Source organism: Miniopterus natalensis, chromosome 6 (genome assembly GCF_054644295.1).
Source record: "Miniopterus natalensis isolate mMinNat1 chromosome 6, mMinNat1.hap1, whole genome shotgun sequence".
In the NCBI taxonomy this organism is placed as follows: domain Eukaryota; kingdom Metazoa; phylum Chordata; class Mammalia; order Chiroptera; family Miniopteridae; genus Miniopterus; species Miniopterus natalensis.
In genome coordinates, this window is record NC_142086.1 from 59,374,957 (window position 1) to 59,519,135 (window position 144,179).

The 144,179-nt window shown below is 38.9% G+C and overlaps 3 protein-coding genes across 6 annotated transcripts; 1 reads left to right on the plus strand and 2 right to left on the minus strand.

Annotated features, from left to right (window-relative positions):
- Positions 1–31,720: 31,720 nt before the first annotated feature.
- GNB4 (G protein subunit beta 4) lies at positions 31,721–65,510 on the plus strand. 2 transcript variants are annotated; one of them, XM_087818298.1, is made up of 10 exons: positions 31,721–31,842; positions 46,452–46,549; positions 52,619–52,657; positions 53,386–53,492; positions 54,667–54,730; positions 56,120–56,282; positions 57,301–57,367; positions 57,472–57,673; positions 58,633–58,849; positions 63,886–65,510. In XM_087818298.1, the coding sequence occupies exons 2-10, from the start codon at positions 46,493–46,495 to the stop codon at positions 63,990–63,992; spliced, it is 1,023 nt and encodes a 340-aa protein (XP_087674424.1). In that variant the 5' UTR covers positions 31,721–31,842; positions 46,452–46,492; the 3' UTR covers positions 63,993–65,510. The 2 variants fall into 2 exon arrangements, with proteins under 2 accessions (XP_087674424.1, XP_016073571.1); XM_016218085.2 differs by lacking the exon at positions 31,721–31,842 and adding an exon at positions 42,145–42,220.
- A 3,371-nt stretch (positions 65,511–68,881) lies between these two features.
- On the minus strand, positions 68,882–102,430 carry MFN1 (mitofusin 1). Of its 2 annotated transcripts, none has more exons than XM_016218067.2 (18): positions 102,334–102,430; positions 101,134–101,252; positions 98,892–99,027; positions 97,353–97,515; positions 94,602–94,726; positions 92,839–92,947; positions 91,312–91,419; positions 88,512–88,662; positions 88,323–88,390; positions 80,786–80,907; positions 78,996–79,122; positions 78,712–78,816; positions 78,317–78,419; positions 77,942–78,171; positions 75,664–75,816; positions 74,634–74,830; positions 72,695–72,829; positions 68,882–71,011 (listed from the first exon to the last, which is right to left on the minus strand). In XM_016218067.2, exons 2-18 carry the CDS (start codon positions 101,243–101,245, stop codon positions 70,930–70,932), a joined length of 2,226 nt encoding a protein of 741 aa, XP_016073553.2. In that variant the 5' UTR covers positions 101,246–101,252; positions 102,334–102,430; the 3' UTR covers positions 68,882–70,929. The 2 variants fall into 2 exon arrangements, with proteins under 2 accessions (XP_016073553.2, XP_016073552.2); XM_016218066.2 differs by having other exon boundaries at positions 88,509–88,662.
- An 8,390-nt stretch (positions 102,431–110,820) lies between these two features.
- On the minus strand, positions 110,821–119,592 carry ZNF639 (zinc finger protein 639). 2 transcript variants are annotated; one of them, XM_016218095.2, is made up of 7 exons: positions 119,184–119,592; positions 118,101–118,280; positions 116,864–116,935; positions 115,944–116,012; positions 114,620–114,730; positions 112,219–112,353; positions 110,821–112,080 (listed from the first exon to the last, which is right to left on the minus strand). In XM_016218095.2, exons 4-7 carry the CDS (start codon positions 115,999–116,001, stop codon positions 110,930–110,932), a joined length of 1,455 nt encoding a protein of 484 aa, XP_016073581.1. In that variant the 5' UTR covers positions 116,002–116,012; positions 116,864–116,935; positions 118,101–118,280; positions 119,184–119,592; the 3' UTR covers positions 110,821–110,929. The 2 variants fall into 2 exon arrangements, with proteins under 2 accessions (XP_016073581.1, XP_016073582.1); XM_016218096.2 differs by having other exon boundaries at positions 118,101–119,592.
- Positions 119,593–144,179: the final 24,587 nt, after the last annotated feature.

Sequence of the window (144,179 nt, forward strand, 5' to 3'; positions counted from 1 at the left end):
AAAGGGTAGCGATTCTATCAGGACTCCTGCTCTTGACTGCCCATTAGAGTGGTCTAAATTCAAATTCTAATAAGATACAATGAAGAATTAATTTCCTCAGTCACACTAACCACATTCCAAACGCTCAGTAGCCACATGTGTCTGGTAGGCTACTGTATTGGACAGTGTAGAGCCTTTCCATCATGACAGAAAATTCCACTGGACAGCACTAGTCTACACCAGTGACAATAACATTAGGCACTTTTGTGAAAAGCGCTAGATAGGGAGATAAAAGAGTCAGAACATGGTCTTATTACAGCGTCTACTTTTTTCTTGACAAACACATATATAGGGCTTACTATGTACCAAGTACTATTTTAAGCCCTTTATAAATATCACTCATCCTCATAATAACCCTAAGGACTGGTACAATTATCCCCATTTTCCAGATGAGGAGACTAAGCCACAGAGACATTAAATAAGTGATAGAGCCCGGATATGAACCCAGGCATTCTGCCTTCAGAGCCTATAATCTTAAGCACACTTAATGTTGCCTTTATGAAAATCCGCATGATTTGGAAGAATTGCTTTACCTCCCTCGTCAAACAAGGAAAGCTGACCGAGTGCCATCTAAGGTCCTTTCCACTGCCAGCGGTCTAGGATTTATTCACTCACACAGCTGCTGAATGCCTGCTCTTGATAGGGAGTACCATAGGCGCTGCGTATACACCACAAACAAAGCAGATGTGGCCCTTGTCCTCACAGTGAGAGAAGCAGATACTAATTGAACACATAAGTAAAATACATGGATAAGCGCAGCGGGGAGCAGTGGGACAAAGGACTGGCTTTCGGTACTGAGAGTGTTTAATGATATTTCATCCATCAGAGAAGCCAGATGTAGCTCTCCTGAGCATGCAGAACTTGCTTGAGCAGTGCAGGTAAGAAGAAGCGAGATCAGGGAGCCTCCACTGTCCTGGCTGCTGCCACCCAGTGCGGGTCAGCTGTCCCCACATGCCCAGTGGTGGTGTGTTTACCACGGGTCTCTGTGGGTGGTGAACAGGAGTGGGAGGGGAAGACTTGAGGCTGCGGGGTGAGCAGGACCACAGAGAAACAAACTTTGCCCTCCCTCAGGGCACTCTTCTTGGTTTGCCCAGATTCATGTCTCCTGGGCAACCAGTGCCTGTGCCTACGTCAGAGTTAAAAATGGAACACAGCCTAACATCTGTAATGGGGACAAAAATAATTTGGGTTTTAGCCTGTGCACAGGGGACACTTGAGCACATGCCTATGTCAGTAATGTCAGTGTGTGACAAGGCAAATGTGCAAAAACTCAGCTGGAGAATTGAGACAGGAAACTTCAGGTTAGGAAATGATTTGCTTCAGGGCTTCAGACTACAGAGACTTTGCTTCAGAAAGAGCACTGATTCTCAACTCTGTGGGTGGGACATTTTGTTAAGGAAAAAAAAATTAAAAGAAAGAAAAGAGCAAAAGAAGTTCATTCTGAAGAGGCTTCTTTTCCTCCTCTCATTTTTTTGATGTAGGTTTTCCCGAAGCCTCAAGGTTCAGTGTCTTTCGCGTCAGCAAACTCATTCTATCTTATGGCTTTTAACCAGCTCACCAGTAGACGGTGCAAATGCAGACAGGAGGCCATAGGGAGATATCCTACTCTGGTTTTGAACCTAGATGGTAAGAAGGATTGCCTTCTGAGGGTTAACCACCGAACAAGGGAGTGGCTCGGAACAGTGATTGATCCTACAGAGGTACCTTAAAGTCAGGGCTGCCAACTCAGTGCCTACAGTGCCAGAGCTGAGAGACCCAGGCTGGGTGGAGTCCATGATCACCTGAGGACTGTGTACTGCTCCCAGTAGTCCAGCTCATTATTGCTTGGTTCTCTTTTCCTATTTTTTTTTTTTTTTAAGAGAAATCAGAAATCTGAATTTTCATTTGAAATGTGGGCAACCAATGTTGTACGTTAAGTGGCACGTCTGCAGGGACAGATGTGGCCTTTTGCCACTAAGACTTGATATTCTTGTTGTATCCAAAGAAAGAAGCTGCCTATAGGGAGGGAATGGGCTGGAGAAAAGCATAATGAAGGGAAGGTGAACAGGGGTGCACCGAGGCAAAGGGTCTCCAGTTCTGCAATACCAGCCGAGAAGGCCAAAAGAAACCACTCCGCGCAGCAGCTGTGTGTTAAGTTGTGTGTGTGGAGATGGCCTCAGATGACCGTGGGTCAATAACAGCAACCACTGGAATTAACCGGCTAACTCTAGCCACTCTGGTTTGGTGCTCACCATGCTACCTCTGCTTATAATTTGGTTTCCTAAGATCTGTCCACAGATAGAGTATGTAAATATGAATATCCACTTTATTTGGTAGTTTTATTTCACTTTCTAAAATAATAAATGTGCATTCTAATTGTACAAGTTCATCTCTTTTGGTTAAACCAAATGTGTCCCCCAAGACCTCCCGACCTAAGACATGCTTGAAAGTTAAATTTCTATGTGATGATCATATGTGTAATCAGGTCCCAGGTCTGGAATCACTCATTCCTCCAAGGAGCCTTGGCTTCTGGAGTGGGAAATGGTATTTAAAGGCCGCAATCTGTGCTGGCATCACATCTAGGCCTTTTCAGTGGTCAGAGCTAGGAAGTGCATATTTCTGGAAATTAAAAAAGATCACGGGCTCATACTCATATCTCCAATTCAAATTTAACATTATGGGTGATGTATATGTACTACTGTGGAAAATCTTGATTCCAAATAACACAGTTATTTGCTTTATCCTGCAATATAAAAAGAGTTTCAAAATAATACTAATATTATTGTTAATAATAAAACCAATGCATGGTTTATGATTAAAATACTGTGTTAATAACTTGAATTATTTTTTCTGTGTAGTTATATCAACTGGATATAAAGTTAAAAATAGTGAAATACTCATTTCAATTTTTTTATATTTTATTGATTTGAGAGAGAGAGAGAGACATCAATTTGTTGTTTTACTTATTTATGCAATCATTGGTTGATTCTTGTATGTGCCCTGACAGGGGATCGAACCCTCAACCTTGGTATATTGGGATGACGGTCTAACCAACTGAGCTACCAGGCCAGTGCTCAATTTTATTTAATTTTTTTAATTTTTAGAGATTGCTTTTTTATTTTTTATTTACCTTTTGGATATGTAACATGTTAACAAGACACCTAATCTAAAACTGTATAATAAAGTATACACTCTGGAAAGAATTACTTCCATCTGCATTTCTATTAGTAGTTTTGATTTATCTTTGCAGTTTCTTTTTGCAAATATAAGCAGATAGGTATGTATTTTAATCCTATCCCCTTTTTACACAATGCTTAGAGGAGGGATGACCATGGGAGCTTCACACTGCCCAGGAAGCTGCCACTCCGGTGAGGAATTAGCCATGGCCCATGTCTCCCATGGTGGTGTGTTTGCCATGGGTCTGTGTGAGTGAGAGCCTTGTGGTTATATAAAAAAATGTGCATCTTTATCTTTTCCCTGTGGATACTGTCAGTTGAAATTCATCATGTGTAAAGCCAAAGCATTAGTCTTCTCCTTGAACTAACTCTGCCTCCCAACTTTCCGGTATTGTTCTCACAGCCTCAGTTCTTCTAATCAGCCAGTATCAAAACTTTGGTCAACTTGAACTTCTCTGTTCTGTGTAGTCTTCACACTAGTAATCACCAAGACATTTAACAGCAATGCTTTTTGAGCATCAACTACAAGCCAAGCATGGGATAAATAAAACATGAGTCTCTGTCATTCTTGGGGCAAGCTAACCCTAAGTAGCAAACCTACCCTGACCCTTCTCTACCCCCCACCCCCACCCCCACCCCGGATTGCCCACTCCCTCTTTCTGGCCTCGCTGCTGAGCTCCTGCTTCTGTCACAGCGCCTTCCATACATATCGTCACGATGTAGGTGTCTTAGTAGGTTCTCTGTTTGTTGAAATCTGTGGACGATTTCAGTTTGTTTATTTGGATCTCTATTCTTTTGTGTACTCGTGTAATTTAAAAATTTCTTATCCTGACAATTAGACTGTAAGCACTTTGAGCACAGGGGCCTTTCCTTATTCATCTTTGTAACATTTTCATTTGGTTCTTCTTTGTATTTTCTATTTCTTTGCTGAGAATTTTTATCTTTCTTTTTGTTTTAAGAGTGTTCACTCTTTTTTTAAAAAAATATATATTTATTGATTTCAGAGAGAGGAAGGGTGAGGGAGGAGAGATAGAAACATCAATGATGAGAGAATCATTGATCAGGTGCCTCCTGCACGCCCCCTACTGGGGATCGAGCCTGCAACCCGGGCATGTGCCCTGATCAGGAATCGAACAAATATCTCCTGGGTCCTAGGTCAATGTTCAACTGCTGAGGCACGCTGACAGGGCAAGAGTGTTCCCTCTTTCTTAGAGCATTTTAATAACAGCTGCTTCAAATAATTGTCATATATTATTGTCATATAATTCTAATGCATGTGTCATTTTGGTGTTGGCATCTATTGATTAACTTTTTCCATGTAAGTTGAGACATTACTGCTTTTTAACACGCAAAGAAATTTTGGATTGTGTTCTGGACATTTAAAATATTACAGGGCTCTGGGTCTTATTGAAGTCCTACGGAGGGTGTTGATATTTTTATTTTAGCAGGCAATTGAACTGGGTGGGTTCCTGCTATAAATTTCGGCCACACTGCTGGGATTGGGGCTGCCTTCAGTTCAGGCTACAGGATATTGGAAGAATCAAAATTGGAGTTAACCACCAATTCAGTAATACTTCAAGTTCTGATCTTCTCCCATCCATCTGCTACTATTTACCTTTCAGAGTCCTGATATAGCTATTCCATGCATCTTGTCTAGATTTTATAGTTGTACTCAGTGGGCGAAACAGAATGAATCGTGCCTACTGTATCTCACCCAGAACAGAACCTAACTAAATAATTTCTTATTTTATTTATTTATTTATTTATTTATTTATTTATTTATTTATTTATTTATTTATTTTTAAATATACCTTTATTGAGGGAGAGGAAGGGAGAGGGAGAGGGAGAGGGAGAGGGAGAGGGAGAGGGACAGGGACAGGGACAGGGACAGGGACAGGGACAGGGACAGGGAGAGACTCTCTCATCATTGATCGGCTGCCTCCTGCATGCCCCCACACCCCGGGCATGTGCCCTGACCAGGAATCAAGCCGCCATCTCCTTGATTCGAGGTTGATGCTCAACCACTGAACCATGCCTAGCTGAGCACAAAATCATTTTTTAAACGTATGTCTTCAATTTCTATAGAGGTTAGATAGAAGAAATGGCTATATAAAGAATGATTCTGAGTTTCTAGTAAAATCCTTTGATGTGTTAAAAAAGAAGAAAGAATGGTCCAAATGGGCTTTATAATAAATCAGTGAGTAAAGTAGCCTCACAGGATGATATGATCAGAAATACCTAACTGGGCAAACCATGGTGGGTGGTCACGCCTCAGGCCTATAACTTCCCTAGTAAAATATCTTTGCCTTAGCAAGCCCTGTCCACTGTTTCTGTGCATCTAGATTAACATGCCTTTGAAATACCTCTTTTTCAGACTCCTAAGAAGCATAACCACCTTCAAGACAGTGCAAAATCTTGTAAAATATCTTGTAATCAAATCATAGAAATTTCTCTGCCTTGCTTTCTCTCGTGTCACCTTTCTATGTTGCCTCCTTAAATCCAAATGCATAAAAGAAACTACAAACTGTCATTCTGGGAAGCGTTTTTGTCAGTGTGTCAAGATCTTGCTTCTAGGCATGTCTTCTGTTTTGCTCAAACTCTAATAAACTCATAAAAAATTTCTACAGGTTTGGATGTTCTTATGCCAACGATGGAGTCACTTTTGGTAAGTCACTGTCACCAAACCAAAACTTAGTAACTAACCTAACTGCAGCTTCAGCCTTTCCCAGGAGGGGACTTTTAAACCAGCCAGTCTGGAATTTCCTGGTTATCACTGGTGAGGTAGTCAGCCTGGTAAGACCCCCTGTCTTGCCTGAAAGATCATTCTTTCAGCTTCTTACTCTTGCCCTCTTTCTGCCTATGGAAATCTTCCATTCTCTACTATTCATTGGCGTGCCCTTCTAGTTGCAAAGATGGGATGCTGCCAGGACCTGAATCACTTAATAAAGCCAATTAGATCTTCAAATTTACTCAGTTGAATTTTGTTCTTTAACAGATGTATCCTGATCCATAGTAGGGTTTAAAGTTCTCTGTTCAAAGCTGTTGGGAATGTGGGAAAAGCATAAACCTATGAATTAAGCAGTCCTGAATCTGAGTCTATATTTCATACAATGGAAAGTGGATTAATATAAAGCTCCCTGAACAGATTATATCATATCATGCATGTAAATTTCCCAGCATACATAAAACAGAAGATTAATGTTAATTCCACTTACTTTTATAATTTAGTTTGAGAAAAAAATTACCTAAAGAAATAGTATGCTTCTTTTGGTCATGTGGTAGGAATTATGTAACGTGTACATTTCTTTTTTTAATATGTCTTTATTGATTTCAGAGAGAGGAAGGGAGAGGGAGAGAGAGAGAGAAACATCAATGATGACAGAGAGTCATTGATTGACAGCCTCCTGCATACCCCTTGCTAGGGATCGAGCCCGAAACCTGGGCATGTGCCCTGACCAGGAATCAAACCATGATCTCCTGAATCACAGGTTGATGCTCAACCGCTGAGCTACACTGGCCAGGCTAGATTTCTTTTCTTATAAAATTTTTATTTATTGATTTTTAGAGAGAAAAGGAGGGAGAAAGAGAGAAAGAGAGAGAAACACTGATTTGTTGTTCCACTTACTTATGCATTCATTGTTTGATTCTTGCATGTGCCATGACCAAGGATCAAACCTGCAACCTTGGTGTACTAGGGCAACTGAGCTAGCTACCTGGGCAGGGCAGAGTGTATACTTCTTTATGCATTGGCTGACAGGAGTCTCAGAGCTAAGTGTAATGGAATCAGTATGTTCATTCGTGGAACTGGTATATTTGTCTCTATAGAGTAACATGGCATTTTATTTTCCACTTTTTTATTACAATTGCCAAATTGTATGTGACTTTTATGGTAAAATATTTTAAGCTTTGGGATGTAGATAGAATATAGGCATAAAAAAGCTAGTGTATCCTGTGCTTTTTAATTCATATGGTATTGCTAAATGTTTTATGTTCCTTAATTGAAAGTTTGCAGCTATTTCCTCATAAAATAAATCACTTAGAATTAAGAGATAGTTATTTCAGAGTCATGAACACTTGGTCATAGAATAATCACAACTTATCATTGAAATTTATATTTCACAATTAGAGCTAGCATGTTAGATCTCAAAACTCTTACTGCTCCTATATATGACCCATTTAAAAAACATTTTATATAAGGTGCTGATAACATGTAGAGAATATTTTTCTAATGAAATAAAATGATGGGGTAAAAAGTGGTTATATAATCTTCTTTCCTTCAAATGTTATTTGCATACTCATCACAGTTAACAGTATGCCTTTCTTTGTGAAACACTGTAGGAATGAATTAGTTTATAGTCTAAAGACATTCATAGTAAGCACATGTGGCATTAAATGACTCTTACTTAAAATAGGTTTGGTTAGATTTTGAAATAATGAAGTGTCTCATGCTTCTGATGAAAGCTTTCCTTTTTTCTTTCAGACTTTCCTGAGAAGGATCCATTTTTAAATGGAAGTGTTTTCTAACTACAGGCCCGATTTCTCCAGCTTGATGTATGCCAATATGTTTTTAAAAGAGTTGTATGAGGATGTTTGAGGCCAGATGTCTGAATAGTTGTTTTGTTTGTTTTTTTCAATTTTCAGGCATGAGCTCACTTTTCACAGGGCAGCACAACTTCCTCATTATTGATTGAGAGTTGTTTCTGAAGCCTTAGATTTTCCCTAGTAATCCGGTCTATAGCAGTGCAGCCCTTTGCTCATGCACCAGCTTACTGAATTTGAGGCAAAACATTGCCTTTTAAAACTGGTTAGGCCAGTTTCAGTCGGCTCAGATCTCCTTTGGGCTTAAATGTGCTTATAATTTGCCCATCAAGTGAAATAGGATCAAAAACCTGTCCTGCATTGCCGTCAACGGGAATTCCTCTCGAAATTCCTTTGGAATCCTGTGATGACTCGTTGCTTCACTGCAGGGAGTGCCAGGGATCTTCATGTTTTCTTTTTATATTTTCTTACTCTTGTGTAGCTGAAAGATATACAAATACTCTTCAACTTTAGGCAAATATCAATGACTGTAGCTGGAAACTGGAAAAGCTTGGTTAAGAGCCCCTCAAATTAATATCACGATTTTAAGATGGAGGGCACAGCAAATTAGGCAGGGAAATGTTCACATAATATGGGCTGTATTAAGTAAACAAACAACTGATTATTTTTAATTGTTTAACAGAAGAATGGCTTGAGGAATGCTCCGAGTAAGTGGGCAGAAGACAGTTACAGAACCCACATCCCAATCCAACCTCAGCATCGGCGCCCTTGGCCCTCCAGTCTCATGGAGACTATGGTTTCCTGAGCTGACACAACATGGTCTTCCAGATGGGCCTTCCCTCAAGCTATTCCTTCTTTCCCCTTATTTTCTTCAAATTTCAGCTTAAACATTACTTCCTGATCCCGGGGAATAGGTTAGGCCTTGTTTGCCTTACCCACTTGTAGTTGGCCGCTAAAACAATAGTGAGAATTAACTAAGCCAGGTACTTATCAACTTCATTTTAGAGATCAGAGCTAGAGGTAAGGAAACTGAGGCACAGCAGTTAGATGATTTACCAGAGATCACACAACTAGTGAGTGACAGAACTTGATGAGACAGCTTCTGATGCTACTATAGCCAGTCTTTTAATTTAGCCAAATGACTCTTATCCTTAACAATACTTCCTAAATAATGTCCTCTAAACTCCAAATAAATCTAAGGGGATTGTAATTGTTTGAATCACTATTTTATACTTGGATTAGGAGCAAAATATGACATCATAACTGTACACCTGAAATATTAGTTTTCCAAAGAGTAGGAATAGCACAAAGAGATTTAAGTCAGTGAATAATAGCTTAAATATGTATTAAAGTGATTATGTTTAAAGCACAGAAGACCAAGTTTTATAAGTTGGAAGACAATGAAATTATAGTGTAAGAACTGGGAAAAATGCATTCCACTTAGCAGTGGTCAAAACGTTAGCAGTGAAGAACAGATCCCGCTTTTTGTTTCACAAGTTAAGGAAAAAGCAGAGAACTTTAGTGGAGTCAAGGTGATACCATTGTAATTAACTAGTTATTAATAACAGGAAAGGAGCAAAGGGAAGACAGATGCATGCCCGGTAAAGTTGGTGGGACTAGCGGAGGTACTAGTCTGTCAGTCACACTTGGGAACAGGTCATAGACTAGAATAGGCACAGCCACCGCAAGCGTGAAATTTGGGATATTTAATCCCTTAAACAAAAGAGCTCACTCTCTTGGATTTTCTTCTGCTCTTGGCGTGTTGCACTCTCCTGCATCGCGCCCACGTGGAGCACAGCCATGTGGACCTCACGCCCAATGGACTAGAAGACTGCAGCTAAACTGATGCTGAACTGGACCCGGCTGCAACGTGGAACGGAAACTCGACAGTGGCTTTGCTTTTAGCTTTACTGAATCCCCAGCTGCACTTCTTCCAGGACCGGAATGGGACTTTGGAAACCTTGAGGTGTAATTCCACACAGATAAAAATCACTCATCCTCCTGTGCAAGTCTCAGAAAAATTTTTTTCTTGAGATATTGTAAGGACTCCACCCCCAGCACTCAGAGGGGAAGATGATACCCCAACTCCCCCGACAACAAAGGCATTTTACAAAGCTAATTAAATATTACTAGAAATATTATTTGAAATTTGGAAACAGGCAAAAGAGATCCCACCAGGTGACATTACAGTGCAATGCCAGGCATGCCTTTCTATTTACAAGTGTATTTTATAGCTCTGCAGGGACAGAGATTAGCTTGCAGATGCAGTCAAGTCTCATTATTCCCGGTAGTGATGTTCTATGAAGTTGCTGTGAGCATTGAATTAGCAAATACTGACCATTGGTTCTATGCGAACTCTAGGGTTAGGGTCCTGAGATTCTCTGGTCACATTTTCATTAACTGATAGACACTTACCTTTATTTTTACATGTGTTTCTGTTTAAAAACTGTATATACATAGGGTGGGGCAAAAGTAGGTTTACAGTTGTATGTGAAACACAAGAGTTTATTGTATTATTAATTGTATTATTTTTCATATGAACAACTGTAAACCTACTTTTGCCCCACCCTGTGTGCCTTAGAATAATCCCACAATTTTTCAGAAATATAAATTTTCATTTCAAATTGCGAAATGGAAGAGTAACTGCACTGTGATGGCCGCAGGAGAAGTGGTTCTATCCTTAAAAATGTGGGAGTAACTGGTCTCTTAGCAGAGACAGGAACTGTAGCCTCAATGTCTCAGGTACCTGTGGGAGTGGGGGTTATGAGGAGAGAGAGTGCAAGGAGAAGTCTGTCTTTTTTAAGGTAAATAATTTCTTATTTCAAAAGTAGGGTTTACTCATTTTTAGAACATTTTTGAAAAATTTAGAAAAGTTCACAGAAGAAAATAACAATCACTTGCAACACTACCACACAAGAGATAAACTATACTAACACTGAACCTGTAGAAAACTTTTATGAGTTTATTTGAGTAAATACTGATGACAATGGCCAGGAAGCAAGATGTAAAATGCTCTGGAGAATGGCAGTTTTGCAGTTCCTTTTATACACTGGGACTTGAGGAGGGTGTGTAAGGAAGAGTCCATGAAAGTGGGAGAAAGCCGGGTGGAGGAATCTGCATGATTGGATTACATAGTTAACAAATTATGGGCTTCTTGACAGTATTACCTCCCAAAGGTCTGAGAAAGAAGATGACTCTGGCATTTTAAAGGGTGTTAATCCAGATGCACAAGAACAATGGACAGGGTTTGCTTAAGGCAAAGAAAAGCCATCTAAATTATAGGCCTGAGGCATGACTACCCACCCTGACATGCCTAGTTAGAAATTTGTGGTCAGATCACCCTGTGAGGTTACTTTTGGTCTCTGAGCTTTGTCAGATTTATTATGGAGCCTCTGTTTGTTCACAATTGTACTCATTATTGTAGCAGATGTTTACTATATCTGAAAATCAGGGAGAGATGACTGAATAAGTTGTAGATGTATGAGCAAGGGAAGACCAGTGTTCAATATGTGGGAGTTTGAGCAGTCATTTCATTAGTGAATATTTTCAAGTGTCGATGTAAGAATGCCCAAACCTGGAGAACATTTTAATAAAAACTTATTGTAGCCAAACAGAGGATTTTCCCGGAAGCAAGATCTCAGCAGACACAGATAAATAATTCCTGTAACAGCTGTTTGCAGCTTCTTTTATGTTTTTGGAATTGAGGAGGGATCATAAGGAAGATTACATGAAAGCAAAGAGGGGATTAAGTTACAGGACAGTCAACAAGTTTACGTGCTCTCTGGAGCATGGTTTGGGCTTATTTCAAAGGTGTACTAATCTAGATGCACAGAAACAATGGTCAGGGCTTGCTTAAGGCAAAAATAAATATTTTACTAAAGAAGTTATATTCTTGGGACGTGACTACTCACCATGACCTGCCCAGTTAGTTTATGATCAGATTGCCCTGTGAGTTACATCCATAGAGCCCCCTTTTCATCCACAGATGTAATAACATATTTTGATTCTTACACAATATCTCATCTATATGAACTTGGATAGTAAACACAAATCCCTCTGTACTTGATGACAGTATCAAATAGTGGGTGGGGATGTGCATACTATGAGATAAGGCTGTGAAGAGACAGATTATTTCCCAGGCTCCTCCTAGAAGTCTGGACCTTGGGAATGACAGAGGCTAGTTTATGGTAGCGAGAAGGAAAAACATAGATAGTGAGAATTAAAGAGAGACAGCATATGAAAAGGTGTTCAGAGTTATGCGTCTGAAAATGGTTATTGCTGGTATTCCAGGGGGAAAGGATATCTGAGTTCAGCTACTAAATGTATCCAAGGCCGTTAAGCAAGCCACTTCCATTGGGGGCACTTGCTCTTCCTTTGTAAAATGGGCTTCACGATCCTTAGGATTTCTTATGGTTCAAAAATTCTGCAATTCTATGACCTGAGAATATGCAATATTTCTAAGAGATACTGGAGCACTTAAGAATATTTGAAAACTGTGATAACCCTGATATTTGCTATTTAGAAAGTTTGTAGCTATCTGGGTATATTTTTCTAATATGTACTCTTATCTATTTTGCAATTAACTGCTGTTGATATTTTAACATTTTTTGCCATTCATATTTTCTTTTCATTTTTTTCTGTGTGTAAGTATTTTTGTATAAGGTTTGAATCATACTTTATTTTTATTTGGTGACCTTACCTTTACATTTAGCATACTGTGAGCTTTTTCCAAGTCAAAAATAAGATTTTATTGGCTGCATATTATTCCATTATTTGGCAACATCATAATCTGGTTAATCATTCCATTATTGCGCTGAATACTTTAGTTATTTATAATTTTTCACTAATAAAAGAATGGCATGTACAAATTTTTTATTAATTTTGGTGTGCATCTTTATGCCTTTTAGATTATTTCTTACATATGGTATTATTGGGTCGAAGGGTTTTAGTGTTGTATTTTTTGGTACAAAGTAGACCTTTTTTAAAACCATGTTTTTATTAATTTGAGAGAGAGAAAGGGAGAGGAAGAGTGGGGTAGAAACATCGATGACAGAGAAACATTGCTCAGCTGCCTCCTGCACGCCCCCTACTGGGAATTGATCCTGTGACCCCAGGCATGTGCCCTGACTAGAAATCAAACTGGTGACCTTTCCGTGCATTGGGTGATGCTCAACCAACTGAGCCACATCAGCCAGGGCCGAGTTTTAGTATTCTTAATAAATGTTGCCAAATTGTCCTACAGAAAGCATTTACTAACAAACATCCACCTGAACTTGAAATTCTTCTAGCAATGGTCTCTCCATTTGACTTCCTCAAAGTCCATGTTCACTTGTCCAACCCACAGCTCTTTTACATGGGACTAATACTAAGTCACCCCAAAGGAGATCTATAGGTGACTAGAAAAAAACACTTCTAATTATAGGTTGCCATTCCTTGGCTTCAGTACAGTGAAAGTGGAAAAGGTGCCATCACTTTCAGAACCTTCTTGGAACCATTTAAACATTAGTATGCTTTTGCATTTTTCAAACCCATATTAGTCCAAATAGTTACTGGACACTAAAGAATCCCAAATGATTAAGACTGAGATGGAAAGAGACAGGAAAACAAGGCAACGAGCTGATGTGTCTCTCTCACATCGAAGTTTCCCTCTCCCTCCTCTCTCCCTTCCACTCTCTCTGAAAGTCAATGGAAAAAATATCCTTGAGTGAGCATTAAAAAAACAACAGCCTGGCCATCATGGCTCAGTGGTTGAGCATAGACCTAGGACCCAGGAGATCGTGGTTCGATTCCTGATCAGGGCACATGCCCGGGTTGCGGGCTCGATCCCCAGTGGGGGGCATGCAGGAGGCAGCCGATCAATGACTCTCTCATCACTGATGTTTCTATCTCTCTCTCCCTCTCCCTTCCTCGCTCTGAAATCAGTAAAAACATGAAAACAACAAAAACAAACAAGAAAAAAAAAGTTTTCCTAATGTTAAGGATCTTGGAATCTTCATGGAAAAGACTTTATTAATCAGTGTTTCTCAAACTTGAGTGTTCTTATGAATTAATTACCTGGTGATCATTTTATTTAATAGAAGTATAATTGACATACAACATTACCTCAGTTTCAGGTGTACACCATAATGATTCAATATTTGTATATATTGTGAAATGATCATTACAATAAGTCTAGTTAATATTTGTCATCATACATAGTTACAGAATTTTTTTCTTACGATGAGAACTTGAAAGATCTACTCTATTAGCAACTTTCAAATATGCAATACAGTATTAACTGTAGTCTCTGTGCTGTACATTACATCTTCATGACTTATTTTATAACTAGGAGTTTGTACCTTTTAACTCCCTTCATCTATTTGACCATCCCCCAACCCCTACCTCTAGCAACCACCAATCTCTCCTCTGTGTCTATGAGCTTTTTTTTAAGATTCCACATGTAAGTGAGATCATACAGTATTTGTCCTTGACTGACTTATTTCACTTAGAATAATGCTTTCAAGGTCCTTCAATTTGTTGCAAATGACAAGATTTAATTCTTTTTTTTTTTTTTTTTTTGGTGGAATAACATACATTGTACATGTGGACACGGGTGGTTTTTATGTCTTGGCTATTGCAAATAATGCTGTAATGAACATGAGGTGCATCTACCTTTTTGAGTTAGTGTTTTCTTTTTCTTTGATAAATGCCCAGAAGTGAAATTGCTGAATCGTTTGGTAGTTTTATTTTAAATTTTTGAGGAACTTCCATACTGTTTTCGATAGTGGCCGTACCACCTTACATTCCCTCCAACAGTGCACAAGGGTCTCCTTCTCTCCGATCCTCACTTATTTCTGGTCTTTTAAGTGGCAGCCATTCTCACAGTTGTGAGCTGACAGCTCATTGCAGTTTTGATTTGCATTTCTCTGATGGTGCTGAGTAACTTCTCACCTACCTGTAGGTCTTCTTTTCTCATTCGAGGAAATTTTTTCCAGTGCTTTTCAGAGAGAGTGGGAGGGCAGGGGCGAGAGAGACATCCATGTGAGGGAGACACATGGACTGGTTGCCTCCTGTATGCGCCCCCACCAGGGGCAGGGAGCATACCCACAACCAGGATACGTGCCCTCGACTGGGAATTGAACCAGCAACCCTTTGGTGCATGGGCGAGAGTCTTCTTTAGAAGAATGTCTATTCACATCCTCTGCCCGTTTTTTAATCAGATGTTTTTTGTTTCTGTTTGTTTGTCTGTTTTTGCTGTTGAGTTGTATGAATTCTTTATATGTTTTAGATATTAACCCCTTATCAAATATATGACTTGCAAATATTTTCTCCCATTCAGTAGGTTGTCTTTTCGCTTTGTTGATGGTTTCCTGTGGATACTTTTTAAATGTAGATTTGATTCTGTAGGTTGAGGGGCAGCAGCTTTAATTCTACATTTGTAACAAGCTCAATAGATTGCCCTTAGCAGAGTCATTCAAGTATTAAGAAAGACAACAGTTTTGAGTGCCAATTACTTAACAGGCTCATCATAAGCACTTGACAAATGTCTGGGGTTGTTATTTGCAATATTACTATTAATATGCATGTTAATTCTTCTCCTCTCCTGCATAAACAATGGAAAATTTATTTCAGGCAATTGTCCTTGAAAAATATGATAAATTTCTTCTGTTTAGAAGACAAAATAGCTATTCTCCCAACATATGCTGGATGGCGTCATTTCTTTTCAATGTCTTATTTCTGAAAGGCAGAGTAGAGGAAGGATGTCTTCAAAGAGAAGTGAGTTTGACTTATTTTTGCTTTCCAGGGTCTTTATTACTTTGAGTGACTGCAGATATTGCTCCCTCACTCAGTGAGTATATCAGACCACTAATAAAACTCCTTTGAAAAGTTGGAAATAAAAAATTGATTCCTCTGCTCTTTCTTTTCTTAGCTAAATCCCCTTAACTCATTATATTTCTTTAAATTTTCTTGGATTTTCAGAACAAGATCTCTGTCTCTTTTTCCTTCATTGTCCTCTATGTACTCCCTTTTATCTTTAATCTTTTTTCTTTTTTTTTTTTTTTTTTTGTATTTACAAATGGGGTAGAGTTAGGTGGAAAGAATCTTCGTTTTATGTACAATGACCAGTTTTCCCGTAGATTGTCAAATAAAAAAATGACAATAGCCAACACAACAATAATAGCCATCTGGTGTAAATCAAAATCATACCCTTTTTTTGTCAGATAGGCAAAAACCATATTTTTTGGCTTGCCACAGAATTTTAGTAATTAGTTTATGTGTGCCATGAGATGAAAAAGGTTGAAAATCACTGACTTAAGCCAAAATGGACAGCAGTGATATAAGTAACCTAGTGTAGTATAAACCAAATGTTGCAAATATCAGAAACAAGTAGAGACATGTTTAGTGGGGAAGATCACACATGGCCTCAGAATGGGTCTCTTTATGAGGCACTTAGGTGGTGAGTCAAGCACAACAACAGTGGGAAATCCCAGCATCTCTTCTCAGAAGCAGGAAGAACCAAGTTTCAGAGGGAAAAACCATAAAGATAAAGCTGGCAAGGGCAGGTAAGGGCCAGATCATAGATGGCTATGCAGGTCAGGCGAGGCAGGAGTCTATGATTCAGCGAACAACTAGAAACTGTTATAGATTCCTATCCAAGAAGTTACTTAAGCATAGCTAAACCTTAGGAGAATAACGCCAATAAAAGGCAAAATTTAATAAATGTCATTAAAATGTACAAAGCGCCATGGTAGTTGTAGGTTGAGGGAGAAAAATATCTAGAAAGTTATGTTTTTAGTTGGTCTAAGATAGATTTATTAGGTAGTCATCATCAATGTGAGGAAAAAACCCAACTAGGTCTGATTTCGTGGAAAAGAATTGAATTGGAGATATACTTCCTTGAAATTTATATTTCAGCTCACATGTGGTCCCAGACAATTAGCGTGCCGTCCCCAATCCACACAATCCCTTCAAATATTAATGCTTGAAGTCATTTTTAAAAATTATGTATTATTTAGATATGCAAAAAGGAAAAGTTAAGTAACAAATCTACAGTTTTATGTTTTAGAGTTGCTGCTTTATCAATTAAACCAAGATGAAACAGTAACTCATTAGATGGCAAAGTTGTTTCTATTTCGCCTTAAATTCATTTCTGAGTTAATACAAATCTGACTCATTGTCACCAAGAAAGAGGAACCTTCATACAGAGAATTGTGCAGCTGCCCTGGGGTCAATCTCTACAGAAAACATAGCAATCTTTGAGCAATGCTAATAATGTAAATGCTAGTTAGTTGAATTCTGGGTTTGACTGTAACTAAATCAGATTTTTTAACAAATAAATTGACAAACTGGACTAGAATTCTCTTTGAAAAAATTTGATTTTAAAACTGAGGCAACTTACTTGTTACTTGAGAAGATGAAAATTCCAAAACACTGACTCACTTGCACAGAGAAAGTCCACAAAATTCTCAAAAAGTAAGATAGAGCTGTACGAATATCTGCAATGAGCCATAATGCCACATTGTAGAAAAAGTAGGATTAATATCACTCTAATTCAGATCTTTTAAGCTGGTAAACCCATTTGACAGAAGAGATAGGAGTTCAAATTCACTTCAGTCAAATCAAAACAGAAAGAGTAATAAATAGTTAATACTGATAAGGAAGGCCCAAAAAGGAGTGTTGAAGAAGTTATTAACATTGCAGATTGAAAGAATTTGTGAAATCCCTGGGATGAGGTAAGTGTTAGAGCAAATTGGGTGATGGTAGAGTGATTAAATTCCCCACCTGCCTGATTTTTATTATGGGATACAACTGAAGAGATAGAAAGACTTCTGATGCATTTGTTAACCAGAGGTTTTTCCCTGATTTATTTTAGAAGGAAATACAATATTCATAATGAAACCTAAGTGAAAGCAGTTGTGTTACAACTGGAGGGTAGCTTCCTAACATCAGGGACAGGAATACACCCAAGTACTTGGTCAGATAGTTCTGGCTTAAATGCAAGAGCACTTAAAACCAGGTGATGTCACACCCATTAGTACATCCAGCACATGCTATGAGAACAGAAGCTGGGCTCTTCCATCCTTGGCCCCTGAGGAGAGTGAATTGCTAGAAGCCCTTGTTATCTGCTCCCATGGATGGCAAAATATTAGAGCAGACCTCCTGTCCCTCCTTACACCACATTCAGAACTAAAATGACAACTGCAGGGAACGTAAGCTTTTAAAGTAGCACAAGCTGTGGATTGCTGAAGGCTCCAAACAGAGTACTCAGGGCCAGTCACAAAGAGCATCTGACACTGTCCTGCACCAGAGACCCTCCAAAAAGACTGGGAGTCATAGTAGATCTACCTAATACATAGAAACAAACCCAAACAGGCAGCCAAAATGAGGAGACAAAAAAAAAAAAAAAAAAAAAAAGCCCCAAATGAAAGAACAAGAGAATTCTCCAGAAGAAGAGATAAATGAAATGGAGATAAGAAATTTATCAGGTATAGAGTTCAAATACTGATTATAAGGATGCTCAACAGCATGAGAAAAGATATGGAAACTATAAAGGAAATTAAGAGTGACACAGCAGAAATAAAGCATACACTGGAAGGAATAAACAGCAGATTAGAGGAACCCAAGGAATAGATTAGTAAATTAGAAGACAGGGTAGAAAAAAATCACTCAATCAGAGAACTAAAAAGAAAAAACAATTAAAAACAGGAGGACAGCTTAAGGGAGCTGTGGGACAACATGAAACATAACAATATTTGCATCATAGGAGAAACAGAAGGTGAAGAAAGTGACCAAGGGATAGAGACCCTGTTTGAAGAAATAATGGCAGAAAATTTCCCTAACGTGGTGAAGGAAAAAGTCACACAAGTTCAGGAGGCACAGAGAGTCCCAACCAAAAAGAAACCAAAGAGGTCCATGCCCAGATACATCATAATTAAAATGCCAAAAATTAAATACAAAGAGAGAATTTTAAAGGCAGCAAGAGAAAAGCAATTTGTTACTTTCAAAAGAGCTCCCCTAAAGCTGTCAGCTGATTTCTCATCAGAAGCTCTACAGGCCAGAAGGGAATGGCATGAAGTATTCAAGGAAATGAAAAGCAAAGATCTGAAATCAAGACAACTCTATCTGGCAAAGCTATTATTCAAAATAGATGGTGAAATAAAAGCTCTCCAGACAGAAGAAAGGTTAAAGGAGTTTATTACCACCAAACCAGCATTGCAAGAAATGTTAAAGGGACTGCTATAAAAAGTAGTAGAATGCTTGGTGGGGCTCCCCTGTGAGGCTGTTTGGACCAGGGCTTTTGTTTGCTGGGAGTTTTTTGATTACTTCTTCAATTTCATGAGTTGTTTTCGGCCAATTCAGATTTTCTGATTCTTCATGATTCAGTTTTACATGATCTCACTCATGTGTGGAATCTAATGAAAATAATAAACTGATGAACAAAGTAGATCCAGAGACACAGGAGCATGGAACAGACTGATGAATCTCAGAGGGAAGGTGGGAGTGGGTGGGTGAGTGGGGGGAGATTTACCGAAGAACTTATATGCATATATGCATAATACACAGACACAGATAATAGTGTGGTGAAGGCCTGGGACATTGGCCGGTGTGGAGTAGAGGGGTCAAAGGGAGAAAAAAGGGGACATTTGTAATACTTTCCACAATAAAGACAAAAAACAAACAACAAAACAGTAGAGTAGATGAAACAGAGGATCAAATCAGTGATTTGGAAGATAAGGAAGCAGAAAACATCTAATCAGAACAATAGAAAGAAAAAAATTCTTTTTAAATAAAGATAGTGTAAGGAGCCTCTGGGACATCAAGTGTACCAATATTCTCATCATAGGTTGCCAGAAGGAGAAGAGAGAGAGCAAGAAATTGAAAACCCATTTGAAAAATGACAGAAAACTTCCCTAACCTGGTGAAGGAAATAGAAATACAAGTCCAGGAAGTACAGAGAGTCCCAAACAAGATTAACCCAAAGAAGCCCATAGCAAGATACATCATAATTAAAATGCCAAAGACAAAGAGAGAATCTTAAAAGCAGCAAGAGAAGGACAGTTAGTTATCTGCAAGGGAGTTCCTATATAGTGTCAGCTGATTTCTCAACAGAAACTTTGCAGGCCAGAAGGGATTGGCACAATATATTTAAAGTGATGAAAAGCAAGGACCTACAACCAAGTTTACTCTACCCAGCAAAGCTGTCATTTAGAATCAAAGGGCAGATAGAGAACTTTCCAAACAAAAAAAGCTAAAGTTCTTCACCACCAAACCAGTATTACAAGAAATGTTAAAGGGTCTTCAAGAAGAAAAAGGGAAAAATAAGATTTAAAATATGAATAGCCCTGGCCTATGTGGCTCAGCTGGTTGAGTGCTGTCTGATGTACCAAAAGGTAGCTGGTTCAGTTCCGGTCAGGGCGCATGCCAGGGTTTCGGGCTCAATCCCCAGAGGGGTTGTGCAGGAGGCAGCTGATTGATGTGTTGATGTTTCTCTCTCTCCCCCCACTCCCTTCCTCTCTCTCTCAAATAAATAAAAATATATATTTTTTAAATGGCAATAAATGCATATCTATCAACAATGAATTTCAATGCAAATGGATTAACTACTCCAATCAAAAGACATATGGTGACTGGATGGATAACAAAACAAGACTCATACATACTGTCTACAAGAGACTTGAAAGACAAGCACAAACTGAAAGTAAAGGGATGGAAAAAGATATTTCATAAAAATGGAAACAAACAAAACAAAAATACATGGGGTAGCAATACTTACACTAGACAAAATAAACTTTTTAACTAAAACTAAAACAAGAGACAAAAAAAGGGTCCAGCAATTCTACTTCTGGGTATTTACCAGAGGAAATCTAAAACACTAAATCAAAAAGACATATACATCCATATGTTTATTGCAGCATTATCTACAATGGCCAAGATATGGGAGCAGCCTGGGTATCCATCAATAGGTGAATGGATAAAGAATAAGTGGTGCACATATACAATGTAATATGATTCAGCCATAAAAAAGAATGAAATCTTGCCATCTGCAACCACATTGATAGACCTAGAAGGTATTATGTAAGTGAAATAACTCAGAGAAAGACAAATGCCAGATAATTTCACTTAAATGTGGAATCTAAAAATAAATAAATAAATGAACAAGCAGAACAGAAACAGAGACCATTTTGAAAGTTGTAAGATAGGAGGGGCCTGAAGGGATGAGTGAAAAAGGTGAAGGGATTTAGAAGTACAAATTGGTAGTTACAGAGTAGTCACAGGGATGTAAAATACAGCACAGGAAATATAATCAATAATATTGTAATAATTATATATGGTATCTGATGGGTGCTAGATTTATCAGGGTCATCACTTTGGAAGTTATATAAATGTCTAATCACTGGGTTGTACATCTAAAGCAAGTACAAAATTGTACGTCAGCTGTAATTTAAAAATAAAAATTTTTTAAATTACAAAAATATATCCTTTTTTCTGAGAACTCGCTAAATACTTAGAAATGGATGAATAAATAGAGTTGCCAGTGACCTCTCCTGAGAGTTCTTCATTCATTCATTCATTCATTCATTCATTCATTCATTCATTCATTCATTCATTCAACAAATACTGATGGACCCCTATTATGTGCAGGTACGGCGCTGAGACTATGGATATGGTGAAGAGACATGAATCCCCCAGGAGTGAGATTTTGGCATAAAATAGTCATGCAAAGGTAAACCTCTAGATCATACAAAATAATGTATTAGGTTTTAGACACTGTAATTATGGGCATAATTATACAAGAGGGAAGCTATGTAGAATGTAACTTGAATACATCGTACAGTTGACCAGAACTGAACTTGCTATTATTAACAATGTCTCTTGGCTTCCTTAGAATGTATTTGGGCTGTTGGAAACATGACTGAAGTATCCTGATCCACTTAGAGAAGACAGCCAAGGAAGTCTGAACTCATAACTAATTTTTTTCTTAAATATTCCTTTGAGAAAGCACAAACATTTAAAATTATTTCCTTAGCCAGGTAGTTCAGTTGGTTGGAGTGTTGCCCTGATACGCCAAGGTTGTGAGTTCGATCCCCATCCGGGCACATACAAGAAGCAACCATTGAATTCATAAATAAGTGGAACAACAAATTGATGTTTCTCTTTCCCTTCCTCTCTCTCAAATCAATAAATTAAAAAATAACAATAATAATAATGAAATAATTCCCGTAATCTTAGAGGACTGTACTAAAGAACAGGCTTATTAATGTTGTACTGATACTGAGAATGGTGTTTCTACCACCAAATAAAAATGTTTAGCATAATAGTTGATTTACGTATCTCCTTTTCTTTCTTTTTCTTTTAATCTTCTAAGTAGAGTCTGAAGACCAGGCTAAGTGGCTTGGTATCAGATCAAAGCAATAGTTTCCATCAGGAAATGATTAACGTTATTCAGTTATTCTCTCAGCTGAAGGGAAGTGACATATTGTTGACAGCTATCAGAGCTCTTCTTCAGGCTTTATTGGAAAGTCATTTGAAAAATTACCATATCATTAAACTCAGATATCAAAAACATTTTAAAAACCTCTGAGAGAACTTCTAAGACAGGCATAAGATCATTACTATATATTCACTCTTTACCTTCTAGCATTCAGACACTAGTTGAAGGGGAAAGGAGTTTGGGGAAGGAAATGTCCCCTGAGGGGAATACAGTGTCCCTGAAGAGAAGCTAGACCCTTATCTTAGCTCCCTCTCTTCTCCGAGGGAGGGCAGCCCAGTAGAGTCACTTGGAAAGTTCTCGGTCTCTATAAGCAAAGGAGACTCATTCCCCAGCTGGATTCCAAACTGGTCCTGCATTTGCTGATCTGTCCAGGAAGGTGCTCTCAGGGCCTGGGAAGAATGTCTTGGAAAGGCTGCATAGTATTGCATGGTGGTATTCCAGGTACAGAAGGGTGAGGACCGTCCCCTCAGGTTCTTGGTTTTTGATACAGATGAAGGACAGAGGAGCCAGTTTGGGGAACAGTGCTGACAGAGAAGGCAAAGAACCTACTTTCAGAAAAGCAAAAGAACTAGGTAGAGTGAAAAATGCAATAAAATAGTAGAAGATGAACCTGGAAAGGTAGGTTAGAGGCAGATTATGTTAGGCCTTCCATGTCAGGTATACTCCATTCAGTAAAAAATTGGAAACCATTACAGGTTTTTGAGCCAAAAAGGGATCTAACCAGTGCTGTGGTTTAGGAAAATCAGTTTGACAGAAACGTATGGACTGGATCAGGGCAGGGAAAGTAAGAGGTAACATCCATGTGTGATTCTAAAGAAGATTTAAAATTAAGCACCATTATGAGATACCACTACATACCTATTTGAATGGCTAAAATCAGAAAATACATACTGATAATATCAAGTGCTAGCAAGGACTCAGAGCAACTGAAACTCCCATACATTGTTGGTAAGAACGAAAAACGGACCAGCCTCTCTGGAAAATGGTTTGGCAGCTTCTCATAAGGTTAAACACACGCAGACCATATAACCCCCAAATCCCACTCATGGTTATTTACCATAGAGAAAGTAAAATATATGTTAACATAAAATCCTATACATGAGTGTTTATAGAAACTCTATTCATAATTGCCCCCAAATGGAAACATCCCCAAAGTCCTTGAATAGGTGAATGGATGAACAATGTGTGCAACCTCTGTACCACGGAACACCCCTCGGCAGTGAGAAGGAACAAGGCGTTATGCTGAGTGAAAGGTTCCAGTCTCAAAGGCTTCACGTGGGAGGAAATCAAGATGGCGGCGTAGGGAACAGCTGCCCCCGCCGCCTCCCGCAGCCACATCAAAATCACAACTAAGATACAGAACCACCGTCACTCAGAGCCTCCTGAGATCTGGCTGCACAGAAGCCCCACAACCAGGGACCTGAAGGAGCATCGAGACCGGTAGGAGGGGCGGAGAAGCGGGCGGATCGGGGCTAAATTGCTGAGACGCGGCGGCGGGCCCACAGCCAGTGCCGTGGTTGAAACCTGGGAGGGAATCTCGGCGGTGGGGGTTTCCCAGAGGAGGGAGGGGTCCCAGCCCCACAGCAGGCCCCCAGCCCAGGGCTCCAGGGCCAGGAAGAGACGTCCCCACAACTCCGGGCTGTGAAACCAGCGGGGACTGTCCCTGAGGGTCCCTGAGGCTGTGGGAGCCCCAGCAGCTCCTCTAAAGGGCCCGGCACGGACTCACTCGGACGCTCCCTCTGAGCCCAGCGCCGGGCAGCAGCCTGAAAGGACCTGGGACACTCGGGGGGAACTAACCTGCCTGAGATCCGGGCGAGAGGCGGAGGGGCGGCTTCCTCCCAGGCAGAAGGGCTGGCGGAGGCCATGGCTCCTTTAGCGAGTCCTCCCCGCACAGCCGGCAGGCAGGCGCCATGTTTGAATCGCCAGCACCTGACTCACGCCTTTGGCCCCGCCCCGTGATTCCTGCAGGCCCCGCCCCTCCCACCTGCAGCTCATCCAGGCCATTTCCAGGGGCTTTTCTGTGCAAGTGGCCTCTCGAGCCTCATGCTTCGGACTTTCCTAAAATCTCTCAAGCAGCAGCGTGCCCCATAAGGCTTGATAAGTGGCCCCAGGCCTGGCACTAGCAGCAGCCTGCATTGGTTTATAGCTTGGCCTCTCCTGGACACCTCCAAGGCCAGCACAAGTAGCAGCCATCTATGGTTTGCTGTGTAGCTCATGCTGGGTGGCCCTGGGCAAGGCACTGGCACAGGCTGACTTTGCACCTCCTGGGAGGCCCCAGAGACAGTGCACCTGGTGGTCAGACTCCACCATGCTGGATCACAACCCTACCACATCCACGAGTGACACACTCAAGGGAAGCACTTGGTGAGCACCAAAGCTCCATTGAAGTAAATCCTGCTCCATAGGGGTGTCTCCAGCACAGCAGCTCTCTGGCCATAGTTGCAGCTGGTCCTCACAGCTGATTGTCTGGGGGTCAGTTCTTCCCAGGGATGCCAACAGCAACCAAGGCTCAACTACAACAGAACAGTGCACACAGCCCACACAGGGGAGCACCTAGAAGGCCCAGCTCAGGTGACTGGGGAGGCTGAGCCACTGGACCCTACAGGACATCTACTGCACAAAGCCACGCTACAAATTCCAGGACACATAGCAGCTCTACCTAATACATAGAAACAAACACCAGGAAGCAGCCAAAATGCGGAGGCAAAGAAACATGTCACAAAGGAAAGAACAGAAGAAATCTCTAGAAAAGGAACTAAATGAAATAGATCCAAGCAAGCTAACAGATACAGAGTTCAGAATAATGGTTATAAGGATGCTCAAGGGTATTAGTAAGAGTATGACAAAAATAATTGAGAAAATCAATGACATAATAAAGGACCAATTTGAAATGAAGGCTACACGAACTGAAATGAAGACTGCAGGGAATCAACAGTAGAGTAGAGGACACTGAGAATCAAATCAGCAATTTGGAACATGAAGAAACAAAAAACACCCAACCAGAAGAGCAAAAAGAAAAAAGAATCCAGTAATATGAAGATAGTATAAGGAACCTCTGGGAGAACTTCAAGAGGTCCAACATTCATATTATTGGGGTGCCAGAAGGGGAAGAAAGAGACCAAGAAATTGAAAACCTATTTGAAAAAATAATTACGGAAAACTTCCCCTAAGTCCAGGAAACACAGAGGGTCCCAAACAAGAGGAATCCAAAGAGGCTCATAGCAAGACACATCATAATTAAAATGCCAAAGGTTAAAGGCAAAGAGAGAATCTTAAAAGCAGCAAGAGAAAAGCAGTTAGATACCTACAAGGAAGCACCCATATGACTGTCAGCTGATTTCTCAACAGAAACTTTGCAGGTCAGAAGGGAGTGGCAAGAAATATTCAAAGTGATGAAAAACATGGAACTACAACCAAGATTCCTCTACCCAGCAAAGTTATCATTTAGAATTGAAGATCAGATAAAGAGCTTCTCAGACAAGGAAAAGCTAAAGGAGTTCATCACCACCAAACCAGCACTACAGGAAATGTTGAAGGGTCTTCTTTAAGAAGAAGCGAATGAACGAAAGAATCTGATGAACTAAATGGATCCAGAGACTTTGATGCATGTAACAGACGATCATATTTCAGAGGGAAGAGGGAAGGGGGGTGGAGGGTGGGAAGAGATTAACCAAAGAAGTTATATGCATATATGTATAACCCATAGACACGGACAATGATGGGGTGAAGGCCTGGGGAGGGGGTGGGAGTGAGGTGGAAGAGGTCAATTGGGGGGAAAAAATGGGACACCTGTAACATTTTCAATAATAAAGATAAATTTAAAAAAAAGGTTGCACATGGCATGATTCCATTTATATAATATTCTTAAAGTGACAGAACTACAGGGATGGAGGAGAGATCAGTGATTGCTGGGGGCTAGAGGAAGGAGGTTAGGTAATAATAATACTAGGAGAGCATGAGGAAGTTTTGGGGAGTGATGGAACTGTTCTGTATTCTGATTGTACTGGTGGATACATGAATCTGTACATGTGTTTAAAATCAGAGAACCACCTCCCAGGATTGCGTTTGAAGAGCGACTAATTAATATTCTGCCAGCTTCACAGACCCGAGAGAAAGCAAGCCTGACAGAGAAGCCCACGCCATTGCCTGCTTGCTCCGTAGCTGGTAACTGGAAGACGCTCTGCAACAGCAGTCAAGCCCTGGGCTTTCAGGAAAGCCTCCTTCCAGGGCTCTTCTTCGTCTCAGTTTCTGTCTCCTTCTCGAAGGCATCATGGCTGCGCTCAGACCCCCTCGTGAAGCCCAAGAAGACAGTTACAAAGAGGACCAAGGAGTTCATCAGGCACCAGACAGACTCATTCAAAATTAAGCGAAACTGGCGGAAACCCAGAGGCGCTGAGCACAGGGTGCGTCTTGGCTATGGAGCAACAAGAGAACCAAGCGCATGCTGCCCAGTGGCCTTCGGAAGTTCCTGGCTCACAGACCTCAAGGAGCTTGAAGTGCTGCTGATGTGCACAAACCTCACTGTGCTGAGGATGCTCAGAGCCTCTCCTCAAAGAGCCGCAGAGCCATTGCGGAGACAGCCGCCCGGCTGGCCATCGAGGTCACCAATCCCCATGCCAGGCTGCGCAGCGAAGAAGGGGAGTAGATATATTGTGTACACATTGTGTTTGTGTTACTAAAACCATAAAATTCTGCCATCAAAAAAATAAATATAAATAAAGTCATAGAACCATACGCCAAATAATTATCATACTATAGAATAAGGTCAATTCTATAGTATGATAATTAAAAACTTAAAAAAGAAAACAAAGCTAAAAAACACACAACAAATCAGGATGGAAAGCAAGATATTTTCCATTATTTGAAATGTCTGACGGAGAACATTAGCAAAAAGAAACAAAGTCAGTGCTAAATGAGAGGAAAAAATGGAAAACGGAATCTTAGATTATTAGATTCATTGATTAATTCAGGGTCAGTGAATATGCCTGTGGCAGATTGTTTTTCCAAAATGCCTGCAATAACACGTGTCAGCCTACATGCTCTTCTAGAACCTTGCTACACCTCCAACAAGAGGTCAGCGTCCCTAACACTTGAACTTGTGACTGCCCAGACCAAGAGAGTATGGTGGAAGCTATAATACATGCTTCCTGAGGCTACATCATAAAAATGCAATGCACTTCCTCCTTGTTCCCTTAAACACTTGCCCTTGGAACCCAGCCACTGTAGTATGAGGAAGTCAAAGTGACCCAAGCAAAGGCCTGTGCGAGGAGGCACGGAGGTCTCTGTCCACAGCCCTGGCTGATCTTCCAACCAGAAGCCTGTACCACCCACCAGCCATCTGAGCGAGCCATCTTGAAAGTAGAGTCAAACTAGCTGACACTGCCTGGAGCAGAAATGAGTGTGTCTGCCAAACCTGGCTGCACTTGGCTATTATGAGCAAAGGAAATGAATGCTGTTGTTCTAATCTACTATTAGATTTGGGATGGTGTGTTACTCAGCAATAGATAGCTAACATAAAGCTTTTACTCACTTATTAACACCAACATCAGAGTGCCTTCCTGGTGTGTGGTATCCAAAAGAATTCTTGGGTCAGGATGAGTCTTAGAGAGAGTTACATGATTGATTAGTGACGTTACACATTAGGCATAGTACCGAGTGGTGAAATTAGTGATATTTGCCAATCCTGTTAGAATCCAGATCTCTCATTTTCTATACTGAATAAGACAGAATTCAGGTGTTTTGTGACCTGCTCAAGATCATACAAATATTTAGTACCAGAGCTAAGGCTCTAAATCAGATCTTCTGACATGCAGTTTAATATTCTTTTCACTTTGCTTGTCTCTTCCCAATAACAGATTCCAGAGACCTGAATCATAGGACCTAGAACAGCAAGTCTCAGCCTGGGTGTTTCTCCTTCCCCCTCCCATGCCTGCGACATATATCATTAGGTAAATACAGCACTCTCCTAAGGTCACTGATTTGTAGACGATAGACCCAAATTACAATTATAGACCCTGAATAGAAAAATGCAAGAAAGATGCTATCACTGATTTGTTAGCAGAAGTGTCAGAAGAACACAGCAGAGGTGGGCTCAAAATATAAGCCGTAAATGATTTAACATCAAAATGCATTGTGCATGAGCAAAATGGGGGTTTTAGACATGGCTGCTTGGGATCAAGTTGTCTGAAAAAAAACTCATAAACTTACTTCTTATGAAATCTACTTAGGGATCGCTTCCCACCTCCTTGGGGAACTCTGCCGTAGATCCTATTAGACAATTTCCATTTAATATTTTAAAGTTATTTGGTTGTATTTGGAAGAAAACCTTTACTTTAGTTCTAATGTTGCGTGTATCTAATTTGGGCTCATCCTGAATGCATTAGAATTGAAATGCATATAACACATACAACAGGGAAGTACTGGAAAATTGTACACTTTGATAGTTCTGTTCTTCATAATGCACTTGGCATTGTCAGAGAGCAAAGTAGGCTCAGGAAAAAAAAAGACCATTTCTCGAGTGTGATTTAAAAACAGAGGTTACAAACCTATGGCATTGTGGATTTTAGGGTAACTCACCAAGAGCAGCATTCAGATGAACCTAATAAAAGACCAAGAGCAGAGCTTCTCTGAACGAGATCATAGGACAGCAAAACACTCTGCAGCAGCAACAATCACTAAATAATGATCTCTCTCCTCTTTCCAGGATTCTGAGTAGGGCTGGGGTGAGGTTAGTTATTAAAGATTATTTGAGTAAAATAAGTTCCCAAATTAATTAATTAATTTGTCCGTTCGTTTGTTCGTTCATTCACTGAGTACCTAGTATGTGCAAAATATTCTGTTAAACACTATGGTAATACAAAGATGAAACAGGCAAGGAGTTTGTCTTCACAGGTCCTCTAGCAGGAACGCCACCATCCTCTCTTAACAGAGTAGGGTTTGAGCCCTGGCCAGTGTGGCTCAAAAGGTGGCAGGTTTGATTTCCGGTTAGGGCACATACCCAGGTTGTGGGCTTGATCCCTGATGGGATCCCTCACATCAATGTTTCTCTCTCTCCCTTCCTCTCTCTAAAAATAATCAATACATTAAAAAAAAAAAAAAAATAGAGCAGGATTTGAGAACATGGGCCTAAGGACTTAGAAATCTAAATACCATCCAATGGCACCCAAACACAAGACCCTTGGGTTTAATCATTAGAAGCAGGATATATCACTAAACTGTCTACACATATCAGCAGTCTTCAAAAATATTAATAGCATGTCCTTCCTTCTCTCTCTCCCTTTTTTCTGCATTGATTACATTATCATTTGAAAAATTACTAATTGCTGGATCACTTAGATGTAATACTGAGCTCTTAGGAAATTATTCCTGGTAATGAAATTCCTTTCATCAGCTCCACTTTCAGATTTGCAATATAGGCTTGTCCTTTAACAAGTAAGTGTTCTTTTCAGAAAAATATGCAGCAGATGTGGCAAAACAGAAATGTAATATTCTTGGAAGTGGACTAGTTTTGGATAATAATTAAACTTTCCTTTTTTGTACTTGGACTTTATTCTTCTAGTAACATTTCTGCCCACATACAATTTTCAAGAAGGTTAAAGTCATCATTTTGTGTAATTTATTCTCAAATCTTCAAAGACTAGTAAAATTCTTGTTAGATCTTTTCAGGTTTCTGTGCTTAGAAGCTGTTGATTTTTATTTCCCCTAATCTTTTCTGAAATAGAACATCTCAGTACTTTCCACTGGGCTTTCCTAAATACCAGCAACTTGTTTTTCAACTGATAATCTTAACCAAATCACCTCTCAAAACCCTCTAATATCTGTTAAATGTCAGTGTCCAAGAACAAGGCAGAAAGCATTTGAAGTGGGCTTTGGAGTCCATCCAACCCAGGTTCCACATACAATTCTGCTACTCCCTGTGTGACTCTAGCTAAATTACTTAATCCCACTGAGTCTCAGTTTCCATATCTGTAAAGGGGGTTACAACACATTGTAAGATCATTATGAGAATTAGTATGATATAAGAAAGCAGAGAGCCTAGTACTTGATAGGCAGTCCTTAAATAACAATTTTCCTTTGCTTCCTCCTAAAATGGACAATGGTAAAGCTCAGGATTTAATCATTAAAACATTTAAAGTTACCGATGCAAACCACACAGGTCCTACTCAAGGTTTCTGACACTTTGCTATGAAGAAGATTTGGCATTTCTCCCCTTTCTTTTTAATGGAAAATAGCACCCCACCTTAGGGAAAATGAAAATTCGGGCTAAAGCTGCCTATAATCTCATCATCCTAGCCCCACAACTCTTTCTACTTTTGTCATGGTCTGGCCGTTATACAAAACGGCCACTTTTTTTTTCTTCACAGTGGCCATCAGGGTGTGCTTATAATGGCATCATCTCTTTTAAGGCACTAAGAGACGCGTTCCAGGTGATAATGGGAAGCTGCCGAAGAAGGAATGGAAAGCTGCGGAGGTGTTCAAGTTCTCTCATGATACTGTTCCAACCTTTCTCCAGCACAGAAACTCCACCAAGAGCTCCTCTGCAGTTTTCCTCACCCAGGGCTATTTCTTTAAATTGTTTGACGTCAGAGAAGGAATGCTATAGCAACAGTCTGTCAAACTGAAATTAACTCAGAAGAAAGATGGGGGTGGAGAAAGGAAAACTGCTCCCGGGCGGGCACTGACTCCCGAGCGAGTCAATTGGGTCGTTGCATTCACTTTATGACATTTTAAACACCAAACAGCCAGAGAAATGTGAAAAAGAAGCTGGTTGAGATGCCCGTGGTGTTTAACTCGTGCAGAGGAGAGCGACTTGACACGACAGGGTTCTCGGGAAGGCCTGGGGTCACCAGTGACAGCACTAACGATAACTTCCAAGTATCGATCATTTCTTTAGAGGCAGGCTCTGGGCAAACGTTATCGCATGTCATCTCTTAGCACCTTTTTCAGGCGGGTAACCTTATGCCTATTTTCCAGCGACGAAATCGAGGCCCTGAGACGGTGCAGTCACAGGACTGGCCATGTTAGACCTGGGACCGCAGTGCCATTTATGTAACTCCGGGCGTCAGTGTGTTTCTTACATTTAGAATTTCATGTTAAATCTAAACGGGACCTTGGGGGGCTTCTAAGTCAGCCCCCCGGCCTGCCCCGGAGTAGACCGAGGCGTGCGCGGTACCTGGAAGAGCACTGGCCACGCCACTTGGGCGCCGCTCAGAAGTACGCGCCGGCATCCAGGCGCCACGCCGACAAGAAAACGAAACTGCCCGGGAATTAATGTTTTTCTTCTTCTGGCAGGAAACGAGACAGAAAATAGGAAGCAGAAGCTGCCGGCTCCCCGCGCCCCCCGCCCAGGCCGCGCGCGCTCCAGGGCCTGCGCGCGCCCGCGGCGCGTCCCCGCCGGCTCCGCGCGCCTCGCGCCTCGCGCCTCGTGCCTCGCGCCTGGAGCCACGTCCCCGCCCCCGCCCCGGCCCCGGCCCCGGCGCGTCGCGGAGTTGGCAGCGGGGCGGCGCGGGCCTGGGTGTGGCCGGCGGATCTCCGCGGTGCTCTGCGCCCTGCTCGCCGGCTCCGCGCGCGTGCGGCTGCTGAGCGCCCGGCGGACCCAGGCGGCGTCCAGCCGACCGGCGGCGGAGCTCCTTCCAGGTAGGCGGCGGTCGGGAGCTGCGGCCGGTCGGTGCGCCCCGCAGGGGGAGCCCGGCTTCCCGCAGGGGGCGTGAGGCGCCGCCGGGCCGTCGCGGCGGAACCCGGCCCGGTTGGCGGCGCGGGGCCGGCTGGGTCCCCTCTGACGCCGGCACCCGGGGCTCCGGCGCGGACCCTGTCGGGGGACGGCGCGGGCGCGCCTCAGTCGCGCTCTGCTTGGGCGCGGAGACGGGCTCGGACACTTCCTGGGCCGCTCGGACCCGCGCCCCGGGAAGCCAGGGTCCGCCCGTATCCCCGGCCTCGGGTCCCCGGGGTCCCTCTTCACGCCCCGAGCCCTCCGGGACAGAGTGAGAGCTCGTGTTTACCTGCAAATAGCGGCTGTTCGGGATTGCCCGTAAGAATTGTTGGGTGAGAGCGCTGGGGAAGCTCATAAAAGTTCTCCACCGAGTGCTAAAAGTGAGCCCGGTGGTTTCGTGTCAAATGTATTTTGGAAATGATAGGATGCCCAGCATTTTGGGGGTGTGGGGTGTGGCGGGGATTAATGGATTTCGAATACTTGTATGTTCAGTACATAATGAAATGTTTTCCTTTTCTCTCCACCTTCTTTTTTCTGCTGCAAAACACAAGTGATTGCCTTGTACTTAGCTATTTATTGCTACTCGGTAAAGGAAGATTGACTTCCCAAACGCTTAAAAACACGTTCATTTGTTCACAGAAGCCATGCGTTGTTATTTTGCATCTCTCCCCTGTTCTCCACTCCTTCCTTTCCTCTTCTAGTCAAGGATGTGGGCGCATCCCTGCGCCTCCCCGCCGCTGGCAAACCAGCTGGGCCGGTGGACTGGCACCCTCCTGGGAAGTTTTCTTAAGACGTTTAATTGTTGATTAGATCACGGTGTTAGCAGCCCATTTTAGCCTTGTAAATTGAGATGGTGGCCTTTAAGTACATCTTGTAGACTAGAGGTAGAGCACACACTGCTTATTTAAGATGAAAGAGAAGTCCTTTCTAGTCAGGAGGAAAACAAAGGTCTCTATGCACAAGATTGTCTGCTTTGAGTCTCTGCCACTGCACATTTTAATTCTTAAGTGTGGGGCTTTGGGGTTATTACTGATTCTAGGCTCTGTGGAGGTAAGAACGTCCAAAGCTGTAGAGATTTTTTTTGGTTTTGTTTATTTGAGCCAAACTGACTACATGTGGGGAAGCAAGACGTCAAATGCTCCCTGAGAATTACTGGAGAGAACCCAAGAAACACTGCATGAACCCATGGGGAAAAGCAAGGCAGGGAAATCAGCGATTGATTGGATTACAGCAGCGATTTTAAAACCTTTTTTTTTTTTTTTTTTTTTTTTTTTAAATCTCAGAGCACACTAAACTAATTACTAAAATTCTGTGGCACACCAAAATATATTTTTTTGCCAATCTGACCCCCAAAAAAAAAAGTATTATTTTGATTCATCCACACCTGGCTGCTATTGTTGTGTTGGCCATTGTTATTTTTTTACTTGACAATCTAAGGGAAAAAGGTCAGTGCCCCTGACTAAATAGTCAGGAATTGCATGTTTTAAAAATTCTTGTGGCACACCAGTGGGCCTGCCTCGGCACACCAGTTGAAAATCCATGGATTACAGGATACTTAACAAGGTTATGTGCTCTCTTGAAAAGGAGCATTTCAAAGGTGTGTTAACCTAGATGCACAAAAAACAATGGACAGGGTTTGCTTAAGACAAAGATAACCTTTTACTAGGGCAGTTACAGGCCTGAGGTGTAACTACCCACCGTGACCTGCCCAGTTAGGAATTTCTGATCAGATCACTCTGTGAGGTTACTTTCGGTTAGATTTATTACAGAGCCCCTTTTTTGTCCACAGCTCTGAAAGTTTATTATATATTTTAGTATTTGGTTAAAGATCGTTTCAAGATTTTCTTTGTTGCATTTTGGTTTGTTGATGAATTTGAAACTGAAATAGAAACTTTAAAAATACTGTTTTCTGAACATGATTAACTCTCTTGTGTGTGCATATTTATAAAATTATAAAATTGGTTAGTATGGCTTGTGATATATTTAGGTTTATCTCTGTAAGCCATAGACATTATTTAGGCTATTCTGAGTCATTTCTCAGAATAACCTGTAGAATTGCTTCTTTTAGTATTTTTCCACATTTATTGAGATATAATTGGCATATAACATTGTGTAAGTTTAAGATGTACATCATGATGATTTGATACACATATTTATTGCAAAATGATTACCACAATAAGGTTAGTTAAACACATCTATCACCTCACCTAATTACTTTTGTGCGTGTGTGTGTGTGTAGGGGGGGGTGAGGGCGTTTAAGAACTACTCTCTTCGCAACTTTCAAATGTGCAAGTGAGTGTTGTTAACCCTAGTCACCATGCTGTACATAAAAATCCCCAGAATTTATTCATCTTATAACTGGGAAGTTTGTACCATTTGATTAACATCTCCCCAGAATTGTTTCTTTTGAATCGTTGACACTTTAGTATGTCAGCACATATTTTTACACTTTAAAAATAGGCTCTGGGACATTTTGAAAATTGACAATTGGAAGTATGTGTTGTACATTTTTCTGCTCTTATCAAATACTGCCTGGGATGGTGTGATTTCTTGGATTTCTTTCAGGCACCTCATTGAAATACATCGTGTGATTAGTTTCTTTACCTCGCTGACGAGTTTAATCTGCATTTATGATAGGAACATCTGTTTATTGAACATCTATTGTGGGCCAGGGGCAATGCTATACATTATTCTATTTATATCTCACATTAACTGGGCAAAGGAGGCATTGTCCAGTTCTACAGGTAAGGAAACCGCCTCAGAGGTGTGCCAGTGGTCATGTAGTTGTTAAGTAACTCAGTTGGGATTCAAGGTCAGACCACTCCATCTCTAAAGTCCATGTTTTCTGTGCCACATTGACTTAGAGCCAGGGCATAAGGAATGATCCTCAATTACTAGCATAAATTTTTAGCATATTTGTAACTTTTCTAAGACATGTTAGAGATGTGAGTTTGTTTTCCCAGCATGATCATTACTATTCGTTCGTGTTATTACATAGATCCTCACATCAGCCATTCTCCTCTTACCTCTCTATTTATTCCTGATTAAATGTCTAGCTCAGAATTCAAAACCTCCCTCTTGCTATGGCAGACTTTTTTCTGTTGACATTAATAGGTAGTGCTAGCTTAATTATCCTTCCAAAACAATAACCACATTTAATGTGGGTTCTCTAGAGCCATGGATATAACTAATTTGGAAGGTTACAAACAGGATGGCAATCTATTTTGGAATATGGTAACCATTTGATATCCCTCAAATTAAATAAGAAGATATATATATAATTTTTAATCCTTGCTTGAGGATATGTTTTTCTTGATTTTTAGAGAGAGAAGGGGGAGAGCAAGCAAGTGAAACATAGATCATTGCCTCCTATATGCACCCAGACTGGGGATTGAACCTGCAACCTAGGCATGTGCTTTGACGGGAAATCAAACCCGCCACCTCTTTGGCGTACAGGATGATGCTCCAACCAACTGAGCCACCCAGCTAGGGCTAAACCAGGAGATATTTTTATAGATATTTCCCCTGTAATTATCTTGTCCCATCTACACCTTCCATTTCAGTTATTTATGGCACCATTTACATTATTATACAAACATTCTGTTATGTGTCCCCTCGTAAATAAAATCCTTTCTTAAACCAGTATGCTCCCCCATCTCTGCTCCACATGTGGAAAGCATAATTTTTGGGTATAACAAAAATAAATATGGGAGAGATAACCAGAAACTAATTAGTTACCTGGGGGGGGGGGGGGGTCGGGTAGGAACTGAAAAAAAGGGATAATGGAGGAAATGGCACTGCTCTGATTATATCTTTTTGTATAGTTTTGGGGTTTGTTCATGTTTTATATGTTCAAAAATAAAATGAACAAGGTCGGGTGGAGGAAGAAACCTCCAAAATTGAATATAAACAGCAACCAGTGAACCAACTGTATTTCAGTGAATAACATCAGCTCTCAGAAGAAAGGAGTGAATCCAAGTGTGTTTTTATTTTTTTCTCTTTTTATTTTATTAAATTTATTGGGGTGACATTGGTTAGTAGGATTGTATAGGTTTCAAGTGTACATTTCTGTGATACATGATCTGTATATTGCACTGTGTGCCCACCACCCAAAGTCAAATCATCTTCCGTCACCATCTATTTGGTCCCCAAGTCTGCTTTTAACATAGGACTTTGACTCTATGCCTTTAATCTAAAGATAAAAAGGAATGCCAAAAAAATCTTGAACCCTGTATAGTAGGTGATTATTTTAGTGGTAGAGACAAGTCATAGCAATTCTGAAACTATTTCGTGAATATTGTAGGACTGGGTACATGAGTAAATTTATTGACATTTGGGGACCTGGAGTTTTAACTGTGGGAGAAAGGAAATAAAAATATGAAATGGAAGAAGGCAGTGAAGAACTCCTTGGTGTTGGATTGGAATTAGAGTTATCAGCATGAACTTGTGATTAAAATATATGTACAGTCATACATATATACATGTATATTTCCTAGTTCTGTCTTAATGAAAGTGCCTAGAAGCAATGACATCCTAGCAGCAGTGAGCACAACCAGTGCCCAGATCTAAATAGCTGGTTCCAGAGCTAGGGCAGGGAAAGTGTAAGATGACCCTAGAACACAAAGTAAAGAAGCATTCCAAAAAATTTGGTGGGGACATATGAAAAGGACACAGGAACTAGCTTGAATGGCCCAATCTGGGAAAATTTGAGCATCAAAATGAATTAACAATAATAATGGATTATAACCCATTGAATAAAATAAAGAGTTCACAAGTCCACGATAAATAAAATACGGAAAAGGGGAATGCTCTGCCAAACAGACAGCCAATAAAACAATGTAGAAGAAACGATAGAAGTCAGCGGTTTGCAGTTATCATGGTAATATTAGTTCAGGCAACTGCCACTACTAGAGAAGGTTTTGTAGGGAGACCAATATGAATACAATTTCCAATGATCTCTCTAGAGATTAACGACCAAGGGGAAACAACTTCACAGTGGAGAGATCTGGCAGACACCACCTCAACCAAGAGATCAAAGTTAACATCACCAGTAGTGGGATAAACCTATTCTTCTTGATGTGCTTGAACTAGGGACATGATTACTTTTCTGTAGTAGTTCTGAAATGCATAACCAAAATCTAATCGTGAGGAAACAATTGCGGAATGTTCATTGAGGATTGTTCCACAAAGTAACTGGTTTGTAGTCTTCTAATATGTTAATATTCCAAAAGATGAAGAAAGGCAAAGGAACTGTTCCAGATTAAAGGAAGTTGAGGAGAGACCTGACAGTGAAATGCAATGCATAATCCTGGATTGCATCTTGGATTGGAAAATCCAGTTGCTCAAGAACATTATTGGGACATTGGTGAAATTTGAATATGTACTGCATATTAAATAGCGGTGTTATATCAGTTAAGTGTCCTGAATTTGATCATTATACTGTGGTTATGTAAGAGAATGCCCTTGTTCTTAAAAGATACACAGTAAATTATTTAGGAGTAAAGGGTCAAAATATCTTCACTATACGCTCAAACGGATAAGCAATAATATGTGTATAGGGAGTGATCGAGATAAAGCAAATGTGGCAAATGTTAACAGTTGGTGATTCTAGGGAGGGTAAAAGGGTGTTCATTATACTACTTTTTCCAGCTTTAAGTTTCAAATTTTAAAAAATGAAAAGTTAAAAATAAAATGTTCAGCCCGGCTGGGCATGGCTCAGTGATTGAGCATCAACCTAGGATCCAGGAGATTGGGGTTCGATTCCCAGTCAGGGCACATGCCCGGGTTGCGGGCCAGGCAGCCGATCAGTGGCTCTCTCATCATTGATGTTTCTATCTATCTCTCTTTCCCTCCTTTCCTCTCTCTGAAATCAATAAAGATATGTTTAAAAAAATTTTTTTTTAAATTAAAATGTTCAGTGTACCCAAAGCAAACAAAACTGCCTTTTTAAAAAAAATATTTATCTTTATTGATTTCAGAGAGAGGAAAGGAGAGGGGGAGAGAGAGATAGAAACATCAATGATGAGAGAGTCATTGTTCGAGCCCACAACCCGGGCATGTGCCCTGACCAGGAATCGAACCCCGATCGCCTAGGATCCTAGGTTGACGCTCAACCGCTGAGCCATGCCCGGCCAGGCTTAAAAAAACCTCTCAAAGATTTCATGTAGGCTCTCTCTTCTGCTCAACTCCTCATCTCATCTCACATGTTCTTCTGAACCCCCTCCAGAGAGACTTCATCCCTTCTGTGCCAGGAAACCATTCTCCTCCCGGTCACCAGGGATGTCGGTCTTGCCAAATTAGATCCCTCAGCCACGTTTGACACAGGCGATAGTTTTTGTTTTTTTTTCCTTCTGAGACACCGACTCTTATTTTCATCCTGCCTCACCGGCTGTTGTTTCTTCCTCTTCTCCGTGTTAGTTGCTCATGCTAAAAATCCTAAGAGTTACCCTCAGTTCCCCTGTTTCACTCATCCTATATCCGTTCCTTCATTGGCAAGTATTATGGGCTCTAACTTAAAATTATTCCAAGTTTGACTATTTCTTATCAGCTCCTCGGCCACCACCCTTGTGTCAAGCCACCCTGTTTCCGGGCCTGAACCATTGCTGTAGCTAACTGGTCTTTCAACTTCCAATCTCTGTCTCCCAGCAGCCAGCATGAACTTTAAAAGATGTAAAGCTAATCAGATTGTATCTCTCAGTCATCTGAACCCATTACTGTTAGATAAAGCTTGAAGTTTTCACTATGGTCTGGAGGCCTGCGTGGTCACATGGCTGGGTTCCTGCTCATCTCCCTAATCTCTTCTGCTTTGCTCACTTCCCTCCAGCCTCACTTTCCTCTCTGCTGTTGATTCAGCAGCAGGCCAGCCTAGTTTCTGCCTCATGGCCTTTGCATTTACTGTTTCTTCTGCCTGGACTGCCCTTCCCCCATTTACTGCATGAGTCCTTCAGTCATTTCATTCAGGTCTTTTTAGATTAATTGATTTAAAAATAGCCTTCCTTGTCACCCTCTAATTTCTTGCAGTTCCGCCCCCCCCCATAGTATTTATCTGTACTTGAAGTTGTTATTTATTTATATGCTTTATTATCTTTCTCCTAGACAGATATAGAATAAAGCTCCATGACAACGGGAACTTTTGTTTGTTTTGTTGACTGCTGAATCCCTAGGGCCTGGAATGTGCCTGGCATGTGTTTGGAACTCAGATATTTAAATAAATGAATAGATAACATGAATTAATATTTGCCAACTTTCTTGCTGTGTTTAATCCTATTTTCAAATGAGACTGCCTCAGAGAATCTTATAAGTTAGTGGTGCTTAGAGTTTCTTTGTGACACTGCTAAAGCTTCTCTGGAAGTGACCAGCTTTGTTTTCCACAACTTCATCTTTCTTTTGCCTGCCCTCTGGTGGAGGTAATACTAAAAGCAGCAGATGAATAGAATAGGTCAGTCAGAAGAAACAAAAACGGCAGAGCCTTGATTGCTGGGTGGGGTGGGGTGGGGGGATGGAGGTGGAGGAGGGTATGGGGGAATAAATGGTGATTGGAAAAATAAAAATAAGAACCTCGATCACAAACTGGATAATTAACTTTTAAATTACAAAGATTTGAAAATTTTAATTTTAGGTCAGCCTCTAGATTAATAAGAAGATTAGAAAGCCCTGGCCGGTGTGGCTGTGTGGTTAGAGCATCAGCTCCCAGCACCGAAGGATGGAGGGTTCGATTCCTAGTCAAGGGCACGTATTGGGTTGAAGGTTCCATCCCCAGCCCCAGTTGGCACGCGTGCAGTTCACACATTGATGTTTCTCTCTCTCCCCCTCATCCCTCCCTCCCTTTCACTTTCTCTAAAAATCAATGGAAAAAATGTCCTCTGGTGAAGATTAACAACAAAATGATTGGAAAGAATGAAAACAAGAAGAGCAATAGATTTAGAGATGTCTGGCGTAGGATGAAAATATAAAACTAGCTCCAAAATGTTTTGATTACTTTAAATAATTTCTACTTAAAAACAATTCTATTAAAATATTTTAAATATTTTCCATATTTAATTCAAAGGCATCTTTTTCTAAACTGTAATAAGAATTTCAGTTAACTTTTGTCAACTTTTCTACATGTCAGTTAGCATACACCAGTGAAGAAGGCAGTGTTCACACCCGGATAGTGGGCTCGAGAGGCAGCGCTCCTGGTTATTATGCTTCACCGCCTTCCTACTCATGTCCCACGGATGGTACCAGTACCAAAGGATATCCTTTGGTGCAACAGTTATGTCAAGAAATGATTGATGAGTTCCTCAGTACCGTTTGTTCCTCTATACCATTTGTCTAGTATGCATTATGGAGAGCCTTTTCTTCTCGAATTGCTGGGAACTATATCTTATTTAATGTTTTGAAGTAGAAATCACATTAAATGTCAAAACTCATGTACTAGCTACCTGCTAAAATAATATTAAAATTTCTCTTAATGTCCACATTTTATATTTAAGCTGTATACAGTTTAAATCCGCGCCCCCGCCTCCTCCAATTTTGGTTTTAGCACGGTTGGTTCCTGTGCCCTAGAGTTATTACCAAGGAAACTCAGTATATACTTTGCTACATAAGGGCAGATTCCACTGGGATTCTAGTTGGAACCCCAAAAGGGAGCATTTGTTCAGAAGGTATCATTAGTGTTGGCATCTTTGCAAATACTTTAGAGCTCTAACATTCTCTTCTTAAAAGCCACCGAATATTTCATTTCATGGATGTGCCATGTCTGCTCGCCTGTTGATTTCTATTTGTAGTTTTTTGTTTTATAAACATTTGGTAATGACTGTCCTTAAACATTCATTCTTAGCTATTCAAAAATGTGTTGTTTTTAGAAGCTTCACTATTTCTTCATCATCTAACTTGTAATACATTTTAGCTATAGAGAAACTGATAGAATCTGTACCGTAAAGTGAGAACATTACCTTGGGAGGGAAAAAGATGAGAACAATGGTCCCTGTGCTCAAAGAGCTAATAATCTCTGGGCTCTTGCATAGAGATTTTTGATATTTTTGTTATAGTTACATTTAGCAATGGCTTGACTCCATTCGTTTCCCCTTCAGTTTTTATGAGCTCCCCACCTAAATAAACACCTTTATCCAGGAAGTGTTTCAAGTACAAAAATTGGGCTTTAACTATTTGGTAATGTGAAATTAAAGCCCAGTAATGCAGCTTAAGCTGCATGAGGCTCTGTTGTCTAATTAGCATGTCCAATTAAATCATACATTGTATTTAGGATAGTTAATGAAGCTTATAGTGACCGGTTTTTATAAGGAAATAATTAATTTTTTTTACTTTCTAGACTTACGTAAATTAAATTATGTATTTAAGTGGAATGTGGTAGACAGCTAATTACTTAAGGAAATTGAAATTTTTCAACAAGGGATCTTCATTATGTGCATTATTTATTAAATGGGCCTCTAGGGAAGTTGGGGGAGGTTAAACTCTTTGAAAAATGCTGTTTCCTGTCATATGGTATAAAAAGCAAAAGCAGTTGGTACTTAAAGGTTTTTAAACTTAGATATTCGTTTTCATGGTATAGTTAACCTTTATCAATGGGAATTAAAACTTATCAACAAGGGGGTTTAGAATATTTTTTAATTATTAATGTGCCATTACAGAAGCTTTGGGGGCAGAAAAACAAATTTAAAAACACACACGGAGACTCCTCCATGCCTAAGACATAAAGGACAAATGGTGGCGTGCAAGTTTCACCTATGGTTATGTGATAACTAATCTTTCAGTGAGGGAGCATCTGTGTGAAGTTGTTAGAGGTGATAATGAGAGAGCATGAAGGGACCCTGAGTGTTGCAGGATGAAAACAGTAGGAAGATCAGAGCAGTAGAATTAAACTAAATGTAACTCAAAATAAATACGCTGTTCAAGCTCCCTTTGATTGATGGATTTTGAGAACATTAGTGGTGAGGGTAGGAGCTGGGGATGGAGTGGAATCCCAAATATCTAGCCAGAGTTATTCATTAGCTGTTGGTCTAAACCCAAGACAGCAATTGTATGGCATTTTGGTTAATAAAGTGTGATGCTGAAGTAGCATTGGTGGATATCTGTTCGTTTCAGACTAATATCACAGACTTGCTGTTTTTTTTTTTTAAAGATGTGCACATTTATTTATTTGTTTAATCCTTACCCAAGGATATTTTTCCATTTCTTTTTAGAGAGAGTGAAAGGGACGGAGGAAGGCGGGGGGAGAGAGAAACATCAATGTGAGAGAGAGACATTGATTGGTTGCCTCCTGCATGCGCCCTGACTGGGCTGGGGATCGAAACTGCAACCCAGGTATGTGCCCTAACCCGAGACCCTTTGGTGCAAGGGCTGACGCTCTAACCACTAAACCACACTGGCCAGGGTATATGCATCACATTTAAAAAATATATATATCTTTATTGATTTCAGAGAGGAAGGGAGAGGGAGAGAGAGATAGAAACATAAATAATGAGTTATTGATCGGCTGCCTCCTGCACACCCCCTGCTGGGGATCGAGCCCGAAACCGGGGCATGTACCCTGACCAGGAATCGAACCCGATCGCCTGGATCCTGGGTCGATTCTCAACCGCCGAGCCACGCCCGGCCGGGCTATGCATGACATTTTATTGGGTCATGGAATGCATCATCTTGGTTTAGATTTCTGCAACACTGACATGTCTTGGTCAATGACAAAACTCCTAATTATTATCCAAAGTGGTCACCCCAAATAGATTGATTTATGATATCTAGATAAAGAACTCGTTTTCTTATTGATTATTACTGTGTGAGGACTGATCATGTTGTGTCTTGGTAAGAAAACTTAATCACAAGTTCCTTTTTAAAAAAAATTTAAAAAATATGTATATATATAAATGACTTTTGGCAGTTCATAATCCAAGTTCTTTTTTTAGTTAATTCCAAAGATACATGAAACACTGTTTTCTTAGTGGGTATTTTCTCATATACTTTGCTACTTAACAAAGTTTAATGCATTTAAGCTTTAAAATTAAAAAATTTTTATTTCAAGCTGTTTTCAGGCAGCTTGGGTATTTCAAGATAAAAGATAGCTTTGTTCCTAAGCTATCCTTTCCAGTCCTGGTGTTTATTTCATCCTTGTATGTCTGAAAGAGTAAAGCAGGACCAAATACAAATAGAATATTTAAAGGAGGTAATGGCTGCCAAAAAAAAAAAGCCAAGATTTTGCCAGATGTGTTGTTTCCCTTGAGGACAGAGATGAGAACACCTGATTGCAGAATTGAGACTCGGAGAGGTTAAGCAGTTTCTGGGATCACACAGAATACAGTCACATTCAAGCATGTTAGGTTCTGTGACCTTGGGTAAGGCCCATAAACCCCCTAACATAGTTTCCTCATCTGCAGAATGAGGAAGATATTAGCACCTACCTTTGGGCTTGATTTGAAGTTAAATGAGTTATGATGAAAAGTTTTGAACAGGGCATGGCACATAGTAAGTGCTCAATAAATGTCATCTCCTGGTTGGCTAACTCCTACTTGGTGTCTTTTTAAGTCTGGGTTGTCGTGCCTTTGTATCCTGCTTTTATATATTTCAGTTTAACAATCTCTATCTACAGCTTGGAGATCCAAACTGCTTTGAAACTTCAGTTTTTTAAATACATTTAATGGCAAAAGCTTACGTGATTTGAACTCATTTGGCGCCAGAACCTGACCTGAACTAACATGAAACTTGCTAGTCTATTTTTCCCACCTAGTTGTGAATGTGCTTACATCTTAACTATAGGAATACGCTTTCTTGCTTATGTGACATGCTTCCCCAGGGTCCATTTGGGGCACTATGTGATATTTGATGAACATACTTTTTTAAAATCTGCAAACTTCTGCCCTAGCTGGTTTGGCTCTGGTTAGAACATCGGTCTGCAGACTGAAGGGTCCTGGGTTCAGATACGGCCAAGGGCACATACCCCAGTTGCAGGCTCTATCCTGGTAGCAAGATACAAAAACAAAACTTAATGCCTATGCTACAGTTATAGCATCTCTAACTTCTGTTTTTCTCTCTTTTTAAAAATATGTTTTTATTGATTTTATAGCTAGAGGAAAGGAGAGAGAGAGAGAGAAACATCAATGAGAGAATCATTGAGCAGCTGCCTCCTGCCCACCCCCTATTGGGGATCAAGCCCAAAACCCAGGCATGTGCCCTGACTGAGATTCCAGCCAGTGACCTCGTAGTGCATGGGATGATGCCGAACCAGCTGAGCCACACCGGCCTGTTTTTCTCTCTTATCCATTCACCATGCAGCTCTAAATTTTTGGCTGATTTCTTGAGAAAGAAAGCCACATGGAATATGTGTTTATGGAATACTGAGGATGGGTAGGCAATTATGTATTTAAATCCCTCAATAAGAACGATCATAGCAACCTAATTCATTATGGGTTCAGGGTTTTTTGAATTTTACAGAGTATAGGAACTATAAATCAAGATTGCAAAGAGAAAAGTAAACATTTCAGATTTAATTATAACAACTTGAAATGAACTTTTCTGGTGAATAGACTTAGTAAGCAAAAGTAGTTTATCCTTAAGTTTTCAAAGTGCAATTTAAAATATTTTTTTTTTATATGCTTTCATGATTAGCATGAAAATTATTAGTAGCTAAGATATTTGTATTTCCTTGTCTCATGCAGATTGAAATAGCTGTTCACTAACACAGCAGTATAATTGTACAGGCTACATAATGCCTTGCTTTAGTAAAAATTCTGTGGGCATTTGAAGAAGTGGATGGAGAAGGCAGTTTGAATTATACTGTATTTTTTTCCATTTGGTTTAATAAATTGGCTTGGATACAGTGGCTCATTGGTATTTTTCGATATTTGTGACTGGTACAGCTGAACTTTTAAAGATAACTGATATGCTGCTTTCTGCTCCACTTACAATGCGTTCACTATATGCTAGTTACCTAAAATGTGTTAAATGAATCAGATATTCATGTTGAAAAAGAACTTAGTCAAGAAGTTACAGTAATTGAAAGAGCCCTGTGCTTATATCAAATAATTTCTGTTAAATTATTAGCTTAAAATTGTTTTATTCAGCAGTTTCAATACCACTTCAGAGTTGAAGTGAATGAAGGATGGTTACTTGAAAACAATTCTCATGGGAATGTGGCATTGGGATAGTCATTTTGGGCTCTAATTGTGACCTGAGGAGAGAGATAAACTGAGCCTTGTGCTTAGAGAAGCAGAGAAAGTTATTCTGTAGGAAGATGAAAAACAAAGATCTGAAAAGCAGGGCAATTAGAGAAGGAATACTACTAGTTTTCAGCCTCTGGTCTCTTCCCGAGGTGTAATATTCATGCCTTTTGGTTCTGTGACTCATCCTAAATCTTTAGAACAGATTTCCTAAATTTCTTAAGCTATTTCAGGTTAGCGTATTTACTGGAGAAGAAAGTGTCTTAGGTGACAGGGATATAGCAAACCAAGTCCCTGCATTAGGAGCTTATATTCTACTAGGAGGAAACAGACAACAGATGAGCAAACACATGCTAGGTGCTGTTGAGCCTTTGATGACCTGGTGGAGACGTAAGGGGGCTAGGGCGGTGCCTAAGTGCTATCGGCGAAGGTCCCTCCGAGAGGTAATCTTTGAGCAGAAGGAAGCAAATGATGAAATCATCGGGGTGGGGGAGGGTAAGAGCATTTCAGGCAGAGGGAAGAGCAAGTGTGAGGACACTGAGGCCGCAGAGCCCACTTAGTGTGTTCAAGGAACATCAAGAAAGCTTTTGAGTGGCTGGACCGGAGTGAGCGAGAGAGAGAGTGATAGCCAAGGAGGTCAGAGGGGTATGTGTAAGAGTTTAGTAGGGCCCTGTAGTTCAAGCCAGGGGGTAAGGAGTGGAGTGGAAAATCATTGTAGCATTTAAAATAGAAGAGTGACTCGTGTTTTGAAAGAATCACTAGTTGCTATATTTAGAACAGACTAGACAGCGGTTGAAAGTAATAGAAAGACCAAGTGAGAGATGATGGTTTGGACCAAGGTGGTTCAAGTGGACATAATCAGAGTTGGTCAAACCCTGGATATTTTTTTGAAGGATTAACTGACATGCTTGGATACATGTGGGGTATGAAGGAAACAAGTTAAGGATGACTCCCAGGTTTTTGGCTTAAACAGTTGGAAGGATGGAATTACCATTTACTGAGATAGCGAAGATCTGAGGGTGGGGTGGGGTTCAGTTTTGAAGTATTAAGTTTGAGGTGCCTATTAGACATCTACGTGGGGATGTCTGTTGGTGCCCTATTGTAAAGTATTTCTCCCTGGACTCCTAGTACTAATTCTCTATAATTTAGTCTCGAAAACTACAACTCAGGATTTCTTTTCCATCCTCTGATCACATTCCACCATAAAATCCTTTATAAATAATCTAGATCTATATTTACTAAGCAAGTTTACATTCTAGTAATAATTGACTATCTCATTGAGGTTTCAGAAGGACCAAAAAAACCCCAGCTGTATGTCAATATTTTTAAAGTAGGTTAATATATAAATGGAGAACTGAATTAGTCTCTCTCTCTCTTTCTTATAGTTGCTTTGTGTTGTTAAGTTTGAAGTAAACAAATTCAAAAAATGAGTGAACTGGAACAGTTGAGGCAGGAAGCTGAACAGCTACGGAATCAGATCCAGGTAAGAGCAATCTTTCTCATTTTTTCAAAAAAATTTTAACACTTTTATTTAGTACCACTAATGAACCAGATTTGTTCATTAGATCATCAGTCCACAGATGTTAAATAATTTATAAGACAAGAAATGGTCAGTTTGTTTTTATCATACCTCTAAGTAACTCTCCCAAAATAATTTCTAACAAATAGATATTTGGACTAATGGCCTCTGTGTCCCGAAGAAGTTAATATCATACATGTAATCCCTGCTGAAAGACAATTATAATTCTCTTCTTAGTCACACACCTGGAATCGTAGTTTGATTTTTGGGTGCAATACCACGAGGCAGATATTATCACATTGTAATATTCTAAAAATTATTCATCTCTAAAACATTAGATTGCAGAAAAACATTAAAAATTATTAGTGGCATAATAAAGACATGTCTGTCGTCTTTTACTCTTGGAAATCAACTCAAAACAGTAAAGAGCATAAGAAACAAATACAAGCTCCACCTGTAACAAAATTTGAACCTTCGTAATAGGATAGGGAAGAGTTGTCAGGTGTGGTGATGCCTCAGGGGGTGGGAAGGCTCTGAGAGGAGTTTCTGCAGCAGTAAATCTCATACAGAGTAGGTAGTGCTCCCTCTGGGACAACTCCAATAACCCTTTCTTTAGAACAGTGGGAACAGATGCTTCCCTGGGCTGAGGAGTATCAAGGTAGGCAGAGAAAAAATGAAAGGATATAGACGTGCCATCTTTTAGGAAGCCTCTTGTTGACAGGGTGGAGGAAAGAGGCTAGTTGTGTGTAGCCTGGTGCTGCTTGCTTCTTTTCACAGGGAAAAAGTAAGGGCTAAAACAACTTACAAATATAAGTGAAGAACTTTGGGATGAGGCAGGGGGAAGACTCTCTGATAACCTGGACCATTGCTGTGGCCCTCTCCAATGCAAACTTTTTGCAGTAAGCATTTCAGAAGAACTCATCTAATTTAAGAGTGAAGAGTAAGAAAAAAGGAACAAGCACAGGCTCTCTACAAAGATATTACAAGGAAAGAGGGAAAGGAGACTGCCCTTCCCCATTGTATATTTTTGCCTCCTTTGTCGTGAATCACTTGACTATATATGCATGGGTTTATTTGTGGGCTGTCTTCTGTTCCATTGAGCTATGTGTGTTTTTTTAATGCCAATAACATACTGTTTTGATTACTATAGCTTTGTAATATAGTTTAAAATCAGGGAGCATGATGTTTTCAACTTTGCTTTTGTTTCTCAAGATTCCTTTGGCTATTTGGGGGTCTTTTGTAGTTTCATAAAAATTTTAGGATTTGTTCTATTTCTGTGAAAGTTGCCATTGGGTTTTTTGTTTTGTTTTGTTTTTTAATATACTTTTTTAAAAAATTGATTTCAGAGAGAGGAAGGGAGAGGGGGAGAGAGATGGAAACATCAGTGATAAGAGAGGGTCATTGATCGGCTGCCTCCTGCACACCCCGTGCTGGGGATCGAGCCCACAACCCAGGCATGTGCCCTGACTGGGAATCGAACCTCAATCTCCTGGATCATAGGTCGATGCTCAACCGCTGAGCCACACCCATCCAGGTGCCATTGGGTTTTGATAGTGATTGCATTGAATCTGTAGATTGCTTTGGGTAACACGGACATTTTAAGAATATTAAGCCTTTCAATCTATGAGCATAAAATATCTTTTTACTTCTTTGCATCTTCAGTTTCATTTATCAATGTTTTATAGTTTTCAGTGTTTTATCTTTTACTTCCTTGGTTAAATTTATTCCTAGATATTTTAAATTTTCTGACGCAATTGTAAATGGGATTGTTTTCTTAATTTCTCTTTTTTGAGAGTTCTTTACTAGTGTATAGATAGACAACAGATTTCTGTACATTAATTTTGTATCCTGCAACTTTACTGAATTCACTTATTCTAATGTGTGTGTTTTTTAATTTTTGTTTTAAATATATCTTTATTAATTTCAGAGGAAGGGAGAGAGAGAGAGAGAGAGAAACATCAATGATGAGAGAGTCATTGATCGGCTGCCTCCTGCACGCCCCCGACCAGGGATCGAGCCCGCAACCTGGGCATGTGCCTTGACCGGGAATCGAACCCTTATCTCCTGGATCCTAGGTCGATGCTCAACCGTTGAGCCCCGCTCGGCCGGGCTCTAATGGTCTTTTGGCTGAGTCTTTAGGATTTTCTATATCATACTCTGTCATCTGCACATAGTGATAGTTTTACTCCCTCCTTTTCAATTTGAATGCCTATTAGTTCGTTTTCTTGCCTAATTGCTTTTGCAGTGACCTATGGTACTGTGTTGAGTAAAAGTGGTGAGAGTGGGCATCCTTGTCTAGTTTCTGACCTTAGAGGAAAAGCTTTTAGCTTTTCACCATTGAGTATGATGTTAGCTGTGGGCTTGTCATTATTTTGAGGTATGTTCCCTCTATACCCACTTTGTTGAGAGTTTTTTTAATTATGTGTGGATGGTTGGATTTTGTCAAATGCTTTTTCTGCATCTATTGAGATGCTTATATGATTTTTATCTTTCATTTTGTTGACTTGCTGTATCACATTGATTAATTTGTGGGTATTGAACCATTCTTATATCTCTGGAATAAATCCCACTTGATCATGCTGTATGATCCTTTTAATGTATTGTTGAATTCCATTTGCTAATCTTTTGTTGAGATTTTTTTTTGCATCTATGTTAATTAGGAATATTGACTTGTAATTTTCTTTTCTTTTTTTAAAAGTTTTATTTATTGATTTCTAAGAGACAGAGACTTATTGTTCCACTTATTTATATATTCATGGTTGCTTCTTGTATGTGCCCTGACTGGAGATCAAACCCTCAACCTTGGGGTATTGGGACAACGTCCAACCAACTGAGCCACCTGGTCAGGGCCTAATTTTTTTGTGCTCTTCTTTTCTGTAATGACTGGCCAAGAGCATGCGGACTTGCCCATCTCATTTAATCCTCATAGCAAGCCTGTGAGGTAGATGGTTTTACTTCATTTTGTAGTTGAGGAAACTGAGCCTCAGTGAGAGAGAGAAACATCGATGTGAGAGAGGACACATCAGTTGGTTGCCTCCCATACACACCCGGACCGGGGCTGGGGATTAGCCCTGCAACCCAGGTACATGCCCTTGACTGGGAATCGAACCCAAGACCCTTGGGTGTGTGGGCCGGCACTCTAACCACTGAGCTACACTGGCCAGGGCAACAGATTTTTTAACTGACTAAGAAGATGATCTAAATGATATAGCTCATTTCATAAAGCTTAAAATCAGAGAATCCTTTTTTAGACTTTAGTCTTCAAATCCACCATTTTGGGAACATGGTTCAGGCCATCACTGTCATTTCTGGAAATTCTTTTCATTTCAGGAAAGTGGGCTAAATCATTCCTTGCCAAATGAGGTTTCTTAACCCACAATTTGAGAATGAGAGAATCAAATCGTATGTTTGTGTAGCTACTTATAATACCCTGACATAGAAATATTCTGAGTGTTTATAAATAGGTTGAAAGGGCAGCCAAAAAGATTGTGCATTCATTCCATCTAGACTTTGCTCCAAGGGGAGGCAGGCATTTTTCCCTTGGCTGGCTGGAACATGTTGTCCAGTTGGCACATTTATTCAACAAATATTGTGTGCTTCCTCTTTGTACAGGAGCATGCTAATAAGCACAGTAGAGAAAAACAAAGTTGAAGAGGATACTACCCTAACCCTTGAGGGGAAAGTTGTTTCAAGTGTAGAAAGAAGAATTAATTGCCCTTCTTATTTGCCCTTCAGATTTAGAGGATTTTAGATACGAATGCTCTAAATTTATTATTATCTGATTAAACTTGGTTTAAAACACTTTTTGCTTATTATATATGTTCTTTCCTTTCCTTTGTTATATTGACTTCTGTTTCATTACCTTTTGATAATTCCCTTCAGCTTGTGTAAAACTTTAAGGTCTCTGAAACTCTACCCTGTAATGCTTAGGCATAAACACCAGCTTACATGTTATTAATTAATGCTATCAGTATAAATGCTATTAATGTAAATATATAGATGCGACTTAATATGAACTATGGCTATTATGTAAAAATTGTTTTTCCTGAAATGTCCTGTTTTTTTTATATTGGATCTAAAATATTTTATTTCTTCTAGTATCTGTATCCAGTGTATTAGAAAGCATTTCCATAGAAGTGCTATGTATTTTTAAAAACATTTCTGAAATGACCTGGGTTATACTATAAATATCCTTCCTATCACCTCAACTTCTAGATGCCAGAACAAACAGAAGGGAACTCAGACCTCTTGCTTTTGCAGAAGCTTAGTAACAAATATAACTGAATACTATGGCCTTATTAAGACAACCTAGATAATTTTTACTCAGGGAGTACAATTAAAAATATTTTCATCATAAACTCAATATATATTTGCATAATGAAATACAATGGAGAGTCCATAAATAAATCAATTGGCCACAGATATATGGTTTTTCAACAAGAGTAACAAGACCATTCAATAGAGAAAGAATAATCCTTTCAGGAAATGGTGCTGGGGTCCGGCCGGGCGTGGCTCAGCAGTTGAGCCTTGACCTAGGATCCAGGAGATGCGGATCGATTCCCTGTCAGGGCACATGCCCGGGTTGTGGGCTCGATTCCCAGTCAGGGGCGTGCAGGAGGCAGCCAGTCAGTAATGACTCTCTCATCATTGATGTTTCTATCTCTCTCTCTCCCTTCCTCTCTCTGAAATTAATAAAGATATATTAAAAAAAAAAAAGAAAGAAAGAAATAGTGCTGGAACACCAGGATGTCCACATACAAAGAATGAATTTGGACTCCTACATTGCACCTATTATAACACTAAAAGTGTAAAATTCTTAGAAGTAAGCATAGTTGTTAATCTTTATGACCTTGGGTTAAGTAACAGTTTAATAGGACACACTAAAAGCACAAGCAACTAAAGAAAATAGATAAATTGGACTAAAAAGTTAGAAACTTGTGTGTCAGAGGGCACTATCAAGAAAATGAAAGGTCAGCCTATAGAATGGGAGAAATTTTGTAAATCATACACCTGATAAGGGCCTACTATTCAGAATACTAGAGCACCTACAACTCAGCAATAAACAACTCTGTTAAAAATGGGCAAACAGTTCCCTAAAGAAGATACACAAATGGCTAGTAAGCACATGTAAAGATACTCCACAGGAAGAGATGCTCAGTATCACTAATCATTAGTGACATGCAAACCCAAACCACTAGATACAACTTCACCTCTACTAAAATGGCTGTGATAATACTAATTAAAAAAGAAGACAGCAGCAGTGTTGGTGAGGGTGTGAGGAGATTGGAACCCTCATGCATTCCTTGTGGGACTATAAAATGGTGCAGCTACTATGAAGGACAATTTGATAGTTTCTCAAGTTAACAAAAACTTGTACATGGATGTTCAAAGCATTATTATTCATAAAAGCCAGAAAGCGTAAACACAAATGTCCATCAGTTAATTAATGGATAAACAAATGTGATATATCCATATAGTGGACTATTACTCGGCCATGGAAAGAAACGAAGTACTGATATATATTACCCCATGGACGAACCTTGAAAACAGTATACTAAGTGAAAACAGGTGCTTTTAAAAGCATACTTGTTAAAATAGAAGTCTGTGGAAAATAAATACTATAAAATATGTAGATTCTTATGTTTCTTTTTAGGTAGCCAGACACAAAAGGTCATCTATTGTATGATTCCATTTTTATAAAGTGCCCAGAACAGGCAAATCCATAGAGATAGAAAAGTAAATTAGTGATTACCAGGGGATGAGGGAAGAGGTTTTCTTTGGAGTGAAGGAAATGTTCTGGAATTAGGTAGTGGTGATGGGGAATATACTAACCACTGAATTATACACTTCAAGATGACTTAAATGGTTAATTTTATGTTATGTGAGTTTTATCTCAATAAAAGTTGTTTTAAATAAAGATTATGTGGTACAGTAAAAAAATACATTTGCAAATCTACATTTGCAATGAAAATATTAAAGTTATACTTAGCAATTTCCATGTCTAAATGTATTATAATCCTTTCTTTACTCCAGGATGCTAGGAAAGCATGTAATGACGCAACGCTTGTTCAGGTAAAGTCCCCCTCCTCCCCCCCGTTTACTTTAGTAATTCACGCGAAACAGCTTTACACTGATGCGACTGACATTCAGATTTTCTATCAGTATTTAATTGAAAAATATGCGCTCTCTAAAAACACTTTGTAATGTGTCAGATGCTGCACAGGTGCTTTTAAAAGCATACATGTTAAAATAGAAGTCTGTGGAAAATAAATACTATAAAATATGTAGATTCTTATGTTTCTTTTTAGGTAGCTTCTTGATTTTTTTAATATACTCTGATTAAGCTTTTTTTATTATATAAACTCTTAGGAAGGTTTTATTAAGTTAATTAACATTAATAATTTTCATTAAGGAAATATTTTATGTGCTTTACAAATATAAAAGTGGCTTTCTTATAGGCAGTTAAAATGATAAATGTTTTACTCTTTGATCATCTGCGATTAGATTTTTATTTGGTCTGTTTTTCTCCCTAAAGTTGAGAGGTATGTCTGTTCTTTTTAGTTAATAGTCTACAGAAGATATTCTTACTGGAAAGTGTGCATGTAGCATAATTTTAAATCAGTTACACTTTCTTGAACTACATATTGATCCTATGCTTTCTCTATGGAATTATTTATGTTAAATTACCTTCAGTTGCTCTAAATTTGTTTTATGTCTGATTTCTTGCCTATTAATTGTTTCTACTTTATTTCCTGAGCTATATCTAAGGTAAAGAATAACATTCATCTCGCTTTATAAAGATCACATCAAATATGGATTCTGTGGGTCGGATACAAATGCGAACAAGACGTACACTGAGGGGGCACCTCGCTAAGATCTACGCCATGCACTGGGGCTATGATTCAAGGTTTGTACCTGCCATTTTCAAATTATCCACAGAAGTATATTCATTAAAAATCACCATTTCCATTTCCTTTAAAACAAATAATTTTTATAGTTAAAAAATAAACTATATTTATGAAATGTTTGGAGAAAATGCACCCAATATGAAGACTTTACTCTCACCAAATATATTCAGGGACACTTTAAAAGTTTATATACCTTTACTGTGGAAAATAAATTCATCTCTCAAAAATATCATTATTAGATTATCCAGGTAAACTGTTCAGGATTTCTTCTCTTTGCAGTGAGGTATTATACTTTGTTTTTTTATTGTGTCAAAAGGAGTTCTGTTGTATATTAACCTTGAAGTTTCAGTTAATAAGCAAATATTGCTGAGTATTGCTATGTACAAGTTACTAGGTATTGCTCTAATTATTATCTAAATTCACAAAGGATGGATTTAGCTCTATATTTAGCTCTCCAAATTGCATTTTTCAAGATGCATTCTCTTTTGTGAGATTACTTGATTAACTTAAATATCAGTTATTTTTCCCTTTGGCATTTATTTTATGCTGCTCCTTTGACAATTTTTACTACTTGATTTCTTATAAGTATGTGTAAATATCTACCAGATGGTGGAGGCCTCAAAGGTAGGAGGTATTTTCTGTGTTGTACCCATAACATGGCCTTGCATTCACAGGCTCTCAGTTGATATTTTTCGACTAAATGAACATGGTTGTTAGGCTTACATGGACTCTATTGTCGTTAAATTTAAATCAGTAAATACAAACCAGTCAGCTAATACCTATCAGAATCTTGAATAAGAATGAGAATGCTGTCACCATGAAAAAGTTGAATCATAACCAGAGACATTTTTAGTAAAATGTCTAAATTTTGCTAAATTTTATGTTATGTTAAAAATTTTGGCATGCAGAATAAATTTCTTTTAAAGTTAGGAGACTGGTAGGAATGGGGTGGAGGGGGTCAGTGGGGAAAAAGGGGGGGGATATGGGGACATTTGTAATACTTTCAACAATAAATAAATTGAAAAAATAAAGTTGGCAGACTATTTTCTGGTATCAAGTTTTTAATTCAAAAAATTATATGTATATTTTCTGAACTGTTCTACATTAATGTCATGCATAACTAATTTAAACTACTTTTTCCCTCTGTCAAATTATTTTTGTTTGTTCCTCTAGGCTACTAGTCAGTGCTTCCCAAGATGGAAAATTAATTATTTGGGATAGCTATACAACAAATAAGGTAGAATTTCTTAGTCATTCTCTTAAGTAACCTGTTATTTTATTTGATGTTCATCAGTTCTTTCCTTTATTCTGTTACTTTCAACTGTAATTTTCTTCTGAGATAAATTTATTCCATTTATTTTAATCTAGACCCTCTCTTCAGGCTTAGTGTTTGTTTTAATATTTAACTCCTTTTTCTATTCCCAAGAACAACTGCAGGCATATTGTTCAATGTGTTTTACCGGACTCTCTTACTTCATATTTGAATATTAGAAAAGAGTGTGCATAAGTTTTACATAGAAATGATTTTTTAAACAAAGTCCTATTTCCTAATGTGATAACAACCCTGAGATTTTTATTTCTAGTTGTGGGTAAGGAAGCTTTTCTTTGGTCCACTCTAGGCATTGATTTGTGTTTCTGGACTGCTCAGAAAAGACAACTTGCTTAGATCTCTTGCTGGTGGAAGCTGGTGGGCCCCCTAATGTGCCTACTGGAAGGAATGCCTGACACCTTGGTGTTCAGTGGTAGTGGAAAAGCTTCAGGAAAACTTTCACAAGTCAAATTCCTTTAGATTATATGTACACTTGTATCACTAGTTTTATTAAAGTTTAAAAAGTATTTTGTGAAGTAAACAGTATCTTCAGCCTGGTTGAGAATTTAGAGGTAGCTAAGATAGCTTTGCATTATAACAGTTTTTCCACATTAATTGGCATTGAGCACGTGACTTTAAATTATATTTTCCTAAAACAAAAAAATTGTGTATTAAAAATATAATTTTAAGTTAAGTGAGAGCACAGTAGTAATCACATGATGTGTTGATTCTCTGTATGGACCGTTTAGCCTTACTAGTCCCACGCCTTCAATTTTGCTGCCTGACCTGCAAATGATTGGTGTTGGGTGAGAAGACACCAGATAGTGGTATGAGTGGGTCAGTGCAGACTATTCCCATTGTTTAAATTCGAGCCCAGAGTATGTGACCTGTTATTAGAAGGACCATCTCTTCATGGAAGAGCCATTTTAATCAACTCTGATACTTGTATTACTCAATGTTATGTTGGTGGAAATTCCTCTTGTACCATTGGAAAAACAAAGAATTTTATTTTTTATCTTTAACATTTTACACTTAATATTTCAAATTGTCATATAGCATTGAAATATCCTTGTTCTTCTCTTAAAAGAATAACTTCTGAAAAGAGCAGTTAAATCGAATTATTTATAATACAGAAAAAGTAACAGGCATTTCAGTGTGCATTAGTACGTTGTGTTCATTGTCCCCTTTCTCAATCCATTGTGTTATTTATTTTGCCTTGACTGTTAGATGCATTTAATTTTTAGTGATGTCTGTCTCGTAAGTGGGTGGGAAGATGAGCGAGGCTCTGCTTAGCTGTGCACGTTGTTTGCTCTTCAGATGCATGCTATTCCCCTGAGGTCCTCCTGGGTGATGACCTGCGCCTACGCTCCCTCGGGAAATTACGTGGCCTGTGGAGGACTGGACAACATCTGCTCCATATATAACTTAAAGACCAGAGAGGGGAATGTGAGAGTGAGCCGAGAGTTGCCGGGTCACATAGGTGAGCTCCACTGAATATCGCCCTGTTTTTCTTAAAAAAGTATTATTTTTGTAAAGATGATAAATTTATTGCAAAAAAATTCAAACAATTAAAAATACAAAAAAAAAAAGAGCAAATATTATTTTCTGTACTCCCTGCAACCATACGGGGTTTTGGCATCTATGCCGAATTGTGTGATTGAAAGTAGGTATTAAGATAACACTTACGACGCGCTCTGCGCTGCGACAGCTCGCGGCCGTGTTCGCCAGCGCGCATCGCGTGTACCGCGGCGGTGCAGCATTTGGGCAGCGGTGTTTGTTAGGAACTTTGCCGCTCGTCCCATTCCCGCCTCTCCGAATTCTTACAATACGATTGGACCATGCTTTTTACAAAACCTCTATAACGGTATTTTCCGGCCATTTCCATATTTTGAAATACTGGTGAATTCTGAGCATTCAAATGCCACCTTTTTCAAGAAGCCTTCACCAGGGTGGTGGTTCTAATTTCTCACAGTACTTTTAATCTTTCTCCAAGGTACTTAATCCCATCTGCCATAGATATAGATATTTGAGAGAAGTATCTCTCTCTCTCTCAGGTAATTGTGGTGGGCAGGAGGGACTGTGTCTTACTCAAGTTGTAACTTTCAGAGTGCCCAACATGATGTCATTGACACAGTAAATACCGAAGAATTAATTGATAAAATCTAGTTTTAAATAGCACTGAGTTTGGAGTAATTAAAAGCAGAACTGTAGATTGTACTAACCAATACTGTTGCCCAGGTATTATATTTTTAATAATATATATTAGTATTTGTCCCTGGCCAGGTAGCTTAGTTGTTAGAGCATCATCTGGATACGCCAAGGTTGTGGGTTCGATCTCTGGTCAGGGCACTTACAAGAAGCAACTAATGAATGCATAAATAAGTGGAACAACAAATTGATGTTGCTCTCTCTCTAGATATATATGTATATGAGTATGTCATATGCTAATTGAATTATTTAATCAGTGATAACCTAAAATGTTACTCTCTATTCTCTAGGCTACTTGTCCTGCTGTCGTTTTTTAGACGACAGCCAAATTGTTACAAGTTCAGGAGATACAAATTGGTAAGTTTATTTCAGAATAACACTGATTTGGGGGTTGAGGGTGATAGTAGGAACTAATGTAAGAAGATATAATGGACACTATTTTTATTCATTTTTAATTGCAGTGCTTTATGGGACATCGAAACTGCCCAGCAGACCACCACATTCACTGGGCATTCTGGAGATGTGATGAGTCTTTCTCTGAGTCCTGACATGAGAACTTTTGTTTCTGGTGCTTGTGATGCCTCTGCCAAGTTATGGGATATTCGAGATGGAATGTGTAGACAGTCTTTCTCTGGACATGTGTCAGATATTAATGCTGTCAGTGTAAGTGAATAGCATTTCTGAGGGAAATTTATTGCACATTTAAAGTGCTGAACTCGATAGCATGATTTGCACAACAAATTGCCTTTGAGGATTTTTATAAATACAATTTATAAATTTTTTTTTTTTTTTTTTTTTTAATATATCTTTATTGATTTCAGAGAGAGGACAGGAGGGGGGAGAGAGAGAGAGAAACATCAATGATGAGAGAGTCACTGATCAAGCCCACAACCCAGGCATGTGCCCTGACCAGGAATCAAACCCCGATCACCTGGATCCTAGGTCAACGCTCAACTGTTGAGCCACGCCCGGACGGGCTATAAATTCTTATAAATAATGTGCTCTTACAACATTGAATTCCCAAATAGTAAGGGTTTGATTTAAAAAAGAAAAAAACAGTCCTGGCTGGTGTGGCTCAGTTGGTTGGGCATCATCCGTTCACCAAAAGGTTGCTGGTTTGATTCTTGGTCAGGGCACATGCCCAGGTTGTGGACTCCATCCCAGGCAGGAGGCCCTCAGGAGGCAGCCAACCAATGTTTCACTCTCACATCAATGTTTCTCTCCCCCTCTCCCTTCCTTGCTCTCTAAAAATCCATAAAAACATATCCTCGAGTGAGATTAAAGGAAAAAAGGAGTACACATATAGAAATTATGTGAATAGTAATATTTATATTTAAATATTTTAATAAGACATATGGAGGACCAGAGACAATATTTACTGAATACTTGCTACATGTTAAACAATAGTCTCTATACTTGGCATATGTTATTTCATTCAATTTTAACCAACACTCTAAAACTGAAACTAAGGCCCAGCATGTTTAAGAATCTTGAGCACCCAACAGCACTCACCAGGTTGGAATTTGAATCTAGGTCTGTTTTACCCAGAGTCTGTCATTACATTGTCTCACATGATTTTTGTACATGTCTATGGAATAAATGTTTCTTGCTTTTCTTTCTAGTTTTTTCCGAATGGATATGCCTTTGCCACTGGCTCTGATGATGCCACTTGCCGCCTCTTTGACCTTCGTGCAGACCAGGAGTTATTATTGTATTCTCATGACAATATTATCTGTGGAATCACCTCTGTAGCCTTCTCAAAAAGTGGGCGCCTCCTGTTAGCTGGTTATGATGACTTTAATTGTAATGTATGGGACACACTGAAAGGAGATCGTGCAGGTTAGTACCTACGTATACCTTATGTTTTGGTTTTGTCAGGGAACATGAAAGGTTCCCATCGATTTGAGGCTCCTGGCCACCCTGGATATGGGGACTGGCAGCCCAGCAGTTCTTATTCGTGGCCACTGTTGCCCTTTGAGTGAAGTTACAGTTCATAAACCATAGTTACATTCCTGTTTTCTGAAGAGTTAACATCTAGTTGTCATTTTCCGTTTTGTTTTTTTTTAATTCAAGCGAAAGTTTCTTTAGAAAGTCACAGAGGTAGGAAAAGTGAGCCAGCTGGGCTGTGTGGGCTCAGGAAACAAGTTACAGAGGCAAAGGGGGTAGAGAGAGAGCAAAGGTACTTGCCTTGAGGGAAGAGAGTGGGGGAAAGGTGCTCCAGAGAGAAAGAGTGTGTCGTGGGGAAAGAAGGGCTTCGGGAAGGCACGAGTGTGCTTGTGAGCCCATATTTTCTTGTTTAATAAGTTTTGATAAAAAGATGAACATAATTCACTGTGGTCTTTTCCAAATTATAGTTTTCTTATAAACTGACAGGAAACATTGTAACTGCTACAGATCATCTTCCTTCTGGAATAGATCTTGTTTGGGACAGGACAGACCCACTGTCTTCCCGTAGCCTCATACTCTGAGTTATGTCCTGCAGCTTCCAAAATATTAGTATGTACACCAAGTCATATTGGAGACTGTCATTAATAAATCACAGAGCGATTTGGTTTTTTTTTAAAATTAAAGCTATCCTTAAGGAATCAAATAGTTCTACACAGCATGTTACAGCACAGCAGTCCTGACCCCAATCCATGTTCCCTGCTTCCAAAGGTAGCTTAGCTGCGGAGGCTTTATCATCCCTCCCACCACACTCCACCCAGCCACGTCCTTCCCATCTTCCAACTTCCCCGTTTTTTGAATTTTGTTTAGAGCATCAGTCAGAGTTCAGATAATTGTGACTTTTTAAACAGTACTTCCTGCTGAGCCATGAGGTATACACTATGACTTCTTTTGCTATGCAGCTTTTTAATATTCTCTAGGGTAAAATTAATCCTTTGGCTTATTCTTAGTTTTGATGTACTTCTCACTAATTAATTAATCTTTAACCTTCCTGCCAGTTTAGATATGTCTTGGAGTGGGTCCATTTTCATTCACTGTGCTGGATATTCAGTGGACCTTTTCAATCTGGGAATTTATACCCTGTAGTACTAGGAAGGTTGGGGTGGGCGGTGGTATTTAATTGCTAGCATTTCTTGTCCATTACCATTCTGTTTCTAGAACTTCATTATTCTGATGTTTGATTTCCCTGAACTTTCCTTAGACTTTCTTATTATATTCTCTGTTTTCCATCTGTGTTTTTTTTTCTTCTTCTTAATGTTCTAGGAGAAATCCTTGCCTTTTTCCCCCCAATAATCCTTCTGTTCTGGTTTTGCATTTTTGCTACCATCTTTTGGAGATTTTTTTGTTAACACGTCAATTCTTTGTTTCATGAAAGTCTTGTTTCTCTGAGGTTATTAGGGAAAGCCGTTTTGAAGTTCTCTTCAATCTTTTGATTTCCAAGTTGCTTTTTCCCCCTTCTTTTTTTAGTTAGTGCCCTCTCCTTACTTTTAGACTATTTCCTTAAAACTCTGGTGATTCTTAGCTTATTTATACTTAAGAGTGATGCGCTAAAACCACCTGAAAGCCCTGTGCACATGGGTGGGGTGTTTTGCCTCCTGGCCTCACTGGACAGTCTGGCCAGGCTTCATGGGGAGCTGCTGGTAGCTCTTACGGACTTTCTTCCCCGGGGCTAGCCATGTTCTCTGAGATGAGTTTTCCACTTTTCTGCCTACAGTGTATAAGCTGGATGCCGGCTTGGGGGCTGATTTCAGAAGGAAAGCTGAGGGGCAAAACAATTAGCAAATAAACTTTCCTTACTCCCCATTTTCAGCACAGTTGCACCAATCTCAGCTGCGCCTGTTCCCTTCCAGTTAAGAGACCCTTTTTTCCTCTCCAGCAAGGAAGTCTCTGTAGCCTAGTGTCTTGGTGCAGGAAGATCATCACCCTGCCCTGCAGTGGAGGGAGAAGCCTAGGGAGCCTGATCCCCGAACCCTTTCTAGCACAGTCTCAGTTTACCCCAGCTTGGCCACCACCCGGTTCTGGAAATGTCTGGTCCCACGAGTATCTGACCCTTTGGAGGTTCTGCAGTGTAATTTTGTTTCTTGGCTTACCAGACCACTTGCTGTGAACTCAGCATTTTAGGGTCCACTCAGACAGTTCCCGCTGTCCAGCCTACAGCATTTCGCCGCCACCGCCTGCTCTCATATCCTGTCCGGTGGGTTTTTCCCTACCCGTGTGAACTCCTGTACAGGCCTTGTTTCTGAGGGAGTGCAGGCAACAAGAACGTTCCCAGGAATAGTTTTCTACAGCTGCTCTTAAGAGATGTGGAAAAGTCCACAGTTTGCATTTTGGAGCTATTCTGTTGTCCAAAACCAATTACTTTCTAAAGGTATTAGGTGTTTTGCCGTAACAAAATTAAAATGTTTTCTATATTTTTAAACATATGCTTGAGTTTTAGTTTTGCTTTTCTTACAGATGGTTGATTTTCAAGGTGGCTCAACTGGACACTTTTACTGTAAAATTGAATCGTGGCTCATTCTCAGACTAATTCATTCTCCTTTCCAGTGTGAGTTGGGGTCTTTAGCCTTTAGCCACAATGTTCATTTCTTGGTATTTCAACCCATAATGGTAACTTTGCCCATTGCCAAACATTGCCATACTGGATATGTGACAGAATATTGTTGGACAAGAAGAACTTCTGTTCCTGAGACTGGATGAGAATATTCTTAATTATATCGAGAGGGAACACAAGCTCAACACAGTATTAAAGAAAATTTCTTGTGCGAATTTGATAAATTCTGTTTTTTTCTTTAAAATCTTTACATTTCTCATTTTCCTCCCAAATATTTGGGAATATTTCATTTTATCCCCATGTGGTAATCAGACTATCGAGGTTAATATACAAATGATACTAAAACTAGATGAGTTTGAGGGTCTCAGAAAGTTATAACCAAAACATTCCAGTGTTTGGAGGTTAACAGAAGAATGTTGGTATTTTTGAAGGGGCGATGTGTAAGGCAACTTCTTTTTATGTGTTTGTTGTTTTTGTGGTAAAAGACAACCTCATTGAAAATTTTTTGTTGGAAACAGCATAGCTCAGTGGCAAAATTTGGAGTAGCATGAGCTTATTAGAGATGTAAAATAATAGCCTATATCTGTTATACTAGATATAAGAAAGCATAATTTATAAAATAATTTAAAAAAATGAGTAACATGATTTAACATGTCAAAAACTCATGAAGTACAAAGAGTTGTGGTTTTTTGTGTTTTTTTTTACATTTCTTTATCTTTATTGTTGAGAATATTACAGATACCCCTTTTTACCCCCATTGATCCCCTCCACCCCACATCCATCCCACTGCCAGGCCTTCGCCATACCAGTGTCTGTGTCCATGGGTTATGCTTATAAACATACAAGTTCTTTGGTTAATCTCTCCCCACCCACTCCCCTCTCCCCGCCTTCCCTCTGAGATCCCTCAGACTGTTCCATGCTTCTATGTCTCTGGATCCACTTTGTTCATCAGTTTATTTGATTATATTCCACATATGAGTGAGATCATGTGGTACTTGTCTTTCTCTGACTGGCTTATTTCACTTAGCATAATACGTTCTAGTTCCCTCCATGCTGTGCCAAAGGGTATGAGATCCTCCTATTTTATAGCTGCGTAGTATTCCATGGTGTGAATGTGCCACAGCTTTTCATCCACTCATCTACTGATGGGCACTTGGGCTGTTTCCAGATCTTAGCTATTGTAAATTGTGCTGCTATGAACATAGGGGTGCATAGGTTCTTTGTGATTGGTGTTTCAGGATTCTTAGGATATATTCCCAGAAGTGGGATCACTGGGTCAAATGGCAGGTCAATTTTTAATCTTTCGAGGAAACTCTATAGTGGCTGCCCCAGTCTGCATTCCACCAGCAGTGCACTAGGGTTCCCCTCTCTCCACACCCTCGCCAGCACATGTCCTTTGTTGATTTGTTGATGGAGCCATTCTGACAGGTGTGAAGTGACACCTCACTGGTTTTAATTTGCATCTCTCTGATGATTAGCGATGTTGAGGATTTTTCATATGTCTCTTGGCCATCCCTATGTCCTCTTTGGGGAAGTGTCTATTTAGGTCCTTCGCCCATTTTTTAATTGGATTGTCTGTCTTCCTTTTGTTAAGCTGTATGAGTTCCTTATCCCTTTATCAGATGAGTTGTTGGCAAACATGTTCTCCCACAGTGGGCTCCCTTTTCGTTCTGTTGGTTTCTTTTGCTGTGCAGCAGCTTTTTATTTTGATGCAGTCCATTTGTTTATTGTCTCCTTCATTTCTCTTGCCCTAGGAGATGTATCAGCAAACCTATTGCTATGAGAGATGTCTGAGATTTTGCTGCCTATGTTTTCCTCCAGGATTTTTATGGTTTCATGTCTTACATTTAAGTCTTTTATCCATTTTGAATTTACTTTTGTGTCTGGTGTAAGTTGGTGGTCTGGTTTCATTTTTTTTTGCATGCACCTGTTCAGTTTTCCCAGCACCATTTATTGGAGACTGTCTTTACTCCGTTGTATGTTCTTCCTCCTTTGTCAGATATTAATTGACCATAATGGCTTGGGTTGATTTCTGGGTTCTTTGTTCTGTTCCACTCATCTGTATGTCTGTTCTTGTGCCAGCACCAGCCTGTTTTGATGACAGTGGCTTTGTAGTATAACTTGGTATCTGGTATTGTGATCCCTCCAACTTTGTTCTTCTTTCTTAAGACTGCTGTGGCTAGTCGGGGTGTTTTTTGGTTCTATATAAATTTTCGAAGAGTTGTGTTTTACTTACATGTCCAGCTTACGCCCACATTCAGTCTCAGGACTCAGAGCAGTTTATTAGCTTTTAAGTAGTACCTTCTAGAACTTCTGTGCATACACTTGTTTAGTTTTAAAACTTGCCATTGCTAACTTTTTACTGAACTTTGTTTTTCAGGTGTTCTTGCTGGTCATGACAACCGTGTCAGCTGTTTGGGTGTAACTGATGATGGCATGGCTGTGGCAACAGGCTCTTGGGACAGTTTTCTTAGAATCTGGAATTAACACTGCATACACACAATTTTGCTGTTCTCTGTTGATATCTGGAGAGATCAGTGCTAACAGCCTATAGCTGTGAAAAAAATTCTACCTTATATTTGCAGTTGAAGATTTTTCTATTGAGATTACTATATACAAAAAGGAGCTTTCAGTAAACTACAAAACAGAAAAATGATGAAACAAACAAACAAAACAAAAACAAGGCAAAGGTGCTTGCTGAGATCAAAAGGACCAGTGTATTGAGTTGAGCTAATTTAACCTTGATGAATTTTTGCTTTTACTCTGCCTAATTCTGTTTACTTTGTGTAGAACAAAATGTACACATTATAGCAACCTGTCATGTCTGTGTTTGTATTTTTTAAGAACTTCATTTTTAACTTTCTATACACCAGAAATGTCACATTTTTTGAGTTTTGTAATGGAGGAACCAGGCACAGTAATAGATGAAAGTAATACCATATGTGTCTGTCATTATGTTTGAAGAGTCTCCTTGAATTCCAACCTCCCTCTTTGATCTAAGAGAGATCCGGGTTGCTTAATGCTTTAAGAATGCTGACAGGTAGGTCCCTCAGGGGAGCCCTTTTGAATATGTTTCTGGTGCATCCTTTGCCATCCTGTCCATTTAAGTGCCATTTTCAGTCCTTTGAGGGGAAGATAACCTGAAGGCTAGGAAATAACTTCACTCTGCAACTTAAGACATATGTAAGAAACATTACATTAATAGGTAGCAATAATTGCATGTAAATGATTCTTGACATTTTAAAAGGCAGATTATGATCAAATGACACTGTACTCTAAATAGCGGGGCTTTCCTATTGATTTCATCTTCTAGAACTGAGTTTGCAGAGTATATTCCTTATTCCAGGACATTGATGAATGTTTGGATTGTCCTTGCATCTGAAGAATTTCCCCCCATGTTCTCAGTATGCATCTAGATCTAAGGAAATAGGATGGCCTTATGTTTTGAAAGAAGTGTAAAATCTAACCAGTCACTAGACTTGAGTAGTTATAGTTGTGACAAGGTGGCTTTATGAATTTATGTTCACATATATAAAATCTGAATTGATGTAGACTGTGCGTTCAGATTTAAAAAAGGAAACATTTAAGCTCTTGCTCTTCTGTAACATTTCTTTCTTCAGCACAAAATACTGGTTTCTAAGTGGTGTGGCTCTACTTTAAAGAATGGCCAGATCCAAGTGACTCATTTTAAAGCCAAAAGGAAAATTGCAAGAGCAGCTCTTTAAGAAGTCAGAGGAAGATGCTAAGCAATTCATTCCTCAGCTTGTCAAGGATATAATAATGTGTTGTCTGTTACTAGAATGGGCCTCCTGGGAAGATACTCTCCCACTTGGATTTTCTCCTACAAATAAATCTAAATGATTGACAATGGAAGACTGTTAGTCTTGCTTGATGGTGAAGTCATGGGCTGTTCTGATGTATTGTAGAAGTGCATTGTGTTTTGTTAAATCAGTAAACTGTGTCAATTACTGACTGTTAAATCAGTAAACTGTGTCAACTGTGCTGTCTCTGTTGACTTTTGATCACCTATAATCCTAAACATTCCCAAATTTTGCGTCGATTTTCATTTTTATCTTGTGAATGTACTAATAAGTGCACCAACTATAAGGAAGTCAGTTTTAACATCATTTGATATTAAAAAGAGAATAAAATGAATAAAGGAAGATTAAGATATGGGGCCAAAAAAAGACTTGTAGCTGGTAGAGATGAATGTATATTTATACACACAGATTTCTATGAACTTTTTGCTATTAATGTTTGTGGACTACTTATATCACTTTGTAAAGAGCAGCTTTTTGAGATTAGGCAAGAATATTTTAAAGGAATGTATTCATTTCCAAAAGGGGGTGAGGGTTTGCCAGATAGTTCAGCAATTCATTCCAAAATCCTAATCAAGGAAGCACTTCTGCCAGGAGCAAAAAAGCATTGTGTAGAGAGAGTATCCCTTCTACTTGGAAAGTTATTCTGGGAACAAAAAACTTTAGAGAGGCACACAGACTATAATTCTATGGTCTTAAACATGTTGATAAAAATGATTTATTTTAATGTTATTAGTTTCTGTGGATAGTTTAAAAGCAATTCCCATAATTAAATATGTACTAATATGTACTAGGTAACTGAAACCTGACAAGAGCCCAAGATTGTGGCTAATTATTATACATATGACCAAATGGTGACCTCATTCCACATTAACATACTAGTTAAATGTTTGCTTTCTAGTAATCTGGATTCTGGTTGCTAAATATACAGGATGTCCCCCCAAAATGTATACACACTTTAACAGCTGATAGCTCAATTTTGAGATTGAAATGTATTTTAATAAAGACTGCCTTTATAGTTATTCAGTGTGTGTTCTGGGGACACCCTATATTACTTGCAGTTTGAGTTTAGCTGATTGTCAATTTAATTCTGTTGTTCATGAGACTCTAAAATAAAAAAGAATTGTGTCTAATTTGTAGAATCACTGTACAGTTTGAATCTTAGTTTCTGAAGACATAAACTATATGGCCAAACATAGTTTTAAGGAATTTCTATCAAGAATATTATAGTTGAGGCCTATTTTTTCTTTTATCATGTAGGAAACAGGTTTTTATTTGTAGACTCTTAAAAAAGTATGTTTTTATTGATTTCAGAGAGGGAGAGGGAGAGATACAAACATCAATGATGAGAGTCATTGACTGTTTGCCTCTTGCACGCCCCACCCTGGGGACTGAGTCTGCAGCTTGGGCATGTGCTCTGACCGGAAATTGAACCTCGATCTCCTGGATCATAGGTCAATGCTCAACTGCTGAGCCACACTGGCTGGGTTATTTGTAGACTCTTTAATCACCTAAAGAGTCATTTTTAGAGATCTGACAATATTTTAAAGGCATACTTTTCTAAAATAGTGACCTGCCATGTGATTAACCAAATCATCCCCAAAACCTGCTCAAGAAAGCACTTCTTGCTCCCATGAACTAGGTCCCTCCCTAGCTCCTATTTCTGTACCTGTGATTCCAAGGTTATGCACATTATATTGAGTTCCATCTTCATAGAGGCAAAGACTTGGGCTTCATATTTCAACTACGAGAGAGATTAGCAGGCAGTTGTTATTTTCATTTAGAGTCAGCTGAACGGATTATACTGTATGATGATAGCGTAGTCTCCAGACATGATGGATGTAGGCGCTTCTGGAGTACGGGGTAAGCAATTTAAAAGTTAACCTGATGGATCTTGACTTCTCCAGGTGAGAAAATGAAATTTTTATTATTGTTAAAAAATACTGTGCAATATTATATAACTGAACTTTTGCAACATTTTTGAGGTCTTAGATTAATAATAAAGACTGACAATTTTAAAAGTGAAAACCTTCAGGGAAACTTATGCTTTGAACACTGGCTGAATGTCTCACATTTACAACTATAACAAAATTGAACACTTGTAGCTTATTTGTTGATGCATTTAAACTTATGGAAACAATCTCCCAAAGGAACCTATCAGAAGTTTTATTATTTTTTTAGAATCTTCAGGGTGTGAGTCAGGCTTAAAGAAATTTTTTAAAAAATTCATTATGTTCAGCTTCCAGTTCCTCTTTTGCCATTGTGGAAAGCAAAATTTTAAACTTTCTCCCCTCCTGTTAGAATTTTTAAAAGACCCACAAAGCTAGACAATCTTCCTTGTGAGGAAGGGTAGCACAGTGATAAAATTGGCATTTTAAATTTGATGAAGTAGAATGTACACTTTACTAATTTTTCTCTCATTCATTTTGAGTTGCCTTAAATTTAGTGCTGTATTTAAAAAATATTGGTTACCATAGGTACTCATGAAAATGGTTGGTGTTTGAATGTCTAAGCTAGCAGTTTTAAAAAGTAATTTATTAATCACATATTGATGGTACATCTTGTATTTAGCAAATGTTTGCATGTTGATAAAATTTCGTCCTTTTTCTTTAATTACTGACCCTATAAAAGTTATAATGCAGCATTATGAAAAAAACTGATTGTGTTTTAATGTGTTCAATGCGCCCGACAAAACACATCATACAGTATTTATTTCTTAGTTAATAGAACTTCAGAGATATACTTGGTAGATATTTCAAGCCTTTTCTGTCACACAATGGTGCTTTATCCTATTGTTTTCTTTACAAAGAAGCATCTGAACACTGTATTTGCATATTCTTATCCAAAGGCATCCACATCTAAGTGGGTTTTTAAAAGTTTGATTAAAATGTTTTTCTTCACTTAGAATGGCTTTTACACACTTGTGAGCAGTTGACTTGGAATTTCAGTAGCATAACTATGGGAAAGGTGAACGTACTAGATTAAAGCTCTTCTAAAAGCTTGAAACCAAACGATGGACTTGTCCCATGATTTAACAGTATTCTTGGGTCTTTCTTGCACAGTGATTCATTCCTTTATTTGTACAGTAGCTCTGTGAAATAATGTGGGCTGTGAATTGATACTGTAATCAATAAAGTTCTTTAACCAGATTTCATGTGGCATATTTTAAGTCAATTTTAGATTTTAATATTAAGTCCCAGAACTAAACTCCAAGCCCAATATGTCATGATCAGCCCTAATTCCTTTACTTAAACATTTGTCATGGATTCCAGAGCAGGAAAGAGATTGGGGTGCTCCTGTAGTGCTGTTAGCTTAAAGAACGAAAAATCTTCATTGAAAAGCAAAATTAAGTCATTCTTTCCCTGGTTCTCCCTTAGGATAAACAATTCTATTGCTTATAGGGTTGATTATAAGTTTTTTCATCACCTCAGCCGTGGGTGAGGATTAAAGAGGAAACTTTCAATACCGATCAGGTGTCCTATACGAGTTAATCCAATCAGAAGATGAGCCAGTCTATCCAGGATAGCTTATATATCTCGAGGGAAACTCACTAAATGCCAGTATAAATGCTACATTTATCAACTATCAGACAAGTTTTATTTTCACCTTGCAAGTTTGCATACTTATTTAAAAAATGTAGTTTTGTAAAATGTTTGAGGTTATACAAAGTTTATAAACAATCCTGCAAACACACATAGTGAACAAGAACTCTGAACTGTATCAGCTGTAACTTGCATGATTTCTGTAGAATTCACGGGCTTGGCTGTAGGTGGACTTAACCTCTAGGCAGAAAGGCTGGGTTTCATTATTTTAGTGTCGATTTCCAATATTCACAGATTTTCAAACCTGATTAAGTGGAACTGCATTCAAACTGGTGGTGGAAAACTTACTACAAACTTACATAGCAGAATCACGATTCCAGGAGTTCCAAAACGTTAGTGTGCATCAGGATGACCTGGAGGGTTCTTACAACATAGACCGCTGGTCCCCAAAGCTAGTGTTGAGTCAGTAGGTCTGGGGTAGGACCCAAGAATGTGCATCTCTTACAAGTTGACAAGTGATACTGTTGATCCAGGTACCAACTTTGAGAACCACAGTAGTATACTAATGAAGTGATACCAAACCACTACACTGTTTCAAAATTTCAAGTACTTTGTTGAGCTTGTAACCTAAATTAGCAATACCTAGTCTTAGACATCAAGTTTTCATGCTGCAGTTGTTACCTGATACACACTTGTTGGTGGCATGAACCAATTTTTGGTTATAAAGCAACAACAAAACCTGTAAATTAATATTTATTGCAATTTGACACTGCACCCTAGTATCTGATTGGCATAAAAATATATTTTTGAAAGGCTTCTATGGCCTAAATAATATTCTCAAAATATCCTGAAAAGTAGTGTTGCTGCACCTGCTGTGAAAATACAGAATGGCATCCAAAAGCCTTAAAGGCACAGAAAAGGAAGTGCTGAGTATTAAAAGAAGAAAGGAGCCTGAAATGTTACTTCTCCCACCGTCTCTGTGCATTTCTAACAAGCATCTGGGTGATGCTGATTTGGTGGTCCTCAAGGCTCCATTTTGCATAGCAAAGCCCTAGAATGTCATTTTTTAAACATTTTCATATAAGTTTCAATTAGTTTTTAACACACACACTATACTTGAATCCATAAACATTTCATTAAGCTGAAAAATACAGTGGTAATTTTTAACCATGCCCTGGCAAATTCATACCATTAAGTAAAAGTAAAGCCACCTCAAGGGGACAATCCAGCCATATCCTCAACAACTACCTTCGGAAGAACAGAGTTTGTACATGACTATAACCATCCAAAATTCAGACCTCCCATCTCTGGCTATTTTTATCGCTTCAAACTTTTAAAACTTAGAAAGTGTTCCTTACTGTGGTCATAGCTGAAGCTGAAAATGTTTCTTTAGAAACATCAGAAAGCTATTCTGACCCAGATACTTTTAGAACAGACTACTTAGAATAACAAACCTTTATACTACTTTATATCAGTTTTAATGGGAATATAAGGAGTAAAAAAAAGCTTATTTATTAGTGGTTTACATACCTGCCAGAATGGCAAAAATGACTGCAACTTGCAAGATAATACACTCAAGGACATTCCACACTCCTTTTTGGTGGTTAAAACAATGCAGATATAAAACAAAAAAGTGACTATTCCCATTAAAGTGACATCAAAAATTCGTTTTGAGGAAGATGATGAGCATTCTCTAACTCCTGGATGCCAGGAAGCAGAGTTTTTCAGAATCAAAAACAAAAAGAGCCCTAATTAAGAGCAAGGCCCCACCCCTCAGGGGTCACATAGTTAGTTGGTTCTGTTGCTCTTAACTAATTCATCACTTTAACACATCAAACAATTTCACCTGTTCTTTACCCAAAATTAAAATTAAAGAGACATAATAACACTTTTCAGAAACACAAACACCCTGAGATAGATCATTACCAGAATCTACACAAGAACTTACTATTTAGATATAGTGGGTACAACAATTCATATTTAAAATCATTTCATAAAAATAACTGTCCCAAATCATCCAAGTTACATTTTCTCCTATGACGATCACCAAAGCGATTTCTATTGTTAAGATTCTTCTTCATTGCTTGAACGTAGAAACTGCTTAGTAAAATTCTCCAGCTCATTTTTAAGTCGAATGGCTTTATTTCTAATTTAAAAAATGAACAAAACACCAAAATCATTAAGGTCAATGAGAAAAAAAATGCATCCCATCCAATCCACTAGCCAGCTGCTGTTACATTTATCTGAACTCAGACTAAACTATAGACACTCTTTTAACAGGAGTCCTATTGCCTTATATGGGAGTTAAAGCCTACGTCATGTACAGTCAAAACTGTTCTTGAATTTCCTTTAGGTTAAGCATAAAGAATAAGTGGTTTTATATAGGGACCATGGTATAAATTTAAAAAAAAAAATACCAGAATCATATTTGATGCAGCCAAATGCCCATAAAAAGAGAAGAAAACAGGAGCTAAAACTGACGAAGGAACACAGATTTGGTCTCCCATTCTCATACTATGCCAGGGCACACACACATACTTGAATAAGAGTCTCCCTTTCTTTTAATCTTGGTCTTGGCTTTGTTTTGTTGAATGCATATGCTTGAGGTCATATAAGTTAAATGTACATGTAAACTGCACTGTATATTTCTTCAAGCAACTCTTCCAAAGTACTAGGTGAGTTAAATTCTATCTGAATGGCTGAGCCTAATCCAGTAACAGTGGAGATTACAATTATGATACTTGTTTTTTTAAATTTTCCTTTTAGATAAAGGATGAATTAGTAGATAAAAAATATTCATACTTATTCAGTCAGTCCAGCCAAAATCAGAAAGATATATTAAGTGCCAATAATCTGTTTTATCATTTATGTTTTGCTATGACAAGATGAAACACTATTTAAAAACCTCCCTAGGTTAAAAACAAAACAAAACAAAACAAAAAAACTTCTACTGGATATAGTTTCACCAAATATGAAGGGTTATATTTGGGAGGCTCTAACTTAAAACAGGAGCAATGGAACACTTGGGTGTGTTTGGTTGTGAGAAAGGAGGTCTAAGGGATAGGCAGTCATCTTCTCCAGAGATTCTGAGACTGAGGTGCAATGAGAATATGACTGCCGATCAGATTAGGACCCCAGAGAGAGACCAGACCACAGGTGTTTTAAATATGTGTCCCCAAACAGAGGACTCAAGGACAGCCTCTCCAATTTGTAGACATTGCAGACTGCTCTTATATGGGCAGCTATATGTAGTATGTACCCTGGTAAGCAGCAGCAGGGATTAAGTGATACTTAATAATTCCCTGACTCATAGGTGAGCCAGGAAATGAATAATGGAAGTGGAAAGTTAAGAACTGCCAGGAAGTATAGACCACATGGTGATACTTCTGGTCTTGTCTCCTACAGCAGAATTTATTTAGACCCCAAAGAATCCATGGTAAGTCATATTAAACCAGAACTCCACATTATACTAAGACTTTTTTTTACTTTCATTGTTTCGATTTTAATAGTCCCCAGTGAAAATGGGAAGTTATGGGTCTTGGACTAAAAAGTGATACTTTTAATTGCAGAACTTGTGCTCTCAAAAGGGACTAATATAGTTTAACAGAGTTTTCTATGTTTAAATTTAAAAATGTCCGTTTACATCAGATGTTTTTTCTTGTTGAAATTAGTGTTCATTGAAATTTTAAAACTATGAAATACATAAAATTATAATTTAAGCCAACAGAAAGCTGAAGTTTATATTAAATCATTAGTGCTTTACATAATAAAATTTGATAATGAGACCAATAAATGTTCATATTATTGAGAAGAAATGGTTCAAAAGTACCTTAAAAGCTTTGAATTGTTTTGTATTTCTTCCAATTGCTCTATCTCTTTGGAAAACCTAGCAATTTCTTCTTCCAGATGTCTTTGTGTAATATCAACTTGTTGGCAAAGGCGAGCAAAAGTGGTTGCCATTTCCCTTAAAATAAAAAACAATTTTATCAGTTGTCACAAAAGTCTTAAAATGAATGGGCTTTAAAAATGATTATATAAAAGATCACAAGTTTAAAACATATTTAAAAACATAAGGTATCAAAGAACAAGGTGCTAATAAGAATGGGATGAAGGAGGTATGGCACTTGTAAGCTTAATATGACTAAGGGTTTAATTCCATCTGGTCTCAAGACCAATACTCAACAGGCAATATTACCTTTGCTATATGGTTGTGAATATGAACAAGCTATAAAAAGGCAAAAGATGGGTATATTTCTTCAGAAGCACAATAAGCCTTACTCTTGTCTCCTGCCATAAATTTACTGAGAACAGGAAAGGAAATTTCATTAACTCCTGTGACTTAGGCAAAAGTACTTTAAATTATAACAACATTTAACCATGTTTCTAGAACCAAAGGGTATTATTTTGTGTGCTAGTTCATACGTTAGTTCTGGCAAACATTGTTTACATTTTGTAACTGGGAGCATGCCTAGTAGATATATATCTCTGGAATATCATTAACTGTCTTACTTGCTTTTCTCTGCAACTATTCTGTGCATCTTCACCATAGTCTTTAATTACCAATACTGAACAAATGAAGCATCTTTCATTATTTTAATGTTTTATTAAATTAATATTTAGCTAGTATTATTTTAACTGAGTAATTAGTTAAGGTTATCTCCATTTAGAGTGTGATGTCCTCTGAGGAAAGGATCAAGTTATCTTTAACTTTTTATTTCCTATAATGTCTAGCACAGTTATTGTCACATGGTAGACAATAAATGTTCGATGATCAGATGAATGGAAAGCTTCATTAACTGTGTTTTTATGTATGTATCTTATTTATGTATGTATCTTCATTACAGGAAAGATCTTCCTTAACATAAAGTTGAAACTATTATATAAAGTAGGAGCTCAATAAATATTTGGTGAATGAATGAATGAATGAACTAATTCAGTGGTCTCAAATCCATACCCTCATTGTCTCCATTCTCTACAGCTCTGTTAGTAAAGGCTTCCATCTTGTGTCTGAAACAGTATAATCTCCCTGCAAATTCTTGTCTCCTTAATCTAAACCATTCTATACACACCACTGCAAAGTTATTTGTTCTAGAGCTAAATATTAATGATATCACTCCCAGGATTCCTAATTATCCAAACCTGGGTTCTATTGTTAGGTTCATACATTTTTTTAAAAATTTATCTTTATTGTTGAAAGATGTTAGGTTCATACTGAATGTACTCCCCAACTTCATATATACATCTCTCACTGAAGTCCTCTCATGTTTCTGAACACATGCCTTTTCCTCTACCCTCCTGCCTTCGGCTTGGGCTATTTTCTCTGCTTGTGTCTTCCTATTCTGCACATTCTACCCCTCCCCTAGGAAATCTTCATCGATCCGCTAACCTTCATGATTTCAGATTGTAGAGCTTCACATTACGAGGCACTCATATTACTTATCACTTGTCACCTTTTATTATAATTATGTACATTATTTCTTCTATTAAATTGCAATCATGAATTTTATAATTCATCTCTCAGTAGCATCCAAATACAGAATATTATGCACTGACTTAACTAGAATTTTATATAGTTTTACAAGATCACTGAAATAAATATTTATGATACATGAAAGACACTCAATGGGCCCAGGTATTTATTATAACAAATGTGTTCATATTGTGATAATTCTTTGAACTATACTCTTATTTGTGCACTTTCTGCATACATGTGATATTTCAAAAACCTGCCCCTTTTTTTTAAGCTGAAGATGAATTTTTCAACTTACTGTTGTACTTGATGGCTGCAGTTTGCACTCGTGAAGCTAACAATCATCTGCAGTTTTTCAGTTGCATAGTTCACAAACTGCTGTTTAAAAGCTCTCTCCTTGGCTCGGGTGGTCCAGGCCAGCCTTTCATAAAGATACAAAGCTCCATACATACTTAATGAGACAGATATGAGTTTCCAGCCTACAGTTTTCCAAATCTGCAAAATAAATTTACAGTTTACTTTGAGAAAGAAAAACACTGCTGGGGAGACTGTATTCAAAGGAGACTGTACTACAGGTCTTTGAGTCAGATCCATTTTTAAATAATTTATATTCCTTCTCTATGAGAATCTGAAGTTATCAGAAATCAAACAAGCTGAAAAAGGAGTAGCATATAAATATCAGGCAAGAAGTTTTATAACCTCCTAGACATTTGGTGAGTTGACTCAATGTATCTTGAAAAAGGAGGTTAATTTCTTTTAGGTCAGAGGTTTCAAAAACCAAAACATGTAAATTGATGCTGTTAATGATATGAATTTTTTAACATATAAAAACTACTAAAAAGTAACCTGTAGTACTTTAAGGCAGATCCCTTTGGTATTCAGAGAGAACTAAATAAGGAACCTGGATCATTCTTGTTATTCCATTCTTGTTAATATCATTTTTGTGTGTGCTGTGATGGGAATATAGTTGGAAAGCATTGTTTTAAGGACCAGCTAGTTGGTGGTATTTCTTTCCTAAGGTGTATTTTTATAAAATTTATATTGTGGTAATAATTTCACTATATATATATGAAATTGTTATGCTATCCACCTAAAACTAATACAATGTTCTGTGTCAATTATATTTCAATTTAAAAATAAATATTTAAAAAATTTAAGATGAGGCTTGTGTAACTCTTCTTAATTCACTAATTTTAATCTATAACTTTTCACGTCATTTTACAGATCCTGAAAATAGAAAGAAGTAAATATACCTTTCTCTTTGTGATCTAGCAAAAAGCTTTGCAAAAATTTCAGTTTTCATTATAATAAAAAGTACTCTTTCTTACCACTCCTCCAACAACGATAATGCCCATAGACGTTCTAGATGTAAGAGAAGCTAATGCTGTTATTAAGGTAACCATGATTTCTTCCTGTGATGCATTATCTGGTGTTGCTGGATTGGTGGTAGCAGTGGGAGTAGAAGCTAGAGATCTGGGGAGCTAATAACATTGAGGGGGAAAAAGAAAGATTACAGTTAAACAACTACAAATGGAATAAAATAAATTCTATTGCATCTTTTAAAATTATAGTAGTAAATCAATGTAAAGAACAATTCCAAATAATGAGTTTACCATAAATACATGAAGAAAATAAAAATGGTGTGAAACTTATTTTCTATAACATAATTTTCTGTGACCTAGATACTGTAAAGAATAATGAATTTTCAATGAGTCTACCTGTTAACAGTAGGCCCTCAACTCTTAAGACAAATTAAAATTGTATTTTTAAAAAATTCTCACACCAGAAACACAATCCTTTAAAAAAAAAGTTGGACTTCAAAATTAAAACTTTCACATTTAAAAATACATCACAAGAGCCCTGGCCGGATGGTTTGGTTGGTTGGAGCACCATCTTGTACACCAAAAGGTTGCAGGTTCAATCCCCTGTCAGGGCATGTACCAGAGGCAACTGATTGATGTGTCTGTCTCACACTGATGTTCTGTCTCTCTCTCTCTCCACCTCCACCCCCCTTCTCTCTCTCTAAAATCAATAAACATACCCTTGGGTGAGGATTAAAAAAATATATATATATATGTCATAAGAAAATTCAAAGATAAGCCACTGACTAGAAGAACATATTTAGAAACCATATATCTAATAAAGGACTTGTATCTAGAATATATAAAGAACTACAAGTCGGTAAGAAGCCAAATAACCAATTACAAATTGGGCAAATGATTTCAATAGACATTTTATAAAATAAAATACATGAATGGCTAAAAGCACATGAAAAGATGTTCAAAATCATTAGTTATTAGGGAAATACAATCAGTGAAGTGGCATCTCATACAAACTACAATGAGATACCACTTCACAAGCACTAGGAATAAAAAAGACAGATAACAAGTCTGGATAAGAATGTTGAGAAACAGAGAACCTTAACATTGCTGGTGGGAATGTGAAACAGTACAGCCACTCTGGAAAACATGTTGACAGTTCTTCAGAAAATTAAACATGAATTTGCCCACAGTCCAGCAATTTCACTACTAGGTATATACTCAAGACAAGTGAAAACAGATGTCCACATAAAAAACAGAATATGAGTGCTCATAGCATCATTACTCATAATAGCCAAAAAATACAAACAACTCAAATGTCCACCAACTGGTACCTGGATAAATAAAATGTGTGATATATAAAATGGAATATTATTCAGCCATAAAAAGGAATGAAGTACTAATATATACTATAGTATTTGTGCACAACAATGATGAACCTTGAAAACATTTTGCTAAGTGAAAGAAGCCAGTCATAAAGGGACACATTTTTTAAAATTCCATTTATAGGAAACATCCAGAGAGGGCAAAAGAATGGATAGCTACAGAAAACTGACTAGCAGTGGGGCTGAAGGTGGGAATGATTGACACAAACGGGGACAAGAGTATCTTTGGAGTTGTCAGAAATGTTCTAAAACTGGATTGTGGTGATAAATTGTGGTGATTATAAATCTGAAAAATTATTGAATTAATAAATTTAAAAAAGTTTTTTTAAACACTTATATTAATTCCAATTTATCTTAAGTATGAAAACAAAAACTTTTAAGATGAGAAAATAAAAAAAAGAGTGTTTCAATTATGAATGTAGAATGACCTACAACAGTACAGAATGAAAACTCTGGACTGCCCGGCCGGGTGTGGCTCAGCGGTTGAGCGTGGACCTGGGATCCAGGCGATTGGGGTTCGATTCCTGGTCAGGGCACATGCCCGGGTTGTGGGCTTGATCAATGACTCTCTCATCATTGATGTTTCTATCTCTCTCTCTCCCTCTCCTTTCCTCTCTCTGAAATCAATAAAGATATATTTAAAAACAACAACAACAAAAACCTCTGGACTTAGCTTTCCTTTATGCATAGTATACTTAATTCAGAAATGCTCCATGTGATAGATAGTTCACAAATATGCAAATTTCACCCAGTTAGTTCCAGTAGAGAAAATCAAATAAACAAAATAACAGGAGAATCTCAACTGGTAGAATCAAAGCCACATACCTGTGTAGTAGTACAGAAATAAACACCTGATACAAAGACTACTCAGAACAACAAAAACAAAACAAAAAAATCTGTACCTGAAAGACAGGCTCGGATAATCCTAGAAGCACCCTCTGTGCATTCGTAGGGCCCAAGAAACGATGGACAAGGGAAGACCAGCCCAAGGAAAAACGAAATACAATATCCTCTTGAAAATCTGAACATAACTTGTGGCAATTTAGGTCATAGCTAAGATCAAATTTCTTGCAAGGAATTAGTGTATGTAGTTTATTCTGTACACCAGCTGGAAGTAATGGCTTCAAATTTTCTAGAAAGAATAAAATTAGGACATTTCTTTAAAAAAATAATAGTAAATAATGTTTCATATTTTATAAAATACCTAAAGGAAAAAAAATCCTTTACCAACAAAATAAAGAAAATACTGCACATGAACTTGTAGACATAAATATTACCAATAATTTCTTGTTGGGATTGAAGCATCGAAGCGTTGACTTCATTGGTGCACCGATCAGCCAAATTTCTTCCCATACCATCTTCTATGTGCTTATTTAACTCCTGTGAAAAACAGTAAATGTCCACATTATTTTCTCTCTAGAATAGAAGCAGTTTTATAAAAACTTTAAAAATGTAGTAAGCACTAAAAATGATCTTGTTCTAAGAGGATAACTTTTCTGTGAACTTTGTATACAAGGTAGTTTTTACATTTATTACAAGAGTTCACAAGTGATGTTAACAGGTCAGTGTTGTGTACTGATTGCTATAAAGATACTAAAATAAACCACTATGTAAGAATGTAGAATAAGGTGAGGGAACTATCTGAATAACTTTTAACTACAATTTAACTTACATTTTTATATATTTTCAATACACTTGGAGTAGGATGAAACTCAGAACAAAATTCATCAACCAAAACAGAGAGTCGACAAATTTCATCTGTCATTGCACATGAAACCTGAAAATATGAAAAGAAAAAAAAAAGAGTAAAAAAATTAAGATCATCAACCACTTAAAAAAATCAAACTGAAAAAAACTTAATAAAATATTCCTTTAAGGCAACAGGGATAACATTTTTAACATTATCAAAAATATTTCCATTTCCAGTTTTTTAATCATAAAGTTACTCTTACCCACCTTGTTTGCCACCTCCTCTGTAACCTCCTTAATTTTCTTCTTAACATCCATTGTCAAAAGGTTCATCTGGTTTCGGATAAAGTCTAGTCTATCAATGTGGTCTTCCCTCTCTTCCAGTGAATAAACCCTATTATAGTATGAAGAGTAATTAATATTCAGGGATATTAAAGTCTCAAAACAATTAAGCAAGGGCATTCAATTATGTACTGAACCATCTGTTAGCATGATAGAAAAACCTCATATTCCAACATAAAAAATGATTCAAATAGTATTTCATTTATAAAATACTTTATAGATGATTGAATATAAACTTTCTCTGCCCATGTGTCACCTGAATCCCACCAAAGGATTAGTAAGAATTCTAAGTCTCCAAACACTTTACAGATATGAACAGAACTCAATACTGACTTTAATAAATAAGGGACAGCAAATGGCATCCTTTAAGCCAAACCCAGCACCTGGTAATTTTTGTTAAAGTATGATTGGAATATAGCTAGGCTCATTCATGTACCTATTGCCTACATGCCTGCTTTTGCTCTAAACTGCAGAACTGAGTAGTTGCAAGAGACAATATGGCCCACAAAGCCTAGAATATTTTCTCTCTGGCCTTTATAGAAAATATGTCAGCCTGTAGATGATGTAAGGAAAAAAAGACCTGAAATCCTTTTAAGAGCATCTTTAACAAAGAGTTTCTAAGACACTATGATTACACAAACCATCCTCAAATCACATCATCTTTGTGCCATGTTTAGTTCAATGTCCTATATTTTTAAAAATTAATAAGGTCAATCCAGCAGACCAAATACTTTGGCAACTATAATAAAGCAATTGAGCTGAAAGGGACATAAATGGCAATACAATCTCATTATACAGAAATAGTGCACACAGCCTGAACTGAAATCAGACTCTGGGGTCTCACCCTTTTGTTTTATATGCTGGAAATTCTCTAATTTTTTAGGTAATACATTCTTGCAAACGTGTCAAAATTAAGCAATAGACTTAAATATGAGAGTTGCTGTTCCCAGCAATATCAAATACAGTTAAAATTCCCAATTACATGTCACCTTGGACTTAATCTTTAATGCTTGCTATCCTTCTTTTGATTGGCTTAAGCTCATTAAAGGTTCAGCTGAGGCTTAACATCATCATATTTGTCACATCTAATAACATCCTGATCATTGTTTCAAAGTATCAAGGTTGTGACAACTACCCTTTTCTTTGATAGCGTTGCCATTTTCATGCATTCAATTTTCATTTCTATAAAGTAGTAAGTGGAATAAAATAGTGCAGTACAGTATGACATACAGGGTAGTGCTTACCCAAATGACTTTCTGGCTGGCAGATAATATTACCTTGTTTGTTTGCCAGCTGATAAAAAACCACCACTGGCATAAAAAAGTGATTTCAAGGGATCACTGTATGATATCTGAAAGATGGGTCATGGGTTGAATGTAAAAAGGAGGGTCACCTGCTTTGCATTTCAAGAAATTTAGCTTAAAAAAATCCTTCTTCCACTGCTTTACAGACATTTTAAACCCAGTAAACATTTTAAAACCACAACTCACACACAATACTGATCCAGGGAATGCAAACGATGTGTTCAAAAAATAAATAGAAGAAATATTTACATTTAATGTTCATTTTAAAACATGCAAGTAGATGCGAGCTAAATCCACAAGGCTGACTTTAGCAGGAAAAGTATTTATAATGTAACAATTTAAAATCCTAGTTTAAGGAATTCATACTGACACAAAAACTTACATTTTTTTTTGCAATAAATGCATTCATACCTTTTCTCTGCTGCTGCCACGTTTATTGAATCCATTATGTCTTGCACAGTATCTAATATCTGTTTAGCTCTGATAGTGTGCTGTTCAAACTTTGTTTTCACTGCTGACTGCGAGATACACTCCTGCGAGGGGCCCAAGCCATAACACATTACTGTAATTCCATCCCAACAGTTTTAGGAATTTAAACACAAAAACTTGCTGTTTATAACTTTAAACAAAACAGAAATTATGAAAGAAAATAAATGCATGATAAACACAACTTAAAATTACAAAGGTTAAAAAAATTACAAAGATGCAAAAGTAAAAAGGGCTTTCAAACAGCAAGTTCAAATCTTTGTGTAATTTTACACAGTAATGTGCAATGGTTTTCACTATATTATTTTTTAAAATGAATAAATAACAGGGTACTAGTTTCAGTGCTTAAAAAGGTTTTCTTTTATAATTACTAATTTTATTATCACCTTTAATCTACTTCTAGTCTATATTTTTCTCATACTTGCAACAGATGCCCTAATAAAGTTCTTGGATTGTGAATTAGAATTCTACCATGCTAAAAAATTAGTTGAATGCTATGATTCACATACGGTTACTATAAAGGACTTTTGCAGATTAAAATTTGGAAAATTTGAAAAATACTCTTTAATAACAACCAACCTAATATTTTAAATTGTATATAGAAAAAGTCAACAACTATTTCAAAAATAATCCTGTTATTGCCATTGATCTACAGTGATGCCCTATCTCATTTGTTTTACCTTTAAGCCAAATGCACCTCACAACTTGTTAATAGTTGTACAAATCAGACTTTCATGACCAGTGTTTTTTTAAATAGAAGAGAATACATCAGAATGTATCACATATAGTGATAGATGTTTGTGAAATTTTAGTTTCAATTTTAATATATGTGCATACTACTTGTTATTTAAAATATTTATGGTATGTTTGCAAAATCATTAAATTAAATCAGCCTTTCATATTTACTTCACAGAAATTAAAACTCTGGCCCTGGCCAGCTTGGCTCAGTGGTCAGAGCGTCAGCCTGCCGACTGAAGGGCCCAGGTTTGATTAAGTTCGTCTGGGTCACAACTACAATAGATGTTTTGTAGGCCATGTTTATTTTCTTTGATGAATTTTTAAAAATTAGGGATATATGCCAACTCCAATATTTTTTTTGAATTCACCTTTTTTAACCTCTTTGTGTGTGTGTGTATATATATATATATATATATATATATATATATATATATATATATATATATATATAACTAGTACAAAATTGTGGTTATTACTTCCTAAAGTTATCACTATCCTTCATTAAAATAGCTTTCAGGATTTAGCCCTGGCTGGCGTGGCTCAGTTGAGCATCGTCCCAAGCATCAAAAAGCTGTTAGTTCGATTCTTGTTCAGGACACATGCCCTGGTTGTGGGCTCAATCCCCTGGCAGGGGGTGTGCAGGAGGTGGCGAATCTCTAAAAATCAATTAAAAAAAAGTTTTCAGGATTTAAAGGTACTCATTTAATACTCTAGTCCTATATAGTATATTATCTTGAAATCAATATGTTACACATTCATTCAATGTACTATTTATAACCTATGCGTAGCCTTCAGGTCTCTAAAATGGTCATTTGTTCATTTCTTTAAGACTTAAAATCTCCTCTGCCACTTTAGTTGCCTTCTTCAGTGTTTTTTTGAGGTATAGAACACACAACAAAAATCATCTCTTTAGCTGTAAGCACATGAGGATAATTCATTTTAGTTAACAGTTTATAAAGCTTTAACCCAGAGACCATTACTCTCTTCCATTGCATAGCCTCACTTTTGCTGATGGTTAAGTTCATTTATACATACTCCATATCACTAATCCTGAGGGGACTGGTAGTAGGAAGTGAGAGCATTACTATTCAGTACATGCCAAAGCAAAAACCACCAGTAACTACACAGTATTAAACATTTAAAGTGTAAACTGCTATTTTTAACAGCCAAAACTTGTTTTACTTTAAATAACTGTCTCATAAATTGCCATATTAACCTCCACAAAAACTATAATAAAAGTATTAAAATGTTTTTAAAAGGAAAAAACAGTTAAAAGAAATTCTATGTTCCTCGATGAAGCAGATCTAGAAATCAGCAATGAAGACTTCAATTTATAGATAACAGCACAGTACTAGAGCTAGACTAGACAGGAAAAAAAACTTCCAAAAGTTATTAGGCAATACAAAAGTTACTTCTTGATTAAAAAATATACAATGATGAATAAGTATAGAGAAGAAAACAGGCAATCTTCTAATAAAAAGTATCCCACAATGGTGCTCCCACTGATGATAAAAATATTGAGTCAACCTGCAAAAGAAATACTCTATTATACTGAATTATTTCTCAAAACATTTCATAGACTAATGCTTTTGAATTTCATGGGAAATATATTTATCAGGAACTCCAATTTTCCAAGGAGAAGTTCAAAATACTACATGAAAACAATTTAAATTCCATCTTGCCAAGGTATCCTTTAGGCTGTTTTACAATTTATTAAAGATTTAGAACCAAAACAATAATCATATCTCAAGATAGTTTTCTGATTTTCTAAAAACACCTAAAGAAGCCAGCTGGTAAGTAATCACACATAGCTACACAAGTAAATATTTACATGTAATTAAAACATAAAATGAACTTGTCAAGACCCCCTTGATAATAGACTCCAAAAACTCAATAACATACTACTACTCACCACTCTCAACTTATTTTGAAATATTTTTAAATGACAAGAAAGTGTAAGAAAGAACACCAATATAATATACCTTTCAAGTAAATATACCAAATGTTAACATTCAGCCTCATTTGTTTACTTTTCCTACTCTGGCTCTCCATACAGATATATAGTTATGTCTATATAGAGAGATATATGTATTTGTATATATTCCTGTGTGTGTGCACATATTCCTGTTGAATGATCTGACAGTTCACTGTAGCCACCACAACCTTACTACTAAATACATTAACACGTCTACTACAGATCCATGAAACAATTATTGTATTCAGAACATATATCACTGGGACAATACTATTAACCTAACACAAAGTCCATTTTCAAATTTTACCAGTTATCCCAGGAATGTTCTTTACAACAAATTCACTGACATTTTACAGAAGAATTATTTTATATCTTTTTTCCCATCATACAACCAAAATTATTAAAAAGTTATGGCCAGCCCAGCTGGGCATAGCTCAGAGGTTGAGCGTCGACCTAGGATCCAGGCGATCAGGGTTTGATTCCCGGTCAGGGCACATGCCCGGGTTGCGGGTGCAGCCAATCAATGACTCTCTCATCATTGATGTTTCTCTCTCTCTCTCCCCCTCTCCTTTCCTCTCCCTGAAGTCAATAAAGATATATTTTTAAAAAAAAGAAAAAAAGAAGTTAATGGCCAAATAATTGAGCGTAAGATTTAGATTTCTCAATGGCTTGTAGAATATACACCTATCCAAATACAAATTGAAAACAGAAATCAAGCATATTAATAGAATTAATGTTGATTTTTTTTTTTTTTAAATATACCTTTATTGATTTCAGAGAGAGAAAGGGAGAGGAAGAGATAAAAATATCAATGATGAGAGTGTCATTGATCGGCTGCCTCCTGCACGCCCCCGACTGGGGATTGAGCCTGCAGCCCAGGCATGTGCCCTGACCGGTAACCGAACCAAGATCTCCTGGATCCTAGGTCAATGCTCAACTGCTGAGCCACGCCCGACTGGGCAATGTTGATGTTCTTGATTGATTTTACTTGATTTAATTTGGTACTCTATGTTTGCTCATTAATATTTAGTTCCTTTGAACAAAATTAATCTCAAAGAAGTCCATGGCAAAGATCAGACTGTTCAATAAAAATGATGAATTTGGCATAATTTTTCTTTTCACAAAAATCATAAGACTACAAAAGTGGAAATTTTTAAAATGAAGACAAAATGTGTATAAAATCCATATTCTGTGAGCACAATGCAAAGAAACCAAAAGACTGATAAACAAAAGTTGGATAAAAAGAAAATCTGAATTTTAACTCCTGTGTTAAACAGGATATTCTAAAAACTATAGTTAAAAATAAACAATGAAGAGCCCGATGGGGCATGACTCAGTGGTTGAGAGTTCACCTGGGATCCAGGTGATCAGGGTTCGATTCCCGGTCAGGGCACATGTCCAGGTTTCGCACTTGATCAATGACTCTCTCATCATTGATGTTTCTATCTCTCTCTCTCCCTCTCCTTTCCTCTCTCTGAAATCAATAAGGATGTATTTAAAAATAAATAAATAAAAGATAAACAATGAAGACTAAACTGGATACTGACATCCATGAAATATGTCCAAAGTTACATTCACAGAGAAATTCACAGCCCTAAATTCTTTCTTAAAGGACAAAAAGCAGAGCACACTTTCCACCAATACTGAAGACTGCATTTCCCGGACTGGAGCTGAAACACCAAAAACATCTCCAGGAGAAGACCAGCACACACTAGTGTGGACTACTGTGGAACGGCCAAGCTGACGAGGGTCCTGGCCCCAAAGCCACCTGGCCCTGAGCAGCCTCACAGCCATGCTGTTTTCACAGTTGCTCTGTAGCACTACTGAGCTGTTCCACAGCAGTGCCATTTTCACAGTCATGCTGTATTGCCATTGAGCTGCTTGCACTAAATGAAGTTTCCTTCTTCAAAAAAAGAACAAAAAGCAAAAAACAATGCAACTTAAAATGCTTTGGACACTAAGGCAAAATTTTTGGCCCATCTGATTATTTTAGATAAATTCAAATTATTTCTATCTGATTCTTATTTTATTATTTTTTTTTATAGCAATGCCTTTAAAAAAAAAGATTTTTATTTCAAAGAGAAGAAAGGAGAGGGAGAGAGAGAGAAACATCAGTGATGAGAGAGTCATTGATCAGCTGCCTCCTGCACGACCCTTGCTGGGGATCGAGCCCGAAACCTGGGCATGTGCCCTGACCAGGAATCGAACCACAGTCTCCTGGATCATAGGTTGATGCTCAATTGCTAAGCCACGATGGTGGGGCTATCTGATTCTCAGTTTAGATCTATAATAGTTTCAATTAAACAAAAGTTTCAAATTCTAAATCCTGACATTCTCCATGAGTTTATTTAAAAGCTCATAAGTAGTTTTTTTCTGCATATAATTTTTAGGTTTCCAAGCGAACTTTTACAATAAGAAAAGTAAACTGCCTGGCTGGTGTGGCTCAGCAGTTGAGCATCAACCTATGATCCAGGAGAACGCGGTTTGATTCCTGGTCAGGGCACATGCCAGGGTTGCAGGCTCAATCCCCAGGGTGGGGCATGCAGGAGGCAGCCAGTCAATGACTCTCTCATCATTGATACATATATATATATATAAAATATATATCTTTATTGATTTCAGAGAGAGGGAAGGAGGGGGAAAGAGAGAGACAGAAACATCAATGATGAGAGAGTCATTGATCGAGCCTGCAACCCAGGCATGTGCCCTGACCGGGAATTGAACCCCGATCGCCTGGATCCTAGGTCAACGCTCAACCGCTGAGCCACGCCCGGCTGGGCTCATCATTGATATTTCCATCTCTCTCTCTCCCCGTCTCTCTGAAATCAATAAAGATATATTAAAAAAAAAAAAAAAAGTAAACTGCCCCAGCCTGTGTAGCTCAGCGGTTAGAGTGTCCGCCCACAGACCAAAGGGTCGAGGGTTGGATTCCCACAATTCCTGGTCAAAGGCATGTACCTGGAGATTCCATGTACCTGGCCCCAGTTGGGGCTCGTGTGGGAGGCAACCAATCATTGTGTCTGTTGCTCTCTCACATGGATGTTTCTCTCTTTCTCTATCCCCCACCCTTCACTCTCTCTAAAAAATCAATGGAAAAATATCCTCAGGTAAGGATTAACAACAACAACAAAAAACAAAAACAAAAACAAGTAAATTGTCAATTTCCTCCTACAAACATAAAAAAGAATAGCTCCTAAATCTGTTTATTGTAATCAGTTGGAAAGCTCTGAATACATACAGATTCCTAGGTGCATCCTAGCCCCACTGGATCAGTCTCTGGAATAGGTCAGGAATCTGCAGATCTCTAAAGCACCTCATGTGATTCACAAGATCAGCCAGGTTTGGGAACCTGTGCTCTATAGTACATCTCTAATTCTTCTCATCCTCACCTCTTCAAGGAGCTGTTTTTGGGAGAGCAAAACTGTACCAGAAACCAATATAAATGTGTAAGAGAATAGTATATAGTTTGGTAGGAGAAAACAGTGACAAAAAGGAAAGGGAAGGGAAGGGAAGGAAAGGAATGGGAAGAAGGAAAAGGTCAATAAATAAGGAAAGACGAAGGAAACAGAACAATAGATCCTCTCCCCAATATTTTCCCCATGGATAGAATAACAAGAGCATTAAATCTCAAAAGCAAAAGGGAAAGAAAATAGACAGCACTGGTCTTTCAGTAACTGAGACTTCACGTATCCTATGGCCTAACTTGAGAGGATATCTTCTAATATCCCAGGGGTCTCTGAACAATTAGAGAGATCCTACCAAGATAGCTGGTAGTGGGTTTTTTTTTTAAACACTTCTTCTTCACCTACCTAATCATCTTTCTGCCTCTAACCAAATTAAAGATGGTAGATAGTGAACAAATATTTAATTCTGCCTAGTACATTCGACATTCATGTCAACATTAAGGCAGTTACTACTTATAAGGAAGAGTAACTACAGATGAAGTTTTTCAGTTCTGCAGTCTGTGTTCATTCTTGGGTGAGGATATGCAATCCAGGCAGAGCTAGATTAACTAGGGCTAAATAAGAGTTTAGATGTCTTTTAACATTTATGTCTTTTAACATCTAAGGAATTTTTCAGTCAAATGCAGGATAAATTTTATTGTCTCTGAATAAAACACCTACACCAAGACACAAAGTATCCTCCCTCCTCAATGCTGCATACACATTAGCCATATGTGTGTCTCAGCAATTCCTACCAGATTCCTAAAGTACAGATCTTTATTTTTGTATTCATTCATGTGTTTAGGGCATATAGCATAAAATGTGGAGAATTAACAGGTGGCAACACAGTTTAGAAAAGTAATACAATTTCATCAAATGCCATCAACTATGTTCTATCTCTCTCTATAAATGCTATGGTACAAAAGAAAAAAAGACGATCTTCACTTTGCTCTATTATCCATTCCAACAGCAACTGCATTTGATTAGTCTTGCCCCAAATTACTCAATATAGAGAACTTCCCTCAATGCACAACACAAGAAATATTAGAAAGTAGTTTCTCATTTAAATGCAAATGCATAAGAAAAAAGAATAAGAAAGAAATTAGAATCTTTAATTCTTAATTCTTATGGATCATCTATTTTGCAGGGACTTCCACTCTTCAAACTTTCCTTGTTTCACTTGCTATGTAACTTTACTAAATAACAGTATGGTTATTAACAAAGATAAATAGTGAAAATAGATTATGATCACTCTCCATCCAATGTCAGAGTTTTATATTAGCCAACACATTCAAAAAATTCCTACCTCAAAGATTTGTTCAAAATTCTGAAACTCCTGTAATCTTGCCTGAAATCCTTCAGCAAGTGCCCCACCTGTAACAGTTAGGTGAAGATTTTAAGACCTAGTATATATAGTGAGGTAGGATTTCTGGAATGCCATTTTTATAATCTTTACTTATATTTTAAAAGGGAATCTATAATGAATACACACCACCTTCTGGCATCCCCTGTGCTTTGTGCATTCTAGCACTAAGAGCTTCCTTTGCGGAAACGAAGAAAATACGGTTCTGTGCTTCTGAAGGATCCACAACTTTGAGTTCCTCCACCAAAAAATGTAGGCATCTTTCTGTGTGCTGTCTGCGTACCTAGAGCAAAACCAGGTATTAAAAGAATTCTAATAATTAGACAAATATAACTATAACCAATAGCTATAGACCTAAACTCCATTTGTAGTGATATCATAGCAATAGTTCTCATATACTTAACAAATTTTAATTATACTTCTAATAATTAAAGTTTGATATTTGCTGACAGGAAATTTCTGTCTCTTAACCTAAAGTAATGATTCTTCCTTTAAACATTTAATTTAAAATTCTGATAGACCATCAAATATTACACAGCTATTATAAAACACATCGTAGACAGACATTAGTACTTAATGGCATGGGAAGACATTCCTAATTCTGTATTAAGGATGTACATGATTATACAACAACAAAATGAAGTATATATGTGTGTGTCTATATATATATATATATAAATTAATAGGTAACATGCAGGCCAACACCTACAAAAATGAGTGGCTGAGTGGCATTTTTATTTCTTGCTTATACTTTTCTTATCTTCCACAATGAAGCTATTAATACCTTTGAAACCAGGAAATAAGTGCTACAATAAATTTGCTACAATGAAGCTATTTTTATTTTGAAGTCAGGACATAAAAAGTGTATTTCTCTTCTTAAAAACACTGGGAATTAAAGTTGGGGAGAATGCATTAGGTAGGGATTAGAGTTGCAATGTTAGGTTTAAGATTAGTGCCTGGGTATTAAAACGAGGACTAAGGGTTAGAATTAGTTAGGGTTTGGTAGTAGCCTTTAGCATTACGGCTATGATAAGAAATCCCTATTTTAATATTTAATAAAATTAAGCTACCTAAGAATAGAAAAAAACTATCTGTGGGTGATACTTCCTAATTCTCTGATTATTAAATAAGACCCCAATTTGAAAGAGTGTGATTATAAAACAAGAGTTAATAATACCAGAATATAAAGCTTCAAATTAAGCAAAATTCTAATTTTGGGTGTGTGAGGTACAATGAAAGCAAATACTCTAACATGTGAACCATAGTGGAATAATGTAAATTTTAGCCCTGGCAAATGGGGGATTTGGCCCCCAGTTGGGGTTCATAAGGGAGGCAATGACCAATGTTTCTCTCTCTGTCTTTCCCTCTCCCTTCCTCTCTCTAAAATCAATAAAAACATATTTAAAAAATAGTGTAAATTTTAATTTTTTATGTGTTTATATATATTTTTTACAATAAACATACTATTAATATCAGAAAAAGTAGTGTCAAGCAAATTAAATAAACATTATTTATAGACCAAATGCCAGATACTCTATTCTTTTCCATTTTTTATTTTTTTAATCCTCACCTGAGGACATGTTCATTGATTTTGAGAGAGAGGGGAAGGGAGAAAGAGAGAAACATCGCTGTGAGAGAAAAACATTGATCAGTTGCCTCCCACACCCATCCTGACCAGGGCCAGGGATCAAGCCCACAACCTAGGTATGTGCCCTGACCAGGAATCGAACCTGAAACCATTCTGTGTATGGACTGCAACCAACTAAGCTATACCAACCAGGGCTCTATTTTTTTTAAAAAAAAGTTTCTAAAACCACCAGCATGACTAAAATACCAAGTGTTGGTGAGGACATAAATCATGTGAAACTCTCAATCAGCTGATGGGAGTATAAACTGGTATAAGGACTTTAGAAAACTCTTGGGCTGTGTTTACTAAAACAGCATATTCTTAAACTGTAATCCAGAGATTCTACTCCTAGATACTCATGGATTACTGAGCTCTGCATCATTAACATTTTGAGTCAGGTAAGTCTATGGTTGGGGGGGGGGGGGCTATTCTGTGATTTAGTCTCATTATCTTTAGCCTCTACCCTCTAGATGTCAGTAGCACATTCCCTCAGTTGTGACAACAAAATGTCTTCAGACATGGCTAAATATTCCTTGGGCTCAAAACTGCCCAACCCCTCACATTGAGAACCATAGGTATATACTCAAAAGACATACATACCTATGTGTTACGAAAGGACATATATAAGAATATGCACAGCACCATTATCCAAATAAGTAAATACAGGTAGTTTACCCATATGCCCATCACTAGCAGAATGAATAAATCAATGGTAGTCAATCACAGGATGAAACACTATATAGCAGTGAGACTGATCTTCAACTGTGCACAACAGTGTGACTGCGTATCACAAATAATGTAGAACAAAAGAAACCTGACCAAAAAAGTAGATACAATATGACTCTATTACATAAAGTTGAGCAACTGGAAATATCAGTCTAGGATGTTAAAAGTCCTAAGTGATTATCCTTGGGAGAAAGAATAGAGGATGGAAGAGAGGGATTCCTGGGGTGTGATGTTCTGCTTTTTGATCTGGATCTGTGCAAATTTGTAAATTTAACTGAGCTGGATATTTATGATTTGTACACTTTTCTAGTATGTCATACTTCAATTAAAAAATTAAAACAAAGAAAACAGAAGCTTCAAGATCTAAAATGATTAGATAGTACTTTTATAAAACAATTTTTCTTCAAAGTAGCTTAACACTTGTCTATATCAAATACTGACTACATATTTCCTATAATTATATTTTCTCAAGTGAGAGAAGAACTGCTGCTTATCATGTGCTTTACTACAGGAATACAGTTTCCTCAGATAACAATGTACATGACTACATTTCAAATATTCAGGGGGGAAAAAACTTACATCTTCCATATATTCTGGCTCTGATGCAGAGGCGTCCCAACGATTATTCAGAATGAAAACATTAGGCTTAGAAAGTCGCTCATTTACCTTGTGAAAAAACTGTTTTTCCTAAAAAACATAAAATGGCCAAGAGTATGCTCACTTTTAAAAGCAATTTTTATATTTCTATTTATAATTGAGGCTTTCTTGTAATCTAAAATTTGGAACCATTTAGACAACAGTGATAAACACCCATTGATGAAGGATCCCAAAGCACTACAAGCATTAAATTTTTCTAAGATGAGAAAATTAAAACATAAAAGAGGAAAAGTGAAGATTTTCCTGCTCCTGCCATAAGTCTTTTTGGAAATTCAATTTAACAAATATTTTATCTGTTTCTGCTATATATAGGACATAAAAGGTATTGCTGTATGACAGTCCAAATTTTCAAAAAGCTACCTCCAATCTCTTTTAAGATTTAGACTAAGACCCATGTATATCACATCATAATAAGCAATAGAGAAAGGTATGTGCCAAAAATACTATAAATAAATGCTTGGACTATTCAAAGGAGGGTGACACCATATCTAGTTGAAATGATGAAAAGCTCCATAAAAAAGGAAGTGGTGATAAAGATGGGCTTGAAAGTACTGACAACAGGGCTTTTTGAAATGAAAAGTTCAAAGGAGGGAAGAATTATGGGCAAAGTACAGCATAAACAAAGGTACCAAAGTCAGAACATAAAGTTTGTTTATCCAACACCTCAATAACGGAGTTATTGTAACACAGGTTTTAAATAAACATTTATCTATTTTTTATACCATCAGGTTATAAACGACTGTCAATGTTGTCACAGCAGCCTGCTCTATGTGGTACAGATTGTTTGTAGGGGCTACTGGTCATACAAGCATTAATAACGTTTCGACAAAGCAAAGGTCTTGCTGGTAACACCTAGGTTATAATGGCATTTGACCATTTGTATGCTTTTGATGAATAACAGCTTTTAAAAATAGTAGTATAGTTTTAGATACAGTATCAGATTATCTAAAAATCTGGAAAGTTATTTGGGATGAATCTAGAAATTTGGGATAAATAATCTAAGTTCAACAAAAGTTTAGTATATACACAAGATAAGCTAGGAAAGGGTTGAGAAAACTCTTTTAGAAAAGCCTTGCCTGCCAGATTGGCAGGTGGGGAGAGGGAGGTTTGAGGTGGTGGTGTTATACTTTATTCATGACAAGTCAGTATACTAACAATTCTGGTGCCCATTCCCTCTGAAACTGGCAAATAACCACAGTGAAGGTCAACAATACACATGCATCGTGCCTTGAACTCAAAGATTCAGTAGAAGCTAGTGCCATCAAACCCTAGGAACACTCAAGACCAGAATCAGCTCTTCTAGTCCCATGGAAACACAAACCCCTTTGTTCACCCTTGATATCAGAAGTTCTTTTAAATCCAATATTTGGATTTCCCTCACTTTTCAGAATTAAAACAGACACCATTTCATTTCCTTCCATGAATCATAATAATATGATTAAATCCTACCGTGTTCATTAATGTTGATTCAGAGTTGGCAACCAAAACAAAGACATCAGCATCTAAGCAAAACTTATCAATCCAGCTATCCAGCTCTGTAGTGACATCTGTACCTGGACTAATGGAAACAAAATAAAAATTATATAACATTTCTTAAAGACAATTTTTAAAACTTTTATGAAGTTTATAAAGTCTAAAGGATAGAATTTCTACCAGTCATCAGTATGAAGCCTAGGAGATTTACATTACTTTCTCACCTATAAGAAAGCGCTGTGGCAAGATGAGAACCTGTGCTTTAAATAATTTTCTATATTTACTCTGCTGACAAGGAACTTCCAGAGGCTATCCAATTGACAACAAATGCTAAAAAAAATTTACTAAAGACAAATAACCTCATGGCTTTTAACAAAGCAAGTAATCTCTTTTTTCTTTTAAGAAAGAATCTTTTTTTTTTAATCCTCACATGAGGATATGTTTTCTATTGATTTATTTTAGAGAGAAAAAAGGAGGGGGGAAGGAGGGAGAGAGAGAAACATCAGTGTGAGAGAGAAACATCAATGTGAGAGAGAAACATCGACTGGTTGCCTTCGGGGGACAGGATCCGAAACCTAGGTATATGCCCTGACCAGGAATCGAACCTTCAACCTTTTGGTGTACTGGACGATGCTCCAACCAAATGAGCCACCCAGCCAGGGCAACAGTTTAATCTCTTAAATGTTTATGCTTTGGAAAGCTAAAAAGTAAGTACTAAAAAAACAAACTAGGCTAATGCATAATCAAAAATGAAGGTGCTAGCAGCTACATCCAGTACAGCTCAGAAAAGAATAGGTGCTTATAAGCATAAATAATGAAAAATAAAACACCCTCTACTAGATGTAAATATAGTATACAACCTATACTATAAAAATTATAGTGCAGCTATCTATCAAGCTGGCTTGATGTGTCCTGAGACAAGATGGCAAGTTGACAGGTTGGCGCCATAGATACATTCTAACCATGAAATAAAGCAAAATTAATTAGCTAATATTACTACATTTAAACCAAGTAGTTTTATTTCACAAGCATTTTCTCTCTCATCTGAGCTATTCCCATTGGTTACTTGAAACAGTCTTCCAATTAAAAAGAATGCCCGTCCTCAAAAACAAAATGGGTTCCACAGAGCACTGAAATTTTAACTGAAGAAAACAAAAGAACACATCAAATTTTTTAAAAAATCATTTAACTACCTTTTTTGGTAAATGCCACTGCTTGACAGATATGCACTATCATTTTATTAAGCACCAGTGTAGTAGGATGATTTAAGATATATAAATAAATGAAGATTAGTGGAGAAGAGTTGGAAAAAAATTCCAAAAGTACTTGATTAATTCTTGAACAATAAAAAGCTACACGAACTGTCAAGAATAAATTCATTACTAGTTTTAAAAGTTACCTATTTAGAATTCTCTATCTAGGTATCTAGAATTAGACGACCTCTAAGGCCCAGCCACTTACACAAACTATGAAGTCAGTCTACAGAGCAACAAAGAAATAAGACAAAAGTGACTATCCTTGAAATTTCTTGTACTAGAATTAGACTGATAAATTGGCACTTTTATGATATCATTAAAATACAAAAACCAACACCTTACCTGTCCCTTAACCATGTAGAAAATAAGAACAAAGCCGCAATCAAACGTTTTAAATTTTTATGTACTACATGCTAAAGCAAGCAGCATTATTTTGTAAATACACCTTTACAAAAAGAAAACACAATTCATATGTAATTTTACCTGTCTACTAAAACCAGGTCATCTCTCAAGAGGGCACATTTTGCCTTTGGCCAAAACACATGCACAAGAGAGCCAGCTTTCAAGTCTTTGTCCATATGCAGGGCATGGGCCAGCTGATTAACTGTCTAAAGTGGGAGGAAAAGAAAAAACAAAACACTTACTTGTAATAAATTGCAATAAAAAATAAAAATACTATGATTTGGTACACTTATTTTTGCAAATATGCACAAAAAGCAGAACTTTAAATAATCTGAAATAAAACCATGCGAGAATCTTGAGAAACCTGACTTTTAAGATTACTAAAAAGAAAAAAAATGGTACCCTTAAAACGGTTTACTCATACCATTCTGCAAAAATAATCAGGGCTGTAAACATTCTAAAAGCTCCCAAAATAGAACTTTGGCAATGGAATCCTATGCGGTCCCTGAAATTGATATTACATGTAGGAAAAGAAATTTATAATATATCAAGGGAAAAAAAGCAAATCAGGAAATAGCACATGATATAAAGCCATTCTGTTTAAAAATACAAAGAAACACAGATTTAACTCTACACCAAAGGGTTTCCATTGGTTTTGAGAAGTGAGTTTTGTTTGGAGTTTTTCTCTTTGTCTATTTGTACTTTCTGACTCTTCTAAGATGAATATGTATTGCTTAGACAAGGAACAGAAGAAATGTTATTAATCAAGGAAGGGCATCAGTACATATACCTCTATGGTTCATTTGTGATTTATACCAAATTTTAAAGGGAAACATCTATTTTCAAATGGGCACAACAGTCCTGATCAGGGTTGAGGTGAATCTCCATCGTAACAATGTTAGGTAGGTTGTTTTTTATTGCTTTCATAAACTTTTTGATAGAATTATAAACTCTTTAGTATAAACCTTGATGCCTCACTTATAAAGTTAAAATAAAACATCTATTTACAGAACTGTGGTGAGGTTTGAGTTATTACAAGTACTTAGAACAGTTCCTGGTACACAGCAAGTGTGCAATAAAGTATTAGCTATTACTGTTGGATTTCTTTTACTAAGTTACTCAAGCATGAGCCCAAGATTCAAAGTCTACTTACACCTTAAAGCAGGCCACTACTTGAGGTAAACAAATTTAAATTTTGGAGTAGGTGAGAAAACTAAAAGTACACAAAGGAAGAGGACTGAACATAGAGTGCAGAGATTAGGAAAAAGAAATAATTACCTTAAAATATCATAGCACACTCGACTTGAGGATCTAAAGCCACAGGTAGTTTGAATTCTAATTAGCTAAAAATCTTGATTACACAATAATTGATTCCTTCATTTGTATGGTTTAAAAGTTTAAAGACATAGTTTCATAAACTTCATCTCATTCCTCATAACTAACCTGAAGGGTATTACACAGATTGAGTTTCCTGATAAAGATCAAACAGCAAACTCAATAAGAACCACACCCATGAATTCACCTACAATTTACCAAAAACTAAAGTGGCATGATCTTCAAACACTGAACTTCAGCATTTGTGGGAGAGAAATTAAGACTTAGAAAGTGACCATAGTGAGAAACAATGCCTTTACCAATAGCTCTCATTCCAGTCAACTCTTACATCCAATTTTTTTTTTTTTTAAACTGGGGCCCAGTTTTTTGTTGTGTTTTTTTTTTAATATATCTTTATTGATTTCAGAGAGAGGACAGGAGAGGGAGGGAGAGAGAGAAACATCAATGACGAGAGAGTCATTGATTGAGCCCGCAACCCGGGCATGTGCCCTGACCGGGAATCGAACCCCGATCGCCTGGATCCCAGGTTGACGCTCAACCACTGAGCCATGCCCGGCAGGGCACATCCAATTTTTTAAGATGAAGAAATCTAGTGGCTCTGAATCCCTTAAGAAACTTATGAAAGGTAGAGAATTGTCATTGGCTCTTATCTGATAAAGCTATATAGCATTTACTCATAAATATGCTTACTAAATACTCCAAATATAAAACAGCTTAAAGGAACAAACATGTCAAAAACAGACTGCATGGGCCCAAATTTTTAGAAGTTTTCTTTAAAAAGACTTCAGCTTTTCATTGGAACATTATTTTAAAAACTTAGTAAGTTTTTTTAAAAAATCCCCACCCTACGACATGCTTAGAGACAGGAAGGGAGAGAGAGGGAGAGGCAGAGAGACAGAGAAACATCGATCTTTTGCCTTCAGTACGTGCCCTGAGGGGTCGAATCTGAAACCTTTCAGTGCATGGGACAATGCTCAACCAACTGAGCCACTCTGGCTGGGCAAAAACTTAATAAGCTTTTAACTCTAATCTACTTATATTTTTAAGTAGACAGGGCTTCTTATCCCAGTAATTTAACTCTGAAGCAAAAGAATTTTAAAGAATTTAAAATATTAGTGACGGCTTAAAAAGCTATGAATAGATATTTTAATGGTTCTTCCATCTCCAGCATTGCAGACATCTTACGCATTTTTTAAAAAAGAACTAGGGCAGCCCTGGCTGGCATAACTCAGCAGTTAGAGCGTTGGCCTGCACAAGGAAGGGTCTCGGGTTTGATTCACAGTCAAGGGGAAGTACCTGGGTTGCAGGTTTGATCCCTGGCCCGGCTGGGGCCCATGTGGGAAGCAACCAATTGATGTGTCTCTCTCACATTGATATTTCTGTCTCCCCGCCCCCCCCGAAAAGCAATGGAAAAAATATAAAAACAAACAAACAAAACACACAAAAAACGAGGGCATTGTTTGAGATACATTACGTTGCAATAGTCAAATGCAATACCTTCACGCTCTTTTTTTCATCTGATCCTTCTGTCATAAGATAGGCTCTATCTCCATCGGTTCCTTCAACACTCAGTAAGCAATTGGTTGTATGGCCAATCCCACTAGGGAGCACTTTATCCCACAACATTGCATTGATAACAGAGCTCTTCCCACTGCTTGTCCTAAAGAATGAATATACAAAATCATGAAAAACAAAGCATAACAGTAAAACTTTGTTCTTTTACTGGGTCTAAGACTGACTTTCTAGAATTCAAATTTTGTTAAAATTTCATCAGATGGCATTTTTCATGAAAGAGTTGATAATTTGATTTACACAAATATTAGCAATGTACATTTCAGAAAGATCTAGTAGAGGAAAACAAACCCTACCTTTCTCATAAAGCTATCTTTACCTTCTCTTTCTTCACATGGTAATTTGAAATCACAGCCCCAAATTCTGTTACACTACCCAGCCCAAGATGTGGTCTAATGTCCGATGTCCTTAAATCTGGGCTGGAAATTTTTCACATCCACAGCTAATACCTATTTCTCCTTCTCAAGTAGGACAACTGAGGCATCACCTTCCAGGAGGCCTTTTCCTTCCCACTCTTACTCCACCTTAATCTGAGGTAGGGCCTCTTTAATAGACCTACCTCATCCTTGATTTTCAAAGGCCCTCAGAATTTGGTTAAGTGGGAGAAGCAATGATAAAAACATAAGCAAAAATAATAGCACCCTGTAAAACTTTTAAAGGATATAAACAGGGTGCTTTAGTAGAGAATATCTGAGAAGGAATACTTTAAATAAGAGTAAAAAGGGAAGGTTTCTAAGGTAGTAACATTTAGGATGAGATCTGAAGAAAGAGAAGGAGCCACACATACACAGAACAAGGAAAAGAGAATTCTAGGCATAGGAAATTCCAAGTGCTAAAGCCCTAAGATGGGAAATAGCTTAGAAGACATATGAGGTTTAGTGTGTACATAAATACCCCTATTGGTATATAGCACATGATATCTGAGGAACCAAGTATGAGCCTAGTCATTTGTCTTTGCATCCCTGGTGCCTAACAGAATGCATGGTGTACAGGTAGTTAACAAATGATCCTTAAATGAATGAAGAAGTTGCAGCAGAGATCACTCTATCACTCCAGCTAGTTTCACTAAGAAATGGCACTTCCTACTCTCTCTCTGGGAGTCATGGGGCTGAGAATCTTTTCAGAAGACATACCTGATACAAGAGAAGCTTAAAAGAGTAAGTCACATATTACATTTTATCTTTATCTGTATGTCTATTCTTATAATTGACCAATTCTTAAAGACGAGCATCCTTAAAAAATAAAAATATAATTGACTTTCCTAAAGTTTCATTTTATATCAGGAGCTAAAATGAACAAATTCTCTTACATGCTAATAGCTTTACCATTTAACATAGCCAGAAACTGTTGTGGAGAGAAGGGGCAGGAATATCACTTGCTGAAACATCAGAAACAAAGCTGAGGCTATCACAGGAAAAGCTGATTTCTGGAAACTACCCTTAAGAAGAAATAATAAAGGATTACCTGCCAAAAAAGGCCACTTTCATGTGTCTCCGAGACAGCACCTCACCAATGATAGAAAGCTTGTTTTTATACCCCTTTATTTCTATCAGGTCATCCTCAGTAGCTATTCGATCAAGTTCTGAATTCCTGTAGGTTGCTGCAAAATTACAATGGTATTAGAAAAAGTGATACAAGTGAATATTAATTCTACAATGGAATACCTAAGATAGGCACATATTTTGGTTCTGTTCTATATTAACATGCTGTTTGAAAAGTAAAAATGCCCATATCTGAATATTTGGTAAAAGTTAAGTGCCTCCTTGCAATGGGCCTAAGAATCCTGCCCAAAAGAATGTCAAAATTATTAAGAATTATAGGGGCCCAGTCAAAAGGGTGTATTTATTATTTATCTAGGTTTCAATAATACAAAACAGCCAACTAAGACAAAAATGTATTTCTGAACAGAGAAACTAGAATATGCACCTATTACTGTCCCATCCTGACTGGATCTTCAAATCTTGGGCTGAGATGAGGGATACACATGCCAAGAGTGAAGTTTGAATGGGCACCCCCAAGAAACAAAGATATGGTTCAAGGAGGTCTCCAAGCCAGTTACGACTTTGCTACTTTAACACTTCTGGTCTGCTACCCACAGGAATGACATAACTCATTTCACATGAAAGAGAACTGTAGAGTGAATCTCACCCTAGCCCCAACCTCCACTCCCCCAAGGATAAGAGTAACTGAAAAACCCTGGGTTTGAAAAGTAGAAAAGCCTTTCAGTTTTGTTTCTGTTTAGGATTATACATGCTTATAGTTATATGTTTATAATCTCATTTTGCAGGTAAAAACATGGAGATTCATTTGGCTATCTGAATGGTCTTAGAGACAAACAATGATACAGCTTACCCAGTACTCATGTAATTCAAATTAAGCTTTCCATTATCTCATCATACTTTTCAAGTGCATTAATAAAATATGTGTAATTTGGTGAATAAAGTTAAGACTGGCTTAAGTATAATTGCATTCACCTTTGTTTTACATTTTATTCTTGCTCTTCCTAGTTTATTTGCTTTGTCTTTTTTGTAATATTTTTCTGAGGTTCTAAAACCAGTAAAATCAAATTCAGATTTTAAAGCTGCTATTGTTCTTGTGCATCTAGGTTAACACACTAGCTCTTAGCATAGTTCATCACACAGAAGATAATACATTTAACTTCCTCTTCACTTTTTATCAACTATTTTAGAATAAAATACTATTCAAAGTCACTGTTCCAGTTCAAATTCTTTCCAAACTGTAAACATAAAGGTTCTACACCAGTACTTTTTTTTTCTCATTCCAACAAAACTTGAATTGTGTCAGGTTTGGCGATAGAGACACAATAATAAGGTAGGATCCCTACCCTCATGGAGCTCAAAATCTGATGGAGGGTTAGGAGGGAAAAGGATTCTGCCAACCTATCAAATATTTCCCCACTGTCACTGGAGAAGTTTACAGAATCCCTTCCTTTTCATTGTACCCTTGAAGATCATGTGATCTTAAGAACCAGGAAAGTTTTCAACAGTTATTTCCAAGGCAATAATCCCTAGTAAGCCACTCCTATTCACCTTTGTTTGAACAGTTACATTCATTTTAGGAAAACTTTTTTTGCTCTTTCCCACAGCATCCCAGCCTCATTTGAAAGGATAAATAGGTTTGAGATCTTGGCTTAACAACTGGGTAGGGGAGGAGATAAGTATAATGGCTAACTGTGAGCTGCCTCATTTTTAGTCTGGGCATTTACTAGCCATGTGATCTTGAGCAAGTTGCTTGACTTTTCTGTGCCTTGTTTTTTTTAATCTGTAAAATAAGTGTGATTAAAATTGTGCCTCAATGTTGATATAAGGATTAAATGAGCTATTAATGTTACTGAAATGAACTAATAAATACTTACAATTAAAATTAAATTTACTCAATTTAATTATACTTAAATTAAAAATATAATTTATTTTGTATAATAAATGAGTTATTAATGGTTTTTAATGTATTATTAATATAATAAAGTGCTTAGAATAGTACCTCACATACAAGCACTTATTTCTTGGTTGTTATTAATACTATTTAATCTTCCTCCTCTGGAGGGCAGAACTGGGTTTTGTTATGGTATCTCTCATAGTATACAGCACAATGCCCCTATATATGTGTTTAGTAACTAAAGCCAAAAGAATAATGCACCTTAGTATATTTCCAACAGTAATTATTTGAAAAACTTAGAGAAACTAACCTTCAATAAAATGGGATCCTTCAATAACAAATTCCAGTAACTGGTCAAAAATTGCAGTAATTGCCTTCTTAGCCAGCACAAAGTGCTTCAGGGGAGAAGCAGTTTCTGCCATTATGTTACTGGGGAGAGAAAATAAAAAGTTAGAAATGCACAAATTAAACCGGATCACAAACACCTGCAAATTAATGCCACTTTCCAGCGACACTGACTACCCAATGAAATCATTCAACCAACTGCCAAAATCCTTTTACATAATCGTTCTTTGGAGAGAAGGGTTTTAATCAGACAATGAGAGATTCCTTTGAGTGGTATGCCATTAAAATAAGTGAACTCTACTGGCCAAAATCTTGGTTGCAATTTCTACTTTATTTCCCTTTGGTGGAGATGAAACGAACTGTGGCTACATTGCGACTACATGTGACTCCTAAGCATATGAGGAACAGGGCTAGTGAGAAGCCAAGTTCACAAACAATAAGCTATTCAGTTTCTCAACCTGGAGCTGTAGGTGGGTGGAGGTGGACATGCCGAGTGAAGAAATAAAATTCCAAGAGCACAACTCAATAATGACGGTTAGAAAGAAGCAGTTCTCATCTCAACAAATAAGGAGGCAAGGCTTAGAGCAGGCAGTGACGTTTCCAGCCAAACTACCAAGAACTTCAAGGAATACAAATTTAAAGGAAAAAACCCACCACTTTTTTCCCAGGCAGCTTCTCATGAAAAAGACACTAAACAAACACTACTAAACACTAGTCTAATCCTGGTGAGTATCTGGAATGGAGCAGAGTGGGCACGAGGAAAGCTCAGCTTTCCAGGGGGTCAGGAATCAACCGAGCGAAGGAGTCGCGTGGGGCGCTCGGGGTGACAGCAAAGACCCGCTTCAGCCCCGGGACAGCACCTACCTCGGGAAAGGCCTTCCGCGCAGGGCACCGCGGCCAGGGAGCCCCGCGGCAGGGCTACGGGCCAGACCCCACGCCGCCCGCGCGCGCGTCCGGACCCGGCTCCCCACTTCCCGGGCTCGGCCCTCGCGGGCGCTCAGGCCAGACCCGCCCGCCGCCCCGCTCGCTCGCTCCCGTCCCGCAGGACCGCGGCGGCGGCTCGTCACAGAGCGCCCGGCGCACGACTCCCCGCTCGCTCCCTGGCCGCACGAAGGTCACCCCGAGCGGAGAACACGGGCCGGCCGCCAAGGCTGAGGGCACTCACACTGTCCTGGCTCCCACTCGTCAGCGGCAACAGCACCGGAGCCAGCAGCCCTCAGGCCGCCTCATCCCGTAAGGGGAGGCCCGGAGCCTGGGAAGGGGCAGGAGGAATGCCAGGGGGGCGGCCACTTCCGGTCCTTCGCCCGGCCCGATTTTGTTTGGTTCCGTGGCCGGAAGTGTGCTTACGTTGAGCGCCATTTTTGTTACGGGCAGAAGGCAAGGTTTGTTGTGGGCAAGGAATGCTACCAGAGGAATGATTTGTTGTTTCCCCTCCCTTTCCCCCATCCTCCCCACTTCTGTTTCCTCTCCCTTCTCTCTTTAAAGTATACACACCTTTGCCCAGCCTAGTCATGGCTGACTGCCAAGGGCTAGTTTGCTGAGGGAGAGCTGAAGAGAGGCCGGGTGAGGTGGGTTGGGGCAACCGAGCAAGAGGGATCCCAGCTTGCTGGGCCAACAGCAAGAAAGGAAAACCTGACCCCTCCACTGCTCCCTGCCCTGTGCGATTGGGTTTCTGGGCTTGGAGCACAGCTCTGTGTGTGTGTGTGTGTGTGTGTGTGTGTGTGTGTGTGTGTGTGTGTGTTCAGTTACGTTAGAGGTGAGACATAGAATATCGATGTATTCTTGACTAGTGGTTCTCAGAGTTTGCACTTAGGAATCACCTGGGGATCTCGTTAAACTGCAGATTCTGATTTGTTGGCTTAGAGGTGAGGCCCGGGAGTGTGCATGTCTAACGTCTTGGGGGAGGGGCTGCTGCTGGGTCTGTAGGTGGCTCAACAGAATTCCTGGGGATTTCTTTCTAGAGCTGGCAAGTGAGATGCAGTTTTGAAGCGAAGCTGCTTTATGTTCCTGAGCCTGAGGCACTTCGTTTGTAAAACTGGAGTATTAATAACACCTACCTTGTTTGTTGTGAAAATAAATGGGTCAATATCATATAAAGTGTTTAAAACAGTGCTGGACATATAGTAAGAGCTGGATAAATATATATTGTTCTTGTGGGAAAAAAAAAAAAAAAGGAGTTCTGTGGAAAGTAACCTCACAGAGTGATCTGTTCATAAATTCCAAACTGGGCAGGTCATGGTGGGTAGTAATGCCCCAGACCTATAAGTTCTTTAGTGAAAAGTTTTAAGCCAGCCCTGCCCATTGTTCTTCTGCATCTAGGTTAACACACTTATCCCTGCTGTGCCTTCTCCAGTCTTTCTTGCATCTCCTCCTTAATTTCAGATGCATAAAATTGTTATTCTCAGGGGCATTTGAGGTCTTGCTGCCTGACATATGTCATCAATTTGGCTCAAGTAAACTCTTCTATACATTCTCTACAGGTTTGGATATTTCTTACATTGACATTCTGTTGGGACAGATGAATATCAATAAGCAAGTGTAATAAATTAGATCATTTCAGACAGTGCTTACTACTCAAAAGAAAAAATGGCAATGGGATAAGCTATCTGAAGGAAAACGAGAAAGACTTAACCACACAGGATGGTCCTTGCTGAGGAGGTAATATTAATTTGCTTTTTCCCAGGAAGCCAACCCTTGGAATAACTGGAGGAAGAGTGCCCAAAACAGGGGGGAACACACAATCCAAAGGTCTATGCAAAGGAGGGTGATATAGTTGATGAAAAGAAAGAAGGCCAGTATGTTTAGGATGTGGGGAGGGAAAGGGAGAATGGGAGAAGTAAGTTTAGAGAGGTAGGCAGGTGTAGAATCATATAGGCCAAGATCAAAAGTTTACATTTTATTCTAAGTGCAATGGCTAGCTATTTTAAGCTTGGGGAGTAATATGACCTGGTTTACATTTTTAAAAGGTCACTTTGGTTGCTCTGTGGATACTGGACGTACAGAGATTCCACACAGTGTTTATTAAAAGGCCCAGTCTACTGGCTGGAATTAGAGGCATTCCATTAAAAAATGGTTTTTAATACTAGCAATATACTGAAGGCCCTACACCTAATTGTAAAATAAGCTGGAATTATTTGACTTCAGGATATTTTATGTTTTTAGATACCTTATCTCCCCTATCCTCCCTCTCCCCACACCATAAACACCCCCCCCCCATACACACACACACTATGCTAATCATTTCTGTTAGGAATCCTTGGATTTGTAATCTATCAAAATGTGTCTACTTAGCTAGAAAAACTTCACATTATGATGCAGATGACCAAGAGCAATCTCGTACTTTGATGGCAGAAGGATTACAGTATGTTATCAGTCAGAGTTCAGAGTGTAAGAAATTTGTGCAAGTAATTGGCTTATGTGATTGTGAGGGCTGGCTAGGCAAATCCAAAATATGTAGGGCAAGCCATCAGTAAGGACAGAATGGAAATTCTTGGACAGTAGCTGACATGGCAGCATTCCTTTTTGGGGAAATCTCAGTTGTGCTCTTAAAACCTTTTAACTGGATCAAGCCCACCCATGTTACCCAATATAATCTCCTTTACATAGTCAACTAATTGTAGATGTTAATCACAAATACTTTCCCAGCAACACCTAGATTACTGTTTGGTTGAATAACTGGGTACTATAGCCACTCCAGGCTGACACATAAAACTGCCACATTGTTATGAACTATCTGGCAAAATGATTTAAAATTTATAATGTTGAAGGCCTTTGACCCAGCAATCCTAAGAAAAGAATAAAACATATGGACACTTAGCTATAAATATGTAATCAAATATTATAAGTATATTTAAAATACAAATAAATGAATAATCATCAAAATCATGAAAAATTGGAAATAACCCAAGTATTCCCCTATAGGAGCTAGATAAAATAAATTAAGATACACGCACAAAATAGAATATGATATAGTCATTAAAGTTTGTCTTAAAAAATACTTGGTATAGTGCTACCCGGGTTTGCTCAGGGGTTAAAGCATCGGCCTGTGGACTGAAGGGTCCTGGGTTTGATTTTGGCCAAGGGCATATACCTGGGTTGCAGGATCAATCCCCCACATTGGTCAGGGTGAGTGCAGGAGGCAACCAACAGAGTGTCTCTCTCACATTGATGTTTCTCTCCCTTCCCTTCCCTCCGTCCCTCCCTCCCTCCGTCCCTCCCTCCCTCCCCCCCTTCCACTCTCTCTGAAAAGCAATGGAAAAAATATCCTCCAGTGAGTGTTAAAAACAAAAAACAAACAAACAAAAAATGGCATAGAGAAATGTTCACCATATTGCCACAGTATATAAAAACGACATTTTGGTGAATCATATGTAACACATATGTTTTATTTCTGGATGGTGATATTACATGTGATTTTTTAAAAATATATTTTTATTGATTTTTAGAGAGGAAGGAAGGGAGAGGGAGTGAAACATTGATCACATGCCCCCTGTGGGGGATAGAGCCTACAACCCGGGCATGTGCTCTGACTGGGAATCGAACCAGTGACCTTTTGGTCCATGAGACTGTACCCGACCAACTGAGCCACACAGGCCAGGGCACATGTGATTTTTTCCCCTTTGTACTTCATTGTTTTCACATTTTCTGCATTGTGCCTGTAGTTTTCTATAATGAGAAAAAAAGTAATCATTTATATTTTAAATTCTTAATAAACATATATATGACTAATAATAATCCTGACTGATAAGCACTATAATTTACAAAAAGGAATTAAGACATTAAGCAAAAAGGAATGAAATTTTAAGGATGAATTTCAAGCATCAATCAGCATGTCCAGGGTAAAAGCATTCACCACCCTTGAGATTGTTTATATGTCTGTTCAACAAATATGTATTGACGAAGAAACATTTTAATGGAAAAGCATGAGCTTGAAACCTGAAGACTTCAATTGAAGTCTAGGCTATGACACTTAATAGCTACGTGAAACCCTTAACTACTCAAATCAGTTTTAAGTATAGGAGATCTCAAAGGGATCTTTTGCTTTATTTATTGTTTTAATATTTTTAATTGTGATGGTGTATCCCTTTATTAGTTCTGTAATTACATATTTAATGTATTTAAAGGTGACATGCGTAAGTTATATTATAAAATAAATGTTTTAATATAAGTAATAAGGAATTTAATCCATTGCTTTTCTTTTAATGGAATAGATTCATAGGCAAAAACATAAAGGAGAAAAAATAAAATATAAAGGCTGAAACAAATTTCAGTCAATCAAAACTCAGAATAGTAGGGTGAATGGCCATTAGGCAGAGGGTTAAAAAAGAAAAAAATTACAGAGCAGAAATTACACTTGATGGTTATGTTTCCAGTTCCTGATCTCAGTTTCCTGTGAAGAGTAAGGGCAAAAGTATCAGCTGTAATGCTTTTTGGGAGCAGATACTATCGAATGAGACATTAAAAACTATAAAACTTTCAGTTTTCATTCAATGCGAAACTTGTTAAAATTTTCAGGATGTAATTTATTCAGCTCAATATTTTTAGCAAGAAAAAAAGATTATCCAAGTTATATTCATTTGCCTATTTAAACCAAAAATAAAAAACACTTTTAAAGGTTGTGATAAAAATTCCTTTTAAAAACTCTCTAAATCATCATTCCTCTTAAAGTGAGGGAATAAGACGAATCAGTAATACAGTATTCCTAATTGTATTAGGAATGGGACAAAATTGGCTGTTTTGTTCATTTGTTTTTTTGTTAATCCTTACCCAAGGATATTTTTTCTATTGATTTTTAGAGAGAGTGGGAGGGATGGGGGGAGAGAGCAACATTGATGTGAAACACATCAATTGGTTGCCTCCCGAACTTGCCCAGACCCTGCAACCCAGGTAGGTGCCCTTGACCAGGAATCGAACCTTCAACCCTTTGGTGTGTGGGCTGATGCTCTAACCACTGAACCAAACCGGCCAGGGCAGAAAATTCTTTTTAGAATGAAGAAATTACTTTTCACAAATGTGATTTATTTTAGGTGCAGGTAGTTGCCAGGGTTACTAAGGAGAATGAACTTAATAAGGAAGTTGTGGTAATTCATGCTTTAATATGGAAAGTCTTCCACAGCAGAGGTACAAATGATTGGTTTTGAAAGTACTTTTGCTGCCAACATCCAGAAAATTATTTTTCAAATCACCAGTATGAAGTAGACTCCAAACAACTGACAGGCTCTTAAAATTTTTAGTTTTTAAACTTACAAATTGAACATAGTATAACTTCACATAAACATATATATATTACATGTGAAAACTTTTAGTTTTGTGAATTTTACACCACAAATGTACACTTTTTTCTTAATTTTAATGTTGTCTTAAAAGGTTAATTCATGGAAAACTAAACCAATAGGTAGAGTATATGTAAATCCATAAACTCAATTCCACGAATAAAAATTCTCTTGTAGATACTCTGTATCTTAAGTCATTAGACTAAAAGTTACAGGAAAAGGAATATATATACCCCCAAATTTTATTTTTAGTTTATAGGGATGAGACTGTTAATTGCAGGGTAACCTAACCAAATTTGCTTCTCCATTAGGATTAACATTTGGTTTTAACTATTTTCACTTAATTTTTTTTTTTTTCTTAAATGTATCTTTATTGATTTCAGAGAGAGGAAAGGAGAGGGAGAGAAACATCAGTGATGAGAGTCACTGATCAGCTGCCTCCTGCATGCCCCCGACTGGGGATCAAGCCTGCAACCCGGGCATGTGCCCTGACCAGGAATCGAACCCTGATCTCCTGGATCCTAGGTGGACGCTCAACCGCTGAGCCACGCCCGGCCGGGCTCACTTAAATTCTTAATGAATATTTTTCGGTAAGCCAATCTGCTCCCCAAGAGGACTGTAGCCATTTTTTAATTACCTTTTTCAAATTTACATAACTTATAGTGCTTTTCAGGCATTAACATTCCCTTAAAAATTAATAATATTAGTTTGGGAACTATATCAAACTAGTTGCAAAAGGTAGTAACATTGACAAAACAAGCAAAGTTAAGGTTTAATGGCAAAGTGCCAGGAATTAAGTAATTCAATTCTTTGTGATCAGATTTAAAAATTAGGAATAGTGTTAATCTATTGAAAAAGAAAAGCCTACATACATTATAGGTTCCAACAATTCAGCAACCACCTAACAATCTGCTATCGGTCCAGTGAAACTGAGAAACTATGTGATGACATTGAAAGGAATCTAAGGAAGGTGACTTTAAATAGTAAATATGGCAAATTTACAATAGGGCGAGTCTTTTGAGTAGTGCACAATCACTTTGAAATTTTGGAGTACAAAGGAAATGCTTTGGAATTTCAAAAGTAGTAACTCATTGCGAAGTGGAGATAAAAACAGAAGAAAAAAAATGACCCACCACTACTGTTCACTGCCAAGAATTCTATTGTAGTACTAATAAAAAACTTCATTAGTTATCTTTTCTCATACTTGAATTGTGGTTCAAGTCAGAGTACAGTGGAAATGCCTGTCTTTCAGAGGAAAAAACCCAAAAGTAGTTAGAAAAATTTCTTTTTAGGTCTGTATGTTTTTCCAAAGAAGTTCATTAAGCTAAAAATACAGACCAGCTACCTCAGCAATTTATAGTCAGTCACAGACTTACTTGAAAGCTGAATCAAAGTGAAAAGCTTTTATTGGGACGAGAGGTCAGTGGGATGTCACTTCAAGCTGCAGATTCATAAAAAATACAAAATTATACGTTTCTAAAACTTGGACTTAATTATCTTTTTAGTTTCACTACAATCCTTTTAAATTTGATTACTAACACGTGATCAAAAGTAAAGTAATAAATTACAAAATTTTACAAAACTATCAAGGCATTACTTATTTAAGGTTTGTTTCCTGAAAATCAAATTCCTGGAGCTAGAAGTATATAAAAAAAGTGTAAAACAGAGTAAGGCAGCTGAATGACTAGGTTAAGTAGTCATGAAAAATGCCCCAAGGACAAAGCTTAGACTTTTATGTAACATGATGTAATGGAAACATTATTAGACCAGAAGCCAAATAACTTGGATTCACTCCTGTCTGCTCTAATGGTTTTGTGACCTTGACCAAACAACCACCTAAGTTTCTATCTGTATAAGAAACTTAGAAAACCAGAGGGTTTAGACAAGATGGTTTCTAGGGTTCTTTACTAATTTAAACTACTATAATTTCAAGTCTTCTAAGAAACACTTGCATCAGGCAGCCCTCCCTGGAAAGTTATAATCAGTTGGAATGGCAGTTTGTAAGAATACAGGTATGCGTACATGACAGAACAGTAGAGAGACAAGTGATTGGTTTTCCAAGGACTTTTTTGCTGCCAACACTCTCGATACACTAAATTCCCATTGTTTATAAAGTGGGAAAATCATAGGTCATACATTGGTTTCTTCAACTTTATCAATATTCCCAAACAACAAGCTGCAGTTTTTATTAAGTTTGACGCCAGTGATAAAATTTTATCTTCTTGATACTGTTATTTAAGAAGCTGCTTTTGAATTGGGTGGTTGTCTCTCTTCCTCCCTCCCAATTCATATATTGAAGTCCTGGGCCCCAGTACCTCAAAATATAACCTTATTTGAGGATATGGTCCTTGCCAAGTTAAAATGAGGTCCTTAGGGTGAGCCCTAATCCAACATAACTGATGTCCTTGTAAAAAGGGGAAATTTGAAGGCAGACTTACATATAGGGAGAACACCATGTGAAAATGAAGACAACCATCTACAAGCCAAGCAGAGGCTCAAAACAGATCCTTCCCTCACTGCCCTCAGAAGAAACAAATTACGTCAACATTTCCACTTTCAACTTCTAGCCTCTAGAATTAAATTTCTGTTGTTTAAGCCACACAGTCTGTGGTAATTTGTTATGGCAGCCACAGGAAACTAATATAGAAGCTGAGATTATTTTACCTTTATCAAAAGTAATTTGTACATTATCATGCCAGCAACCTCTTATCTCCTAGATCTTACTAATTCTGTATTAATACTTCAGTGGGATTTCTCAGCCAATAAATGACATCAGAAGTTTGGAAATGACTTTGCAGTTGCATAACTGAAAATGAAATGTTAGGAGTTATGAAATGTTACTTTTTCATTGTCTAATCTCTTACCAGTTCCTCCCAGCCTCCACCTTACTTAACATATATACATTTAATATAAATAAGGGCTAAAATAAAGTGAGAATTAAAAAAAAAAAAAAAGACTGCCATGAAAACAGGATCTTTTCTTCCTACTATAACATTGGTCTTCTACTGTACCACTCAGATGGAGCCGTGGGGATAATTAATGATGGGGAATGCAAAAGGAGGGTCTGGGTTCTTATTAATGGGAGTAAAAGAGGACTTAATTGTACATTGTTTCATTTTAGTTTTGGTACTGCAGTACTTTAATGACTTCATATGAAACACTAAGCTTGTCTTGAGTTTTAAAAAGTTAATAGCACCTATGGTTATGGAAGGAAAACTAGTCCAGTATTTTTAGTACATCTGTTTCTCATCCAATCATGAAATCAGAGCACATGCACAGGATGATAGACACCACGAGTGGTTAAAACTATGAGCTACCATGCACTGAAAATTTATTTTGGATAAAATGGTATACTGAAAAATGTAGCAATGCCAAGAAAATTGACAATTAAAAATTTTACTTGTTAAAGGCAATTCTCATAAATTCTGTTTAAAATAATCCATTTTAACATCTCCAAAAAGTTGTATTTATTATTTTACATTAACATAATCAAGTTGTCTCGTGGACTGGAAGGTGGCTTAATAATTCCCTTTCATTTCCAAACCTCATCAAGCAGTCACTACATTTATGAGGTAAGTCAGCCGAATGCTTGAAGTCTAGATGAATCTTAAGATCTTCAATTTGTCCTGTTGAATATTCACAGTATTGACATAAATAAATCCCTTCAGATAAGTGTGAATTTAAGTGTTTGCAATACTCGAGCATACTTGAAAAGCCTTTGCCACAGTCATCACAAACATGAGGAAAAATTTTAGTATGTTCAATAGCAACATGCCTGTTAACATTTGTATGAAGTCTACTCCGAAAACCACATACTTGACATACAAAGAAGTTTTTACATTTGTCAAAGGTAATTTTGCTCAAGAGGCTGTACTGTCCATGCTCTCCATTGTTATACTTGTCACTTAACTCTATTAATTTACATGCATGTTCATTTACCACATGGCTATGCAAGTCTTCTGGGTCGTTTGTTTCATGTTCACAGAACTGACACAAGTACTGTTCATCGCAGCTGTGCTCCTGGAAATGCAGGTAGAGCTCACTGCTGGAGGAGAACTGTACATCGCACTGCTCACACCAATAAAGGTGATCACTAAAATGGGTGTCTGCAATGTGCTGGCTGAGGTTCTCAAAAATTACTGTCTTATAATCACAGTATTTACAAATGTAGGGGTCCTCTTCATGCAGTTTGGCATGTTCGATCAGAAGCATGTTGGTCGAGAAATGCTCCTTGCACACTCGACACACATTTGAATCAGTACGCTTATGCTTCAGGATCATATGCTGCTTTAAATCAGAAAAATATTTACTGTTGAACTCGCAAAGTTCGCATTTATAGAGGCCACTGCTATTAGCTCTCAGTAAAGGCCATTTCTGCTGTGCAGTTACATTCAGAGCTTGGCTCTTGTCAAGAATTTTGCAAAGTTTAGCTGGTGGCTCTTCATCAGTTTGGTCTTGGAGACTCTCAGAGGAATTGTTTTCTGCCTCTAAATCATAATCTTCAGAAATTGCATGTACTTCTGCAGCAATTGGAACATCTTCAGCAGTATGAACTTCTATGGGACTCTCCTCTTGAGTTTGCTGGTTGACTGACTCAGGTGAGTCACACTCATCACAAATTTCAACATCGGTAGATTTTTCTGAAAAATAAAACAAGCCTATTATTACTATTACTAAATAAGACCTATTAAATAAATAACTGACAAAAATTTATTTTATGCATTATTTCTTCATTGATGTATAAAAATATGCAAATGCTATTACTTAGTTTCCCTAACCTGTAGGAAAGGCAGTGTGGTCTAGAATTCTAAGTACGGGACTGGGAACCAGATAGTTCTGATTTCTGTTTCTGGCCTTGATTCCATCTGTAAATTTTGGCAAGTCATTTGACGTCTCTGTATCAGAATCATCATCTGTAAAGAAGAATTTGGAAAAACACATTATATCAGAGCATTAAATGTTAAACATAATACAAAGCACGAAATATTTTAAGTATAATTTTGAGTTCCAATAGGAACTAAGGACTTAGATTTAGCCATGAAAAGATGTTACGTACATCAGACACAGAAAATCTGTCCAAACAAGCAAATGTTTTTGCTTCCATGCCTCATTTGGACTAGAACACACTTTTTAATGTTACTTAATGTTACTAAGTTTAAATAAGCCTTTATTCCCTTAGCCCAGCCCCAATGTTTAAAGTTAGCAAGGAGAAACTGAAATATAGGTCAGTAGAGAACACTAGGTTTCAACCTGATGTCAGTGTTGTTTTTAACAGACTTCACTTTTTAGAAGTTTAAGATGTGCTGAAAAAATTTTAGTAGTACAGAGAACTCCCATTTATCCTACAGTTTCTCCACTATTAACATCTTATATTATATGGTACATTTGTTACAATTAATGACCAATATCGATAAGTTCTTCACCCAGATTTCCTTAGTTGTTAGCTAATGTTCTTTTTCTGTTCCAAGATCCCATATGACATTTAGCTGTCAAGTCTCTCTAGGCTACCGTTAGCTGGGACAGTTTCTTAGACTTTTCTTGTTTTTGATGACCATGCCAATTTTGAGGACGACAGATCAAGATCAAGTATTTTGTAGGATGCCCCACTATTTAATTTTTAAAAAACATGTTTTAATTGATTTTTAGAGAGGAAGGGACAGGGACAGAAACTTCGATGAGAGAGAAACATCACATGGATAAGCTGCCTCCTGCATGCCGTCCTCTACTGGGGATTAAGTCCACAACCTGGGCTTGTGCCCCGACTGGGAATTGAACTGGTGACCTCTTGGTGCATGGGTCAATGCTCAACCACTAAGCAATATCAGCCAAGCATAAAATTTGTCTGTTCTTTTTGCATGAGTCAACTGGGATTATGGGTTATGGCAAACTGCCATTTTATCACATCTTATCCAGGATACATATGCTCAACATGATTTATTACTGTTGATGTTGAGCTTGATCACCTGGTTGAGATAGTATTTACCACGTTTCTCCTCTGTAAAGTCACTCTTTTACTTTCCATACTCTGTGCTCTGGAAGGGGTCACTACGTACAGTCCACACTTCCGAAGTGAGGATTTATATTCCACCTCCCTGAGGGAGGAGTACCTACAAAAATAAGTTTGAATTCCTCTGTATAAGAGTTTTGTTTCCGCCATTTATGTAAGTATGGACTCATGACTATTTATTTCATAGTTTGGATTATACTTCAATTCCCCCCTCAAATTGTTTCAGCTTTGGCTACTGGGAGCTCTTTTAGTTGGCTCCTGTGCTCCTTTGGCATACCTGCAGAGTAAGTGCATGTGTGTATGTGTGTGTGAATGTGTGTTTTGAATACTTTATTTTCCAAAACTGTAAGATGCTTCAGGTTCATCTTGTATATTTCCTTTCCCAGAACTAGAATCAGCCATTTCTTTAAGAAGCCCTAGTTCCTTTCATTGGAGAATGGTATTAGAAACCAAGATCTGAGCACTAGATATGCTCAGTGCTACTGGGGTATCATTTCTTTTATGTCCTCTCAGCCAATGGAACAAAAAATATGTTTGTGTACACCACCACATATATATAGACATACCTATAAATATTTCTGTATGTAACATCTATGTCTATATTAAGTCAAACATGAGTTCATACTGGTATCTCTGACTCCATATGATTTTTAATAATTTATATTTCTGTCTGTAATAGGAGCTCAAGGGAACTGGGAATTTTGATGGTTGCAGAGGAAGGAGAAAAGAAATCCAAGTTGTTATCATTCACTCAATGCTCTAGAAAAGAGAAGTCAGCAGAAGATGAAAGACTGAAAAAGACCAAAGCCTTTACCATCTGTTCTTTGCTTCCATTAGTCCTCCATACAGAAAGGTATAGATAAGTGGAAGAACCATGTGTAACAACTATTCCTGAACCCTCACCATAAAGACTCCCAACTCTGGGTTACTCCTGCTTTGCCACCAATTCCTAGCTGACTAAAAATGGATTTAGGAAAATGTGTTTTTATTTATATATCTGAAATGTTTAAAAATTAAAATTCACTTACTTGCTTTATTATAAAAACATTCATGTTTTCTTTCATTGAAACAAATTTAAATACTTGCTAATTTTGAAATAACAATTCATCCACATTTTCAAATAAGCAAGAAATGATTTTAAAGAAAAATATTTTGGAAAATATTAGATATACCTTTGTTGTCAAAATATTTTAAGTCCGGTTGTCTCATAGAACAGACACTATAACAATGATCTGAAAAAATTCCATTGAATCCATCTGCAACTCTGCTTATTCCAGAGGAATCTGAACACAAAACAAAATTTTAAAAATTTCAAGCACAGTAAACACATATACATTTAATGACAGCCACACCTTTATCCAACATATATGTTTTTATACTACCTGTAACAAAATAACAGTTCTCTCAATTCTGATAGCTTTTATATTTCAGATCTGATATTAACATTGAGCTTTGAAAGAAATACAAATTATACAATATAAAAATATAATACTCTGAAGCACATAAAGATACATTTGCCTTACTGTCAGAATCCCACAAAATAAAAATAAGCAATAAATGTGTTAACTGCAAAAAACACTAAATTAACTCCGAGAAGACATTCTATGTAGTGCAAAGAAAGCATAATGCATAGGAAAAATGGTCTGAGGACCAGTTAGGGCTTCTGAATATAGTCATTTCAAGTCTTGTCTGGGAGGGGCCAGTAAGCAGTAAACCAGACTTAATTTCCTTAGATATGAAGAATGTGTAGGTTGGGTGGGCTAACAAAGACGCCTGAAACTGTCCCAACTACATGTATGTAAGGTATATTACAGATGGACATAAAGACAGTAGAGTTAACATCAAAAAGGATCTAAAATTACACAATCAAAATGAAAGTCTACGTTTCTGAATATATAGGATAAAGATTTTTTCCCCAATGATGCAAAATGTCTTCCAACAAGGTTATTGTTGTGCCTTATTAAGCACAAGCTTGGGAAGCACACAGGCAAATCTCAATTATGCTGTGTAAGTATCTGACCTTGGATATTTAATTTTAAATATCTATAAACCCTGAAGTTGTAAGGATATAATAATGTCTATAAGTTCTGAAGTGTGTCTAGCACATGGTAGACAAGGAAGAATTTATATCCAGAGAATGTACTTAAAATTTTCTCTTCCTTAAAAATTGACCCGATATTGAAATCCTATCTGATCATTTGTAAGAAAATAGATTGGAATAAAATGGCATGGAAATTAATCCATGGCCTGACTTTATTTTTAAAGTATATCTTTATTGATTTCAGAGAGAGGAAGACAGAGGGGAAGAGAAACATCAATGATGAGAGTGTTGTCATTGACTGGCTGCCTCCTGCACCCCCCAACTGGGGATCAAGCCCACAACCTGGGCATGTGCCCTGACTGGGAATCAAACTGCCATCTCCTGGATCCTAGGTTGATGCTCAACTGCTGAGCCATGCCTGGCCGGGCCATGGCCCAACTTTAAAATTCACTGACCTGAATAACGAGAAGGGTGTAAAGTCTTCCTTTTTCTTTTTTTAGGATATTCATTCATATCTTTTCAATCTAAAAAATGAAAAAATTTAACAAATATGTCACAAATAACTATTGTTAATATTGTTTTAAAAATTCCTTCTAACCAAAGATAGCAACAATAAGAAATGTGTGTGCCACCTGAAAATATACATAAGAAAAATGTTAAAAAATGCCTGTTTATATTTTTAATTTATTTTTCTAATCAGGTTTAAAGGCAGGACACCAATTTCTTTTTTCTTTTTTAAACATGTTTTTATTGATTTCAGAGAGAAGGGAGAGAGAGACAGAAAAGCATCAATGATGAGTGTCACTGATCAGCTGCCTCCTGTATGCCCCCTACTGGGGATTGAGCTGCAATCCGGGCATGTGCCCTGACTGGGAAGTGAACCACCACCTCCTGGATCATAGGTCGATGCTCAACCCCAGCCACGCTGGCTGAGCCAATTTGTTTTTTTATTGAATTTGAAAATTCTTTTTCAACTGTTGTTATAATTATGAGAACTAGTTAATTACAATGAGCCTTATGCTGAAATTAGTATTTTATAAAAAATAAATTGTGCCTATGGCACCATATTAAGAATAAAAAAGGTACTTTTTTTACAATTGGGAAAATTTTGATACTGTTTTCAAGCAAAAGGTGGATATGACCCCTTAAAATTATATGTGTTTTCACAAATCTGTATTGATTCCCCGGCTTCCAGGAAAAACACTGAGCACACAGAAGCTTGAAATGTAATTTTCGAGAAAAAATTCCTTTTCTTACTATGGGTCACCTTCAACATTCTACTGAGAACTAAACAGGTATGGCAACAACCAATGTATATTAAATTCTCATGGACTGTTATAAAATGGACTCATTCGTTTTACCACATTCCACTTACTTGGTATAATTCTTAATATGGAAGTAAGGAAAAATGAATTACAGGGAAGTTTTCACAGATGGTAGGAAGTGCCTGTAGAAAAAACATGAAAGAAGTCAAAATACAGTTCATTTCTGAGATTCAGGAATACAATTGTACCAAGATCTTTAATCAGCTGGAAAATTATACAGAATTAATTCAAATATACTATTCAGGACTCAAAATTGCATATACTGATAAATATGTGTCTATATGTAAATGTGTCATATTTCTGTGAATGAATTTATCTTCTAAAGCTGTATCTTAACACCAAAATAGGAATGTAATTCTGCATTAATTTATTCAACCACAGTGAAAGCAAACACCAAACCACAGCCTTTTAACTATTGAGTTCTTATAGATTACTTACCAACAGAAATAATAATGATCACTTACTGAGCACCACTTATGTACCACGCTGTGCCTTATCTTACTTAATCCTGTGATATGCAAAATCCATTACACTCTCTCAAAATCATTATTTACCCCTGTTGTTGATGTGGAAACTGAGGCATAGTAAAGCCAGTAATAAGTGGTAGGGTTAGCCCGGCCAGGCGTGGCTCAGCGGTTGAGCATTGACCCAGGATCCAGGCCATCGGAGTTTGATTCCCGGTCAGGGCACATGCCCGGGTTGTGGGCTCAATCAATGACTCTCTCATCATTGATGTTTCTGTCTCTCTCCCCCTCCTTTCCTCTCTCTGAAATCAATAAAGATCTATTAAAAAAATAAAATAAGTGGTAGGGTTGGGAGTTGAACAAAGAACCAATCACTTTTACTGCCCAAGCTTTGGAAACAAATAAGGAGATAAAGTGGTCACCCCAATTCAAGTAACAGAGTAGTGTCAGAATCAGAACTCTCTCTTCCATTTCAGATTCGTGTTCTTTCAACTGTAGCAGTGGGCAAGGGAGGAACTTCAAAAAAAAGAGGTTTTCTCCACCAGCTTTATAGTCTGCTTTTCTTACCAACAAGGTGATACACATGGCAGGTAGAACTCTGCATCGTTACTAAGACCATTTTATTTCTAGTGTTAAGAAACTGAGGTACACATATTATTTCTGCTGCTTCACTAAGTTGTGGGTATATTAGCACTACAAGTGATGTCATCATATGGCAATAAGATAGTGCTTTTTAGTTTACTTAACATTTTCCTAACCCTTATTTTATTTGATCTTCACGACAATCCTGTGAGGTACATAGAGGAGCAACTATCAAACTCACTCAATGTAACTGATGAGGAAACAGACTCAGTAAAGTCGAGTCAACTAAGTTGCAGAGCCAGAGGTGAAAACACGGCTTCTGATGCCTGGGTGTTGAACAGCTAACTGTGTGTTAATCTTTGTTGCCGATCTCTGCTACCAGCAAGTTACATCTTGCTTCCAGTTCTTACTCAGTCACCAACTGGGAGAGGAAGGGAATCACACAAAGAAACGGACAACTATGAGATACATAGAAGTGATATCAATATAATGCCTCACCTAACAAAGCAAATAGCATTTCTTGAGCCCATCCCAATCAAGTGCATTAAATTTTTTTTAAAAAAAGCTGTTTTCATATTTATGTAATACAATGTCAAGACTTATCCCTAATACTTCTTTTGTACACTTCCAGAGTGTATACAGCCAAAAGCTTTACACTTCGTGTTCTAAATGCTCTCCAGGTATCAGGGGAAACACTGAAAACTGGCAGCCAAGTATGTTCGAGTAGCCTCTTTGTACTTCAGTCTACACTTCAAATTCTTTTGAACATTAAGAAAAAAAAAAAGAAAAAACAAACAAACCCAAGCATGGCATTAAAATTGATGTTGCAAGCTCGCCTGGATTCACAGTCAGGCGAAAGAAGGAGGATCACCTTAATCAGATAGACAGACTCCTACTCAGGGCTGAACAATATCCAATTGCCTATCAGACCTTCTTTTCAGCAAGGCGGTAACACGCCCATCCAAGACCAAATGCGTTAACCATCCTTTATTTCAGCAAATGTTTTCATGTGCGTAACTGCCCAGATGAAGAGGTTTGTCTTTTACTTAGGAATGTCATATAAACATTTGCTCACTAGTCCTCTCGTTGAGGAAGACTTTGAGTTGAACTGCAGATTAATACATGTCACTGCAGGAAAGTTAGAAAAACACTTTAAAATTAATCAAATCACCTAGACTCTATTCACCCAGGGAAACCATTGTTAACATTTTGGTGTACAGACTTCTAGACATTTTCCTGGGCTAAGGTATATATTGATTTACATTTCACAGTTACAAAAATGAAATCATGCCACAAGAAACATTAATTTTAAAAAGCAACTTACGAAAGACATGCCAGTGCCGTTCCGAAACCTGCTTCTTTCTCAACAAGAATGTCTACGTATAAAACAGACTACACATAATAGGCGCATCAACTAGAATCGCCTTTGTAACGGCCTTTCGTGCAATGTAAATATTGTTCCTAACTGGTATAAAAACAAGACAAGCATTTACAATAAAAAGCTACTAAAATGAGTATATGTTTTCCAGATTTTAAAAGAACTTAAACACAAAAATGTTGCAGGAGGGCTTGAATGAGAACCCCATCACTTCTATGTCCAACTCAGTGTCCGTCTCTGCCAAAGCACAAATCTTTAGCTCTTTGCCAACAGATGAGCTGCTTCGGAAGACTCGTGTTCCTCGGCTGTACTGAAAGGGCCAGAACCAAAAGGGGCGCTGGCACCCTCCGGAGCGGCCGAGACCACGGGCTGCGGACCCGAGCGCCCGGCCCGACGCCCGCCGGCTGCGGCTGCGCCCGAGGCGCCGACACGGGGATGCGCCCGGCGGGGCCCGCGGGCCAGCGTGGCACCTACGGGCATCCGGAGCCCGGCCCCCGCCGCCCCCGCCCCCGCCCCGGAGCCACACGCAGCCCCACCCGGGCGGGGCGACTAGCGGGGACTCCCCGGCCCCGAGGCTAAAGGGCTTCAGGGGGAAACGCAGCGGAGGCCGAGCAGGGCCGCGGGGGCGGCGTCCACCGGGCGGAACGGCCTTCGGGATGGGGGAGGGGACCGCCCTCCCGCCATGAAACAAGGCAGCGCCCTGGCTTTCAGGGCGCCATCGCGTCTTCCCTGCCCTCTCCGGTTGGAAGCGGCGCCGCAGGCCCGCGTGCCCCGCGGCAGCCCGGCGCGGGGCGGCCCGCGCTGCCTCCCTCGCACTCACCCGGCCCCGGCGCCCGCCGGGCCAGCCCAGGCGCAGCTCCGAGGCGGCGGCGGCCCAGGCCCCCAGCGCGGCCCGAGAGGCCGCGCAGCCCCGCCCGCGGGCGCTGGGCCGCTGGCGGCGCCGCTCCGGCCCTCGCGCGGCCGGGCGCTCGGCGCGCCGACCCCTCTCCCTCCCGCGCACCCTGCACCCCGTCCGCCAGGCCCCGGGCCCGGGCTCCGCCGCCACACTCACCGCCTCGCTCCGCGCCTGCGCCGCGCACCTCAGGGGCCCGCCGGGAGGGCGGGGAGGTGACGAGGTGAGAGTGGGGGCAGGGGTTCGGGCCGCGCGGCCGCGCCGCGCTCGCGGCCTGGGAGGGACCACCGGCCTCCAGCCCGGGGGTGGCCGGCGGCCCGCGCCCCCTGCCGGCGCCTCCGCGCAGCCGCAGGCCCCTTCCGGCGGGGCGCCGCCCCTCCCTCGCCCAGCCCGCGCCGCAGCCCCAGCATGGCTCCCGGCGAGGCCGCCCGGGAGGCCCCCGCCCGCCGCCCCCCGGGGAGGGCGGGAGCAGCGCCTCGCGCCCGCGGCCCGCCGCCCACCGCCTCCGCCGGGGGCGGGCGCGAAGGCTCCTGCGCGGGTGAGGCGAGGCTCGCGGCGCTCCAGGCCCCCGGGAGGCGGCGGGCGGCGGGGGCGAGGGGAAGCGCAGCCCCGCTCTCGGTTTTCCTCGCGGCCCCACCAGCCCTGCGGGGCCGCAGTGCTGTGTGCGGGGCCGCAGTGCTGTGTGCGGGGCCGCAGTGCTGTGTGCGGGGCCGCAGTGCTGTGTGCGGGGCCGCAGTGCTGTGTGCGGGGCCGCAGTGCTGTGTGCGGGGCCGCAGTGCTGTCTCCCGGGCGGAACTCGGAGGCCGCGAGGCGTGACCGCGCTGCAGCCCGGCTCCTCCGCTGCAGAAATCTCGGTGGGGTTCATGTGAAGCTATAGGGACTGGATTAGATGATTCGGTTCCTTTTCCGACCTTGAGTTTCTATGAGCAGGTAGAGGATTAAGTTAAATAAGCATAAATTAAAAAAATAAGCATACACAAACTTGTGGCCACGGTTTCAAAAATGATTTCTGTACAAGATGGTCATATGTTTAATCTTCGTGACAACGAGTTGAGGTTGTTAGTCCCAATTTACAAATTGGAAAAGCGAGTTTGTGGGGGGCTAGAGACTAGGTCTCACTCATGTTTGTGCCTCAGCACCGGGTGTAAGCGATTGTTAAGCGGCTGAGTGATTCCCATTGTGTCACCACGTGCTCAAGGTCACTCAGAGCTGCCGTTACCCACGGCCACGGAGCTTTGATTACCACATACCTGCCAACCAGCCGCTGGATAGTAACAATCACAGACCTCACCCCGGAATCCCTTCGACTATTTCCCAGGAGATAAAGCCTTATTGGAAAGACACTAATTTGTGAGGCTCAAATTCTATGACCTCGTAACTGTGTGCTCAGCCTTTAAAAAAGGAATGCTTACAAATGCTGGCATGGCCTGAATAAAGAACGAAGAGATTTAGTGCATTTTATCCTAATGTAGTTAGTAGCTGGCACAGAATTGGTAATCCATACGTTTGTTAAATTTACAAAGAGCAGTATGTATCATTCCATCTCTCCACTAGCTTGCCCAGTGGGATACAGTGGAAGCCACAAGGGGGTGTTATGGGACCATTTAAAATTACTGCTTTGTTCGTCTTAGGCGGTGCCAAACAAAACCTTCACATTCTAGCTTGAAGTTTTATTCCAAAACCTCGTAGTGAGAGCAAACACGCCTCCACCCCTGTATTACTTATGTAAATAAACCCACACTATTTGCACTTACCCAGCAAAGTAAATAAGAGCAACCCAATGTTTGCATGTCATTTAACATAATCACGAATCAGAGGCAACCTGAGATTCTTTGATTGGCTGGAGTACGTTTTCCAGTTTCATTTTTGCATCTTTCTTTTCCTCTCCTTCCTATTGATGGTTGTGGCTGTGAGAATAAAACTCAGATCTCAAGAGTACCAGTTTGTCACTCTTTTCTATATATTATAGAATATATTTTGTTATATTCTATTCTAACTTTGACTGAGGGGATATTGAATCATCATTCTTCCAACTTTTGGCCACACTTTGTAGCATAGCTTAGTTTTTTCCTGATTAGAAAAGAGATACATGTTTATTATATAATGGAGACAGTGGAAGTATATGAAGAACAACAACAAAAAAGAGGTATATGAAGAACAAAAGAAAAATGTATCAATCCCACAACCCAGAGCTAACTACTGGTAACATTTTGCTCAATATCTTTCCCTTATTTTTAGATCTATATCCATATAGAATTTTTTTTTTCAAAATTAGGATATTATTGTTTTATGTTATTTTGTAACAGCCCACCCCCATTTCATGTAGCATGAACATTTCTTTTTTCTTTTTAAAAAAACTTTTAATGAGCAAACTGAACTAACAAGCAAAATAGAGACAGACTCAGAGAGAGCAGGCTGACACCTTTGTTGGGGGGCGGATGCTGGAGGGGGAGTGGAGGGATTGAGCAAAAACAGGAAAGAAAAAAAGAGAACTCATGGACAACAGTGTGGTGATTGCTGGGGGGAGGTGGGTGGGGCATGAACATTTCTTATGCTCTTAATGCTAATGGCACCTTGGAATTCCAAGTGGCTCCAGTGAACAATTAAGTTGTTTCCACCTTTAAAAATGCTCTGTCAATTTGGTAAGTAAAATATACTATTCCATTTTAATTTGTGTTTCTGTATGTGTGTGTGTGTGTGTGTGAGAGAGAGAGAGAGAGAGAGAGAGAGAGATTTGCTGTTCCACTTATTTATGCACTCATTGGTTGGTTCTCGCATGTGCTCTGACCTGGGATCAAACCTGAAACCTTTGCCTATGGGGACAATGCTCTAACCAACTGAGAAACCCTGCCAGGGTCAAGTTTGTTTTCTTTTTAATTTTGTTAATGTTACAAACATTTTAAATTGTTGCAAAAGCTAGGCTATTAATCTTTTCCTTTTCAGGTTCTATTATTGGCCTTATGCTGAAATAATCTTCTTCTACCCATATTTTAACTTTTTAGTTTATCTGTAATTTATTTTAGGGTATAAAATGAGCAGAACACTCTCTTTCTGTCATAATCCTTTTTCTTATCTTCCTTCAATTGTATAATAGCCTGAAATTAAATTTATAATAATAAAATAGCTTCATCTGATGCTCAACTAACTTTCTAGCATTGGTTTTCAAACTCTAGCTGCATTAGAATCACTGGGAGGTCTTGTTAAAATATAGATTTTTCTGCTCTATCTCTAGAGTTTCTAATTGGATAAGTTTGGGCAGGAGCCTGAGAGGCTGCGTTTCTAACAAGTTTTCAGGAGATGCTGATGCTGCTGGCCCAGGAACACACTGAGAGCCACTGACCTAAGGCTTTCAACACCCAACCCCACACGAGTCAAAAAGTCCTCCTTACTGTTCCACAGGTAGGCTGTAGCTCTTTCTCATCTGTGTGTTTCAGCAGGTTTCTTCCGCCTGCAATCCCTTTCCTTCGTCTCTGCCATATCAAACTCATATTTTATCGCTTCTACGAAATCTTTAATTTTCCCAGCAGAGACCTCTGATCACTCTTAAGAGATTTCACAGTATTTGGTACATTAGTCCCCTTATCACCAGAGATGTGTTTACTGTGAAAATACTGAGGCTTGCCTGGCCGGCGTGGCTCAGAGGTTGAGCGTCGACCCAGGATCCAGGAGATCGCAGTTTGATTCCCGGTCGGGGCACATGCCCGGGTTGCGGGCTCGATCCCCAGCAGGAGGCAGCCGATCAATGACTCTCATCATTGACGTTTCTCTCTCTCTCCCCCTCTCCCTCCCTCTCTTTGAAATCAATAAAGACATATTGACTTCAGGCTCCCACAACTGCACGAACCTCTTCCAAGGTGAGAGACTTGATTTTGTACTTGTAATCCTATATTATTTTTCTTAGGTTGGCCCCCTCAATTTGTACGAGCTCCTGTTGTCTCTGCACTGACTGTGGATTCTAGTTTTATTATATTTCAGTCTGCTCCATCTCCCTGCTTAGCACAGTGACTTACAGAGAACCTCTTTCACTAAATTTTTTTTATTTTAATTTATCGATTTTTGAGAGAGAGAGTGAAACATCGGTTTTGTTGTTCCACTTATTTAGGATGCATTCATTGGTGGATGCTTGTACGTGCCCTGGCCGCTCTAACCAGCTGAGCTACCTGGCCAGGGCCCTTCGTTGTTTAAGTAAAATGTTTACTGCATGTCTGCCTTATGTTTAGCGCCGTACTAGGTCCTGGGGATACAGGATGGGCAAGAGAGACATGGCCTTGGCTCTGCTGGTCATTGCCGGAGGCTTGACAAGATGGGCGATTACACAGCACCGGAACGCGACGACTAAGCCGGTTTATATAAGGCAAGTAAAGAGTGTTATGGAAACGCACGACAGGCAGCTTAGGTGGCCGCCGGGGGCTGGGCAGGTAGAGCTCTACGTCTCGGTGTTCAGCTCGTGGCCTGGCCTGGCCACCCAGCCTGCTGACAGCAGTGCAGACCCGAGTAAAGCAGCTGCGACGTAACTGTGGTGGCCACTTCAGAGGGCACAAGACAAAAATATGTTTTCGGTTACTTTTATGGCAGTCTTATCAGGCCACGCTGAGAATCTAAGTAAATCCGTTAGAACTGGAACTTTTCGGAGTATTTGCGTGTAGCAGTTCTCACGTCTTACAGCGAGGGGTGCCACAGACTCAGTGGTGACCATGGGAGCTGCTTTTGATGACAGGCATATCCAGAGTTTACCTTTTCCAAACTTCGGCTGGCTCACCCTGGGTAGCATCGCTTTTCCTGTTTTGGGCAATGGGAGTTAAAAAAAAAAAAAAAAAAAAAAAAGGAAAGTCATTGTAGACAGAAAAAGAGGGGTTCTATGGGAAGTAACCTCAGATCAGGGTGATCTGATCATAAATTCTGAACGGGGCAGCTCACTGTGGGTAGTCACACCCCAGACGTATAGCTTTTTAGTAAGAGGTTCTTCATTACCTTAAGCAAGCTTTGCCCATTGTTTCCATGCATCTAGGTTAAGACACCTTTGAAATAAGCCCTAACCACCCTCAAGAGAGCACAGGATTTTGTTTACTATTCTGTAATCCAATCCCCTCACCTCTGCGGAATCTTCCTTAGTTCTCTCAATTTCAAACGCACGAAGGAAACTGTTCTCCCGAGCGTTTGAGATCTTGCTCCCCAGCGTATGATGTCAGCGTGGCTCAAATAAACTCATAAAAATTCTCTACAGGTTTGGACCTTTCTCACATCAACATCACAGTTGTCGCTCTTGCTGATCACAGTAAAAGCCGGAGGATAGGGACTCTGCGTACTTTGCGAAGGCAAGCGATGAGTCTGCCTTGTTGGCTGCCAGCCCCCAAAGCCTAGCACAGTGCTGGCCCAGGGCGTCACCTAGGGTTTAGCGTATGGCTGACGGACAAAAGGAAAGGGTGCAAGGAATTTCTGCAATATTTGTGTAAATATTTACAGTGTAAGTATTTGCTCAACGTTTAGTCCATTTTGTGCATTCAAAGTATGTTTAATAGCAAAGATTTACTTTGGAATTCCTCTTCATTTTTAATTCCCCCCAAGTGTGTTTTGAAGTGTGAAATCTATTCTCTTTCTTTTTCCAAGGCACGGGCTCCTCTCTTGGGCGAATCCATTCGAGGGTGCCTTGTCTTTCACAAAGAAGAGAGAACTCTCCTGGGGACTCCTGCCAGCTCCCCCAGATCGGTTGCGTCACCTCACTCGTGAAATCTATTTTGAAATAAAAAAAATTGATGTGGAATCTCCAGGGGGGAGGGTAACATTAAAGCAAGCTTAGCTGAGTGACCCTCAGAGCTACAGGATTTTCAGGTGTTTTGAAACCATTAAGAAAAGAAAAAAGATTTAAGGAGGAACGTCATAAGGAATGCAGTTCTTGATTTTTATGCCCTTCACAGATGTAAAGTCCCTTTACTTAAGGGTTTTTAAATGGATTCTATATCATTGATTTACTCATGAAAACGATGAGTATTCAAACGATGGTGTATTCAAAGGGTAGTTTATTTGGACACTAATCTCACTAAATCTATTGTCATTTTTAGTCTGTATGCCTTTTGGGTATTTTTCAGGGCTTTTATAAACTTTTTCAAACATACACAAGAATAAAGAGAATCATAAATGAACTCATATACTTATCAGTCCATTTTTAATAATTATCAAGCCGCACTTTACTTGCTTTATTTTATCTCTGTTTCCCCTTTTGTTCTCTCACCCTCCCTCCTTCCTTCCTTTCTTCTTTTTTTCTCCTCTTAAGAATTTTAAGAAAATCCCAGGTCATTTTACTCCTACATAATTCTCTGTAGGATATGGACTTATTTTTATGAACATAATTTAATTTTCACACCTAACAGAAATAACATTAATTCCTTAATATCCTCACAGACACAAATTTCACATGTGTTTTTTTTCAGTTGTTTGTTCAAAAACAAGATCAAACAAGGTTCATAATTAAGTCTACTTTTCATGTCTTTTTAGTCTCAATTAAGCTGTAAAAAAACCCTTCCTTTTTCCAGGTCATTGATTTGTGGAAGATGAACTTATTTTCTTTCTTTTCCCTCCCTCCCCCTCCCCCATCCCTCCCTCCCTCCCTCCCCCCTCTCTCCCCCCCCTCCCTCCCTCCCTTCTCTTTTGTTATTGTTGCTCTTTCTTTCTTTTCTTTTTTTGGTTCTATTTTTTTTTCTTGTGGGAAATGAATTTAAATTTTTTACTTTCAAATGTTTTAAATTTTATTGCAAACAGAACCCCAAAGATCTGCACTTTCAGGAGTCTTGCCTCTGTTAGTCTTTACAGAAAGCAGACAGAGTTTCAGAACAAAATAACTAGCTTTATGGGGGGGGGGAAGTTATTCTGTTTTTATTAATTTATTTGAATCCGTAATATCAAACAGATCTAGAGGTCTCATTTTCCAAGGAGAAACGGAGCACTGCTGAGTGCAACGTAAATACCTCAGTCACATTTTCCGAGTTTATCACTATTAACAATTGTTGCTTCTTCAGCTGCTTCATTCTTAGCTGTAAGGACCCTGAAAGTTAAAGGTTGTATGAAAATCCAGATACATTGCTGCGACCGAGGCTTCCAGTTCCCTATCTAGCATGTATCTTACCTTCTTCTCATGAACCATATCCTGACGTGACATAAACATTAGATTTGTATTTTAGTGGTGACTTCTAGCAATAACTGTGTGGGTGGTTCCCTGAAGGCAGAGAGAAGAATTAGAAGCTATCGCATCGCTCTAGGTAACGGGTGAGAAAGACTTCGCAACAGGGCAGTTAGTGTTAAGGACAGGGGAATGGGATACATTTGAAAAGAATCTAGGAGGTAAAATTGTCAAAGTTTGGTGATAATAGGATGTTTGGAGGTGAGAGAAAGGGAATAGTATAGAAAGCATTCCTATGGCTTGTGTGACTGATAAGAGACAGATTAACACATAGGGACTGCAGGAGGGGAGCAAGTCTGGTGGCAAAAGAGAATGAATTCAGTTTTAGTCTTGTAGAATTGAACATACAATTGGAGTTTGATAGGCAGGTCTAACGCTGTGTAGAAGGGACTGGGTCTGGGGATATACATATATGGTCAGCATTCAAATGTCTTTGCTTGTATGCCTAGCATAGGAGATGCTACGTCAGATTCATTCCTTCACTCTTACAATGTATGTTCTGCCATCAACACTGTCAAGACCCTGTTGCAAGTGATAGAAATACAATTCAAACAACCTTAGGCAATAAAGTATTGCTTCACAACAACAGGGAAAGAGAGGATACTATTTGTGGCAACCTCAGAGAAAGAGGTCAACCATATTAAGGAACTGGAAAGTACATAAATTAACTAAGCAGACCACAGAAAGCTGAATTCTGCCAACATTCACGAGTCAGAGATCACCAGGAACACACCTGGAATTAAATAAACTTATGTCTACTTAGTTTTCTGAAGTAAAGGAGAACACACCCCAGAGGAGTCTGGGAAGCATCTCAGGAAAGGAGAATTGAGAAGGAATTCTTAAAGGGTTGGGTTTGTGCTACATGACTCTTAGGAGGGATTAGAGAAACAGTGTGTCATCTCTGGATGGGATATGGTTGAGAAATGCAGGAATTTCAGCAATTGGATATCTCAGAAATAATTTTTTTCAGGACATTGAAGGAATAAAACCAGACTGGGGATGTCATTGTCAACAAAGCAGCAATCACCCAAAGGAAAGATTGTTAGGCATTTTTGCAGTTGTGGTGTGGCCTTGTATAAAAACACTGTTTATGTGCCCTTGTCCAAGTCCCTTGGAAATATTGTTTATGTTCTGTTAGGAATATCACAGTCCGATTATCTGCAGGGCTGATTTTCATCTTCTCAGATCTAACTGCCTGCAAGAGGGTAACTCCAAGAAGAAAGCAGTTTTCACAGCAGTATCCTGAAAAGGCTCAGATTTGACACAATGGGCATTGGTATGAGTTTGACTGGAAATATGAGAAATTCTATGTGAAAATGAAAGTCTGCATAAGAAAGCAGTTAGGCCTTATTATGGACTGTTTTTTGTCTCTCCCCCCAGCCCCCAAATTCATACATTGAAATCCTAACCCCCTATATAATGTTATTGGTAGGTGGAGCCTTTGGGAGGAGATTAGATCTTGAGGAGGGAGCCCTCCTGTTTGGGATTAGTGAGCGCCGTTATAAAAGAAAGCCTAGAGAGCTTCCTTGTCCCTTCCACCAGGTGAGGACACTGTGAGAAGACAGTGGGTTTAGCAAGGGACTGCTGTTGTGTGTTAGAAGTTTAATAAAATGGTTTAACTTAAAATGTGTACATATATTACTTTGATATAAGCAAAACATTATTTTAAAAATCATAATAACTGAGAAAGGAAGGTAGCAGGTAGAAGCAACTGGAACCATGAAACCTCTCTCTCTCCTGTATCTCTGTGCACCTGATTCATTTTCCCTCGCTGTGGACCAGCTATTGGTGCTCAGTGGGTGGAGGGATTAGGGACGGCTGCGGCTACACATCCTCGTTAGGGATGGCTCCCAGCAGTTCTGGACTCATTGTGCTCATAGCTTTGCTAATTGAGAGCAAAGGACTTTTCTCCTTAACCTCAGTTAGTATAAGAGTGACTTACACTTTTTGCTGGATGGCTCTCTTCTGTATCTGTGAGGCTACTTTAGTGTCTTTAGGACCCTTCCTCCCAATGTGGATATACTTAGTGATTACAGAAATATTTGTAAACAAAGATTTTATTTGCTTGTTTTTGCAAATATTTCATTTTTCTGAACAACTTGGAACCTCATAATGCTTTCCAGTGGTAGCAGTTGCTATGACTATTTTGGTAAAGAGGTAAAAAAGAAAACAAGTAGATTAGTGACTAGTTTTCTTACACATGTTAACAAAACACCTACTTACTTGGTACCACAGCCTTTCTTGGCAGGAGCTGGTCTTTGTTATTCGCCTGAAGTCTTGTTAGAAATGCAGAATCTCAGGTCCCAGAATCTGAGAATCATTGTGTCAGAATCTAATTTAGTGAGTTGGGAGCCTGGGTTTTTTGTTGTTTGTTATGTTTTGTTTTGTTTTTTAGCTTCCCAGGTGACTAGGTTGTTAACTAATAATCTGAGCAAATAAAAAATCTTAATTCAATTCTTCCTTATTAATATTTGTGACTGAGTTAACAGAGTCAGTGTTTCTCAAAAATTAGTATGCATATAAATCACTCAGGGTTCTTATTTTTTAAACTTTTTATTTTGAAAGACTTATAGATCCACAGGAACCAGCAAAGACAATACAGGGAAGTCCTGTGTACCTTTCATGCAGTTTCCCCCAGTGGTTACAGTTTGTGTAACTTTAGTACAGTATCAAAACCTGGAAGTTGATATTCATACAACTTTTGTTTATATAGTCCTATGCCATTTTATCACCTGTGGGGACTTCTGTAACCATAACCACAATCAAAATACAGAACTGTTTCATAACCACAAAGATCTCCCTTATGCTACCTGTTTGTAATTACACATATGCTTTCCCCCAATTACCTTTTATCCTCTGACAACCACTAATCTTTGTTCTATCTCTGAACTTTTGTCATTTTGGGAATGTTATATAAATGGAATCATTCAATATGTGGCCTTTTGAGATTGGCTTTTCTCACTCTGCGTGATGCCCTTGGGATCGATCCAAGTTGTTGCACTCAGCAACAGTTTTTAGTGTTTATTTATTTTTATTTTATTTTTTAATTTTTATTTGGAAATAATTATAGATTCACAGAATATTGCAAAAAACAGTGTAGAGAAGCCCTGTGTACCTTTCCCCCAGTTTTCCCCAGTGGTACCATCTTAGATCCCTGTAGTATAATATCAAAACCAGGAAATTGACACTGGTACAATCTATAGACCTTATTCAGATTTCACCGGACTTACATACACTCATTTGTATGTGTGAGTGTCTGTGTGTAGTTTCATGTGATCAACACCACGATCGAGATTCAGAACTTTTCCGTTACCATAAAGATTTCTGACTTACCCTTTGCTGCCACACCCATCCCTTCCCTCCTCCACCCCATCTCTAACCCCCGGCAACCAGTAATCTGTTTTCTGTTTCTATAATTTTGTCATTTCAAGAATGTTATATAAAAAAGTAAAAAAAAAAAAAGAAGAAAAAAAGAAAACACACACAAAGAATAAAAGTAAAAAAAAAAAAAATAGAAAAAAGAAAAAGATGCTGTCATATAAATGGAATCATGCACATGTAACTTTCTGAGATTGGCTTTTTACCCCCACTCAATATAATGTCCTTGAGATCCATCCAAGTTGTTGCATGTATCAACAGATTGCTCCCTCTTATTGCTAAGTGGTATTCCGTGGTATGGAGGTACCATAGATTGCTTAATCATTTATGCCTTGCAGGACATTTTGCTTTTTTTCCAGTTTGGGGCTCTTACGAAGGAACCTACAATGAACAATCATGTACAAAAATTGTGTTTAAAAAGCCTATTGTTGCTGGGCCGGCCGGGCTTGGCTCAGCCACTGCGAGTCGGCCTAGGATCCAGGAGATCGCGGTCTGATTCCTGGTCAGGGCACATGCCCGGGCTGCGGGCTCGATCCCCAGTCGGGGGCGTGCAGGAGGCAGCCGATCAATGCCTCTCTCATCATTGATGTTTCTCTCTCTCCCTCTCCTTTCCTCTCTCTGAAATCAATAAAGATATATATATTTTTAAAAAAGCCTATTGTCTAACCACTATGCTGTACACCTGAAACAAACAAACAATAATAATACTGAAATAAACTGTAATTGAAAAGAAAAAAAAAAGCCTAGGCTCTAGACTAAGTAAATCAGGATCTCAGGGGTGCAGCTCAGGCATCAACATATTTAAAAAGTCCCCCAGATAATTCTCGTGCGCATCAAGGATTTCTAAAACCTAATTTTACTTTAGAAATCTGAAAATTCTGCAAAAATTATTTATTAGTAACAGTTACTGTTATAATGCATCTGCCAGATGCTAACCGCTGTACTCATTTAAGCCTTTTGACCCTATGGGATATTAATTATCATTCTTTCTTTTCATATGAGAATCCTGGGGGGTGGGCAAATGGATGAAGGTGGTAAAAAGGCATAAACTTCCTGTTATAAAACAAATCTTGGGGATGTAATGTACAGCACGGTGACTGTAGTCAATAATGCTGTATTGTATATTTAAAAGTTTTAAAGAGAGTAAATTTTAGCCAAAGAACATATGTGTGTAACCCTTAGACACAGATGACAGTGTGGTGAAGGCAGAGGGAAGGGGGCGGGCTGGGTGGATGTGGGCAAAGGGGGGGATGGGGGCCTCTGTAGTGTCAACAATAAAAGTAAAGTGAAAAAAAATTTGTAACTATGTTTCGTGATGGATGTTAACTAGACTTATTGTGGATTAGTTCACAATATACATATACATAGAACCGTTATGTTGTACACCCGAAACTAATATAATGTTATCGTCAGTTATATCCCAATAAAAAAATAAAATCATCTTTTCCTTAGAGAAGTCTGATCAGCATCCTGTATCTTAAATTAATTGTGGTTCAAGAGAGAAAATTTTATTAGATATTTTCTTTCTTCTTTTTTTAACTCAAGAAAGTATTTTAGGATATGGTTTCAAAGAACCTTACAGGGGAAAGAATATTCCACAACTCAAGGATTATGAAGACAAGGTTTTGTCTTTAAAACAATATGCAGTTAGGAGCCAAGTAAACTCGATTACCATGTGAATAATTCCGAGAGGCAAATTAACTGCAGTGAGAAACACTTTGGTCCTTTATACAGTGCAAATGATGGGGGGGGGAGGGTGTCACTGACTGGGCCCGGCCACACTCATGGCTCCAGCTCCCTTGCTGAAGAGTGTGGACCAGAGGAAGTGAGGGAGCTAGAGATCTCTTTGGTAGATTTTTGGAGGGGCTGTTCCAATGCTTGACAATACCAAATGCCAGGGATGGTAGGGGGCATGGGTATCCATTGAATAACTGGATTATTGGCCCATCAGATGAGAAAGAGAGAGAGAAAATATGATGGCATCAGCCTGTGCCTGTGAGGTCGAAGTCTGAGCCTGCCAGATCTTCCTTTCCTGACTGCCTGTCCTGTGGATTTTGGACTTGCTTAGATAGCCCTCATAATCTAATAAGCTGGTTCCTTGTAATACAGCGCGCGCACACACACACACACACACACACACACACACACACAGAGAAATGGAAGGGTTGGTGGAAGAAACAATTTTGGGAGTGGGAGTCAGGAATTCTCTTTGGACATGTTCAGTTTAAGATCATCATTTAGACTTCCAAATGGAGGGGTCAAATAGGCGCTCAGATGGCTAATAAACACAAAAGCAAGTGATATCAATTTTGGGCATCATGATGACAGGTACTTATTTTTAGTTTTAAAGATTTCTTGACTGATTTTTAGAGAGAGAGAAAGGAGAGGGAGAGAGAGAGACTTCAATATGAGAGAGAACCATGGAGCGGCTGCCTCCTGCATGGCCCCTACCGGGAATGGAGCCCGCAACTCCGGCAGACGACACTCAACCAACCGAGCCACACCAGCCAGGGCCAGAGATGCTTATTTTAAACCATAGATCTCACAAAATTGGATGGGATCATCAAGGGGGAGAGTATATATAGAGAAAATGAGGGGAACTATGACTGAGCCCTGGATGGTCCAGAATTTAGAGCTCCAACAGAGTGGGAGAAACCTTAAAAGAACACGAGGAAGGAGGGAACCCGGGGAGTGTCACGTCATAGAAGCCACGAGAAGACAGTGCTTCAAGGAGAGTCCAAATGAATCTAATGCTCGTAAGCTGTTGAGTACAATTGCTGGCCGTTGGATATGATAATAGCAATAACTTAGTGTTGATATAGTTCATTTTGGGGCACTTTTATAAAATCTGGAATGTCAGTTTTTTCCTTCCTGTGAGATATTGGGAGGTAGTTATGGTCACTACTACCCCTCTTTTCTTAATGAGGAACCTAGGCTCAGCTTTCTGGGAATTGCTCAGGATTAGTGTAGCTAGTTATGGCAGATCTGGGTTAGAACCCGAATTCTTCATTCCAGCTCAGTTCTCTGATTCTAAATCCTGGTTGGCATAGGAATCACCTGTGGAGCTTTCTAAACATATGGACACTTGGGACCACCCCAAATAGATGTCATCAAGGAACTCTGGGATAAGGGTCAGGGAATGAGCATTAAAAAGAAAATAAATACAACTCAACAAGTAATACTAATGATCGGCCAGGATCGAGGACCACCCGTTCTACAGGGTGTTCTGAGTAACCCTTAAACTAGACTTCCTGGGACTAAAGTCTATGCCCAGTTTGGTTAACCTAGTTCAGCTGAAACTTTTTTGAGCTTCCTCAGAGTGGAAATGCTAATTAACCCCATACGTTAATACCTTGGCTCAATGTGCTAAGGTGTTTTCTTATAATTAGTCTCCTGCTTCTGAATGGAGAAAACATTTCCCAAAAGACAGCTTTTTTCCCTTTGCGACTCAACTTCTAAAATGAACTTAGTTGTATCATCCGGTGAATTTCCATGACCAGGTCCCCCAAGCCGAGAATCACGAAGTGCAGTGAGAGATGGACCTGACGGGAGTGTGTGCAGATCGTCATTTGAAAGTTTACGAAATGAAGATAGTTTCCAAAAATGAGCCCTTTTACCTTTTACAAAAGAGAAAATTGTCATTTATAGCAGGGAGTCAAACATTAGATTCTGAGGCATTTTTTCCTGAAACTCAGCAGCCTATGCTCACTCCCCGGTGGGCATTCCCAAGGTTCTCCAAGAGGACCTGCTGCACCCCTTCTCCTGGGGGGACAGTCGGTCCAGACCAGAGCAACCACGGGGCTCACTCTGCTTAGACACGGCCCCTTAGAAGGAAGCTCTTGCATTTGCCTATCATTTGTTATTTTGCAACGTCTTTCCCTTCCTCTTCCTCGAAGAGCTGACTGCACATTAAAACCATCTGTGAGCTTTAAAAAAAATGTGAGGCCTATGCCCCTACCGCCAGGAACTTAACCTCCTCAACTGCATGTTTCTGGACTTCTGTGGTAGCCTCCCCACCTTTAGTCTATTACCAGACTAATCCATCTTACATATTCTGGACAGGTTAATCTCTCTAAAATCCATCTGGATGAGTTTAGAAGATTAAAGATTAAAAATGATCTTCTGCTTCTTCAACCCCATTACAAAAATTAACTCAAAATAGATCAAAGATTTAAATGTAAGAGCTAAACCTGTACAATTCTTAGAAGAAAACATTGGTGTAAACTTTGCGACCTTGAGTTAGAGAATGATTTCTTAGACATGACACCAAAAGCACAAAGAATTAAAAAAAAACACCCCACACCGACAACATAAATTGGGCATCACTAAAATGAAAAACTTTTGTGCCTCAAAGGATACCTCCTTTCTTAGAGACTGGAAGAAATTTTTTGCAAATATACACCTGATAAGAGGCTTGTATCTAGAATATATAAAGAACTATTACAACTTAATAATATAAAAATAACTCAATTTAAAATAGGCAAAGGAAGAGGCATTTCACCAAAGAAGATAGACCATGGCCAATAAGCACATGAAAACCTGCTCAACATTAGTCCTCAGGGAAACACAAATCAAAACCACAATGAAATACCACTCCACACCCACTTGCATGACTGTAACAAAAAGCTAGATGATGACAATTGTTGGCAAGGAAGGGGAAAAACTGGAACCCTCATACGTTGCTGGTGGGAATATAAAAAAGTGCAATAGCTTTGGAAAATGGCCTGACAGGTCCTCAGAAAGTTAAACATGGAGCCACAGGACCCAGCAATTTCACTCTCAGGTATATATACCCAAGAAAATCCAAGACCTATATCCACATAAAACCTTGTGCCCAAACGTTCAGGGCAGCTTATCCATAATAGCCAAAACGTGGAAACAATCCAAACGTCCATCAGCCGATGCATGGTTGAACAGAAACTCACGTAGACGCACCGCGGAACGTTGCTCATCACCAAAAAGAGACGATGCACTGATACAGCTCAACAGGGGTGAACTTCAAAAACGTGCAAGTGGAGGAAGCCAGTTCCAAATGACCTTATAGCGTATGATTGCATTTATCAGAAACGTCCAAAATCGGCAACTCTATGGAGACGGAAAGTAGATTAACGGTTGTCTAGGGCCAGAGGGGAAAGGTTATCGAGGCCGTGATGGTTAGGAACCTGGCGTTTCTCTTAAGGGTAATAACAGTGTTTTTTTAAAATTGATTGTCCTGATGCCCAACTCTGTGCATACGCTAAAAGCCGTGGGACTGTACACTTAAAAAAATGGCCTTCTGAGTGTTTGAGTGCCTCAGCCTGTTTTTCATACTTACCTACCATGAGGGCGTCTCCTCTATTGAACTTCAGCTTTGTCTCCTTTTATTTCCCCCCCTGGACAGGTGACAGCCACACTGAACTTCTCCAGGTTTCTCCAGCATGCCTTGCACTTCCCTTTCTTCTGGTAACGCCCCACTCGCCCCTCTGCCTGCCCGGCCTAATCTTCAAGAGCCCAAGTGGTGGGGCTGGGTGAAAAGGCGAAGGCATTAAGCAAAACAAACAAAGCGACAAACAACAAAACCTTTTGGACACCAGCAGCGTGGTGATTACCACGGGAAAGGGGGTGGCGGAGGTGGGAGAGGGTAAGGGGACAGGCGGTGATGGAAGGGGACTTGACTTAGGGTGGTGAACACATAATACAATGTACAGATGATGTAGATTGTACATCTGAAGCCTATATAGTTTATTAACCAATGTCACTCCAATAAATTCAATAAAAAAGTAAAATAAAAAAGCCCAAATGAAACCCCTGCTCCTCCGTCTCTGCCCATCTCAATTCCCATAATATCGTTGCTCGGTGCTCTAAGTGCTCGGCTGTGATAGCGTACGGGGAAAGCCTTGCCTCTCCCTCCACCTTACTCCCCAGCTGGCCTCCATTTAATCGCTTTCACCCTCTCTTCTTAATGATGGTAAAATATGGTCAATATTCCTTTGTGGGGGAGGAGAAGGTACATCTGTATTTTTCATTTTGCTTAATCTCTTTGTAAGAATGTTCATGTGTTGACTAGTGTGCATCTAGAGCCTGACATTCAAGGTCAAGTTGACCCAACTAGAGCACACATGGGGTGAGAGAAAGCTGGGAGTGAGTGAATGAAGATTCCAGATGTCAGTTTGGAAAAGCTCCCCTTTTCTCCAAGTGAGTGGGACAGCAGGCACACAGAAACCATTCCTGAGCTGGGAGTCCTCCCACGCCATCTGGCCTCGTGCGTGGCCCTGTGTGCCTGGGCGGAGGAGGCCGTGGGCAGCCCCCAGAAACCAGAGAGGAACAGGGGACTGCCCCTCAGATTGCTTTTCCTCAAGTGCCCTGCTCTTCCTTCACTCAGCTTGAAGGGAACTTTCCAGGTGCTGGTATCAAGTTCAAGAGGGACCTAATTATTTGTCCTTAATCACATGTTAATTTTAGAATTAGAATTCTAAGAGGGGAGGCAGGAATACAAAACTGAGGCATGAGAAAGAATAGTTGAAATGTGACAAGTATGCAATTTTAAGGTCCCAAATTTTATCTTTTATGAAAACTTGAGAATACAAGTTGAGAATACAAGTTTTGGTTGAGTCTATATCCCCCTCAAAATGTTCCTAAATTAAGATTTTGGAAAATTATTTCAGCCTTAGGTTAAGGTAATAAACTGAAGTTTGCCCAACATCCCAAAGCATTACAATTTTTTAAAATTAAAAATTATGCCCTAGCCTGTTTGCTCAGTGGTTAGAGCATCAGTCTGTAGACTGAAGGGTCCCGGGTTCGATTCTGGCCAAGGGCACAAACATCTCGGTTGCAGGCTCAATCCCTGGACCTGGCCAGTGTGGGTGCGGGAGGCAACCAATCGATGTGTCTCTCTCACATTGATGTTCCTCTCTCTCTCTCTCTCTCCCTCTCCCTCTCTCCCTTTCTCTCTCTCTGAAAAGCAATGGCAAAAATATCCTTGGGTGAAGATTAAATAATAATAATAATAATAATAATAATAATAATAATAATAATAAAAAATTACTTAAGTAGCCAGCTGGTGTTGCTCAGTGGTTGAGGGTCGTCCCATGATCTATGAGACTGCGATTCTATTCCTGGTCAGGGCACATGCCCCGGTTGCGGGATCCATCCCCAGTAGGGGGCGTGCAGGAGGCAGCCGATCAGTGACTCTCATCGTTGATGTTTCTGTTTCTTTCTCCCTCTCTCTGAAATCAATAATAACATTTTAATAAAAAAAGTTACTTAAGTAATACATGCTGTAGTAACAAATTCCAATGCTGGAGAGCCAAACCTGGTTCACTGTCTGGTTTGTGTTCCAGCATTCAGCTTACCCTCCCGTGTTCTATAAACAGAGAAGCAGTACATATGCTACGTGTAAGGAGCGTGGGGTGGGATAAACAAGCCCAGGCTCTAGCCAGGGTGTTTTCCCCTGGGTAAATTGCTTCATCTCTCTGAGTCAGTTTCTACATCTGCAACCCTCCTTAAAGGATTGTTTATGAGGATTAAATAAAATAATACTGGTTAATGATTTAGCATATAATGTTTGGCACTGTTTAAGTTTCAATGATTGGGAGTAAACTAAAGAAGTTTATACAGGTGTTCTCTCTCTCTCTTTTTTCTTTTTTTAAATATATTTTTATTGGTTTCAGAGAGAGGAAGGGAGAGGGAGAGAGAGAGACAGAAACATCAATGATGAGAGTCATTGATCTGCTGCCTCCTGCACGCCCCCGACTGGGGATCGAGCCCGCAACCCGGGCATGTGCCCTGACCGGGAATCGAACCAAGATCTCCTGGATCCTAGGCTGATGCTCAACCGCTGAGCTAACCTGGCAGGGTCGGATGTTCTCTTCTTTACTCAGTTATAGGCCCTTTCAGGACAGCAACCATGTAGCCATATCTTTTTCAGTTCCCGAAATGCCTAACAGTAGTAGGGGCTCAACAAATGTTTGTCAGATAATGAATGAGTGAATAAATTACGGTTTATTGGAGTCCTTAATATAAATGAATGATAAAATTTTCAACAGTTAGATTTCGTTTTGCACCTTTTCTGTTTTCCTACATGGTTTCCTTTTTTTCTGAAGTCATTTTGCTTGTTTGTTTTATATAAAATTGTGGATGAAGCTTCATATGCTTTGAATGCTTCACTTGCAAGTGCTCCTTCCCCACCTCAGAGAGTAAGGCAATGACTATTTCCCCTTCCTGCCTAGTGATGGAGACTCAGAGGACATGGGGATTTATGTCACAGGCTTTGCAGTGAAATTAGCGTTAGAATCTTTAGTCTTCACAGTAACAGAGTTAATTCTTTTTAAGAAATTCTGCTAAGCCCTCTTTTCTTCTGATTTTCTTTCATGTATAGGAAATCTATTAGATAAAAATCACCTCTAAAGTTCTTATTTCTTCTCAAAGAAAGCACTTCCCACGCAAGGAGTGGTATTCCAAATAAGAAACATCAAAATAAATGAATGATCCAGGTGGAAAGGCTGAGGGAGATGATTGATGGTGGTATTCAGCTTGCCGCATCCCACACCCCTTTAAAAATTTTTTATTGTAAAATATTGCACATTTGTTCAGAAACGTGCATTAACTTATTTGTATAGCTTAACAAATATTTATAAAGCAAACACCGATGTAACTGCTACTCAGGCTAAGAAATTAAACATTGTGAGTGCTTTATCCCAATCCATGTATCTATTTCTGATCCCAACCCCTACCCTCTCCGCGGAGGTAACTGTTACCCTTCGTTTAAGATAGTCCTTTTCTTACTCTTCCTGGTTACACCACATACATGTGCGATGTGTGCGAGATCCTTAAACAACATTATGCTGTGTTTGCTCACTTTAGAACTTCATGTAACTCATACTGTGAACTTTATTTCTTTGTATCTTGCTTTTTCTTTTTGTTCAAACTATGTTGGAAGTTATCCAACTGTGACACATAGTTGAAATTTATTAATTTTGTTGCTGTGTGATATTCCTGCATAAATATGTTATATATTTTTTTAGTCGTTCTGAAAATGGATTGCTTCCAATGTACATTTTTATGTAGGTATTCCGGTTTATGTGTACACATGCTTCTCTAAGATATTACAGGGACCTAATGGCTACATCACTAGGTACACAGTGTATATCTTCAACTTTACTCTATACGACCAAGTTGTTTTCCCCCAAAGTGGTTGCACTGATTTACAGTCTCACCAGCAATGTGTGAGAATTCCGGTAGCTGTGCATCTTTATCGACACTCTTTTTCCCGAGCTTTTCTGGCACCAGTGCAGCATACGTCATTTTTGGTGGGAATTTGCGTTTTCATGATGACTGATGAGATTTAGTACCTTGTCATCGGCAATTTGGATTTCCTGTTTTGTGAAGCATCTCTTTAGGTCTTAGTCATTATTTTTCTAACCCTCACCCAAGGATATTTTTCCCATTGCTTTTTCAGAGAGAATGCAAGGGGGAGGGGGAGGGAGTGAGAGAGAGAGAGAGAGAGAGACAACGACCGGTTGCCTCCCACATGCTCCCCCCACTGGGGCCTGGGATGGAGCCTGCAACCAAAGTACGTGCCCTTGGCCAGAATCGAACCTGGGACCCTTCAGCCTGAGGGCCGACGCTCCAACCACTGAGCCAAACCGGCTGGGGCAAGTCTTACTCATTTTTAATTGGACTATAAGCTTTTTTCTCAATTGCTTTGGCCTGTTTTTCCTTTCGTGAGTAAGACAGGTGGATGCTGACAGAGAGTGGAGTTCTGCGTCATATCCAACCTTTTAGAAAAACGCCAAATGCAGTTTAAGTTATCCTGTGTGTGAGTGTGTGCGTGTGTGTGTGCGTGTATTCAGTCAGTTCTCCTTTTCAGATGTTGCCCCCAGCAGTTCATGACTTTGCTGCCCTTGAGGCTGGGCAAGAGCCCGGGTAAGATATAAGTGCCATCAAGGGAGGGCACAGGAAGGACCCTTCCCCTCCCTGCTCTTTAATGGAGGGCATCAAAAATCCGATGCCCAGGGAAGCCCTCAGGCTGATTATTACCTAGAACAGAGGGCAGAGCGCTGTCTCAGAAATCCCCTAAACTGGTGAGTCCCCTTTAATTGGTGCTCTGAAGACAGTTACATTCCCATTAGACCCATTAGTTTATCTGGAAACTAATGTTTACTTGGAAATGAGCCAGAGGAGAAGGGGAGTTTCTGAAGCAATCCCCCAGAGCAATGCGTCTTCCCTTCCGCTAAATAAAGATAAAGTGGAAGACGGAGAGGAAAGTAGGAGAAAGTTAATTGCAGCTTCCGATAAATGCGCAGCCGCAGCATTTCCAGACGTCTTTAAACAGTGTTTCAAAAATGCCAATGGGCCGATTCCACAACGTAATGATGGACAGTTCCTGCATTTGAGCATTTGTTTCAACCCAGAGGATTAATCTTAAGGGCTTTGTTGATTTGTTTGTTTTTAAATAATGCTTGAGCCTGGTTAGAATTTTGCAAAGAGTTGTTTCTCAAACAAAAAATGGAGTTACAGCTTTTGGTAAGCCCTGCAAAGGCAGGGATTTGGTTGTCTTGTGCTTGAGACAGGCTAGTAAGCCAGGGCAAGAGGGACAGGGAAATTGAGAGGGATAGCTGAACAAACTGGCGGAGCAATTTACAGCAGATACAGAAGGTCACTCCCTAGAGATAACATCTAGGCCTCTGCTGTATTTCAGCTCCAGACCCAGAAAAGCGGCAGAACTGGGTGGGTGACACCAAGGCCCAGCTACAATGACGGACACTGACCAATCGGTGGAGGCCCTGGCCCTGGAGGAGCACTGATTAATATTCTGCTGAACCCCTGCCCTGAAACCTCCCCTAAGCTTCCAGCCTGCGAGACTCAAAGCCTCAAGACAAAGGACCCAGTCCTGGTCTCCCTCGGGGAGCAGCCCCTCCATTCCCTCTCCCCTCTGCTTCCCCCACTTCTTCCCCCACAGGCATGCATCTCCCAAACCTTAAGGGACCTCACATGACTTGCAACCAGGGCAGCAATGGGCAGCAGCAGCTTGTCCCAGGCTAACTTCTGAACCTGATGCCAAGGTCCCCTTTCTCCGACTTCCCAGAGAACTAGGGCAGCCCAGCCTAGGGCCTCCTGGTGTTTTTTCTATGCTAAGCCCCTTCTTGTTTTACATCCCCAGCTTTAATAAATGTTCTCTCCTGGTCACCTGGACTCGTGCTGTGAAATCTTTCCTGCACGAAGTCAAGAGCACACACACTACCTGCTGGCCCTAGTGTGTGGGTTCCCTTCCCTTGTTTTCCCAGAGCCTAAAGCAGTGCCTGGTACATGGCAAGAACTCAAATTTTCATTGAATAAATGAATCAACCAATGCTTTTTTTTGGCACTGATGGGCACTGAAAGCCCATAGCCTAGTAACAGAAGGAAACAAAGACGACGCTTACTATTATGTTCACACATGTGACACACTCACTATTTTAATTTGACCATATTTATGACTTTCCAAGGGAAGAGATACAAAACTTCCGCCCTTTAGAAGATAGTGCATATAACTAACTCATGAGTGTGAGAATAGCTTTATAGTCATAAAACACAAGAGTAAACTTAAAGGTAAGGTCTGAATTCTGGAGGGGAAAATTGCTTTTTCCCTCTTCTGTCTTCTAAGGATCCTCTGACTTATTAATGCCTAATGTAGGCCCTGCACATGGAAGGTTCTCAAAAAAGTGTGCAAAGGTTAAACGTTGTTTCAACACAGTTTATTTGGAATGATAATTTAATTCCTTGCAAGTCAGCATATTTGTAGCATTTTCTGGCTGTTGGGAATAAGCCCCGGGGCGGGAAGTGCTGGGAGGGGCAGCACCGCAGTCACCTTGGTGCCTCAGGCCCGTCGCCTAGCGCACGAGAGAACGCAGGCGTGTTGGATGCAAGATGCGCCAGTCCTGTAAGGAAGAGTCGAAGGAGCTGAGGGTGATTCACCTGGAGACGGAGACGTCTTTGGAGAGAAGACAGGATTGCTATCTTTTTAACTGATGGCACAAGGAGAGTGGATGCTTCCAATAGGCAGATTTTTGTCACATATCAACAGAGGAACAACTTGATCTTAAAACCAAAACAAGAAGAGAAAAACATTTTATTCCTTTTCTGGTCTTATTTTTTCCAAAGGCATTTTAACGAGGTGCCTCATTCACCTCCATTAGTCACTCCCTTGTTTTCTCCAAGGATCACTGTATGACGATTCTCTCTGGGTCATTGCTTGCATAATTCAAGGCTTAGGATCCCATGGCTACAGCCAGTTAGGAGTAACACACAGTTCTATCTCTGTCTATAGAAATGAGATATCACACACAAGACGTGGTAAGACCTAGATCAATTTCAGGTCTACCTAAACCTCCACAGCGCCTCTTCTGATGGGTGTCCCATTGCTAAGGATGCCTCACAAATCACCGTGAAAAGAGTCTCTGCAGACAGTGCTGTGTCTGTTGCCCTTGGTGATATCTGTGCATTACTTTGTTATTAATGTGTGTGGTATCTTGGATTAAAAATATTAGTTTTACCCTGGCCGGTGTGGCTCGGTTGGTTGAGGGTCGTCCCAGTCACCGAAAGGTTGCTGGTTCCATTCCCTGTCAGGGCACATACCCAGCTTTTGAGTTTGATCCCCAGTCGGGGTGCATACATTGAAGCTTCTCTTTCTCTCTCCCTCTCCCTTCCTCTCTCTCTAAAATGAATTTAAAAACATATTTTTTAAAAAAGAAAAATATTAGTTTTACCTTGATTTTTGTTTGGGTGATAACATCTCAATTGGGTTCTTTTCTACTTTAAATTCGGACCTCACCCCTTGTTTGGAAAATGCGAGTGATCTAAGAGAAGGGCTATGATTTAGAGATACAGACCCAGAGCAGGATCAGAACGGGTGCCAACTGATGTCTTCTTCTCATTTCTTATATAATCTCAGGTAAATTGACCAGTTGTTAGCATCTCATTTTTTCTACCCATAAAATAATGTTAAAAAGAGAAATTTACCATATTCTTCTCATTGAAGATATGCTTAAAAATTCTCAGCATGTAATATTGAATTGTCCCTGAAAAGGAATAGTATAAAAATGACTAACTTTGATTCATTAAGTCATATTTTTTAAAGAACAATCTTTATTCCTATTTCTAGCTTTTTTTTTTTTTTTTTTGAACAGGGATATGTGGGACAATCCAAAATGTTAAGGCTAACAGATTTATGACACCTTATAGTTTTATTTAATCAATATTTATTCATTGCAAGTTTTAGTTTTATTTAATTAATATGATTATTCATAGTGAGGAAGAGAATAAGCTCTGGGGTCAGAAAAAACCTGGATTTGAATTTTAGTCATGATACTCACTACTACTGTGTGTTCTTGCAAAGTTATGTAACCTCTCTGAGTCTCGATTTCCTCATCTGATAGGCGCATCTAATTCTGCCTACCCCTCAGGACTGTTGTAAGGATTAACTGAGGCGATGCACAGTGCCTGGCATGGCGAGGGCTCAAGAAATGACAGTTATTAATAT

Coding starts and splice junctions, on each gene's coding strand:
- GNB4 (XM_087818298.1), top strand. CDS start 46,493: ATGAGTGAACTGGAACAGTTGAGGCAGGAAGCTGAACAGCTACGGAAT. Junction 56,283..57,300: donor AGAGTTGCCGGGTCACATAG/GTGAGCTCCACT, acceptor TCTATTCTCTAG/GCTACTTGTCCTGCTGTCGT. Junction 58,850..63,885: donor ACTGAAAGGAGATCGTGCAG/GTTAGTACCTAC, acceptor TTTGTTTTTCAG/GTGTTCTTGCTGGTCATGAC.
- MFN1 (XM_016218066.2), bottom strand. CDS start 101,245: ATGGCAGAAACTGCTTCTCCCCTGAAGCACTTTGTGCTGGCTAAGAAG. Junction 78,817..78,995: donor CAGAGGAGGTGGCAAACAAG/GTGGGTAAGAGT, acceptor TCATATTTTCAG/GTTTCATGTGCAATGACAGA. Junction 75,817..77,941: donor TATCCGAGCCTGTCTTTCAG/GTACAGATTTTT, acceptor CAATGTTATTAG/CTCCCCAGATCTCTAGCTTC.
- ZNF639 (XM_016218095.2), bottom strand. CDS start 116,001: ATGAATGAATATCCTAAAAAAAGAAAAAGGAAGACTTTACACCCTTCT. Junction 112,354..114,619: donor AAAATATTTTGACAACAAAG/GTATATCTAATA, acceptor TCTTCTTTACAG/ATGATGATTCTGATACAGAG. Junction 112,081..112,218: donor CCACACTGCCTTTCCTACAG/GTTAGGGAAACT, acceptor TTTATTTTTCAG/AAAAATCTACCGATGTTGAA.